Source organism: Monodelphis domestica, chromosome 8 (genome assembly GCF_027887165.1).
Source record: "Monodelphis domestica isolate mMonDom1 chromosome 8, mMonDom1.pri, whole genome shotgun sequence".
NCBI lineage: Eukaryota > Metazoa > Chordata > Mammalia > Didelphimorphia > Didelphidae > Monodelphis > Monodelphis domestica.
Window position 1 is genome coordinate 241009784 of NC_077234.1, and position 142500 is coordinate 241152283.

At 40.2% G+C, this 142500-nt stretch overlaps 2 protein-coding genes across 7 annotated transcripts in view; both read right to left on the bottom strand.

Annotated features, from left to right (window-relative positions):
- Window positions 1-8604: 8604 nt before the first annotated feature.
- Window positions 8605-108076, bottom strand: PHKA2 (phosphorylase kinase regulatory subunit alpha 2). Of its 5 annotated transcripts, none has more exons than XM_001364096.4 (33): window positions 107827-108076; window positions 98530-98688; window positions 93663-93710; window positions 91652-91820; window positions 82928-83010; window positions 80475-80555; window positions 78715-78813; window positions 75035-75181; window positions 72401-72454; window positions 70014-70136; window positions 68178-68273; window positions 65266-65373; window positions 60072-60150; window positions 55061-55195; window positions 54171-54280; window positions 52882-53026; window positions 52558-52636; window positions 50657-50826; window positions 49723-49896; window positions 43884-43972; window positions 35865-35998; window positions 33384-33540; window positions 32123-32202; window positions 31735-31813; window positions 31489-31618; window positions 30329-30430; window positions 21015-21133; window positions 20058-20087; window positions 18530-18583; window positions 15210-15383; window positions 11148-11201; window positions 9837-10037; window positions 8605-9172 (listed from the first exon to the last, which is right to left on the bottom strand). In XM_001364096.4, the coding sequence occupies exons 1-33, from the start codon at window positions 107902-107904 to the stop codon at window positions 9002-9004; spliced, it is 3711 nt and encodes a 1236-aa protein (XP_001364133.1). In that variant the 5' UTR covers window positions 107905-108076; the 3' UTR covers window positions 8605-9001. The 5 variants fall into 5 exon arrangements, with proteins under 5 accessions (XP_001364133.1, XP_007500880.1, XP_007500881.1 ...); XM_007500818.3 differs by having other exon boundaries at window positions 49738-49896; window positions 107827-108042; XM_007500819.3 differs by lacking the exon at window positions 20058-20087 and having other exon boundaries at window positions 107827-108042.
- A 9913-nt stretch (window positions 108077-117989) lies between these two features.
- The window catches only part of ADGRG2 (adhesion G protein-coupled receptor G2), a 178984-nt gene continuing 154473 nt past the window's right edge, over window positions 117990-142500 (bottom strand). For both annotated transcript variants that reach the window (XM_007500817.3, XM_056808693.1), the window contains 12 exons: window positions 142315-142471; window positions 139814-139957; window positions 139105-139227; window positions 138097-138142; window positions 137903-138006; window positions 136881-137002; window positions 133478-133746; window positions 129605-129704; window positions 128787-129070; window positions 124611-124712; window positions 121495-121647; window positions 117990-119655 (listed from right to left, as the gene is read on the bottom strand). In XM_007500817.3, coding sequence (XP_007500879.1) covers window positions 119471-119655; window positions 121495-121647; window positions 124611-124712; window positions 128787-129070; window positions 129605-129704; window positions 133478-133746; window positions 136881-137002; window positions 137903-138006; window positions 138097-138142; window positions 139105-139227; window positions 139814-139957; window positions 142315-142471 — 1789 coding nt within the window. In that variant the 3' untranslated portion in view covers window positions 117990-119470. The remainder of the gene's footprint in view (window positions 119656-121494; window positions 121648-124610; window positions 124713-128786; window positions 129071-129604; window positions 129705-133477; window positions 133747-136880; window positions 137003-137902; window positions 138007-138096; window positions 138143-139104; window positions 139228-139813; window positions 139958-142314; window positions 142472-142500) is intronic.

A 142500-nucleotide genomic window follows, 5' to 3' on the forward strand; every position in this document is an offset into this window, starting at 1 on the left:
GTCCCCACTCCAGCAAGGTGCGCCCTTTTCTGGCGAGCAGAGACGGATGGATCGTTCGTCCCCCCAAACGATGTAAAATCATCCACTTTTCCTGTGCTGAAACGTTTAAAAATAACTCGAGCAAGCAAGTCTGGAGCGGGGCTTGCTGGGAATCCGTTACAGCCACATACGGCAAATGCTCAGAGAACAGATGGTGGGGACTTCAGAGGAAAGAGTCACCTTCAGGGAGAATGCGGCGGGGGGTGGAGGATGCGGGGGGGGGGGGGGCGAGATTTTTATCCGCTTATGACAATAAGGAAGCTGGAGAGACAAAAGAAATGATCCAGGTTGGCGGGCGGGCGGGCGGGATAACGGAGCTGACAGGAGACAGCTTCTTACGCCCCAAGAGGCCACGCTCGCCTCCCTCCCTCCCCCCGGCTAGCATGAAATGGCGTCCATCGATAGTCCGAGAGGACCGGCAGACCCCTTCCGAGGCTCCCGTCTTCTTCAGTGGAAGGAATTCCATTTATTCGCTGGAGAAAATGGCTCTTTGATCTGGGGAGGCTGCACAGAACGCATCCCCGAGTCTCAGTTTCTCCTTCTGGCAGCCTCTCTTTGGGGATTTAAGGAACAGATTAGATTTGCGGAGGGAATTCAAGGGTTAAGGACGGGAGCCGGCCGCTGCCTATCGAGTGAGTGGGCTGCTGGGAGCGGGGCCACTGCAGGCCCACCAAGGTTTAAGGTCTCGCCACACCAAAGTTCAGAATCTTAAATTATCTCGATGGGAGTCACTCTTACTTAGGTCTGATTTAGGCTCTGGATTCTCCCTTGTGCTCCAGACACTTTCCGCCGCCGGTCCAGGCAGGGTAAATGGGTGGGGTACAAGCACCATCTGGGCTTCTTCACAGTTGTTTTCTATATATTCAGTTTAATTCCACACATACTTAGTCCATGGCCCTTACAGGTGCTAAGAAGCAGAGACAAAAATGGAAAGTCCATCTCCTCAGGGAACAAAGCCAACTCAGCTAAGTAAATGCGAAATTATATGGCACTAGGGCTGAATAGCAGTGGCTAGAGCACCTCACCTAGAGCTGGGAGGTCCTGGGTTCAAAGGTGGGCTCAGATACTTCCTAGCTGTGTGACCTTGGGCAAGTCACTTAACCCTGATTGCCTAGCCCTTGCTGCTCTTCTTTTTGGAATTGATACGCAGGCAGAAAGTATGAGGGTTTAAAAAAATGGGGCACCTACGCGGCTCAGTGGGTTGAGAGCTGGGTCTGGAGACAGGAGGTCCTGGGTTCAAATTTGGTTTCAGACACTTCTTAGCTGTGTGACACTGAACAAGTCACTTAACCCTAAATGCTTACCCTTACTGCCTTGGAACTGATATTTAGCATGAATTCTAAGACAGAAGGTAAGGGGTTTGTACATTATACATATTTATGCAATAAATATGTATTTATCGTATGTTTTATAGAGTATAGATATTTGTAAATACATATTCTATATTCTAGAATATATCACTTATATATATATCTACGTATATATAAACAGGAAGACAAATCATTAGGAATCATATTAATGCCATGATAAAAACCTCTCCCCTTTGCAAGACCAAATATTATGCTGTATGTAAAATCCTGAATAAATCTTTTCAGGACAGCATAATTATTTGATGGGTGGGGGGGTTCTTGCTCCTCTTTTCAGTGCTGCTGGTCATTTGGGCCTCCTAATTTTGGTGACTGAAACCTTAGGGAAAGGCCAATGGATGAATCAGGTCGTGTTTGCAGTAGGCTCTCTCTCCTTCAGATGTATAAGCTCCAAACCACTCTTTAAAAACTCCTCGCCTTCTGTTTTAGAATCAATACTAAGAATGGGTTCCAAGGCAGAGGAATGGTAAGGATAAGGCAATGGGGATTAAGTGACTTGTCCAGGCTCATATAGCCAGGAAGTATGAGGCCAGATTTGAATCCAGGACCTCTTGACTGGAGACCTGAAGTTCTGTTCACTGTGCCACCTAGCTGCCCCTCCAACGCTTTTGATAGGCCAATGCGGTGGGGAAAGACAATGCTGTAACAATATTAGTCTCTTCTTATTAGTTTGCCACAGCAGCAAATGGTATCCAGCTGGATAGGTTTTTCCTTGTTTTTACATCTAGAGAGCTGAATTCCTGCTTCGTGATGCTACAGAGCAGCCACTTCAAGTTGGGTCCCTTTTTCTGAATAATCTCGGAGGGAAAGATTAATTCACCTTAAAGAAAAAATGCGTCAGACCTTACGCACAGGGCGGGTATGTGCACACGTGTGCGTGTTTGTCTCTGGGCATACTCTGAAAATCAAATCCATCTCCCAAGGGCTCCAACTCCCCAAGGATTCAGGAGTCCTGCCCTCGGCTGTGCTCATCATAGAACACAAGATTCTGGAGGGCAAGGCTTTCCCCCACTATGGTGCTTAACACATCCGTATCTATTTATGGAGTAGACCTGCTGACCGTCAGAGCAAGGGTCTCTAGGTGGACAGCAGGGAAATGGGCCTGGGAAATTGGCAAATCATTCTCCTCAGTTTGGTCAAAAGGAATCGGGGCCCCTTGACTCCTGAAACAGAAAGGGCCAATTCTAGTTCTTTGGACATTTCCATCATTGCAAAATAGAAAACCGCCAGTTCAATTCTGTTTCAAAACCGCCCTTTTGCTTTTCTGAACTGGTCACTGACGTCCACCCGAGAACTCTGTCTGTCCCCCACAAGTTTTCAAAGGGGCCCTGGTGGCATCCTCAGCTTCACCCCCGTGGAGAAGGGGCCACTCTAGCTGTGTCTTTGCCTCTCTGCCCACCCACAGATTCCCATTTTCCTTTGCTCCGTGAAGATCTCTCAAAGGCTCTAAAAAAAGAAAGCAAGAGTGGAAGCTTGCTGCCACCCTTTGAGGCCAGCAGCTGGATGGCTCTGGCAATGCCATGCTATTTCAGGATTTCGTTTTAAAGACCTTTTGAAAAAGTGAATCAAACCCTTGGATTGAATTTCTCATTAGAGCTGATCTCCCCAGTTCGCACTCTAAAGGGCAGCAGAGATAAGAGAGCTTCTTTCCACATCATTTCCGAGCGGGATATTGTTTGAAATTAGAGCCAGGCTTGTTTCGGAGAACTGCATCTCTTCTTAGTCATTCCCAAGTTGAAATGAGGACCTGCTTCACAGGGACTGCGTTCATGGAATGTTCCAGCAAAGCAACTGACGAATGAATGAAATCATCCGTATCCATATAAGCTGTCTCTGAAATGGAAACGTTTTAGGAGCAGAGACGGTTGTCCCCTCTTTGCATCAGTAGCTTCAAGCCAACACTTGTAGCTTTAACTAGAAAGTCTAAGTTCCTACTTGACAGTGAGGTCAATGGCAGTCAGTCAGCACAGATGGTGCATTTGCCCTCTTCCCTACCCAGTTTTGATCCCATCCAGGCACCTGAAGCATGTGAGGTGCTCTGCAGAGCATAGATTGCCCTTGGCCTGTGGAAACTCCTTTCTCCTCTTCACAGTGCTCTGTACCTAGAACGCCCTCATTCACTCTCTCATCCTGAAGGATCGGGGCAGAGTTGGTGGTTGGTTAAGAGGAGAGAAGCAGCCTAGTTAGCTATTGATTAGTAAACACAAGGATACATCTGGTTCTTGGGAAGGCACAAGGGGGGAATTCAGGGACAGAAGGGGCCCCCCAAGGCAAGGAAGCCCTGGGACTATCTTGTTGGGTCTACTCCCATCTGCATCCCATCACTTTACTACTGTGAAATAAGACAGAAGAATGGTTGGTCACCCCAACTGAGTGTGAAAGGGAATTTTTTATCTTAATCAAAGTACTTGGAAATGCTCCACCCTTTTAACTTAAACAGTCAGGAACTTGAGATCCTTTTGATAAAAGTTCACACCCTCAGAGGACCAGATGTGGATCCCACAGGCACTGCCAGGCAAATTAAGAAACTTTGATTCCTGAAATGTGATGGGGAGAGCCGATGGGTGGAGAAAACTGTGTATAAGCAGGAGCCTTTGAGACCCTCAGAATCTTTTGGTGACTCGGTCTTTTGTCGGCTCGGTCTCTTGGCAGTTCAGCTTGACTAGGCATTGAATTCTGCCTTGGATTCCGAGTGGGCTCAAGGGGGTCAGCTTTGGTGACTCACTTGGGGTGAGGAGACCCTGCTCTTCAGCTCTTCTCCTGTCTTCAGTGGGATGCTCTCTTCGGTCTGGAGGCAATAGGATCTGGACTATAGGGTATTAGCTAGGCAATATTCTCTGTCTCCTTCCTACAAGAGGCATCAGTTGGACATCAAATAGGAAGCAGTTATGGGGGAAGATCTGACACGAGTGTGAACAAAAAAGCATAGCCCGGACCCTTCACCATCTTGTCTTTGATCTATGAGAGGCCATGACATGAAAGACATTTGGGATCTATAGTATTCTACGGTCCTTTGCCCATCCACAGGAGCCACCGTGACGGGAAAATGGCCTAATTGTATCTTTACTAGAACTTCTGGGTTCAGTATGCCTATAAATTGGTTGGGTCTGGGTTCGAGAAGAGCTATGGACATGCAGGCAGCCAAACTGTAGATATCCCAGCATTGTGAAAATTCATTTTACTGAGTCTACCCCCATCCCCAAACAATAGCATTCTGTGTTAAGTATGCCTGTCTCTTCATGGACGATGACGTGACTAGGATTCAGAGCAACCTCAAAGATGCTCATGGAGGATGCAGGGTTTCTAGGAGTAGAGACTGAAAAGATCACAGATGTAAGAAGTAAAAGGGGCCTCAGAAGTCTAGTCCAATTCCTTTATTTTACAGATGAAGGAAGGGATATCCTGGGTCTTTGTTTCCACTTATAAGGATAGAACCTGAATCCTGGTCGTTGGAGTTTATAGCCTGTGATCTTTCCATTGTCCCTTCCTAAATCCATAGCAAACATCCCCCTTAGATTAACATGATGAGCTTCAGGGACCGGGAACACGCTGAACACATTCCTTCCCCTGGGGTGGGATTCTTATCCTTTCTTGCATTTATGGACTCCTTTGACAGTCTGGTGAAGCCCAGAGATGGGGGCATGGTGGGCAATGTTTAACCATCCCTGGAAAAAAAAAAAACTATATACAACACACTTCTGAGTTTAATCTACATTATTCTTTTCTGCAACCCTTTCTTAGACCAGACAATCAATGAAATACTAAATCAAACCCTTATTTGTAGCACTTGTTCTTTTCCCCAAAGTAGGCGTGCTTATTCTGAAAACGGAACAGCCAGATCATAAAATGGGTCTAAGCTGGTTCCAGCACAGATACCTTTCCAGAATGTTTTCAATTTTACAAAAACATACGTTACCAATTCTGCTGAAATTTAATTATCAATCTATTGAAAGGATATTGAAAAGTTGCATGGAGGCCAGATTAAGAGCTATTCCAGAGCTTGTTTGAAGCATATGACTGCTGGAGTCAATGGAGAATCTCTTAGGCCAGTCCTTTTTTGTTTAAAACTAGAATCAGATCATTTACCCTGGCCACCAGACATCGTTAAATATCTCATGTAAGTTATATTGCTGGACAGCAGACAGAGGATATAGAGGCTAGATGGATAGGTAGATATTTAAAAAACTAGTCCCCGGCCTTAAGCCCACATTCAAATGGAAGAAAGCAATACAAATATAAAGGGAGAGGAATAATGGGAAAAGTATGACATGGACATGGTCAGGAAGTAGTGGGGAGGTCTAGCTCTGGGCAAGATCAAAAGGGAAAGCCCATGCATCAAAGTGGGGCGACCCAAAGGTCAAGATGAAGATGATGGTGGCAGTGCCGGCACCGAGGCCAGATATTCCTCTTCATCCTATAGTTCTTGACTCTTCAGAGGGTAGAGCTAAGGTGGTGGCTAGCAGCAGAAGCCTCTGAATCTCCCTCCTTCCAACTATCATCGCAGAGCATCTCCAAAGGACAGAAGTCAAAATCTGACAAGCAAAGGGGCTCTCCCCCTGGATGCCGCCTTGGAGGTAGGCCCTGTGTGGGGATTGTGGCAAAATTACAGTTACCAAAGCTCAAGCTGGTCATCCTCCCCCCACACCACCTGCAGGGCCAGACAGAGCTCCAGGCCATCTCTGATTTCTTGGGGGCTGCCTGACTTACCCCTGAGGGCAGGGCAAGGCCTTGGCAGCCAGACTGGGGACCTGAGGCTGAGGAGCTCAAGGCAGCAGAGTCAGGAGACTGGGCAGAAAAGGTTGGCCACAGCAAAGGCAGCAGGGATGGAAAAATAGCCTCGGGGCAAAACACTTTAAAGCAGCTACAGGAAGAATTGCCTGCCCTTCTCACTCAGGCTTCTGACTGGAAGGGAAGATAGAACTAAGGCAAAGCCCTGCAAGACAGAAGCTAAGAAAGCAATGACCACTAACATGCAGGAACTCCAATCCACTAGTAGCAAAATAAGCAGCAGCTAAAAAGGCTTTTGACCTTGGATAATTTCTATGGTGAAAAAGACCACAATACGGAAGCAACAGAAGAAAGAGACAAACAAGCAAACACATCCACAAAAAAATGGAAATTGGTCACAAGCTTTTGAGGAACTCAAAAAGGAATCCGAGAACCAGTAAGGAAGATAGAAGAAAAACGAGAAGAAAAGTGGGAAAAAATGAAAGCAATGCAAAAAGAAAATAATAGCTTAAAAGACAAAATTGCTCACTTGGTAAAAAGAGGCCCAGAACTTAAATGATGTAATAAGCAAATTGGAGACCAGAACTGACCTTCTGGAAGCCACGAAAAGCATATAGACCAAACTGAGAAGGAAAACCAAAAGATGATGACATATTATAGTTCTTTAGGTATGTGCACTGCCGCTGCTAGGAGGTTCTGGAGAATGGGCACTGCACCCTTTCCCATGAGGCCTAGTTCAGTGCATTGTACTCTGCAAGTGCTACATCCACACAGTTGAGTATGGGAGTTGGTCCCACACCTTAGAAGTCCTTCCATGGTGCTGCTCCTTTGTGTGGGGAGAAAATTTCTGCCTCAGAAATCTATGCTACATTTTTAGTTGAAATATGCATTTGCCAGCCTGGGAAGGCAAGGAAAGATGGGTAAAATTCCAGACTGTCCAAGAATTATCTGATCATAAATACTGGGTCTGGAGGCAGGAAGACCTTGATTAAGACTAGCTTTGGACACTTACTTCAGCAAGTCAAACTCACAGATTTGTCTCGAGTTTCCTCATCCATAAAATGGGAATAGTGGCACCCATCTCACAGGACTGTTGTGAGGATTAAATTAAATATTGGCACACAGTAGACACTATGTAAATAAATGTTATGAGTATTAGATATTATTAACAATATTGTTATATCATTCTATGACTTGGACTGTGCTTTAAACTCTCGGTGGTCTATGACAAAATGCAAGTCAAATGACTTTTTCAAGAGAAGGTAGAGCTGTAAAGATCTTCCTATTGGAAGGCCCCAAAGCTGTGGAGAACATTCTTCTCTGAAGTTGATCTGAACCTTTAGCAATGAAGCTTGAAGCTTCAGGCATGGAGAAAGATTTGCTCGTGGAAATGGCGCCCCTCCGTACACGGTATGACTTTTGCCTTCGGTGACCTAAAAGCCCACGGGTGCGCAAATGCTAAGGATCCTTACTAGGAAGCTTTAAGTCAAGGGAGACCCCCATCGACACGGGTAACAGATTCTTCCTTTGCTCACTCCATTATAAAATGACTTCTCTTCCTTGTGACCACCATTAGTACAACTACGGATCCTTCACAACAGAAAAGAGGCCTGCTGAAAGATCGTAGGACTGACTGTTTAATGGCAGAACGGGCACTCGGGTGCTCTGACACTCGTGCTCTTCTGAGCACTCTTTGGTTTTCCTGAGCATCCGCTAACAGGGCGTCCCCTCGAGGCAGAGGACGCTTCCCAAGGCCCAAGAGCGTGTTCTGTGGACGCAGGGGCTCAAAGGCAGAGTCCTAAGGACTCTTCCCCTCCAGGGGTGGGACGTTCTCCTCAGCTGTCGTTCCTTTTCCAGGGTTCCCCAAATTTCACCAAAGGGGGCTCCCCGTGTGGCCGCGTCCTCTGCCAGTGCAGCCTGACAGCGGCTCCTGGGGAACTTGAGCCCGAGTCGGCCCCCAACCCTGGCTTTCACTAGCTGACCAGGTTTATCCCGAAGCCAGGCTTGTTCTCCTGCCATCATTGCTTCGTCTGTTCCTCCACGTCTTTCTCTGCCAGCAGCTGTCTAATAGCATTACAGATCTCTGCGCTTCCAGGCCCCGCGCCCGTACTCTTTGAAAGGGGCAGAGCACACCGCTAATTTCATCTGCATTCGCTGATGCTCCCCATCCCCCGCGGGGCTCCCTTTGCCTCTGGGCAGACACGGTGGCAGAGGAAGACGGGGAGCCAGCGGCTGCCCACGGGGTCTCTAGGGTGAGCGGGCTCTTCACCTCGTGCTCAGGCCCCGCCCCGCCCCTCCCTAACCACCTGACCTTCGCCTTCCCCCCCCCCCCCCCCCCCCCCCGGAAGCCCGGCACTCCACGAGGCCCAAGTCTGACTTCCCTGAATTCTGACAAGGAGACACCTGGATCCCAGGAGGGTCCCCAATCCAACAGCCAGAGGCCAAGGAAGAAAAGTCGCCACACAAAAGCTAAGTTTCATGAAAAGAGGTCCTTGTTGTATTTGAGGAGGGAAGTCACGGGGAAGCGCGCGGGCCCTGCGCCTGCGCGCTCTCTGCTCCGCTCGGCCAAGGGCTCCTGGGGGCTCGGCGCCTCTACGGCTTTTCCGTGCCCTGCGGAGCGCCGCGCAGGCCAGACTCTCTACCTCGTACCGGAGAAGGACATCTCCGAGTCCTGCCACCTACGCTAGAAAAGGGACCTTTGCAAAGGACAGGAGAGAGTGACACAGGGCAAAGCATCCTTCTTAGCACTTTATGGACTTGTACACATGTGGGGTGTATGTGCGAGGAGGTCACATTCCAGGGCGCGGCGGTGAAGGCTGGGGGCCCAGGGCGCCTCCGGAAGCATGCTAACTCTGGTGGAGGACGCCTCACTGCATCATGCATCCTGTGTTGGGAAGCAGTTCCTGCAGGTACGTGGCCACTGCTTTGGTCAGGTAAGTCATAGTCCCATAGGCTCCGCTGGGGGCGCTATCATAGAAAAAGTGGCAAATCCCGGTCACTGGGTCTTGCTCCAGGGTGTCCATGACTCCCAGGGATGTCTGTGGGAGAGAGAAGAGAAGGCAAGACGGTGGGGAAAAACGATGAATGATGAAGGCCCAAGAACGAAACATCTCATTTTATTTAGATCTGTAGGTCAGGAAGGGCTAAACACAGGATGAGAGAGAAATCATTGGTAAGGACAACGCTTTCCTTTTAAGGAGGGGAAAGAATTCCTGGACTGACCCCAGAAATAGCAGCACTGCTCTAAGTGTGGAAATATTCCCAACGACAGTGTTCAATGTTCGCTCATCCCCATCTTTAGGATTAAAGACATTTAATGGTCTTATGCTTTGCATGACAATGTGTGTAATAACCCACATCAAATTGCTTACCATCTCTGGGAAGGGGGAAGGCAGGGAAGGAGACAATTTAGATCGTATAACTTCAGAAAAATATGTTGGAAATTGTTGTTATGGGTAATTGGTAAAATAAAATCTCTTTACAGAAGGGGAAAATCTCGTTCCCCATAAACAAGCATTTCTTTTCTCTCCTCTCCACTTCGCTCTCTTTTTCCCCGATGCTTATGTCAGAGATGAACATGACCGATTTCCCCCCTAGGAGAGCATCGCTTTTATTATATGAGCTCGCCCCCTCTTGGGCAAGGTCTCCAGCCTACTTCCAGATCTTATCTCTTATCTCTGCTTAGGCCAACTCTCTACACACCTGTTCCTTTAGGAAGAATTCATTGGCCATCTGCACTATCTGGTCTACGTGGATGATCCCTCCGATGCTGTTCAGCTCGATGTCGGAGAGAAGCGTAAGGACGAGGATGGCTTCGACCAGCAGCTGTCGGTATTCTGGCTGAGGCACGCGGTTCAACACAGACTCCACATGGACAGCAAACTTGATCTCTTGGGGGGTCATCTGCAAGCAATGGGGAGGGCAGGGTCAGAAAGGGGAACAAACCATCATGCCCATTCTCGGACAGAAACAACCCAACAGCTCTCTGATCTAGGAAACAATGTGCTGGTTGGCTGTTGTGGTTCACTTTGTTCAGAACAATCAGAAAAGACATGCTGGCAAATTCAGCGGAGTCTCGCCCAGAGACGAGCCGTCTGTCCAGCCTAGAGTAGTGGATAGTGTGGTTCTGGTTGCACATCCACAGAATCAAACTCCTTTCAGAATGTCCTAATTCTACGAATAGATAGCAAGCCAGGAAGAGCCTCAAGTCCGTTTCCCGTGCTGTATATCGGAGCCACAACATCTCCGTTTTAAGATATGCTTTGGGCAGCGGGATGACGGGTTTTCCTAATTGTGCTCGTCTTTTTCCCAGCTTCCTTCTTCCACAGCTTATCCTCGATCTTAGCTAGACTAGAAACAGTCAGAGGGCATTAAAGGAAAATGATAGGGACTGAAGTCTCTGTTGAATACCAGTGAGCTGGCCGGAAGGAGGAATAAGAAGGGAGACCTTTTCTCAACCCAATGGGTTTAGTTGATGTGAACTCATCCAGGGAACAACGGCATAGGCTTGGAAACTGGCAGCGCCGACCCAGAAAGAGCAGATTAGGCTGTAGTCACGCAGTGCCAGAGGAGGGGATGCCAATTAGCCGAGAGGGATGGGACAAGAGAAGCTCTACTGGTGGCTAGTGGATGACAAGAGAAATGGAGAGAGATGAAGGACACAGTTCTTCAGTACTGGTCTTCATGGGCATATGTGTTGATGGAATGGAATCCTCTAGGTATTGTTAGAGATGTTTATATGTCTTCTTGAACTGGGGATACAGTGGATGGTGGGTTGAAAAAATAAAAGAAGCCAGAAATGGTTGGAGGGATGTGATACTTGTACATGTGAAAGAAAGACTATCCAAAATGAGTGGGCCAAGCGACTTTTCAAAGGTTCTCCAAACATTCTACTGGCAAGGCTGCTTCAAAACCCACAAGTAGACTTATAAAGGGGAAGGGAGGTATCAAACATAGAAGAACAGATCATTTATCATAGAATGTGAAGGAATACCACCACGACCATGAATTTACCTCTCTTGTAGTTGAAGATGGGAGCACATAGCCATCAATAGAGAGACCGTGGCACTAGGAAAAAAACACCACTGCATTTTAGTACAAAGTATGGAATGTTAAACACCCCCCACACACACACACAGCTATCTACTTACCTTTGTGCTCCCTATAAAACCTGAAAGATGCCTGAAATTCAGCAGAGTATTTTAGGGGAGGCATGTTCTCCCTACCCACAGCTCTAATGTGGATGGAACCGTTCTCAGTGGACCAACAAGCTTCATTTCTCACAAGAACAAAGGTCCCATAGAGACTTGGATTGTCCCTTTATGGAAGCTCACAATCTAAGAAAGCAGTAGATGACTGATGGGGCTGGGTGGCTCCCCTGGGTGCCACACAAAGGCAGGTTTTCATCAGTCTGGCCTGTGAGGTGAGGGTTCTGTGCATTTGTAATCGTCTATTTTTGAGCCTTCTAAAATGAGCGCCAATCTCACAAAGAACTAGTGTGCGCACAGATGCTGGGTATATAAATATCAAGCCCCGAATTAACAAAAAGCTGCTTCAAGTCAGTGAAAATCGAGACGGGAATGCAGAGTATTTAAAGAAACACGGCCAGGTTTCTCCTAGGCGGCCATGGTCCTCCTCGTTCTGAGGCCTTTCTCCTACATTCCTCAGGCTTATTTCTGTGGGAGCCTGGCTCCAAAGCAACACTTTGCTGATGGCACATCCACTACCCGGAGCCTTCTGGAACACACAAAAAAGAAGCCGAGGAATCTTCTACATGGGCGTCAGGAGAGGGCAGAGACCTCCCTGTAAAGATTAGCTGTGGAAATCCTGGAATTCTATGGCTGGGAATATGTTGTCTTTTACTTCTATTGTGAAATGAAAAAAGAGAAAAAAAATGTGTTCTAGTTTGTTCTGAGTAGGTTTCAAAGATTTTACACAGGGAATATATCTGCTTCTTCGAACCCAAACACAAACAAGCTTCTTCACTGATCTGATTATGAGTGGGAAGGGCCATCGAGGCAATTTTCTAGATATACAGAAGTTGTCCTCCTACAAGCCCACGTGAGAGCTAAGGACCATGTTCACTTGGGCTCTCCGATTTAAAGGGGAAGCAAAAGGATGAAGAGCTTCCTAAGAGTCATCCCTCTCCTCTCCCGCACCATTTACACGGCAGAGACTGTCTCTGCCCTTCCCCCTCCCCTCGGTCCAGAATGATTCATGAAATGTTACTTATGAAAACCTGCATCTAAGGGGGGCTACAGGGAACTATCAAGCCTCACACTGCACTGTCTGTGGGGACTCTCAGGCAGTTTACAGTTGAACAAAGTACTTGAGGAATATTATGGCATTTGGCCCCAAGGCTCGTGAAGGAGATCTTCCATAGGTGACTGTCATCCCCATTTCAAAGGTAAGAAGAATGAGGCCTGGAGCAGTTGACATTCTGAGGACACAAACAAAAACAGCTCCAAAGCTGGCAGAACAGACCGCTGGGTTTGATTTTCAAAGAGGGATACAGAAGACAGTAGCAACGAGCAGACGGCACAAGACATCAGGAAGAGCCTGGAAGGTGAGGCTGGAGTCTGGAGTCGGGCACGGCTGCAGGTAACGGGAGGTTGTGTTTTGCCGTGTTGAAGCGAGGCTGAGGGGAAGAGGAGGAGGAGCAGGAAGAGGAGAGGATGGATTCTCAGGCCCGTAACGCTAGCGACTATTTAAGAAGGGCTTGAGGGTTCACAGTGCTGCCCCCGGTGGGTCTTATTAGAGAGAATGGAGAAGAGCCAAACCCTCCGTGTATTTGCCCACGTTTACTCTGCCAACGAGGGCGATCCCGAGCTTGGGAAGGACAAAACAAAAGAGAGCCTGAAAACCCACAAAGAGTGAAGGAGGTACGACAAGAATTCTTCCGCCTTCCCTCAATGAACGCAAGACATCGGACCCAGGAAGGCACCAAAGGGCACCCTTGCTGAGCTCTCAGTGAGAGCTATAAGGGATGCGAAGGCGACGTAGACCTGGAGGAGGACAAGTGTTAACTAGGTTTAAAAGAAGAAGGGAAAGGGCAGACATTCTACCAACGAACACAAAAGAAGCTTCTATTTCATTGGGGAGGCGACGTATCTGCACGTATGTGTATGTACAAGCATGTATAGGCATGTACATACATGTATATATGCAGAGAGCTATCACAAAACCAAAATGACCTCACATGTTTATACACGGTTTTGTGAATGCCCAGCAGCTAGCACAGGGCCCGGCCTATAGTGATCGCTTAATGGCTTAATGCTTATTGATTTGTTGACTAAATAAAGGGCTCGCTCATTAAATTGGTGGAGGATAACAGTTAACACATGGAGGACAGGCAGAATTCCCCAAAGATCTCAGCAATTAGAACGTGGGCAATCTTTCTGAGATACAATTTAATATAAAGTACAAACTATTCAAGCTGGGCTAAAAGAATGAACAGGTACCAGTCAGGGAAGGCGCGGGTAAAGCCCGCCCTGATTTGTGGTGAATACGGCTCCTCGGGGCCAGCCTGCTCCCCCAGCACTGTAATTACCACAGTAACATGCCTGTAGATTGGCCTGCTTCAGTCTCTCCCCACCCCGCTCCATCCTCCATTCAGCCGCTAAAGTGGTTCCTAGGGTGCAGATCCGACCCTGCTCCCCCGTCGCTCGCAATCAGTAATCTCTAGTGGAACGACTACCAAGCGCTCTGGCGTCCGAAGCTCTCCACAACCGTCATCCTCTCCCTTTCCAGGCTTCTCCCCCTCCTCTCCCCTGCATGTGCTCTGGGACCCGGCGACACGAGCTTCTGGCTGCTCCACGATCCAGGCATCGTGTGTTGGCTGTAGGCATTTCCTGCGGCTGTTCCCCACGTGCAATGACTTCCCTGGCTCCCTTGTCATACAGGCCTGGCCATTTCCCACGTACTCCTAGTGCTCTCTGCTAGCCATTTATCTCCTCTGAAGCTTGTTTGTCCATACTTGTGTGCTTCCTGCCTCCCCTACTGGACGGGGGCCCCTAGAAAGCCAGGATTGACTTGTTTCTTTTTGTCCCCCACACTAAGGAGAGGGCCCGTCCCGTCACAGGTGCTTGAGAGATGTGTCCCAACAGGACTAGGTTATCCTTGGCTGCAGGGGGTGAGCTTGGCCAGCCGGATGCCCTCTGGAGTGCATGCTGCCAGCTTTCAGGGAGGGCAGAGACAAACTGAAGAGCACCCAAGGGTAGAGCCTGAATGGCTAAAGGATGGGGAGATCGCTGGTGGAAGGAGCTGGCAATGGTTTAGTATAAAGAAGGGAAAATTTAGGGGGAACAGGGCAGAGGTCTTCCAATGTAAAATGGAGATCTGAACCCCAGACTTCAATTTCCAGAAGTCCTTGGTAGTTCCCAGAATTCCCTATATCACCGAGTCCTCACCTGAGTGCGAGAACACAATTTGTATTTAAACTGACTCTCTGCCTACTTCGCCCTCTCCCTGCTTCCGCTTCTTAGCACACGCATCTCTCAAGATGTAGTAAGTGAAATGAATGGGCCATTTGGCCCTCCTAAGCAAGTGCTTTCTTATTTTGTATTTTATTTCATAATCTTTAATAAACCTCATAAAAATACAATACTTTTGGCAGAGAAACTAGTTTTAATTGTTACACCAATAAGGACTGGCATACAGATGAAAACTTAGGCTTCTTTGGCTTGACCCCGGGGGGAAAACTAGAAAACAATACGTGGAAGATGAAAAAAGGATGACTTGAGTGTCATATGAGAAAATGTCCCGACAACTAGATCTGTCCAAAAGTGGAAAAGCAGCCTCCATAGTTAGTGGGGTCTTGGAGGCAGAAATGAGAGACTCTAAGGCCCCTTCTGACTCCATGACTTGTTCCAACTTCCTTCCAACTCTAACTTGTTCCTGGTCCCACAAGCTGCTCTTTGACAGTCAAGATCCCCCCCCCCTCCAGTCTCTTCACAGAGTCATGTGGCCTGAGAAGGGAGGGGCCCCAGGAAGGGGCTTGAATATCGACGACGACGTCACCCCCCCCATCCCAGTGCTCACTGCACAGACAGACTTATTCTGTCTAACCCTGCTCACCTTCTGAAGAATCTTCCACACTTTCTGGTAGAATCCCACCGGAACTCTGTTAATGGCACCATCCAGTCTTCTCCGGCGTAGCCACTGACCCTGGCGCTCTCCCCAGCCGAGATGATGACCACCAGAGTCAGAAGAGGACAGTGTGCCCGTGGGGGAGGAGGGAGTACTGCACCTCTGCAAGACAGAGGATGAGCTCTTAGACATTCCAGGCATCCTGGTACGTGGACAAAGCACGACAACTTTTGAACTAAAAAACGCAGCCTATTGAGCAATTATTGCACCATCTCACTTTAGTATGCTTTCTAGGATGACTACCTGACGAAGCTCATTCTGTTTGGATATTTTTTTCCGTCTCAAAAGCGGTTTCTGTTAATAAATCTAAGACAGTAGGATCCGGATTTCCCCCCAAACCTAAAGTATTTCTAATACCTCTTTGGCCATGCCATTTCTACTCAAAAACCTTCAGAAGCTCTCGAATGGCACTCAAATAAATGACTTTTTTCTTGCATTCAAAGTTTTTCACAAAGTGGCTCCAACTTATCTTTTTTAATCCTTATTACTCTCCTTCACTCTATATTTAAAAAAATGAAATACTCTTTTCCCCCTCATCCTTATCTAACCTTTTCTCATCTCTAGGTCTTTGTTCGAGCTATGCTCCCATTCCTAGAACAGGCTTCCCTTTGCTCTTCCTCCAGGCCCTTTCTATCTACATGTCCCCACTCGGATTTCTCTTCTTGCCAGTGTCTTACTTTCTCCTAGCACTCTTTTTGGAGGCATCCTGTGTATAAGCTATTTGTGGGCAAACCTTTCTCTGTATTACCTTCCCGGAGAGGGGATCTTCGTATCGCCAATAGCCAGAACACAGAATTAGAGAACTCTATTCTCCAGCTGTACTTTGGCTATATTTGGAAGCTGCATCAAGGCCTACTGAGCTCTTTATTATGGGTAATGGCAGTGCTTGATACCGAGAGAGCCACATTTGAGCCACATGGCCATCCTCCGAGGGAGGCAGTGCATAAGGAATGCCTTTACATGTTGGGCTCAGAGCAGAGAAGTGGCTCGCCCACATTCACCATAGAAATTAGGGTCAGAGGCAAGATCTTAGCCAAGGTCTTCCGGACTCCGTGTTTAATGGTTTAGCAGCCTTCCATGATAAGAATGAATGATAGTTTCCAAATGGCTCCAAACTTGGAAGGAATAAATTACTTCAGATCAAGGCTACTATTAAGAGAATTATACACCATTTTCAGACATCATGACAATTACAAGAATGAAATCTTTAGACCATAGGATTGCCTGGAAGGGCTACTTTTATGCTATTTTAAAACAAAAACCATTTTATTTTCAGGGTTCTAGAATAAATATATTAAACAGGGATCTGGATATTTATTTTTTAAAGGCTAAAATTTGCCAGATTTACAAAATAAATTACTAAAGAGTCATTCATTTACCCCTTTCAGGTTGGTCCCACAATGAGTTCAACAAGTAATAAAAGGGGACATGATGCATCTAAGAATAAAGGACAGAAGACCAGAGTCCAAATTAGTATCACTGACCGCCCAGAGTTAATGTTATAGAACATACACAACTTCAGCTCCTTTTAAATCTATTTTTCTAGTCTCATAGCCATCTGAATATACTTCTTCCCTTTTCTGTCTTCTGCACCAGAAGGTGTTTATCCTCATGCTTTAGCCTTACTTCATTTAATTCCTCCCTCTGCACCAGGACCACATGTTCCTATAATGCAGAGAGAAGAGCTGCTGCTTCCACCTCCTTCCTTCTAAAAGGATGCTTATTTCTTTCAGACTAAAGGATAATTTTCCTGTTATCTTTTTAATTCCCGGTTCCCATGTAAGTGTTCAAGGGAATCACTGCTCTTTAAACCCCATCCCATCATCCGGTGGAATATAACTCCTTGAGGGCAGGGGCTGTTTTCATTTCTGTTTTTATTTTTATTTCCAGCATCTAGCCCCATTCCTGGCACTGGAAAGGTACTTAATGAATGCTTGTTGAGTTGAGTTGGCCCCTGAGGGGCTACTCAACTGAGGAAACAAAGACACAGAACTGGCATTACCCATACCTCTGGACTTATATGGGTGGTTTGGGGAGGGAGAAAAGAGAGTAAGGAAATACCTTCTGGAGGAGAAGCTCAGAGAAGGGGCCCCTTCAGAGGATTATATGTAAATCTCTAGCTTCCAAGCTGCAGAAGGGGGTCTCATTATTCTTACAGATTTTCACAGCCATTCTGACTCTGACATCCCCTTTATCCTTTTAATTTTAACTATTCATCTCATTTTATATTTTCTAATATACATAATTAAAAAAAACCCCTTACCCTCTGTCTTAGAACTGCTACTTAGTATTGGTTCCAATGCAGTGGGTAGTAAAGGCTGGGCAATGGGGGTTAAGTGAGTTGCTCAGGGTCACACAGTTTGGAAGTATCTGAGGCCAAATTTGAACACAGGACCTCCCCTCTCTAGGCCTGGCTGTCAACTCACTGAGCCACCCAGCTGTCTCCTCCACTGCCACCCCTTTTTTCCTAATAGACTTCAATTCTTACATGTACTACCAGAAGTTAAGGTAGAATTCTCCCAACCTGTCTATTTTTTCCTTCATGGGATCTTATTTTTAAATGGCAGTTAGGCTGGGGTAGTTGGTCTGCCTCATTAAGACCCTTTAAATGAGGCAGCAATTAGGCATGGGTAAAAGCAATTCCTGCTATGCTCACCAGGTTCCAGTAAGAGCATGAGAATGAATTTCTAACCGCAGCCTGGCAGAAATCATCTAGGACTCCACCATAACACAACACTCCAAAATTCATCCCATTTCCATTCAGCCAAAATTGAATGGCGCAGGGGGTCTGCTTCAGGGAGGAGAAGAGCAGGCTGTGTGACCAGGGAAAGTCCATAACCCTCAGCAACTAGGACCTTCTCGGGGAGTCGCCAACATGCTTTGGGGGAAGAAATTGGGGATCGAGTGGAAAGAGAGGGAAGTGTCTGCAGGAATGAGGAAGAGCTGCACACATCGGGAAATTCCAGAAGTTAAAGGTTTTGGTTTCTTAATTGAGAGCAAGTTTCCATTCTAGAACTTTTAAAGATTTCCTGTCTGCCTCCACAAAGTCACAGGCTGCATGTGGGATTCTGTCAGCTGCCACACGAGTTACCTGTCACAGTACTTCTCCAAAGCCCTACAAGTCTTTCTGAAGCATCAGAAAGTTTAGGATGAGGTAGGAGTAAAGAAAAGGTTACCGAGGTTTCCAACACTACAAATGGGAAGGTGACGAAGAACGCAATGCAATATACTCATGATGAATGGTTTACCATGGACTTGGAAGAGTGAATGCTGCTGGACATGGAATGGCCCACAGAAAATAACTACAAAACAAAAAAACAAATACCTCAGTAACACGGAATAATTCAATAAGAAATTGCAGATAGCAGTGGAGCAAAAAAAAGCAGCAGAGGAAGATATGGAATGATAAAATGCAGCGCATTCAAACAGAAAGAATTCCTTGCCTCAGGCTCTTCCTTTCCAAAGCTACAGGCTGGGTAATGGTGTTATTAAGATTGCCTTTAAGCACTGTGAACTCCTGTCAATCACGGGGCTGACTAGCCGAACAAGAGATTTGTTTTCTGGGTGAAATCCAGAAACGTAAACATCCGTGTTGATGAGAACTGTGCAAGGTACACCCAGAGGAGCAGAATAACCATCACTGTACGAGTCAAATTGTCTCCAGTCAAGCAAATCTGTCTGTATCCCTTGAGAAGCCAGAAGCATGCGGTTAGTTACACTATCTTTCCTAACTGATGAACAGTGCGAGGCATCGCTGTAGCAAACTTGGTAGAAATTAGGGGTGGAGTTAGAATTTAAGCCAACTCTAGGAGCTAGTTAGTTACAAGAAGTGTTTAATGCCTGCTCTAAGTGTCTTCCTGTGCCTGAAGGATGAAAATGCAGGAAACGTGACGCGGCCCCACGAGCAGCCATGCAAACAGAGCATCCTGCGGCAGAAAGGGCTGCTGTCTAGCCTGATCCATCATCTGAACATAGAGGACGCCAACGGGGTGCCATCAAGTGGCTGGCCGAGGAAGAGCTGAAGAAACATCGTTTTCAAACTCATTTCTGTTTGAATGGCCTCCCTGTGCACTGGACGCCGGGAGCCCACAACTGTGTTGAGCTCTGGGCTCAGCAAGTGTGACTATGGCTGTAAAGAAACAGACGCGTGAAAGCCCGGGAAGGCTGACCGGATGCCACCCTTCCTGGCCGGTGGTGACGGCCACACAAAGCCTCCCTTTGCTCACAACACAAACTTGATTTCACAGAGCGAAGGGCTTCTGAAAGCACGTCCTATGACTGGATCCTCACAGGCAGGGCTGAGCCCGGCTCTGCAGAGGAGCAAACAGGTCCGTTCGGTGACTCCCGACCCTGGCCCTGGGCTCTTTCTACTGCTCCCTGCTGCCGTGTTCTCAGCGTCCCAGGAGATGAGGGGGCGCCTGCACCGCCCCCTGACACGGATTTCCTTGCAAATACTTATTTTTAAACAATCTACATAAAAGCAGTCTTTAAGAACCGTCTTTTCCCTGAAGCACAGCACACGACTTTGTTTCAGCCGAAGAGGAGAGACTGAGAGATGGGGACAAAGTGGACCGTGCTGGCCGAAGGGTCAAGACGAATCTCCCTTTCTTTTGCATCTCCTTCCTCGTTAGAGGCTGAACTCTCGGGACAGCAGGACCGTCTATCTTTCTAGGCACACGAAGATCTGTTAGTATGGACAGCTTTTCTTTTTAAGATTTGAGCCAGAAAGCAGAAGCCCATGCAAGAAAGATCCAAAGCCAGTCATGTTTCTTTCACCTGCTCGTCAGCACTAAACCGCCTAGTCATCTGCAATTAAGAATAGATGAGGCTGTAAACATAAACTGTTTTTTTAAACCCTCACTTCCATCTTTGAATCAATACCGTGCATTGGCTCCAAGGCAGAAGAGTGGTCAGGACTAGGCAATGGGGATTAAGTGACTTGCCCAGGGTCACCCAGCTGGGAAGTGTCTGAGGCCAGATTTGAACCCAGGACCTCCCATCTCTAGGCCTGGCTCTCCATCCACTGAGTTACCCAGCTGCTCCCTAAAGTGGTTTTCAAATAAAGTGTTTGTAAGTACTCACTCCTAGAGTAGTGATCCTCTAAAAGGCAGAGGAGTCATCATCAACTGATGAATGAAAAAAGGACCATCTTGCATTGGCCAGGAGGCTTTAGAGAATAAAAATATGAAGTAGAAACCATCATTCTGCTCATTAATGAAAAGAAGGAAAGGAAGTCACACGCTGCGTTTCATTTTGAAAGTGTTCGCGGGAGAATTTCATGTTACACAGAAGTGGGATGAAGAATTAAAGATAAACGCAAGCAGGAAGTAAACACTCCTGCCGTGTGTGGGGGCGGGAGGGAATCCAGGTCATGTCTGACCGTTCCGCTCTTGTCTCCCCCTGACACTCCACGTGAAGGTCATAATAATTGGAGTTAATGACAAACCTGCTTGTTTAAGACAAGTAAAATATATTTTGTTGTCAGCTCTCTTTTCAGACCGCTATAACCTAAAGGAAATATTTCCTAAAAATCACTGTTTACTAACCATTTAAAGCAATAAAAAACAAAGCTTTTTGTCCGGGAAATCGTGGCCTCCTGAAATCTACCTGACACTTCAATAAGGAAAGGGAAATCATGAAAACATGAGATTTCAATCATTTTGAAGGAAGAGGAAAAAAAAAGGGGGGGAGACAATTTTCTCTTTACCTGAACCACTGCAGAAGACGCCTTACCTGCTTCATTTCACTCCTTAGTCTATTTATACCACTCCTTTCCGTTTTGGTGACTCCAGTATGGCCCACCTCATGAATAGAGATCGCTGGGCTAGATGTAGAGGAGTGAATAGGCCGCACTAGAAGAGGGGAAAAAACATATTAAAGTTCTAGGAAACCAAGCTCGTGCCTAGGTTAGGCCTACTTCATCTCTCTTCTGTACCAGAACCCTGCTTATGAGTCCTAGGAAACAAAGCATCTCCCTTATGTCTTCTGTTGCCAAAGACATTCTAATTGTAATTGGAGCTATTCTAAGATTGTTTTTTTTTAAAACAACAGAGCTAAATTATTTGTAGACCACTTTTAAAGGTATAGAACCCAACAAAGAAATACGTTGTGGGCTATTTTGAGTTTTGATTTGTTATAATGAACATGTTCAACTATATTAAAATAAACAATCCTAAAACATATTAAGCCGTCTTGGTCTTGAAACAAAAATGCCATAATCTCACGGTGTAACGGAAATCGAGAAGCATCTGGCTGGGAAAGTGCTAGGGAAAAAATTCATGACCAGAAGGCTATGCTGGAATTCACTTAGAAAGTTTGGGCCCCCTATCCGGGTCTTATTATCTCTGGACTTCTCGTCCTACACATGCCATTTATTCACTGCGTGAGGTAGACCTTCTGGTAAATAAAAGTTAGACGTTTCAAACAACTACGCTGTCTTTTTTATTCTGCATTTACTATTATCATAGAGTATTTATTATTAGTTTTGTTTACTTTTTGACATTTGGAACTCAGACAAGATTATCCTCAGCAGTCACTGGAATCCACGATATAATGGGATTAAAAAAGCAAAATAAAATCCCTCTGTGTGGCTAAATGTTGTCCCCTGCAATAGTTGAGACCGGGAGAAAAGGACAGGATCAACTCATACTTTTACTCATATCATATTTTCTCTGTCTTGTCCTTTAATGAAGAAAACTCATGGTATTGTTAGATGGCTTGCCCAGTTACGTAAGCACCTACATTTTATATCCCATGACAATTTTAAAATTAATTGCCTTTATCAAACGTGTATACTCTTCTGTTGGAAAACACACATGTGTAACTTACAGACTTATAGTCTAAGGACGGTCCGAATGAGATATCCAAAATTCACTTTGAGGAAAAACTCTACAATACCCAATTCAGAGGGAGGGGGAACAAACAAACAAACGTCTGATCGTGGGCTCTCCAGTTTTCGTTTGCGAGCTACAGATTTTGGAAGAAAAAAATACTAAGTACCCCCAATTCTTACAAATCAAGACCAAGAACAACTCAGGGTTTATTTCTTGGACTTGATGATGTCAATTCACAAATTGTCCGGAAATAATTTAGCTCTATTACTTTAAAAAACGCCAAGTTAGAAGAGCTGCAGTTCTAATTAGAATGTCTTTGGGATCAGAAGGTAGAAGCACTGGAGGTCGCCATGTCTCCAAGGACCCCAAGGCAGGATTCTAGTACCGTCCGAAGCGTTTCTCGGACTTACTCGACGATCCTCCTGCCCAAAGCAAGTTGAACGTGACCTTTCACAGAACACAGTTTTGGGGTTGAAAGGCCTGTCCCGTAACCAAGATGCACCCATCGAGGTCGCCGCGCGCTCCAACGCCTCCTCTCTCCTCCCTCGCTGGGGGGAATGTGAGCCGCGGATGAGCAGGGCAGGATGGAGGAGAGGAGCCTGGCGCCAACAAGGATGCTCTGACCGGGGAGGGCACTCGCGGAGGTGGAGAGGACTCGTTAGGGAGCCCCTTTCACGCTCCCTCTGACCTGTCGCTCCCTGTCATGGTCCTCGTCTCCTTGAGCCCTGCCCACGCAGAGCATGGCAAGAAGCGGACCCGAGGGCTCCTCCCGAGCCCCCCTACAGACACCCCCAGGCCTTTAAAGTCAGCAGGTCCCTTCTCGCGTGGGTGTGAGCCCCTCCGGCACTCTCCTCCTTCAGGCCTTCCCATTTACGGCTGGGATTCTCCCGGATGCACTTCTCGTGTCTGGCCTCTGCCCGGACTGCCGTGCCTGCCGCTCCACGGTCCAAGAGTGGCTCCTAAAGCAAGAGGCTGACCGGGCTAGCGGGAGCTCCACACACTCGAGGACGAGCCCCCCGGGCCGGGCCTCTACTCTTCACTTCCCAGTAACGTATTAAAGACATGCACAGGGAGACTTCCGGTTAAGATGGCGGCTTAGAGAAAGCTAAAGCTCAGATCTCCGGAAAACCCTTCCCGACCGATCTCAAAATATAAGCTCCTAAGGCGCCGAAATTCAAAACGATCAACAGCACAGACCCTGGGAAGCCTCCTCCTGGACCTGGACCCGGTTCAAAAGGTACGGCTCCCCTCAAAAGCCAGAACCCGAGATCACTCGGACCTCAGGGGTAGGAGCGCAGAGTCCAAGGCTCCGGGAAGCCGCAGCCCGGCCGGGCTCAGAGAGCAGAACCCTCAGGGCCTTCTACCCAAGTCCCAGTGAAAGTTACTGCCTGGGGCTTCCGCTGCAGAGAGCTGGTCGAAACAACAGCAACCCTCAGGGCGGGCAAGACAGCCTCACGGGCTGGATCCTGCTATCCAAGTCTCAGTGAAAGTCCTTGCCCTCGGAGCTTGGGCTAGCTGCAGCCCATCCCCCCGCAGGCCGACGAAACAGCCTCACGGCCAGCGATTCTGAAGGCAACTTCCTGAAAGCGAGCTGGGGGGAGAGCGTGGCCTCGTGGTCCCACCCTTCCATTCCAGCTCCAGTGAGGCATATTCAGTTTAACCCAGGGAAAGCTCTTAGAACCAACATCTGCCCAGGACTAAAGCCTCTGATCACCAGAGATAAGAAAAGCTAATCCTCCACATTCAGAGATGACAAACTCCACAGAAGCACAGAAGCCCCAAAATACGAAGAAAAATAAGAAGAAAGGGGCGACTTTGGACACATTCTATGGAGCCAAAATACAAAATACAGAGCAGATAGAAGAAGATATACAAGAAAATTCTCCAAAATCTTCCAAAGGAAATAGAAACTCTCCACAAACCCATGAAGAATTTGAATCAGAAATGACCAAAAAGATGGAAGCCCTCTGGGAGGAAAAGTGGGAAATAATGCAAAAGAAATTCATGCATCTACAAAACCAGTTTGACCAAACTGTAAAAGAAAACCAGGCTTTAAAGCAAGAACTAATAAAGCAAAGCCAAAACACCAAGAAATTAGAAGAGAACATAAAATATCTCACCGACAAGGTGATAGATCTGGAAAATAGAGGGAGAAGAGAAAATTTAAGAATAATTGGACTCCCAGAAAAGCCAGAAATAAACACCAAACTGGACATGGTGATACAAGATATAATCAAAGAAAATTGCCCAGAGATTCTAGAACAAGGGGGCAATACAGCCACTGACAGAGCTCACAGAACACCTTCTACACTAAACCCCCAAAAGACAACTCCCAGGAATGTAATTGCCAAATTCCAAAGCTATCAAACAAAAGAAAAAATCCTACAGGAAGCCAGAAAAAGACAATTTAGATATAAAGGAATGCCAATCAGGGTCACACAAGACCTTGCAAGTTCTACTCTGAATGATCGTAAGGCATGGAACATGATCTTCAGAAAGGCAAGAGAGCTGGGTCTCCAACCAAGAATCAGCTACCCAGCAAAACTGACTATATACTTCCAGGGGAAAGTATGGGCATTCAACAAAATAGAAGACTTCCAACTTTTTGCAAAGAAAAGACCAGAGCTCTGTGGAAAGTTTGATACCGAAAATCAAAGAGCAAGGAATACCTGAAAAGGTAAATATTAAGGAAAGGGGAAAAATGTTATCTTCTTCTTTTACTCAAACTCTCTTCTATAAGGACCACATTTATATCAATCTATGTATGCTAATATGTGGGGAAAATGTAATGTATAAATAGGGGGTAAAGAAAGGCCAAATAGAATAATGGTTCTCACACAAAGATTAACATGGGAAGGGGAGGGGAAGAAAACTCCTAAAAGAAGGAGAGGAAGAGAAGGGGGGGGGGGTTTACTTAAACCTCAATCTCAGGGAAATCAACTCTGAGAGGGAAAAACATCCAGATCCATTGGGATCTTGAATTCTATCTTACCCAACAAGGGTAAGGAGAAGGGAAAACCAAGGGGGGGAGGGGGAGAGGGAGAACAAAAAGGGAGGGAAAGAGAGGGGGGAGGGGGAGGGAAGAAAAAGGGAGGGACTAAAAAGGGAAACATCAAGGGAGGGGACAAGGGGCACTGATTCAAAGTAAATCACTGGACTAAAAGGTAGAGCCGAAGAAGAAAAGGTTAGAATTAGGGAAGGCAATCAAAATGCCAGGGAGTCCACAAATGACAATCATAACTTTGAACGTGAATGGGATGAACTCACCCATAAAACGTAGACGAATAGCAGAATGGATTAGAATCCAAAACCCTACCATATGTTGTCTTCAAGAAACACACATGAGGCGGGTTGACACCCACTCAATCTCAGGGAAATCAACTCTGAGAGGGAAAAACATCCAGATCCATTGGGATCTTGAATTCTATCTTACCCAACAAGGGTAAGGAGAAGGGAAAACCAAGGGGGGGAGGGGGAGAGGGAGAACAAAAAGGGAGGGAAAGAGAGGGGGGAGGGGGAGGGAAGAAAAAGGGAGGGACTAAAAAGGGAAACATCAAGGGAGGGGACAAGGGGCACTGATTCAAAGTAAATCACTGGACTAAAAGGTAGAGCCGAAGAAGAAAAGGTTAGAATTAGGGAAGGCAATCAAAATGCCAGGGAGTCCACAAATGACAATCATAACTTTGAACGTGAATGGGATGAACTCACCCATAAAACGTAGACGAATAGCAGAATGGATTAGAATCCAAAACCCTACCATATGTTGTCTTCAAGAAACACACATGAGGCGGGTTGACACCCACAAGGTCAGAATTAAAGGATGGAGTAAGACCTTCTGGGCCTCAACTGATAGAAAGAAGGCAGGAGTGGTAATCATGATATCTGATAAAGCCAATGCAAAAATAAACCTGATCAAAAGGGATAGGGAAGGTAATTATATTTTGTTAAAAGGGACTCTAGACAACGAGGAAATATCATTAATCAACATGTATGCACCAAATAATATAGCACCCAAATTTCTAATGGAGAAACTAGGCGAATTGAAGGAAGAAATAGACAATAAAACCATACTAGTGGGAGACTTAAACCAACCATTATCAAATTTAGATAAATCAAATCAAAAAATAAATAAGAAAGAGGTAAAAGAAGTGAATGAAATCTTAGAAAAATTAGAATTAATAGACATATGGAGAAAAATAAATAGGGATAAAAAGGAATACACCTTCTTCTCAGCACCACATGGCACATTCACAAAAATTGACCATACATTAGGTCACAGAAACATAGCACACAAATGCAAAAAAGCAGAAATAATGAATGCAGCCTTCTCAGATCACAAGGCAATAAAAATAATGATTAGTAATGGTACATGGAAAACCAAATCTAAAACCAATTGGAAATTAAACAATATGATACTCCAAAACCGTTTAGTTAAAGAAGAAATCATAGAAACAATTAATAATTTCATCAAGGAAAATGACAATGGCGAAACATCCTTTCAAACCTTTTGGGATGCAGCCAAAGCGGTAATCAGAGGCAAATTCATATCCCTGAAAGCTTTTATCAACAAACAAGGGAGAGCAGAGATCAATCAATTGGAAATGCAATTGAAAAAACTTGAAAGCGATCAAATTAAAAACCCCCAGCAGAAAACCAAATTAGAAATCCTAAAAATTAAGGGAGAAATTAATAAAATCGAAAGTGATAGAACTATTGATTTAATAAATAAGACAAGAAGCTGGTACTTTGAAAAAACAAACAAAATAGACAAAGTACTGGTCAATCTAATTAAAAAAAGGAAGGAAGAAAAGCAAATTCACAGCATTAAAGATGAAAAGGGGGACAGCACCTCCAATGAGGAGGAAATTAAGGCAATCATTAGAAATTACTTTGCCCAATTATATGGCAACAAATACACCAATTTAGGAGAAATGGATGAATATATACAAAAATACAAACTGCCTAGACTAACAGAAGAGGAAATAGAATTCTTAAATAATCCCATATCAGAAATTGAAATCCATCAAGCCATCAAAGAACTTCCTAAGAAAAAATCCCCAGGGCCTGATGGATTCACCTGTGAATTCTATCAAACATTCAGAGAACAGTTAACCCCAATACTATACAAACTATTTGACATACTAAGCAAAGAGGGAGTTCTACCAAACTCCTTTTACGACACAAACATGGTACTGATTCCAAAACCAGGCAGGTTAAAAACAGAGAAAGAAAACTATAGGCCAATCTCCCTAATGAATATAGATGCAAAAATCTTAAATAGGATACTAGCAAAAAGACTCCAGCAAGTGATCAGAAGGATCATTCACCATGATCGAGTAGGATTCATACCAGGGATGCAGGGCTGGTTCAATATTAGGAAAACCATCCACATAATTGACCACATCAACAAGCAAACTAGCAAGAACCACATGATTATCTCAATAGATGCAGAAAAAGCCTTTGATAAAATACAACACCCATTCCTATTAAAAACACTAGAAAGCATAGGAATAGAAGGGTCATTCCTAAAAATAATAAACAGTATATATCTAAAACCAACAGCTAATATCATCTGCAATGGGGATAAACTAGATGCATTCCCAATAAGATCAGGAGTGAAACAAGGATGCCCATTATCACCCCTACTATTTGACATTATACTAGAAACACTAGCAGTAGCAATTAGAGAAGATAAAGAAATTGAAGGCATCAAAATAGGCAAGGAGGAGACCAAGTTATCACTCTTTGCGGATGATATGATGGTCTACTTAAAGAATCCTAGAGATTCAACCAAAAAGCTAATTGAAATAATCAACAACTTTAGCAAAGTTGCAGGATACAAAATAAACCCACATAAATCATCAGCTTTTCTATATATCTCCAACACAGCTCAGCAGCAAGAACTAGAAAGAGAAATCCCATTCAAAATCACCTTAGACAAAATAAAATACCTAGGAATCTATCTCCCAAGACAAACACAGGAACTATATGAACACAACTACAAAACACTCGCCACACAACTAAAACTAGACCTGAACAAATGGAAAAACATTAACTGCTCATGGATAGGACGAGCCAATATAATAAAAATGACCATCCTACCCAAACTTACTTATCTATTTAGTGCCATACCCATTGAACTACCAAAATACTTCTTCACTGATTTAGAAAAAACCATAACAAAGTTCATTTGGAAGAACAAAAGATCAAGGATATCCAGGGAAATAATGAAAAAAAAACACATACGATGGGGGCCTTGCAGTCCCTGACCTAAAACTATATTACAAAGCAGCAGTCATCAAAACAATTTGGTACTGGCTAAGAAACAGAAAGGATGATCAGTGGAATAGACTGGGGGAAAGCGACCTCAGCAAGACAGTATACGATAAACCCAAAGATCCCAGCTTTTGGGACAAAAATCCACTATTCGATAAAAACTGCTGGGAAAATTGGAAGACAGTATGGGAGAGACTAGGAATAGATCAACACCTCACACCCTACACCAAGATAAATTCAAAATGGGTGAGTGAATTAAACATAAAGAAGGAAACCATAAGTAAATTGGGTAAACACAGAATAGTATACATGTCAGACCTTTGGGAGGGGAAAGGCTTTAAAACCAAGCAAGATATAGAAAGAATCACAAAATGTAAAATAAATAATTTTGACTACATCAAACTAAAAAGCTTTTGTACAAACAAAACCAATATAACTAAAATCAGAAGGGAAACAACAAATTGGGAAAAAATCTTCATAGAAACCTCTGACAAAGGTTTAATTACTCATATTTATAATGAGCTAAATCAATTGTACAAAAAATCAAGCCATTCTCCAATTGATAAATGGGCAAGGGACATGGATAGGCAGTTCTCAGATAAAGAAATCAAAACTATTAACAAGCACATGAAGAAGTGTTCTACATCTCTTATAATCAGAGAGATGCAAATCAAAACAACTCTGAGGTATCACCTCACACCTAGCAGATTGGCTAACATTACAGCAAAGGAAAGTAATGAATGCTGGAGGGGATGTGGCAAAGTAGGGACATTAATTCATTGCTGGTGGAGTTGTGAACTGATCCAGCCATTCTGGAGGGCAATTTGGAACTATGCCCAAAGGGCGACAAAAGAATATCTACCCTTTGACCCAGCCATAGCACTGCTGGGTCTGTACCCCAAAGAGATAATGGACACAAAGACTTGTACAAAAATATTCATAGCTGCGCTCTTTGTGGTGGCCCAAAACTGGAAAACGAGGGGATGCCCATCAATTGGGGAATGGCTGAACAAACTGTGGTATATGTTGGTGATGGAATACTATTGTGCTAAAAGGAATAATAAAGTGGAGAAGTTCCATGGAGACTGGAACAACCTCCAGGAAGTGATGCAGAGCGAGAGGAGCAGAACCAGGAGAACATTGTACACAGAGACTAATACACTGTGGTATAATCGAACGTAATGGACTTCTCCATTAGTGGTGGTGTAATGTCCCTGAACAACTTGCAGGGATCCAGGAGAAAAAAACACCATTCATAAGCAAAGGATAAACTATGGGAGTGGAAACACCGAGAAAAAGCAACTGCCTGAATACAGAGGTTGAGGGGACATGACAGAGGATAGACTCTAAATGAACACTCTAATGCAAATACTATCAACAAAGCAATGGGTTCAAATCAAGAAAACATCTAATGCCCAGTGGACTTACGCGTTGGCTATGGGGGGTGGGGGGGAGGAAAAGAAAATGATCTATGTCTTTAACGAATAATGCTTGGAAATGATCAAATAAAATATATTAAAAAAAAAAAAAAAAAAAAGACATGCACAGGAAAGCCGCTCCACTGAGGCGTGAGGCACGCGGGCGCCCAGAGAGCAGACACACAGCCAGCGCGTCCGGACGTCACAGCCCACCTCCCAAGGCCTGCCACACGGCCTCCTCTCCTGCCGTCCTCCGTCTAGGCCCGGCCCTGCGGGCTCTGCGCCCTCCGCGTGGCCCTCTCTCCGGCTCTGCCCCGCAGACCGCCTCCGACGCGACCTCTGCCAGCGAGCGCCGGCGCCCAGGCTTGGTGTGTCCTTGGGTTCACTTGGCTGTTTGCGGGGCCTCTCCTGTGTGTGTGTGCGTGTGTAGACGGGTGTCCGGTGTGTGCATCTGTGTATACTCACTATGGGAACACACACATAGGGTCCTATTCAGTACATTGCAGTCCTATTTACTTACTGCTTCTTTCAACACCGAACTCTTTCCCACTCAGAATATGGTGCAAGAGATTCTTCATGTCGAACGGGCTGAGGTTCATCAGACTCTCCGAGGCTTCTTCTCCTGGAAAGAAGCGCATCTTATGGAGAAGACGAGGACTAACGGATGCATCCTGGACCAGAGCCTCCCTTTCCCCGGGCCCTGCCGAGACCAAGAGCCCCCTCTTCCCTTCCCTGCTGGACCTTCGGAACAAAGCAAGCAGTTCCGCTTCTTAGGGCGCTGTTACCTCCCGTGCAGTGACTCTGCCAGTCCACCACGGATTGATGTTCTGGACCCTACTAAGGACTCTCCGAGCCTGGGAACCTCAAAGCCAATCATCCGGACACAAGGACCCCACTTTGCCCAACAGAGACCCTCCGGATGACCTCATCGTCCCCTTCTCCCCCAGGGGGAGACCCCTAGCCATCTCCTGGTTTGGGGCTCTTCCCTTGCTCTCCCTTCTCTCCCCCAACTCCCTTTCCCACAATTAAGCTCTGCTTGCATTACTCAACTCTCATTTGCCTCCCAACTGACCCCGTCAACCAGGCTGACACTAACCTCGTGTGCAGGGAGAAGAGCCCCCCAAGAGGGCCCCTGCGGCCCAGTTTTCCCATCGGCACCACCTTCATGCCTGAAATCACCCCCTGCGCCACCTCTGGCTACAAGTGGTGGAAGTCGGACTGACGCTGAAAAGGACTCCAGAACTCATTCCTATTACACGAGGCTGAATGGATGAGGGAGCCGTGACAGCACCAAAGGCCCAGCGGGCCCAGCAGACCCGGTACGGGGAATTCCCTCCACCATCTTTCCTTTCAGGAAAGGAGTCACAGCTTACGCCCCGTGTTGGCTCTCAAATGAACAACTACTGACATTGCTGCCATATTACCAGCACTTCACTGTCAAGTGAGATATGCTGGAATGACATGTCTGAGTGTGAGGCAAAGTGTGCCATTGACAAAGAGAGTGTCCCAGAGGCCCGGAGCTTCCTGACACGTCAGACCCTGCCACGTAACTCTCTGTGGCAGAGTCGAAGGAGGTTTGTCGGGACGTTCTCACCCTTCAGTGACCAACACTCTGAATGGGCTGGGGGAGGCCCGTCTCCCTGCCTGCTAGTCCCGGGATGCTCCGGAGAAGGACTTTACCTGAGCAGTTCAGACTGCGGGCCAGCTCAGTGGCCATCACCTGGATGATGAGGCCGATCCGGAGCCGGAGCATCTCTGCAAAGAGGCTGGGCTGGGACCGGACGTACATGGCCAAGTAAACCATGATTTCCTGGTAGGAACAAGGAAGTCGGGTCAGCCCGGGGAAGGCAGAAGGTTTCCGTCCCGGCCCAGCCCCCACTGAAGGGAAGGGGAAGCCGGGAGGACCGTCGCCCCCTGGACTCTAACCTGGGTGAGGACGGCGATGCTGATGTCCTGTCCACTGGCCTCGTAGATGAGGTGGGTCAGTTCTTCGGGGGGAAGAGGCCTGGGGAGAGAATCATGCGGTGAAAGACCCAATCAGCACAGGCAGTCACGTCTGCGTGTCTCTAGAATGTATACAGTGGCTGCCCTGCAAGCCCCAAATGTGGACGGTCAGCTGCGGTGGGCATTGAGGTCCAGAGAGACGCGCTGTTCTTTCAGCCTCGCGCAGCTCCCGGGATCCCCTTTTACCTTTGAGGAAGCCAAGGCTCTGGAAGTGGAGCTCAGACCCCCCCTGGCACTCCCTCCCCCAAGCAGGGCCAGGCAGCTCGGTGGGGGCCCTGGGTCCGGGCCTGGCCGGCAGCGGGGGACTTACGCAGAGATGGTCTTCTCCCGGGGCTCAGGAGGCAGGCCCACTGTGAGCTGCTTCTGGTGGGACAGCAAGTCTGTGCATGCCTGTGGACACAGCGAAAGGGAGCCGCGTGACCTCCCCCGTTCAGGCCGGCCCTTCCAGGCCTCTCAGTGCTTCACGGCCAGGAGAGGGAGCAGAAGGCTGGGCCTGAGACAGCCCACTGCGGGGACAATGATTAGAGACGCCACATGGAGGAAGGATAAAGCGCTGCTCAGTCCTAGGCAAGGCCCGAAAAATGCCGTCCCTCTTCCCTGGAGGCTAGAGCTTTACTATCCCCCGTGCAACCCAATCTCCTACCACTCTTCCCTCCAGGTTCCCCGGAAGTGGGGGCGGGGTCCCTGCTGGCTTTTGTCCCCAGCACGGGGTCTAGCAGACAGGAGGCACTTAATAAGTGCACGCTGACTAGCCGCAGGCCAAGGAGGGTGTGGGGGATGTCAGGTTTTTAAACAGCAGATGACAGAGCTTCTGTGTATTCCCAGCTCCCAGCCCTAACCTCGATGTTACTTAGAACACTTGTCAGTTTTCAAAGCAAGAATACATTGACGAACAGTGCTGGCTGTCATTAGAGGAGCCGTGTGGTCTAAATGAGGAGACAGCGGTGTGCAAGGGCCGCTCAGGAAGACCTCTCACTAGCAGAATGACATAACGGAGAGCTCACTGTCAGGCGCTTTATTCACTCCCGAGCAAGTGTGGAGGAGACAAGAAGGGCTCGGCGTCCCCTCCATTCATCCGTGGGGAGCCCCTTCTTCAGCTTCAGAAGATGACAACAGGACGGCGCCCTCCGGAGAAGCAGAGCACGGCCCCCACGACTGGCTAGGGAAGTCTCTGAGAGGCGCCACGCCCGGATAATCCATGACCCGGAAGCCTAGCTAGACCGATCCTGGGACAGTGCCCGGCTCACCCTGGAGACACCATGTGGCACAGCCTGTGGGGACCTGCGATGACCTATTCCATGAAGAACTCCAGTCTAGGTGCTTGACAGTTACACTCTATGCCACACCCAGGTAACACGAATCATGCACGATGAACATGCGAACAGAGCACACGTCCGATACATACATGGGAGGGGAGGGGCTGAGACGGAAACACACAGAGCCAGTAGGAGAAGGAATCTCTGCGTTACACGTTCTCTCTTCTATTTCCCTATTCAGGGCTTCCTTTCAAGAACAGCTTTTGTGCCACAAGGCCAGAGTAATCCTGACCAACAACTCGGCTTCTCTCATACCTCTGCCAGAACTTCGACCTTCTTCTTTAGCAGCCCGGAGATGTAGCGAATCAGCCCCCATTCCTTGTTCAAGCCCGCTTTTCGGTAGAGTTCACTAAGAAGGGTGTGAACGGTGACCCCGTGCTGTCCCGAAAGATTTGTATCCCATTCGGGGCCCCTGAAAGGGAAGAGACAGACAGAGTCCTGTGAGGGACGTGCCGCAAAATGAGGGAGTTTGGGGTACAGAATCCGCATCCCTCCGTAGCACAGGATGATTAGAGGAAACTGTTACTTCATGTCTTGTTTAGCAAAGAGGAATCTATAAAAAAGTAGAAAGAATTCTTGGTCCCTTCATCTTACAGGGCTAAACTCATTACAATGTGAAAAGCTAGATTTACCTGTTTGATTTTAAGTGGCAGTAGTGCACCAAGCTGGGGATTTGCATGAATGATGCTTCTGTATGAAAAATCTATTGAACTGGTAGGACTAAAAGGTAAAAAAGTTTGCACTCTAGAGGGTGTCAGTTGTTTGGACATCCCATCGCTTGCTTCTAAATATACCTTTTAAAGGTATTCAGCTCGTACAGTCTCTTTTTTGCAAGAATAATAACAATATTCATTTGGAAAACAAAAGATCAAGAATATCAAGGGAAATAATGGGAAAAATATCAAGGAAGGAGATTTAGCAGTATTTCAAAGAATATTATAAATCAGTAATTATCAAAACTATCTGGTACAGGTTAAGAAACTAAAAAATGGATTAATGAAACTAAATAGACATGCAGCAAACAGTTTTTTAATCAAAGGTCATGGTAACTTTGTGTTTGACAAAGGTAATGATCTGGAATAAGAATTCACTGTTTTGTAAAAATTTCTTGGGAAAACTGGACAGCAGTTTCATAGAAACTAGACATAGACCAATATCTTACACCATTTACCAAGATAAGAATCAAGAATTATATAAACTAATAAGAATAGAATAGACTAGAATCAGAATAAAACAGAACAGAATAGAAAATTAATATCTATCACATTGAAGGATAGGAGAAGAGAGCATTGTGAAATGTAACAGGGATAAATTGGAATGTATTAAGTTGGAAAGGCTTTGTACAAGGATATGGGATAATGGAAAGTAATCAATGACAGTATCTTGACAATATTTTTGGTCTTACTTAGAATCATCCTAAATGACATTTATATGTAGGATCATAGATCTAGAACTAAAAGGGAATTTAAGAGGTGCTAGTCCCATCCCTAGTTAGATAAGGCTAAGTTATAAGACTTACCCAAGGTTATACACACAATAGACCTCAGAGGTGAGCAGGGATTTTGCCTCCAGAGACATTATTCTTTCCACTGTATCCCACTACGTCAGTGTAACATTTAAAGATTTGCAAAGCACTTGAAATATACAAACTCAACCCCAAATAAATGTGCTTGATAATTCTGGAAATTCAAAATACCTCAATTTTTCACTCAGAGTTGTTCCATTAGACGCATCTTTGAGCATTCTCTCTGCCTCACCCCAAACATATAATCAACAACCATTCTTGAAAGGACTACTTCTATAATAACTTCCACATCTGTCCTACCCCATGGGATGCTGGAAAGAGAATCAGAGGACCTGAGATCAAATATCATCATCTCTGACACTACTTCTGTGACACTAGCAGTCACTCAACCTTTTAGGACCTCAGTTCCTTCATCTATAAAATAAGGCTATTGGACAAGATGGTGTCTGAAGTCCCTGCAACCTCTAGATCCCTCATCCCTATTCCATAATCACCCTAGTTTATGCCACCATCCAACTCCTCTAAAGATGACTGTCATAGCCTCCTACCTATTTTTTTCTTCCAATTTGTTCTTCCTCTCATACACCCACAATACTGTTAATTATCCTAATGCAAAATGCTGATGATCACTAACCACTATCCTCCCTGCTCTTCATAGCCTACCAAAGAGAGGATAAACTCCTCATCTCAGGCAGCAGAGGGCATGGAAGGCCCTCTCCAAGCTGGTTCCAAACTACCTGCCTAGCTGTATCTCCTACTCTGTCTCTCTTAGAAATGTAATATACTAGCCAAGCGACTCACTCTGTCCTGTGTGCCCATCTTCCTCTTTCCCATTTCCACATCTTTGTTTCCACTCTTCTCTGAACCTAGACTAGCCCTCCCCTTTTCCTATAGAAATGCCTTTCTTTCTTCAAGGCCCAATTCAAATCAGTCGACACCATGTTCTCTACAAAGTTTCTGTCACTGCATTATTCCCACTGGGGGAAAGTGAGGATTCCATCCTCAGATTTCTCATAGCACTTTTTCTGGACCTCTTCCTTATATGAGAATTGTGTATTTGTCTGTCTCTCCACTAAGTTGTAATGTCCTTGAGAGTAAGGCATTGGTCTTGTCTTTGGGTCTCAAATACCTAGTAAATGATTGGCCCTAAAGGATGTTAAACTGTGAAGGTAAAGCATTAATGCCCAACCTACTGAATGCTGATCACTTACTTTAAGACATAAAGAATATACAAGATATCTGCCTGGTCCTGAAGATTAGAGCATTCCTTCAGCTGCTCCACCAGTTTCTCACAGTCAAGATCTCCATGGGCATCCTTTGGCCAATGCACATCAGTTTCTGAAGTCTGTTAAAGCAAAGTAAATAAGTATATTAATTAAAGCTGAAAATACTGAAGTTAAACAAAAGAAAAACTTGAAAATTTGGTTACTGGACTGCCATTCTGTGCCTTGCTTTCTGTAGAACTAACATGCACAGAATGTAGAAAATGTAACCTGGGCTCACAGTTACAAGGTTCAAACTTATCTTCAAAGTCAAGCAAACAGACTGAAGGCTCTTTTTATGGAAGCATTTTGCCCACTAGAGTTCTACATTGACAAAAATCAGAGATCTTTTGTGTGCTGCTTATAATTTATACACTTAAACTTCCCTTTTCTGGCACTATATCATACACTATTTTGGCTCAGGTTAGAGAAATGTGATGGCTTTTATGCCCACAACATAAGATATTAGCCTGAAACATCACCTTATAAGACAAGGCCTTTATTTATTAGGCACTATTAGGTTTGAATCATTGTGTAAGTGTTATCTGTGTTACAACAAAGATTATATCCTAAATACTGCTGTCCAAATTGGAGTAAAAGGTTTTCTTATCAATAGTTTTCAGGCTTCTAATAATGCAGGATAGGAGACTTCTGGGTAAACATGGCAGCAATCTAGATGCAGGACTCTTCCTCTCCTTAGCACATACTAATATAGACTACCTCAAAAAACCAAAAAAGCCAAATTCATATGAACGAAGGGACTCTACAGGAGGGTGCAGCATTGAAGGTATGTGGGATTTGGGCATTTCCACACTATATAGGGGTAAAAAAGCTTCCACCAAAATGAGAGCTGATCTATCCTCCCCCACCACACCTATGGAGCCAGAGTCAGAGCCAGCACACACTAGAACCAGTGAGTGAGCAAGGGGCAGTTCTAGAGTGAGTAAGGGGCACCTCTAGGTCCTGGGCAACTGACTAATACCACCAAAGACCTATTGCTGAGAGCAGCCAGACTTGAAATCCCAGCAGGCTTAAGAGCGCAGACTGTGGGCACCTGCAGGGAGATAGCACAGAGGAGTAGAAACTGCAGAGTTTTGAGAGCTGGCCTCAGGCAAAATCCTTGCTCCTTAGCTCCATACCCAGAGAGCCTGCCTGCCTGCCTGAGATTTCTGACTGGAAAGTAAAGGAAAAACCACCATAGTGATGGCAAACAGTGCCCAGGAACAACTTCCCAACACTAAAAAAAACAAGAAGGGGTTGACCATGGATAATTTTTATGGAGGGAAAACAAAGGCTACAGAGGAAATAGAAGAGAAAATACAAATAAATGCACCAAAACCTTCCAAAATAAAATGGAAATTGGCTACAAGATCTTGAAGAATTTAAATTGGAGCTTATCAAAAAGATGGAAGACTTCTGGCAAGAAAAGTGGGAAATAGTTAAAAAAGAAAATAGTAGTTTAAAGGACAAGAACTCCCAACTGGAGAAACAGCTGGAAGCCACAAAAAGCAGGATAGACTGAACCAAAAAGGAAAATCAAAAGATTATAGCAGAAAACCAGGCCTTAAAGACACGAATTGGGCAATTGGAAGTCAATGATCTTGCAAAACAGCAAGAATTAATAAAGCAAAGTCAAAAGACTGACAAAATAGAAGAAAAAATAATCTCACTGACAAGATGATGGATTAGGAAAAGAGATCACGAAGAGACAATCTGAGAATCATTGGTTTACCTGAAAACCCAGAAATAAACAGAAATCTTGACATCAAACTACAAGAAATTATCCAAGAAAACTGCCCTGATGTTCTTGAACAGGGGGCAAAATAGATATTGAAAGAGTTCATAAAACACCCTTTACACTAAATCCTCAAAAGACAACTCCCAGGAATGTAATTGCCAAATTCAAGAGCTTTCAAGTTAAGGAGAATATTTTACAAGAAGCCAAAAAGAGACAATTCAGATATCAAGGAGCACCAATTAGGATTACATAAGATCTGGCAGCTTCTACACTAAAGGACCACAAGGCTTGGAATATGATATTCAAAAAGGCAAGAGAATTGAGTCTCCAACCTACCTATCAAAACTGACTATATACTTCCAGGGGAAAGTATGGGCATTCAACAAAATAGAAGATTTCTAAGAATTTATAAAGAAAAGACCAGAATTAAGTGGAAAGTTCGATATCCAAACACAAAGATCAAGAGAAACATGAAAAGGTAAATAAGAGAGAGAAAAGGGGGAAAATGGTTTTTTATTCAAACTTTCTTCTCTAAGGGATTCAATAAGATGAAATTGTGTATATAAATATATGGGGGAAATGTTATTTGTAACTCTTAAAAATTATATTCACTATTATAGTAATTGGAAGAATGATACACAGGAAGAGATTGGAGTAATAAGTGGTATAAGATGATATGCAAAAAAAAGGAGGGGGGAATCAAAGATGGCACCAAGAGATACTTGAATAAATAAGATAAATAGGATCATCTTTATCACACAGAGACATATGCAAAGGGGAAGGGAAGAATACTTTTATAAGAAGGAGAGGAAGAGAGTGCTAATAGGTAATACTTAAACCTTACTCTCAGTGAAATCAGTTCTGAGAGGGAAGAGCATCTAGATACATTGGGGTATTGACTTCTATCTTACCCTACAGGGAAAGTAAGAAGGGAAAACTAAGGGGGTAGGGGGACAGGGAGTACAAAAAGGGAGGGAAAGAGAGGAGGGAGGGAACTTAACAGACCCCCAAAAATGAGAAGAAGGTAACAAAAAAGGAGGGGCAGAAAGGGAAGTGTATTAAGGGTGGGGATTAGGTGGGGCTGATTAAAAGTAAACCACTAGTTTAAAAGGATATAGCAAAAGAAGAAAGGACAAAACTAGGAGAGGATATCAAAATGCTGGGGAATACACAAGTGGCAATCATAACTGTGAATGTGAATGGGATGAACTCACCCATAAAATGAAAAAAATTGCAGAGTGGATTAGAAACTAAAATCCTACCATATGTTGTCTACAAGAAACACACATGAGGTGGGTAGATACTCACAAAGTTAGAATTAAAGGTTGGAGCAAAACCTATTGGGCCTCACCTGAGAGAAAGAAGGTAGGAGTTGCAATCATGACATTTGACAAAGCCAAATTAAAAATAGATTGGATTAAAAGGGATAGGGAAGGTAACTACATTCTGAAAAAACGAGTATAGACAATGAGGAAATATCAATAATCAACATGTAGGTACCATATGGTATAGCATCCCCATTTCTAAAGGAGAAACTAGTAGAGTTAAAGTAGGAAATAGATAGTAAAACTATACTAGTGGGAGACCTGAACTTACCACCATCAAATTTAGATAAATCAAATAAAATATTAATAAGAAAGAGGTAAGAGATGTGAATGAAATCTTAGAAAAATTAGAGTTAATAAATATATGGAGAAAAATAAATAGGGACAAAAAGGAATACACCTTCTTTTCAGCAGCACATGGTACATTCACAAAGATTGACCATGTACTAGGGCATAAAAACATGGCAAACAAATGCAGAAAGGCAGAAATAATAAATGCAACCTTTTCAGAACATAATGCAATCAAAATAATAATCAGTAAGGGTACATAGAGGGCCAAATCAAAATTTAATTGGAAATTAAATAATATGATTCTACAGAATTGGTTAAAGAACAAATCATAGAAACAATTTCATTGAAGAAAATGACAATGATGAAACACCCTTTCAAAATCTATAGGATACAGTTAAAGCAATAAGTACTTAGGGGGAAATTTATATCCTTGACTTCATATATTAACAAATTAGGGAAGGCAGAGGTCAATGAATTGACATGCAAATTAAAAAAAAAACCTGAAAGCGAACAAATTAAAAATCTCCAGATGAAAACTAAATTAGAGATCCTAAAAATTAAGGGATAAATTAATAAAATCAAAAGCAAAAGAACTAATGAATTAATATATAAGACTAGAAGCTGGTATTTTGAAAAAAAAACAAACAAAATAGACAAAGTACTGGTCAATCTAATAAGAAAAAGGAAAGAAGACAACCAAATTAACAGTATCATAGACAAAAAGGGAGACCTCACCTCTAAAGAAGAGGAAATTAAGGCAATCACTAAAAAATATTTGCCCAATTATATGGCAACAAATATGGCAATCTAGGTGAATATTTACAAAAATATAAAGTGCCTAGATTAACAGAAGAAGAAATAGAATTCTTAAATAATCCCATATCAGAAAAAGAAATTGAACAAGCCATCAAAGAACTCCCTAAAAAAAATCCCCAGGGCCTCATGGATTCACAAGAGAATTCTATCAAACTCTCAAAGAACAACTAATTCCAACACTATACAAACTATTTGACATAATAAGCAAAGAGGGAGTTCTACCAAATTCCTTTCATGACACAAATATGGTACAGATTCCAAAGCCAGGCAGGTCAAAAACAGAAAAAGAAAACTATAGACCAATATCCTTAATGAATATAGATGCAAAAATCTTAAATAAAATACTAGCAAAAAGACTCCATCAAGTCATCACAAGGATTATTCATTATGATCAGGTGGGATTTATACCAGGAATGCAAGGATGGTTCAATATTAGGAAAACCATCCACATAATTGACCATATCAACAAGCAAACATGATTATCTCAACAGATGCAGAGAAAGCCTTTGACAAAATACAACTCATTCCTATTGAAAACACTAGAAAGTATAAGAATAGAAGTCTTTCCTAAAAATAATAAACAGTATTTATCTAAAACCATCAGCAAACATCATCTGCCATGGGGATAAACTAGAAGCCTTCCCAATGAGATCAGGAGTGAAATAAGGATGCCCATTATCACCTTTATTATTTAACATTATACTAGAAACACTAGCAGTAAGCAATTAGAGAAGAAAAAGAAATTGAAGGTATTAAAATAGGCAAGGAGGACACCAAGTTATCACTCTTTGCAGATGATATGATGGTCTACTTAAAGAATCCTAGAGAATCAACTAAAAAGCTAGTGGAAATAATCAACAACTTTAGCAAAGTTGCAGGATACATAATAAACCCACATAAGTCATCAGCTTTTCTATATATCTCTAACATACCTCAGCAGCAAGAATTAGAAAGAGAAATTCCATTTAAAATCACCTTAGACAATATAAAATACTTGGGAATCTATCTGCCAAGACAAACACAGGAACTATATGAATACAACTATAAGACACTTTCCACACAATTAAAACTAGATCTAAACACACCCATCAAACTACCAAAAAACTTTTTTTGAATTAGAAAAAAAACATAACAAAGTTCATTTGGAAGAACAAAGGATCAAGGATATCCAGGGAAATAATAAAAAAATGCAAAGGAAAGTGGCCTTGCAGTCCCAGATCTCAAACTATACTATAAAGCAATGGACATCAAAACAATATGGTACTGGCTAAGAGACAGAAGGGAGGATCAGTGGAATAGACTAGGGGTAAGTGATCTCAACAAGACAGTCTAAGATAAGCCCAAAGATCCCAACTTTTGGGACCAAAATCCAATATTTGATAAAAACTGCTGGAAAAATTGGAAGACAGTATGGGAGAGATTAGGCTTGGATCAACATCTCACACCCCACACTAAGATAAACTCAGAATTGTTGAATGATTTGAATATAAAGAAGGAAACTGTAAGTAAATTAGGTGAACACAGAATAGTATACGTGTCAGATCTTTCGGAAAGGAAAGATTTTAAAACCAAGCAAGACTTAGAAAAAATCACAAAATGCAAAATAAATAATTTTGATTACATCAAATTAAAAAGGTTTTGTAAAACAAAACCAATGCAACCAAAATTTAGAAGGGAAATAACAAATTGGGAAACAATCTTCATAACAAAAACCTCAGATAAAGGTCTAATTACTCAAATTTATAAAGAGCTAAATCAATTGTACAAAAAAATCAAGTCATTCTCCAATTGATAAATGGGCAAGGGACATGAATAGGTAATTTTCAGGTAAAGAAATCTAAACTATTAATAAGCACATGGAAAAGTGTTCTAAATATCTTATAAGCAGAGAAATACAAATCAAAACAACTCTGGGGTATCACCTCACACTTACCAGATTGGCTAACATGACAGCAAAGGAAAGTAATGAATGCTGGAGCGGATGTGGCAAAGTTGGGACATTAATGCATTGTTGGTGGAGTTGTGAACTGATCCAACCATTCTGGAGGGCAATTTGGAACTATGCCCAAAGGGTGATAAAAGACTGTCTGCCCTTTGATCCAACCATAGCCCTGCTGGGTTTGTACCCCAAAGAGATAATAAGGAAAAAGATTTGTATAAGAATATCCATAGCTGCGCTCTTTGTGGTGGCAAAAAATTGGAAAATGAGGGGATGTCCTTCAATTGGGGAATGGCTGAACACATTGTGGTATATGTTGGTGATGGAATACTATTATGCAAAAAGGAATAATAAAGTGGAGGAATTCCATGGAGACTGGAACAACCTCCAGGAAGTGATGCCAAGCGAAAGGAGCAGAACCAGGAAAACGTTGTACACAGAGACTGATACACTGTGGTACAATTGAATGTAATGGACTTCTCCATTAGTGGCAATGCAGTGATCCTGAACAATCCAGAGGGATCTACGAGAACAAACACTATCCACATTCAGAGGAAAAACTGTGGGAGTAGAAACACCAAAGAAAAACAACTGCTTGAATACATGGGTCGAGGGGATATGGCTGGGGTTGTAGACTCTAAATGAACATCTTAATATAAACACCAAGAACATGGAAATGGGTTCTGATCAAGGACACTTGTAATATACCCAGTGGAATAGTGCGCTGGCTACGGGAAGTGTGGGGCAAGGGGAGGGAGGAATAAAATATGATTCTTGTAACCAAGGAATAATGTTCTAAATTGACTAAATAAATTAAAAAAAAATATTGTAGGATAGGCTGACCAGATTAAAGGCTAAGAAATCATTATTCACATTTCTGTGCTCGTTCTGGAGGAAGATCTAGATTTAATGTAACCTCAGATACTTACTAGTTGTGTATCCCTGGGCAATTTAACCTGTCTCATTAACTTCATTTAACGTCTGTCTACCTCAGTTTTCTCAACTATAAAATTGGAAAAATAATAGCATCTACCCCATACGGCTGCTATAAGGATCAAATGGGACATATTTGCAAAGTGTTTAGTGCAATTCTTGGTACATAGTAATTATATTAAGCAATAAAATCCTTGCTTCCTTTCCCATCAAAGGTGCCAGAGTTCATCTATCAGCTCTTCATAGGATAAAGCAGTTGATATTTTGGGAATTACTGGCAAACATCTTCATATATTTTTCTCCCTAGAGTTCTCATATATTATTTTATTACTTAAAAAATTAGAGGTAGTAACATTTACTTATCTTATTTCACTAAAATGATTATCCCTAGCTAGCTGACACAGAAAAAAAAATGTAATTCCTCATTCTAGTTTGGCTTCCTCAGCAGTACTGGTGGATGGTTTCTAAAAAATAAATATGGTGTCAGGAACTTCCTAGTTAATGTGGAACAGTTTATTTTTTAATAAATATAAGGAAACAAATCATATACTTCCCATATGGAGAGAAGAGGAATAGTTCAGGGAGACAAAAATCTGAGGATTCAAGATAATATACATTTTTTAGTTAAAAAAAAAGAAGGGGGGGGGTCAACTAAGTGGCTCTGTGGTTTGAGAGCCAGGCCTGGAGAGGGAAGGTCCTGAGTTCAATTCTGGATTCGGTTATTTCCTAGTTATGTAACCCTCAGTAAGTTACTTGTCCCCCATTGCCTAGCCCTTACCACTCTTCAGGCTTGGAACTGTTACACAGTATTGATTCTGAGGTAGAAGGTAAGAGTTTGAAAAATAAGGAAAAAAAAGAAATAGTTCCCAGAAATGGAACAGGAATATGAGTGTTATTTGGGAGGTCTGAAATTCCAAACATATTACCTTTACTAGGAGAGGTTGTCGAGCATCAACAAGGTTCAGTGATTTCCGATGGGCACTTAGAACTTTAGTTGGCAAGGATATGGAAACACCTGGAAAGCAAAATCATTGAAATGAGGCTCCTTGAGGGAAAGTAATAACATATTTCCCCCCTAATCCTCAAGCAATCAGGTAATACAAGTACTGTGTCCAGGATGGGCTGATTCCAGAAAAGTCCATGACCTCATGCTCTGCGGGCTCTCTTGTAGTTGGATTTTAAAATGTGTTGTCACCCAAGGGGAACAAGGAAGTTTTACTGTCTAAAGCCAGTGAGAAATCCGAACAAGAGTTCCTCTATTTATGTTATTGTGCTCCAGCGTTGTGTGACTCCATCTAGGAGGCAGGGGACTATGCTCCCTCCATACCTCAGGAGACAAGCTTAACAAACTGCTCTCATTGGGGATGGCTGTCCTCTGATGACTAACGGGAGCTTCTTCACCTGGACTTGGCAGAGCTGTTCTACTGCTCTCTCACTGGGAAACTCAAAGCCAATTCCATACCATTATAAAGCTTCAGAGGAGAACATTTCTAGAAGACTAACCATTAGATCAAATGATGAATGAAAATCCTTTAGCTAATGACATCAGAAGGACCAGAACAATCAACATATCTTTTATCATCCTGTAAAGGATGCTGTCCTGTGGGTTGGCTTTGCAGGACTGCACTAGACTCTCAAGGTGTGCGTTCCCTCTCACACTGCTCCAAAGAAGGGACTCTCGACCGTAACTCTGCAGCCTCCTCCTTGACCAATATCTACATTTCAGGAGCAGCTAAGCCCAGATTTTTGAGATGGAGGTCCCAGCACCTCTTTAGTCCCTGGGTGCTACTCTGGATCCTTAATTGGTTTGTCGCCTGTTGTCTTTCTGCCATTGTACCACGGTGGTATCCAGAAGTGCACAGTATTGGCCTTCATGTTCTCTTTTACTTCCTTCCTTCTTTCCCTCATAAGGAAGCCCATTTTGTGGGGCTTGGCATTTTCTGGGGCTCATTCACAAGAATAATGTAAAGAAAATACATAAGAAGCAAAAACCCTGGGCCAAAGACAAAGGATACTTGAATGTATTCTGAGATAGAGCTCTGGGGAAGGTGACCCAGGCTGACAACTGACAGTAACATTATTTGCTAGGCAACTACAACTGAATAATACTAGTTGCCTGAATGATGCATTGTGAATAAAGTAATAGTGGCTTGTAATGGTTTTATTTTTCTTTTATATAATCATTATCCCCTTTTTTCACCCTCTCTGCCAAATACTGTCTACTACCTCTGCCAGGTTACTTGTTAATAGCAAGAAAGAAGGAATAGCACTTAGATTGGTAAATTATCTTCCATTTCAGGGAGCCATATTTTTGGTCTATCCTTTGGTCTTTTTTTTGACACAAACACAGAAAAAGAAAAGCTCTTGGTTCTAATCTTAGTGACTTTAATCTGAATGTAATTAAGTAATTACTTTTGCAAAACTTTTTCCCTTTCTAAAATTTTTTTATTTTCTTTTTCTTTTTAGTAAAATTTATTTCTAGGTATCTCTGCTCCTCTCTCCCCTGTCTGCATCACAAATGGCATTCATCTGGCAAATATAAACATATGTGTAGATTATGCCTTTTGCGTTTCCATTTTTCACTTCGTTCTGTGGAGGTGAGCATTCACAAGTTATTCTTCAAATTTTAAATCTGTAACTGCATATAATGTTTTCTTGGTTCTATTTGTTTCACATTTCATTATCTCATGTAGTTCTTTTCAAGACTTGGTAGTAGCCTATCACAATCATATACCACAATTTATTTAGCCATTCACCAACTGATGGAATCCACTTTGTAATATAGAGATTCTTTTCCTTTTTCCCTGATCTCCTAGGGAAACAGATTCAGCAACAGTATTGCTGAGTCCAAGGGTATACGCAGTTTTATAACTCTCTGGGCATAATTCCAAATTGCTCTCCAAAATTGCCAGATCAGTTCACATTTCCATCAACAGTGAGTTACTGTCCCCATTTTTTCATACCCCCTCCAACATTTGTCATTTTTCTCTTTTGCCATTTTAGTCAATCTGATGGATGTGAGGTGATACCTTAGTATGGTTTTGGTTTGTATTTCTCTAATCAGCAGTGATCTAGGGCATTTTTTCTATACTGAAGTCATATGTGGGCTTTGATTTCTTCCATCTGAAAACTGTTTGTACATATCCTTGGCCCACATCAGTTGGGGGATGGCTCTTATTCCTATAAATTTGACAGAGTTCTTACATATTTTAGACATGAGACTTCTATCTGAGAGACTGTCTATGAAAAAATTTCCTCCAATTTTCTGCTTTCTTTCTAATCTTGGCAATATTTGTTTTATTTGTACAAAAATTTTTCAATTTAGTGTACTCAAAATGATCTATTTTATATCTCACAATGCTCTCTATCTCTTGTTGACTCATAAATTCTTCTATCCACAAATCTGATAGGTAATATGTTCTATGTTCTTCTAATTTTCTTATGAAAAATTTCCTCCTGAATAATGTCATGGAGAAGGCACTATAAAATCTCTATCTGTGAATGGCACTACTCCAGCAAATGCTGAGCATTTTTAAATGGTGTAGACTGTTTCTGCTTTTTGAGGGTCTTCATAACTATGAATGGAAATTTTGTCCTCTAATTACTAGCTCCTGAACTACTACCCCTGCCATTCTTAAAATCCTGAATTACAAGAAAGTAATGTTCAGATTATGGCAGGGCAGGATGTGTAGAAGATGATTAGAACAGGTGAAAATCAAGCCTTAAATATTTTGTTTCAATGGTGATACAAAGCACTGTCGCAACTACTCAAATAACTAGTTGCTAAAGCAGAAATGTTCTGGAGAGGATAAGACCAGTCCATATTAAAGTTAGTGATGCATAAGGAAGGTGAGGATAATAGTTTGATTTCAGGAAAATGAAATTCAAGGAGTTCTAATACAAGGTGGAAAGGACCTTATTCTACAGTAGTATTTGGAACCTTTTAGTTTCACAGAAGTCAATGGCAATCTGGTAAAGACTATGGAATCTCTTTAGAACAATGTTTTTAAATGCATGAAATAAAATAAAATAAAGGAATCAAATTATATTGATAAAAACTATCAAAATACTTTACAAAATGAATGAAAAAATTCCAGGTAAAGAATCTTTGTCCTATAGTGAAAGTTGTCTTCAATTGTTACAATTTTTTTTTGAAAAGTGCAGTGGATTAGATGATCTCTCAGGTCCCTTCTACTAGGTCTAATCTATAATTTTATGAAGAAGAAAATGAGGAATGACTCATCCACTAAGAAGACTTTAAAAATAGATGTACAGAAGATGAAAATGAATTGAGAGAAACTGAGGATAGACACTGAAGAGAGAGGCAATCCTCTAAGAATGTTAGGCATGCTGAAAAACAAAAAGGGCCAAGACATATGATGAATGTGAATGCTAACAAAAGAGCCTTTTAAAATGGGAGTATGAAGAAGGTGAACATGAAAGAAGACTGGGGAGAAGGAAATGACAATAATGGATGATAGACACTAGGAAGAATTGGTCAATATTTGTTTTCATTTTTCTCTCCTAAGAAAAATGATCCTCAGGTTGGGCTTCACAGAGCAAAAGGCTAAATAAGAAACTGAAGTGCTGGATCAGTGAGGCTTTAAGAGAATATACAGGAACTCTCAAGAAGTTGAAATTGCCAAGCCAACAGGAACGGCAATTCAGGGAAATGAAAGGATGTGATTTACAAATGACGTGTCAGTGACGTGTGAGAAATGTTGGCGCTTGGGACAAGGGCTGCAGAACCAAAGAGTCACAAGAGCCCGAAGTGATTTTTTTGTGTGCAAATTCTTCCTACTCTAGGTTGCTCCATTTGCCTTTTCCTTCTGGCAGAATTCTAGCTGAATGATCAAAGGATACGTTTTTCTAAGCACTCAGGAAGAGATTAGATGATCACTATACCGAAGCCCGAGATCGTCAAGAGAAAGTCATCTCGGACCCTTCCTTTCTCTGTGATGCAAGCACTTAACCTCCGCTGCTCAGACCTCACTGCTCTTCAGACTGGGAACCAATACTAGTATTAAAGGGCTTAAAAAGAACAAGAGAGAGAGAGCCACACCCAGTGAATCGCATTTTCTTTTCTTGTCGGATTCCCAGACTGGCAGATCAACAGGACATACACGTCGGGTGTATGCGTTCCAACAAGTAGCTGGACCAACATTTCCTCACAGATCATCTTGGGAAGTGTGAGTCGGAGGACAACACCACGTAGGTGCCTGAGAAGCCAGACCCGAAGCCAGAGAATTGGGGAATCCGGTTAAACTGCGCGGGATCGGATCTCTTCGCCTGTCCCAGCCTCGCCACTCTGCAACGGCCTGGAAGAAGGCCTGGACCGCGGGCTTCGGAAAGTCTGGGGAAGAGACGACGCAAGAAGCACTATCTAGTGCCGGACTGTGACCCCTACGGAGGGCTAAAGAGGCGGGGCCCAGTGAGGCCGGCGAAACTTAGCGGCTCCGCATGAAACGCCGCCTGTGGATTGTTAACAGCAACTAGAGAACCAGGAGACCAGCCGGGGCACGGATCCGGAGCTTCTCCGGGTACTCAAGGCTTCAGGCTCGGTAGGACTTCCAGTGTGAGAGGACGGTCTTCGTGGGCACTGGCTGCCCTTGGTCGTGGCTAGCACCCGCGCACTAGGCCCACACTTTAGAGAGGACGCGGACCTCTGGGCCGTGGCCGGAAGGGGATGCCCAGGAAGGGAAGAAGCCTGGGAGCCATGACGCCCGAGGATGGGGGAAGGAACTGGGGAAGTGTACCCGGGAAACGGCCAGATTAGGAGGAAAGGGACAGACAGCTGCCTTCAAACCCAGGGGAACCCCGAGAACGTTGTTCGCTGCAGAGTGCAGGACTGGAAGCAAAGGGCCCGCGTGGCAGAGGGAAGGCCCGCCAAGGAGTCTTCTAGCAGAGGCAGGACGGATCCGGCTAAACAGCTTCTAAGGCTCTTTCCAGCTCAGGGATTCTGGGACGCTACATTCTGTGTTCTGTGTGTGGTTTATGCTATACGCGCTTCTCTTTAAAGGGGATGAAGGATTCCTGTTCTGCCCAAATTTATCTAATAAGCAGCTCTATTATAAGATGCTATGAAAAGGCCTCTACGCCCGGGCGTCGAGCTGCAGATCTCTTATTGTTTAATCCCCTCCCTCTCCTGTTATATGCTCGAATAATTTAAGGACACACCACTTCATTGGCATGTAGGCTGCCTCCATGCTACAGATCACAATACCTTCATGCCCTAGTACATGGCCTTTGTTAGTTAATATGGCAGAAAAAGAGATCATCACCCGGTGGCCAGTCACGTCCATGAGCCTCTGAGTGTCACTAGGAGAGGCATCAAATGATAGGGTAGTCTATTTAATAAAATGAACTATAAAGTGATTTAATTATAATTAATTATGCCTTTATAATGGATTCTCAGCATAATTAGTAGAATTTTAGATCTGGAAGAAATACTAAGAGATAGCCGAGTCCACTCCCATCATTTTATAGACAAGGAAACGGACATAAACAGGTAAAATGATCTGCTCATGGCCAGACAGGGGAAGAAATATAAACTTAAGTCTCTTGATTCCAAGCTAATGAGTCTTCTGCTAAAATCATTAGCTATAGTTCTATCATATGTAGTCAGAACAAATCAATATTATTTATAATATTTAATTAGAAATCTAAACATTAACGTATCTTGTGAGGATATGATATATTCAAGACTGAAAAGATACACACAACATAATATTTTAGTTAGATAAGAATGATGAGCCAATAGCATACAAGGAATTTCCAAACCCTTTTCCTTGGCCATTAGGGAAAGTATATCCCGAGTGGAATGAATGGCACTGAAAACATGGCGGTCTTCAGCAGTCTTAGAAAGCGTCGGGAGATAGCACTTAAGAGCTGTGCTTTGTAACAGGTGGCTGATGTACTGGTCAAGCTCATCTTGGCTTTCTGTAATCACATAATTATAAAGAAAATTCAATCAAAATGAGCTTCAAAATATTGTACATAACATATAGCAGATAAAGTCAAACTAGAAAAACTACCTGAACTAACATATAAGGGAATATTTGTATACTCCTATTCTTTGTTCCTTACTCTGGAAAAATAATTATGCTTTAAAGGAAAAAAAATTAAAACGTAGCCACAGTGCAATATCTAATGTCAGAACAGCTAAAAGTGATTTCAACAAAATAGCAGAAGTGGCTTTAGTAGATCTTTTACCTTAACTACCAATAACTAAATTTTATATCGATAGGAAAAAATAAGAGTCAATACACAATTTTGGGGTGGAAGTTTAGCGGGAGAGAGAACATACACTGCCTGTCCATTCTGCCTATTGCTACTAAAACTGCCCCGATTGAATTTCTGCTCCAAATGCTTACAATTGGGCTAGCTTCAGGCTATTTATCATCATAGATCTATACAATTGAGGAATACCTGCTCAGAATTCTAATACCCCAAGAACTGTCAGGGCCAAAATAAAGGGTGTAGTGTGTGAAGCGTTCTTGTTTTCATTACTGGGGAGCTGAGTCAAAGACTGGGCTGTTTCGTTGTTCTTAGACATTTCAAACCCTTCTGCTCACTGAAGTTTCGAGGATGAATATTTGAAAGGACAATTCTTCCTTGAGTTTGTGTTTTATGGATATCTTTATCAAAAAGCCACAATCCCACAAGCTTCACAAAACACACGAATTCTTTCAGGATGTACCTTCATTATAGATATCTTCTGAATATCCATCCAGATCGTATTCACTATCAGGACTGTAGCTTCCATCGCTGGTATCGTCAAATAGCTTCTCATCACCATCTGGGTCCAGGAAGGTCAAATCCGTATAGAATGACGTGGTAAGAAATTCTGAAAGATTCCCTAATTTTACTCTGTGAACAAGAAACAATGACAAGAAAATGTCTTCATATCCAGAAGGCACTTTTACCAGTATCATTAAGTTATACAATTGCGATCTATGTTGGCCCACATGACAATACTAGGAAACAGCCAAGAGAAAACAAAAACCTGCCCAAAGCAGCAAGCCAGAGTCCAAAGCAGAATGGACCTGAATGAATTAATCAATTCACTGAACCATGAGCAGAAGTAAAAGTTTAGTATTTATTATGTTCTTCCTAGAAGAGCAATATTTCATTAAGGCAAAAAAAAGATTTCTTTTGGAAAAAGCAGCAAGGTCCATTAGAACTAGAATCTCACTGTGGGCAGCAGTAAAATTTTTCCCAAGGAAGTTAACACCAGATCTCCAGTTGCTATAGACCTACTGCTTTATGGTGAAAAAAATATATTTCCGCTTAGACTCATTTTGTTCATCTGGGGGGAAAGGAGAAAAAATAGATGTAGGATTAAAAAATAAACTCCTCTTTCAAAAATTAGGTTATACTTCTAACAGCTATTGTTGACTGACTGAATTTAAGCATTGAATTCGAAGCAGGCTCACTAGTTTGACCTCAAAAGATAACCAGCAAGAGATTCTGGGGTAAGAAAAGATTTTTTATAAGCACCAAGACAGTTTTACTCCCAGACCTGGAGCAGCACATCACAAAATTCTTTCGCCTTTGCCACAAAGTAAAGACAATTGGAGGAGCTAGAGAAAAAGCTCAATTATTCGACAGTATGGAGAAGGCAAACACTGTCAAGACAGGAATTAGACGCTTTGTCTGCTACAGAACAAGTAACGGTTGAAGAAGTTGTTAGCTGGCTCTCGCACACCTGGCAAGAAATGTGTATATTCCCAGAATGGCTTTTAATTTTAAAATATTCAAGGCAGAAATAGAAGAATATTTTATACTCCAGATTAAAAAAATATAAACAGCTTTTAACTGTTAACCATTGTTGAGTGAGATATTTTCTCCAGAATAAGCATTTAATATACACCAATCACTAAATATTGTTTTATCGTGAAGAGTGTATCTATATCCCTTATAGTTTTACAATTCTGTCCTAAATTGTGCATTATACTTTTAAATAGGAAGCCATGCTCAATAATAAGTTATCTTTTCCGGTTTTAACAGAGTTCTGTTTTCATAGGAAAGTATTAACAGACTAAGAATATACACGATATTCCTATATGCACTGTTCGCCACAGCTAAGGAAATGTAACGGTTCGGGCATCAAAGTCTCAATCCAAGCATTAACTATGCCTCATTTTAAGTGATTCTACTGGCTAAATCCTCTAAACCTTCACAAAACACCCACATTCTAGGGAAAGGCCTGGGAGGAAATGGACGGCTGCTGGGGCACTAGCCTTGGAACCTCCAGCTTCGATGTAAGGAAGGCAAACATGGCGCACATCCCTGGCTCCATCTAAAGAGGAAGCAGCAGGCGAGCCCCGCAGCAGCAGCGAGACCCTCTGAAAACAGGTGAGGCTTTGGGCGATCTCTGCAGTTAGAAGCTGATGCGAAGATGGAAAGGACAGTCTAATGTCTTCACACTTGTCCATCTTCCACTGACGCCCGTGCTCCCCCTACGCTACATCACGAGTCACTCTTCCCTGTCAGGAATTAACGTGGCTCCTGCTGCCATTGTTATTGCTAGAGTCCGTGAATAGATAAAGGAAAAGGAAGCAAAGGGGAGGCAGCAGAGCAGGCTGGCCCTCGAGTTACCTGGCTCCTCCAAAATAGCCGTCCTCCAGTTTCCTGATTGTGGAGAGCACAGCCGGATCAATATCGGAGCCGTCATTGGCTAAGGGAGCAAAAGGTGGCAGGTTACTTTCCAAAGCACCGGAGTCCATCTGAACAGTTATCTTAAACTATCTTGAGTTAATTTTCTAGACTAGAGGAAATAAGTCTAATAAAAAGCCTTCCTGGACAGAACAGCCAGATGAGCCCAATAAGCAGGTAAGACACAAGGCTCTTATGGTGAACGTCCTTTTGAAAGGGTTTATCAACATCAGTTCATTTTTTAATGACAAAAGAAAAACGAGTTACTGAGCATTGTGTGAGTGATGGGGAAAGTGAGAGTGGGTCTTCCCGTCATTCTCCACCGGGAACACAGGTAAGCCAATTCAATCCGAAGCATCTCCACAATCATCTCATTGTCCAGGGCCAAGTAGAAGTGGTGCTGATCCGTAAACTGTGGACCAGAAAGCACATGATGGGCAAAGCTGAGTTTCATTTGTCTTTACAGTCACCACCTGAATCATTTTCTAAATGAAGACGCCTGCTCACAAATTGTTCCTCCCTCACGGCATTAAAATAAATGGCATTGTTGAGTCTATTTTTGATGTGAGCTCCAAAGGGAAAGGCACACTCCGAAGATTTATTTGGAGTATTTCAGAAAGGTGCTTAAGTTACTTTCCCAACAAGTCTATAAGAAGAAATTGATAACGAATGTCTGCTGCTTCCAGGGCTGCCGGGTCTAGGAATTATACTAAAGTGACAAAATTTTGCTTGATTTCTAGTGGATGTGGAATAATGTTTCACAAGTCAATAAAAGCAAAAAGACACGAGGTTAAGTGAACAGTCCTCTGAGGAAAATTACTGAGTGCTGAATTTAAAAAAATGTCTCAGGGATTCAAGACACTCAGATCTGCGCTTAGATAATAAGGACTACCTCGATTTATTTTTTCTTTTTTATCATCCTGGATGAAGAGATAAGTGGTCCTGTCCTTTCTCCAAAATATTTAATATTCCTTTTCAATGGACTATTTTTCTTCTTTAAAAAATAATTTAAATATCTATTTCTCTATTCAATAGTAATAAATAGTTAGAAATTATAGAATACTTTCCATAATTTGTCAGATTTCATGAAAATTATGTGAGCTGATCATACTACTTCTAAAATGAAGTTCTTTATGGGGAAAGGAGGACTATAATTTTAAGTTATAATTGTTTTGGAATGCAGGTCATCCTTGCAGTCTACTACATGAAGATTTTCATCTTTTATAGGATATTAAAGCCAAAGTTCTTGCAATTGGAGGCATATGCATTTAATGGGGTAAATTGAAATAATTTGCAAACAATACAGGAGATCACAGTAGAGACACGTGATGTCTCCCCACCCCACTATGAGAAAGAGAGAGAAAGAAAGACAGAGGCAGAGAACGTGCATTAGGCGTCTTTCCTTACCCAGCTTTCTCTATTTTAAATAAGTCTGCTACATAAAACAGACATATTACTGTACAGAGGAGAGCTTAACAATCAGTCAGGCTTTCATTGAGCTCCTATCTTCAAACAAAAGTAAATAAGCAGGTTTGTTGCTGGCTTGTTGTCCTCACCTGAGGGGTAAAAGCAAATATCTGATTCCTAATGACATAGAGTTTGGAGGTTCCAAGAACACCGATGTGTCTATATGGTCGTCCACTTAGTTTCAGGTTCTTATTCCTTCCTATTCACAAAAGACAGGGATCAAGGTTAGTGAAATGTGATTATGACTAATCGAAGTCATATTGGGGTAAAAACCCAGTTATAGGGTAAAGAAAACAAACTCTTGATTTCTGTAACTCTCAAAAATAAAAACTTCTTTGGAGACATATCGCACTTTCTATTAAAATTTATACACTTGAAAGGAAACGATAAAGGCTTATATATTATTATTTTTATTTCCAATAAAGTTTTAAATTGAACAGTTGGGATTGTAAACCAATGCTAATTTCTTTTAAAACTAGGGGAGCAGTGGCAGTCCACTCGCCTTTTCTCGTTTGATCAAAAGGTATTTTCTGATAATACTGATAAAAAATGAGAATTACCACCATTAGGAGATTCTGGTCAAGCCCTTCCTTAACTTCTCGAGACTTGCAGACAATTTTCTATAATTACGAACTGCAGAGCAGGTGGCCAGCGGAGCTGGTAGAAGGCATTTCTCCAGCAGGAGTTCCTTATATCAGTGAAACCACAGGGGCCCTGCTTGCCCCCATCTCTAGGCGATTAGTCCTAATTGTCAGTAGAGTTTACTGACTTGTTTGGCTCTCGGTCATGACGTGTATATCTAGGCAGTGATAAATACCCACCTGGAAACCAGATCAGCACTAGCCTGAGGGGAAGAACGCTGGGTATTTTCTCACACCCTTTTACTTCTATTTCTTTGTACTCACAGATACTGTGGAAACGGAAATCAAAATGATTGCATTTTTCACCCAGACATCGGAGGGCAACTTTATAAACCTACCAAGCTTGGCGTATATGTGACTAAGTATTCGAGCTGGCTGTACTCGTATTGGGTGGATGTCAGCAATGCTCTGCACACTGAATCCATGCTTTGTGAGCAGCTCCTTAATTTTATTTGATTCTGCCAAAACAGTGACTGGGAAAGAAGAGAGCACAAAATAAAGACGTGAGTGATTAGTTTTTCATTTCCATTAGTCACCTATCTTTCATTGCCTTTGTCAAAAATTGTCATCTCAACTCTTCTGTGTACAAGCAGCATACTTAGGACTCAAATTAAAGCATTTTCATTCAATCAATAATCATTTTAACAAACACCGTTCATGTGAATCACTGTATAAGAGATAAGAAAACAAATAAGGCATTAGGAAGACTATTCTGAAAGAGAAAGAGAAAAAAAACACCCAAGAAAAATAAGGAAAGTTAAAGCAAAAGTATGCTTCAATCTGCATTCAGACTGCACAAATAGATCTTTTCCCTTTTCTTTGACCTCTTTGGGGAAAAGACCTAGTAGTGGTATTGCTGGGTCGAAGGGAATGCACAATTTTATACCCTTTGGGTATAGTTTTAAATTGATCTCCAAAATGGTTGGATCAGTTCACAATTCTATCAACAGTGCATTGGTGTCTTTATTTTTCCTAGAGTTTTTTTTGTCTGTTTTCTTTCGTAACATGACTAATATAGAAATATGTCTTCTATGACTGCATATTTTTTTACCTATATCAAAATGCTTGCCTTATCAATGAGAGGGGATGGAAGGGAGGGAATTAGTAACTTAAATTTTTTTAGAATATAAAAAACCCAACAACTTGGTTTTACATGTAATTAGAAAAACTTTATTTTAAAAGAATGTAGTGCACATAAGGCCAGAAAGATAGCTAGGGGTCAATTTGGGAAGGGCCTGAACATCAGGATTAAATTTGTACTTAATCCTAAAAGCACAATGAAAAGCCATTGATGGTTGTTGAGCTAGAAGTCATGTGAACAGAGCTACACTTTAAAAAGACTAATTCATAGAGTCTTCCAGGTGCACAGCCAAGATGGTGGAGTAGAAGCAGGAAAGCTCGAAACCACTATGAGAATCCCCTCTAACTAATCTTAAAATTACGCCTCAAAAAGAATGCAAGAGTGAAAGAACCAATAAGGAGGTTGAGTGAGGCAGCTTTCAAGAAGAGAAAAACTTAAAAGGCAGGCAGAGAACATCTGGGGCAGTGGGGTGAGAGGGGAGCACAGACAGCATGAGGCTACTGCAAGGAGTAAGGAGCAAGCCAAGAGCAAGCGACCCCTCCACCCCATATCCACTGTGCCAAATTCTGAACCTGAGCCCAATGCAACATCGAGATCCTGAGACTCTACCTGGGCAGACAGAAGTTCAAGCCAACCCACGCCCCTTGAGGTTCCAAGCAAACCTGAAGTGGGGTCTGGAATTCCAGCCCAGGGCAGTTTGTTCTCAAGCAGCCTGATCTATGTGGGCCCAGAGCAAGGCCAGGGCCTGTGGCAAGGACATAGATTGCAGTTTGGAGTAGTTGGTGGATTCAAAACTGGGTCCCCTGAACCTCTCATTAAGGGCTCAAGGGCAGGGCAGACTGCTGTATGTATGACCTGATCAAGTCCAGAGTGAGACGAAAAGCTTTACTCCAACCTGAGGCTAGAATCTTAGTCTTAGCTGCGCCTAATCTGATCAAGTCCACAGTGAGACCAAAAGTCTACACTGAAGTTTGAGATGAGAATTTCAGCCATCAGGAGTCTCAAAGGTTAATTGAATCAGCTCTCATCATAACTGGCTCAGAGGGGGAACAACAACCATATTCATTAGGATGTAGAATAATATCTTACCCTATAGAAAAGTAGAAGGGGAATTAGATAAGGGAAGGGGGGTAATTGGAGGGAGGGGAAAGTGGGGAGGTGATGAAAAGCAAAACACTGGTGAGGAGGAACAGAGTAAAAAGAAAAAGAGCAGGATCAAAAGGGGAAAATAAGATGTAGGGCAATACACAGTTGTAATTATAACTGTGATTGTGAATGGGATGAATTCACTGATAAAATGGAAGTGGATAGCAGAGTGACTTAAAAATCAGACTCCTATTATATGTTGTTTACAAGAAATACATTTGAGGCAGGGTGACACATACAGAGTAAAAGTAAAAGGCTGGAACAGAATTTATTATGCATCATCTAAAATTAAAAAAAAGTAGGAGTAGCAATCATGATCTCAGACAAAACTAACGCAAAAATATATCTGATTAAAAGGAAATTACATCTTGCCAAAAGTTACTATAAACAATGAAGTAATATCAATTCTCAACATATATGCACCAAATGGTATAGCAACCGAATTTTTAAAGGAGAAATTAAAGGAGCTTTAGGAGGAAATATTTAGTAAAACTATACTAGTGGGGGGCCTCAGTCTTCCCCTATCAAATCTAGATAAATCAAACCCCCCCCAAAAAAGAAAGAAGTAAAGAAAGTGAATTAAATTTTAGAAAAATTAGAGTTAATAAGATATCTAGAGAAAACTGAATGGGGATAAAAAGGAATATACCCTCTTTTCAGCAGCACATGGTACATATAAAATGTGCTAGGGTAAAAAAAAAACTATCACCAAAACAGAAAAGTAGAATTAATAAATTCAACTTTTTTTGTATAATAATATAAAAATTATAATTGGAAAGGGTTCATGGAGAGTCTAATTAAAAATTAATTAAAAACTAAATAATTCTTCAAAACTGATGAATTAAAGAATAAATCATAGAAACAATTACTGATTTCATTTAAGAGAATGACAATGAGGAGACAACATATCAAAACTTATGGGATACAGCCAAAGCAGTACTTAGGGGAAAATATATATCCCTGAGTACCTATATCAGCAAAATAGAGAAAGAGGAGGTCAATGAATTGGGCATGCAACTTAAAAAAATTATGAAAGAACAAATTAAAAATTCCCAGATAAAAACTAAATTGGAACTCCTAAAATCAAAGGAGAAATTAATAAAACTGAAAGCACTATTGAACTAATAAATAAGACTAGGAATTAGTTGTTTGAAAAAACAAATAAAATGGATAAAGTATTGGTTAATCTAATTTTAAAAAGAAAGAGAATCAAATTATCAGGATCAAAAAAGAAAAGGGGGATTATTCCTCTAATGAAGAGGAAATTAAGACAATTATTAGAAGCTATTTTGCTCAATTATGTGACAATAAATATGACAATCTAGGTGAAATGAATGAATATTTACAAAAATATAAATTGCCTAGATAAACAAAAGAGGAAATAGAATACTTAATCCCATCTCAGAAAAAGGAACTGAAAAAGCAATCAATAAACCCCCCAGGAAAAAATCCCCAGGGCCAGATGGATTTACAAGTGAATTCTATCAAACATTTAAAGAACAACTAATCCCAATACTATACACACTATTTGACAAAATAAACAAAGGAGTCTTACTAAATTCTTTTTATGACACAAATATGGTACTGATACCTAAGCCAGGTAGATAAAAAACAGAAAGAGAACTACAGACCAATCTCCTTAATGAACATAGATATAAAAATTAAATTAAATTAAAATTAAAATAAATATTAGCAAAGAGTCTACAGCAAGTTATCATAATGATTATTCACTATAACCAGGTGGAATTTATACCAGGAATGCAAGGTTGGTTTCATATTAGGAAAACCATCTGCATAATTGATCATTATCAATAATCAAACTAGCAGAAGTCACATGACTATATCAATAGATGCAAAAAAAGCCTTTGACAACACCCATTCCTATTGAAAACACTAGAAAGTATAAGAATAAAAGGGCCTTTAGGATAAAGAAATCAAAACTATCAACAAGCAAATGAAAATTCTAAATTCCCTCTGATTAGAGAAATGAAAATCAAAACAATTCTGAGGTACCACCTAGCAGAGTGGCCAATATAATTATAAAGAAAAATAATTAATGTTGGAGGGGATGTGGCAAAATTGGGACACTAATGTATTTTTGGTGGAGTTGTGAATTGATCTAACAATTCTGGATGGCAATTTGGAATTATGCCCAAAGGGCTTTAAAAGAGTACATGCCCTTTGATCTAGCCATACTACTACTAGGTTTGTATCCCAAAGAGTAAAAAAAAAAATTGTTACTGTGAAAAGAAATTAAAAAATAAAAAAATATTAAAAAAAGAAGACTTAGTTCATAGATTGTGTACAGGTGTTAGACCAGCAGAAGAAATTAAGGGGCAGGAAACCAATATAAAAGCTAATGTTATAGGCCAGGTGGCACAGGGATCTTGAACTAAGGTGGTGGTGATATTGTGGACAGAAAGAGAAATGTGGATAGAATTAGCAAGACTGTTATTTGATTAGATCTGGAGAAAGAGTCAAAGATGGCTTGGAAAACTCAATGAGTAACAGAATGATGGTACAATTACTGGAAAAGGTAGTTTGGGGGGCAAGATAATAAGTCTGTTTTAGACATGCTATGAGTTGCTGGTAAATCACTTAGGTGAAAATATCCAGGAGGCAGTTCTAAAGTTCAGAAGTGATGTTTAGGCTGGAAAAGTAGATAAATGTAATGGAGGAAAAGAATCGCGCAATTTTATTCTGTTTTCTCACTTCAATTGTCTAGTTTTTTTCAATAGTTAACTGCTACAGGACATTGAATTCATCAAAACATTTGTGTACTAAACACTTAATGCTATCAGACAATTTTATAAGGCTATATGAATGATTCAGATCAAAGTCATAGAGGATGGGCAAGCATGAATGAGTTATAATTTGTGAAGATGTAAGGAATGTCCACCTCAATACGATCACAGACTCACTAAGAGTATTTAAATATACATTTGTTATAAAGTTGGGGTATTTTTGCTTTTGGAAGATGCTAATTATTACATTAAACGTTTCTTATTAATGTGTACTAAAATGTACAAACAATTGCACTAAGTGAGAAGCAAAGAAATAAAAAATGAAAATAACACTGGTTATCAAAAGTGAAATGTGACTAGACAAGCACAACCACAAACCTTGGACGACAACATCAGGTTTGACTGCTGTCGAAAATCTCCTGTTTAAGGGATCAACTTCCCCAGTGGCTAGGAATCCCTGTAGAAGAAAAGAAATGAAAAATATGGCTTATTTCATTACTACTATAAACACATTGTCTAACCAAAACCTCATCTAAAACGTCAGGTTTAGAACTAAAAATATTTGCAACCTCAAAATATGTCGTATGGAACATTTAAGGGACTTCTTCCATTGCAACAACCCATTGCAGAAACATGTCATTAGGATTCAGAGGTAAACAATTTGGTTTGTCCTTAGAATCCCTGACCTCCTTCAAAACTCAGATCAAAACCTCCCTCTCACATAAACCTCTAGATCGTCGTGGTTGTTAGGGTTTCTTCTTCCAAGACTTGCTTTCTTTTGTGCCTGCTTTAGTACGCACAGTATTTCCTCTACAGAATGAAAGCACTTTGAAGGCAGGGTCTCTGCCTCATATTTTTTGTCTTTCTCTCAAACATCTGGCAGAATGACTGACACACAGTAGGTGCTTAATGCTTGACTGCTTTAAGCAATTTAGTGCGACAGCCCTCCCACTTTTCACCACCTCACATCTCTCACTTTGCCCATTCAACAATGCTTAGCAGTATTATCATCATTTTCAGCAAACAAAGGGACTTCCCCTTTCTGGATGTTCTGCATGATTTCCCCCATCCCGCAACCACCACCATGAAGAAATCCACAGGGCAGTGCTTTTTCCATTCCAGGGCTCCCCATTTTCTTGATTCCTTACACTATGAGGCCTGGCTAATTCCCCATTTGAGTTTCAACTCCTTCCACAGTGGATCAACAGCATCTTGGTAGATGTTTGAACAAGTACTGGCTAACTGGAGGTGGCAAGGTTTACATCTGAAAAACGCTAGACTGTCTAAACAGCTAATTCCATTCTTTGTCACGCACCCCAAAATGCCAGACACAGGAGGCTTCTGGCTCGTGAACAGCTAGTCTCAAGTATAGGAAGAAGAAGTCACTTTCTAGAGGGATGCTTTTAGCGGCCCTCGTGAGCCATCCTTTGCCATTCCTTCAATATTTCTCACTGAGGCTAAAAATTCCATCATTATTGAGACATTTCTGGGGTTTAAACATTAATAACTCCAGTTTCCCTCACAACTTAAATGCCAAAAAGATCACAACTGACTGAGAGGGCACAGGAAGCTAGGAAAGTCCAGCCCTTCATTTTCAGAGAAGACTGTGCCATCATAGGGGGACGTCTTGGCTGATATATGCATTGGATTTAAGGGAGGCAGAGCTCCTCCTTCTCTCCTTCAGTCATCCAAGTCCAGTGGCGAGACAAAAGCCGGGACAAGGGGTGATGGATGGCCTGGGATACGGTGGGGGCCTTGGCGTTTGGAATGTCTGACCGCAGTGCCTGCTTCAGCCGCCTTCAGGGTCCCTGGAACAAACTGTTCTCATCTACCTGTTCCACCGGCGGACGTCTTCACATTCTTGAGGAAGACGCCTCCTTAACTCACCCGTCTGCTGAGATGATAAAGCTTCTCAGAGCCACAAATGAGAGAAGATGGAGGAGCAGCCCTGAAAAGGGCTGGGCAAGCCTTCTCACCAGGTCAGAGCCCTCCCTGAACATTCCCCACAGAGAGAAATACAAGGAGAGCTCAAAGCGGAAAGAAAAGACAGAAAAGGGGGCGATGGGGTATAGAGAAGGCAATCGCTACTCTTGTCTGAGGTCACTGTCATGCTGCCTTTTAAGGGCAGAGTACATACAAGTTTAATTCTATTTCTTATTCTGCATCATAAATACACAACTGCAGCAATATTAACAAAACTCAGAATATATTGAGTATGTGACAACCACTAACCAAGAAGTGGGTAGAGTTCATCAAACGTCTGATGGGAGAGAGAAGAGAATTAAAAGGTAGTACTACCTTTTTTGGTTTTGAATATCTGCATGTGTTTGTTTCTGTATTTGATTCTGAATAAGACTTTCTCATAGATACATCAATTTAAGATAAAATAGATTAGGATGAAAATAAGATAAAAAGATAAAAAGACACACAACCAAGTAAACAGAAAGAACCCCAAAGAGATAAAGAAAGTCCTAGAAAATGGCTGGAAAGTCTGCCACAAATTAAACAGCACTTGGGATCTCCCCACTGATAATGCCACTAGAATAGGTGAAGCAAACAGAAAGTAGTCCCTGGGGATAGAAAAAAATCAGAAGAGTAAAAGAAAAAAAGAAAGAAAAAGAAAACTGAGGTTTTAAGTTTCAGGAAGGATGCATGAGGAATTTCTTATTGATCTCCTGAGTATTTATTGCTTTTATTTCTGTCAATACCAAATAACAGCCATATTATTTGTTGACACAAAAGGGAGAAGCTAAAAGAGCCGGAGGAATCTCTCTCCAAAGGAGAATTCAAGATTTTGTGAGAGAAGGGATGAAGTGCTTTAAAGTGAAAACAATGAAGGAAAAAAACCATTAAAAGAATGTGAATAACTGCTAAAAAGTACAAATTCCTGGGAAGAAACTGGAATCTTAAGCTGCATGGATGATGGCAGGCTTGAAAAGATCTCTGGATCATGGCTTAAAAAGAATGGGATAAGGGACTCTACTAGAGATCATATGAATCTGAGAACTAGAAAACTATATCATTACTTGTTTACTTCATTTTGCATCAATTCATACATGGATCTTCTGAAATGGTGCCATTCAAAACTTCTTATAGCACAATTGTAATCCATTATATTCATATACTGCCATTCCCTAACTAATAGATATGTTAATTTTCAGTTCCATGCCACTACAAAAAGAGCTGCTTTGATTTTTTTTAACCTACAGGTTCATTTCTCCTTTCTTTTAAGTCCCTGGGGTATGGATTTGACCCCCATGGCCTAGCCTTTACCACTCTTCTGCCTTGGAGCCAATACACAGTATTGACTCCAAAACGGAAGGTGAGTGTTAAAAAAAAAAAGTTACTAAGTCTACCATGATATGGTTAATAAAAGGTATATTGTCTTCATGGTACATGAGATGTTATGTAAAATTCCCTGTGGGAAGAAGGGCCACAATATGGTACAGTGTAGAACTTTTCTCAAGATTATAGGAAGGAATACACAGTTTAATAACAACTACAGAAATGATCATTATAGAAATACATATAATTATGACAATGAAAACCACTACAGGAAGATCCAGAATGAACCTTGGGGTGCGGTTGATTGAACATTTATTTTGAATGTACACTCTTATGCCAAAGGGGACTGCCCCCTAATTGGCTTTTTTCAATGCATCCAGCAAAACATTGGTTTGCTGTCTCTCTCTCTCCTATTTCCCCTAATCTACAACTATTGTAGTTTTCCTCTTAGAGGGCAAAATTTTGTATACGCTTGCAGTTAGAATTTTTCGGGGTACAGTACGCTCATGTTTAGTGATCAATTGGGGAAACTAGTCCCCCAATCATCATCAGGGGGGATTGTGAATTTCAAAACTACTCCACCCTGTTCAGACCATTCTTTGGAGGATGGGATTTAGCTATTTCCTGATCAATGACAATGGAGATACTTGGAGTAATAGAGTCAGGTCTTGGAAACTGCAATCTCCACCCTACTCAGGTAGAGATTAGGAAGAGCTGCAGCAAAAAGCTCAAGATTTAATTATTTGAGAATATGGCCCTCAACAGACATGTGCAAAAAAGGACAGACCTTGGGGCAGTCCTAGGTCAAGCTAGAGCCACCATTGGCACTTGTGAGGCACAGGAAGTGAGGTAGGGAACAGCCTCTGGAATTCGCCCACTTCCTGTAGGCAGGGCAAGAGGCCAGTTCCTGTGAGGAGCTTGAGCAGGGAGGAGGCCCGCAGATAGCTTCTTTCAGATCGGTCATGTGAGTCAAGGACTGATTCCCTTCTCTACCTTGGCCTTCCAGGCCTAAAAACTCCCTCTGGCTCTACCAGAAGGTTGAGTGAACCTCTTTCCCTTTCCTCCTCTCTCCTTCTCTCCCGTTGTGATTAAACCACCATAAACTCCGTTCTGACTTGAGTGTTTCACTTAGGGAATTACATAGCTGATTTCCCTGGCGACCACACATTAGTATTTTAACAACCTTTAAAGGTGATTTTCACCGTAACACTCATCCAACCTAGCAATGTTACTAACTGTTGCAAAGGCTATATCAATAGTGACTTTCTGAGCTTTGATTCAAATTGCTTTTCAGCCTGCTTAGACCGAGTCACAGGTCCATCAAGAGTGCATTAATATGCTTCCAACACTAGCCATTTTCTTTCCTTTTTTTAAAAAGCAACTTCTCAGTCTGATGGATTTAATCTACATCTCTCCAATCACCGGTGATTTTCTCAAGGGGCTCCTGACAACCCGAGTTTCTTCTTGTCAAAACGTCAGGATGCCAAAATGCATCCAGTCACCAAGGAGTTCATTTTTGGTCTGGTTCGCCTTCCCTCTCTGGCCCATTGGTCTTTCTAGCGTGGCTGCTTACAGTCTCGGCCCCTCCACCCAGGACTCGTAGGGCAGCCCAGGCGGCCAGGCTTCCTTCTGATCCGGACCGTCCCCTAGCCGGAGTGACGCCTCATCTCTCTGGCATCTTCCGCTCAGGAAATGCTTCTGAGGTCCAGGACGCCCACTGTCCACGGCGGATCCCACACAGCCCAGTCACCTCCATGAGCACGGAAGGGGGCGTCCGTCAAGACGGAGCGGGGCCAGTAGGAGGCTTCTTGCCCTGGACGCCACATTCCAGGAAGGTTGGCCCATCCGGCCTCCAGGAGGGGGCCCTTGGAGTGAGCCGGTGGTGCCCTGCCTGCACGCCGGGCTCAGCCACGGCTGTTCCCCCTGCTGCTGCCCACAAGCTCCGGCAAGGGACGAGGTCTTCCCGCTGGCTGCGGCATGGAGCCTCACCTCCCCGCTCCCGAGGGTCCTCCATCCTTTCATGGCCTCGGCCCAGAGAGGAGGAGGGGAGCCACGCACCGATCCCCTGCCTGCACGCCGGGCTCAGCCACAGCTGTTCCCCCTGCTGCTGCCCACGAGCTCCGGCAAGGGACGAGGTCTGCCCGCTGGCTGCGGCATGGAGCCTCACCTCCCCGCTCCCGAGGGTCCTCCATCCTTTCATGGCCTCGGCCCAGAGAGGAGGGGAGCCACGCACCGATCTCACGCTGCTCTCGGGGGTTCTGCCTCCTTGGGCTTCCCCGTCACTTACCTCTGCCAGCAGGGAGCTGAGGATGTACAGGGACTGGCCCCACAGGTGAGGGACCTTCCCCAGGGGCACGCGGTCCACCGTGTGCGGGTTCTTGTATTCTTCGTCGACCTGAGGAGGGAATGCACAGACGTCACACGAGGGAGCCCGGGCGCCGCCGCTCTGGTGCCGGCCTCGACCCCGAGTCAGGCGCTACGGGCCGTGTGTGCCCAGAGCAGGCAGCCCCGCCATGGGAAGGTGCCCAGCAGCAAGGCCGGCTCCTGCTCCTGCAGGGTGTCTCTGTTGGGGGTAAGAGTCACCATGGCGGGGCGTCAAGGCCCCGAAGCCTCGCTGCCCCCCTTTAGAGCTAGGAGGGGCCACAGAGTGGGTGCCAGAGCCGAGCCCAGCCACAGGACCGTCTGCCACACAGTCCAAAACAGGACTCTGCAATCAGCCACAAGGTGGGGGTATTGACTAAGAAAAATGGCTGTCATCTGGAAAAGCTGAAACAGAGGAAAAGCGATGGCTATTTCAAAACTAGAAGGGCCCGCCGAGGCCAGGCAGGCACCAAAAAGGGCATCTCCTCTTTGATATCCCCCTTTCCGTCTTGGTTTGCAGCCTCCATTCATTTTGGACGCGTAGGAGCTGGTCCTTTCCTGGCACGGGCCAACGTTCACCCTCCTACAACTTCTATCCATCGCTCACCTTGCTTCCTTCTGGAGCTGCCCAAAACAAACCCAAGCCTCCCATAGGCTGGCCCTTCCGATCCTTGGAGGGCTGTGCGCTAACTCCCCCCCCCCCCCCCCCCCGGGGTCGCCCCTCCTCCAAATGACACGCGGCAGCTCTTCGGTCTCCCCACCACCTGGCTACGCCCCAGTTTATTCCATCCTTCCTTAAAGGTGAAACCCGTAACTGAAGACAATCATCGATTTTGACCGGCACAGAACACAGAGCAACGACTGTCTCCTGCGTTCTGGACCTTATTCCCCTCTCAGTGGAAACTATACTAGTCATCGTGGCTGCCAAAGGACGCTGCAGACTCGTCTCAAACGTCCAGATCACTAATGTTAAACCAGCCCCAGCCTTACCCCCTTCCTGCCTCCCTTTTCTGTTATTTAACCAATTCAGGACAATTCTTCAGTCATACCAGCCAACAGCTTTGGAACCCCCCAATAACCCCGTATTTTTTGCACCCCAAGCCCTCCGAGGAGCTAGTTGAGCAGCATCTGATGGACTACCCTTCGGGTACACGAGAGTACTAGAGCAGGGATTCCTTCTGGACACAGTTACTAAGATAGAATCTGACTCAAATTTTGTGATTCTGTAGACACAGATATCTCAGCAGTGACAACCAACATTCCATGTCTATTATTACATGAATGAGGAAAAAATCGGATCCATAGAATAACCCAATTCATGGCATAATGAGCCGCTTAATGATGGAGAGCTCTACGTGTTACAGTATGTGTTACCTCATCTCAGGACACTTCTGGTGACAGTGGGACAATACTTTCTGATATCCTTTTTTTACTTTCAGAAGGATCATTAATGAGAGATTGGAAAATGACATTCATCAAAAGGGCCTCCAGCAGAAGGCCAATCAAATAAAGTCTGTATAAATTGAATGGTACAAACTTTTTGTGGCCTGTTCAAAGCAAATCTTATATAAAATCACCTCTTTGGAAAATGTCTTTCTTGCTGAATATATACAGACATTAGTGAATAAATTAGTAAGTTAAATACTAGTGATGTTGAAGATCATGTTAGGATAGCAATACACAGAGGGGGCCACTCTGAGACTATAAGTTGCAGAGAAGCTATTGATCTGGACTGAGAATTCCATAACTAGTGCCATTTGCAATCTGTTCTTACACTAGGAATTTCCTATACCTGTGACAGTGAACCTATGGCACATGTGCCAGAGGTGGCACACATACACTTCTCTGTGGGTATACATGCCAGTGCTCCCAGTGCCCCCAAGGACCCAGGATCCATCTCTTAAAGGTTGACCATCACTGCCCTATACCAATGAAATCACAGATTTAATCCCTATTTCTTATTCCTATCTTAAAACTCAACTTGACCTCTCAAATTGGTCATAGCTTCTACAATGCTTCAGTTTTACAGATGAAGTGCCTCTTTATCATCTTTTATTTATATGGTTTGCATCATACATTTCCGCCAATACAAATATTAGTTTTGTCATATTTTTGTGAGGAAACTATTTTAAGATATTTTACATGTCTTCTAATTATCATGACATGGACACAAGTATCTCTAGCTTTTGAAATAAAAAAATTTAATTTATAAAGTCAATTTTATAGCAAGACTTTCCCCTATATTATATGCATTTTACTCAAAATCTGTGACATCAGAAAGAGCTAAGTTTTCTTAAGGAAATTTCTGGATTTGGATAATTTAGCTTCACTTAAACAGTGACTTCTATTTGCTCATTTAAGTTTAAAAATAACTTAAATTTTAAAAATAACTTGGAGAAAATGGAAAGGTCAAAGAAAAGTCCTAAGCCAGTCACAGACACATCTAGGAAGCTTAGGAACAGTTTTCCATGAACATCTTTTAAAATGTCAGACAACAGACTGTGGTATTTTCGATGAAATCTATTTGGCAGCAGCAGTAAAACTTAGGTGATTCTTGGAGGCTTTCCCAACTTTATCCTGAACATACCTGATTTTTCAAAAAAAGGTATTTGTACCAAATATCAAACAGGCCTTACTTAAGGTCACTTATCTTGAGCTAAAGTTAAAATATCTTAATTATGTGGTGAAGCCATCAAAAGTCTTAGAAATCATTTCTTCTGAGGAAAATAGTTTCCTTAGATTAAGAAAGGAAGAAGAAAATTACCAAATAGATAATTCAACAATTGATAAACATCAGAGATGGCAGGAAAAACCCAAATTCTGAAAGATCAAATGTACCTTAGCAGGAGGAATGGCATATAGCTCTGGCATCAGATGGATTCCATTCTTGCCTCTAATTAATATCCCTTCCAATGCCTCTCGGTACTCTTGGACCTAAAGGTTGATGCCCCAATGCAGAAATAAAAAAAAGAAAAGATCACCACTCAAATCGGCACTTTTCAAATTAAAATGTAAGGTGATAGAGTCAATATCATGGCAATTGCATACTGTTAATTTATGGAAGCAGCTTAATGGAAAAGGGGGATGGGAGACAGAAAGACCTGTTTTTAGAGTGAGACACCCAAGATTTCCATCCTAGTTTCCCTTCCTAAAAATCATGTGAATCTCTGTCTTTGGAATTTCCTCATCCACGGATTTTACCAAATGAGAATGAACAATGCTTTGTATTCCATATCCCACAGGGCTGCTGTGAGGATCAAGGAAGGAGGTCCATTACTCATATTCTCATGATTAGCCCTAACAAGACATTATAATTAAAATACAGGACCAAGAGGTCTGCATTGATATTCTCCTCTCAAAGGATGCTCGGAGGGATCGCTATACAAGGTCATCAGGCTGGAGGAGGGACTGAGGGCCCTTTAATGAGCAGGAAGGTCAGCCCATATCGGCCTCCTGAGGCTGTGGGGTTTAGGGCGAGTGACCCAGCACCCCATTCCCTTGTCGGAATGCCGGGAAGGGGCGTCTGCCCAGTGAGACCCGTCCATCTGGGTCCCTGCGGGCTTTTCGTGCCGACTACAGAGCATCAGTTCTAGGGAGAGGAGGACCTGTGTGCCCCTTGAAGCCTCAGGATGCCCCCTCCAGAGACAGATCTCTGGGAAGGGGCAAGGGAGAGCAACAATGAGAAATGTAAATAATATAAAGGCAAAAAGTATCATAAAATTCACCTCAAAAATACAGAATATTTTACAGCTCTCCAAATTTTTATTTTCTAAAAAGTATTTGGTGAATTCAAAATTGGATTTCAAAACCTTTAGGACCCTTCAGTTTTGGAATCAACAAGGGAGAAGTATACAGGCCAATAGAGTCACTAGGGCATAAGAATGAGAATCAAAATAGAAAAAAAAGAAATGACAAGGTGACGCTCTTTGAAAATTAAAAAAAAATGTACATTTCAGACCCACTGGCAACTCTGTAACCCACTGAATTCCTAAGCAATGATAGCATTCTTACCCCACCCAAGAACATACTGTCTGGTGGAAGCATGGAAGGAAAAAGAGGGGAACAGAAAGGGCAAAAGGCATTTGAATAAGAGACAGCAACATCACCTGGTATTCTTTTAAAAAGCACTAATACTTGTCATGCATGCAGGAAAATTATTCAAAAAGTTAACCAGTCAAGACAACTTCTTTTAGTGGAAAGAATCAAAATTTTCCATGGGAATATTTTAGAATGTTTTTTTTTTTACTTTTATTGTGATAGGTTGTGCTGAAGGGAACACTGACAACTCTGAAAGTCAAAAAAAATGTGAAGAATGAACTTTAAAATGTCATCTATAAAGAGAGTATTGCAAAGTTCTGGGTGACATTTAACATCTAGAATCAACACTGACGGATTCGGGAAAGGAGATATAACGGCGCCGGTGGTGATTTTAAAGCAATGATGGCTCTTAGGGTTGAATAGTAGATAATAAGCTCATCCAAGTATGGACTCCCAGTCATAATTCCTCTTTGATCTCTGACACTTTGCTCTCTACCTGGGAGGACTTCTGGGAGAACCAAACACGTTACCTCTTTCTGTACTAACAGTGTTTTGCTTTTAGCATGCACTTATGTTTGATGAATGAATGATTATACGTAACCACATAAGCACCAAATAAATGCTAGTTATTATTACCTGTACTGCATCCCCACTGAATACGCCATCTATTATGAAATACGTCCAGAACACTGGCCACTCACATTCTATATTTTCAAAGAGCTTGAGTTCAGCAGGATCATAGTGTAGTCTATTCGGGTCCTAGAAATGAAATACAGAGTCTTTATACATGTCCATATTTTATGACTACATTCATTCTACTAGGGACATTCAAACAAGACTGGAGACTTGCTGGGGATGTTGTTCAAGTACAGGGTGAAAAGGACAGACTCTGAAGTCCTTTCCAAATCTTAGACTGGGTATAATGGATATGTGTTTGAGGGGAAATAGAGGAAAGTCAGAGGTGAGAAAGAAAGTTGCCTTCAGAATTTAAGTCTGAATCCTAGCTCTGCTATTATTACTCAGGAGTTTGGACAAATTGTACACTATTTAGACAAAAGCTTTTTCATCAATAAAATAAGAAGGTTAGACCTGATGATGAAGAAGATTTCGATTTTCTAGCTCTCTAAGTAATATATGTGGTACTGGGGCCTTCCCCCCTTTTTGGGGGGGTAGTGAATGGAATAAGAGGCTCCAGAAGGTCTAGACCTGTGGTTTCATCAGTGTCTGGCACTCACAGTACAAAAATTCTCTCCATCAATGTAGAATGACGTAGCTTGTTCTTAACCTGAGACTCATGGACTTGGTTAAAAAAAGTTATAACTATTTCAGCATAATTGGTTTCCATTGCAATCTTAATAATTTTATTTTATGTATTTAATAATATTATTCTGAAAAGAGGTTCATTGACTTCATCAGATTATCTCCATGATAAAAAAAAAAGTTAAGGACCTTCAATCTTAGGGAACTGTCTAGGGCAGTGAGAAACTAAATGGCTTGCCCAAGTCATCTCATGTGTCAGGGGAGACCTTGAACTTTTCTGCTTCCAAAAATAGTCCTCTGTGCCACGCAGCCTCTCATATGTATTATCTATCATAACCTATCACATATATATCACAAATATGCATGTATGGATAATATATTATATCTATGTTACATATGCATAGTGTAAGGATGATATTAGAAAATAAGTGTTGTTTTATTAGTTTAGAGATAAGAAGTAAAGTGGCTGCTTGAGAAAAGAACTGGAGTTTGAAGCAGAGCTGAGAGCGTGTTAATTTCAACTGCTGACAGTTATAACCATTTTTCTATGTCAATTACACTCTGGAAATTGGCAGAGACACTCTCAGGGACTCTCTCAGGGTTGGAGGAGGGAACATCTTTGCCTCTATCTCTGTCTGAGGGAAAGATCTGAAGGAGCTCAGTGTTTTCCTTTCCCAACTTGGGAAACACTATTGAATGTCTATTGCAGTTTTATAGATTGTTTAACTCTGAGAAGACCAAAGTAAAACCCGGTCTCAGGTTCAGGACTCAGAGTCCTAACTTGATTCTTGTTGAGACTCAACCAGCTAGCCTTTGCTATTTTATAATTTGAAGGCAAAGTTAAGAAGTATATAAGGATAATAGCGGTAGTTTTTGTTTAGATAGTATAAATTTGGATTAGTCAGATCAGGGAGGATTAGTGTAGCCTGTGAAACACAGGAGAAGCACTTCCTTGTGGAACCTGAGAGTTTATTTGGGTGGATTTAGAATCCCTTAGAATTAGAAATCCTTTATTTATCCTTATATATTTCAATAACCATTTTATGTTTATAAGTCTCTTTAGTGTCCTTGTGCCTGGCCCTGAAGGGAAGTTCACATTTGAGCTTTACATTTCATGTAATGAAAATGCTATTATCATGAAAATATAGATACTCGATATTTTGTATAGTACTTAATAGGTAAGTAGGTAAGAAATGAATATGCCTTCTGACAAATATCTTATCATTTCCACCAGTGCTGGAATGAAAAAGTTCATTTTTTAAAAATACTAGTAAAATTGGCAAAATAGCGGAAAGAGACAGCTTGTTCAGCATTTAGGGCACTGGACTTGGAGTCAGGAAATCCTTCCACCTCAGACACTCACTAGCTGTGTGATGTTGGACAAGTTACATAATCTCTCTGTACCTGTACCTGTTTCCTCATGCATAAAATGACATCCTGGACTCAACAAGCTCTAAGATCCTTTCTAGCTCTAAATCTGTGATTATCTAGTTTACTTTCCTTAACCCCCCCCCCCACTCCAAAGAAAAGGGAAAAATTTTTTTTCCTGCTACATTGTCTATGTTTTTTTACAAGATAGTTCTCAACCCCCAGCTTGCTCTTTGTTTAGTCTTCATTTTCTAGTGAATAACCCCACACCTGTTAACTCCAAAAACAACAGAGTTCTCAACACATTTCAGCCAGATAAATAAACTAGCACAAAATAACAGTGAGGTGGATTCAAATCCTTAAATATGTCTTGTCAAATGCTTTTGAAATACAACCTCTCTTGGGGTTTTATAGCCATCTCGAAGGAATCGGCAACATCCATAACGTCCCTGGTGGAGTAAAGAAGAGGAGAAATAAATAACAATGCACCATTTTGTAAGGAAAAGCCAAACTTGGAATCATTATAAAGCCTAATCTTTGTCCTCAAGAAGATATGATGCATATGTCTCATTGGATCTTCTGAATTCATTATAGTTTGTGACTTTGATGAGAGTTATGAGGTTCTTCAAAGTTGTTTTTCTTGCATATTGTATTTATTGATGGTTGTTAAATCTGTACCGAAACATTTTAATTTAAAAGAAATAACAAAACTTTCTTTTGCAGTAGGGAAGTTGCTGACTATGAGTGTAGATTGTTATATAAACCATCAGATTTGGTGTGTTGGGTTTGTTTAATTGTCTTTATTAAAATGTTTATACATTAACATTTTTAGTATAACATTTCATCATGACCTAGTAACCATTACTGATTCCTAGTATTAGATTCTTACTATAAGATTCCCTCAGCCTTGATACTTGCATCTCTTCACTACCCTCTGTGCCTCTGATTAGAGGCCAAAGGCATGAACTTCGAAACTTCATTCAAAGAAGTACAGATCAGAAATCTCATTCCCTATTTGGCTCCACTGCTTTGAGCTTTCTTTAACTTCAGCATGCCCTGACTGTCACTTTACCCTGTTTTCTTTTTATGTGTCACCTCCTCCAATGAGATTATAAGTTCTTTAAAGATAGGGACTATCTTTTTTTTTTTATATTTCTATCCCCTGTGCTTAGCACAGTGCCTGGCACACAGCAGGTGTTTAATAAATGTTTAATAACTAATGTAAGGTTTATTGGGTAGTGAAGTTATAGCCAGAAATGATTTTGAGATAATAAAAGGTATTATTAAAACTTTTAAAACAAATAAAATGTATCCTTGTCAGCAAGATATTTTAAGTTTCCTGGACCCAAATTTATTTGTCTTATTAATTTTCTTCCATGTCAGCTTCCTTCTACCTACCTTTATGTGACTACACCATGATGACAGATGTTTCAAGTGCCTTCACTTACTTTTTATATGTCATAACAGCAAAGTAAATACAGGCTTGGTCAATACTTGTGAAGCACTTTCCAGTGGATAAATAACCTTCTCCTCCAATTTACCAAACCATATATTAATTTACACTAATGTTTAGCATCTGAATATACTCTTTTCTGGCTGAGATATGAAGATTCTAAGTACTTGTGGCCCTATAAGAATCAAAAAGTATTTTTCAGAGAGGCAAAGTAAGATGGCCAAAAGCCAGATTTCAGTTTAGGAGCCTCATTTTTGCAAACTTAACTCAGCTACTATTTATTCATGCCCACATGCAGTAGGCACTTGGAAACATGCTTGAGATAAGGCTTGGGCCACTGTCTAGTTGAGCTAGCAGTTTAGGATGGGAAAGTGACACAATATATAAATAACTATGGTAAGTAATAATTGATAGATTCACGAGGAGTACAAAGTGCTTTGTGAGGACCTGGGAGCAGATTGTTACTGAATGCTTTTGAGAAGGGCTCAGGAAAGGCCTTGCTAAGGATGTGACCCTTTATGAGATCACCATCTTTTTTATTAATTCCCTTATTAACTCTCCCCAAGGATTTGTCCTGGGCTCTTTATACTTTCAGCTTTGCTGAGATGATTTGTTCAGAAGATTTGGTTAAGTCTGTGTAGATGATTCACAAATCTATATCTATTCAGTCCTAATCTCTTCTGATATTTAGTCCTTTATCAGCAACTACATGTTCTTCCTATATATCCTCCAGGCACCTCACACTCAATATAACCAAAATGAAACTCATTTCCCCCCAACTTCTTTATTTTTGTTCATGTAGGACTCTAAATAGAGCTGTCTTTGGGACTTCCTTTTCCTCATCTCTTGTTTTCTATTCACTTAATAAGCTTTACCAGTTCCACCTCAATAACAGCACTCACATCATTCCCCTTCTCTAGTCATACAACTACCAGTGCAGTTGAGGTCCTCATCACCTATCAGCATCCTAATTTAATTGAAAGCTTCCCGTTTCTTAACTCTCTAATCCATCTGATGCAAAACTACCTAGATTTCCTTCCCAAGGGAGAGCTCTGACTATGTCCCTACTGACTGCTCAATGTCTCTAGGATAAAATACAAACTCCTTGGCCGGATAGTTCATGCCATTCCCAATCTAGTTCTTTCTTACTCTTCCAGACTTATTTCACTTTATTCAACTTTGGCCATCCCATGTTCTGGATGAATTGGCTATTGACTATTTCCTAAACCTGACATTCAACTTAACAAAAATGAAGCAAGTCCCAGTCAGGTTGTGTCCTATAAACCTATGATGGATAAAAACAACGGTATTTTGTGAGTATTTGGCTCCAATATTTGGCAGTATTCTCAGACTGGTGCCATGCTGGGTAATAACCGCCCACTACTATACTTCACCTCAAACGTAGTTGCCAGTGTTCCAATGGTGAGGAAACATTCTACTTTCCACACAGCCAAGACAAGAAAAAACAAAATAAAAACCAGCACTTGAGAGTGAAAGGCAAAAAAGGCTCAATATGACACGACATTTTTCAGTTCATGGTGGAACACAGAAAGGCATACACTTAACAAAATCTTACCTGGAGTTTGGCAATGATTTCATTTTTGGTCTCATTCACAATGTTCACATCTTCCACCGCAAATGCAGGGTAAGAAATAATGGAAAGAAGTCCAGCATCAATCTCTTTAGATGTGGATGCCCTCGGCAGCATTGACAACAGAATTGACTACATGAAAAGTAACCCAAAACATAGTTTTACCCAAAGGTATAAATGGTGATATCCATAAATGAATACAAACTAGACTCATAAATTAGGGTAGAGCAGAAAGCACACTAGACCGGAGGTCAGGAGACCTGGGTTTGACTCTTGCTTCTATCATTAACTAGCTTGTATTTTTATTGTTGTTCGGACATTTCAGTCCCGTCTGATTCTCTGTGACCCTATTTGGAGTTTTCTTGGCAGAGATACTCAAGCCGTCTGCAATTTTCTTCTCGAGCTCATTTTACAGGTAAGGAAACTGAGACAGATTTAAGTTACTTGCCCTAAGTCACACAGCTAGGAAGTGTCTGAGGCCAGATTTGAATTCAGGAAATGCATTTTCCTGACTTTCAGGCTTGGCCCTCTCTCCATTGTGCCAATGTGTAACTTGTATACAAGTATGCAATGCCCCTTTGTATACAATTTGTACGTTGTATACAATGGCCCTTGTCTAACTGGACAAATCATTTCACCTCTTTGGAACTGAGTTTTCTCATTAATCAAATGAAAAGGTTAGACTAAATGACCCCTCAGATCTTTTCAGTTTTAAATGTTCTGTCAGTATTTGCTTACTAGATTTCAGGGTGGTTAACTAGAATATTATTAATAACTCTAATAATAATAATAACTAGCCATTTAATAAGCACTTTAAATTTGCAAAGTGATTTACACTTGTTATCTTGCTTCATAAAAGCACCCATTTGAAAGACACTAGATTTGGAGTCAAAGAACTAAGTTAAATTATAGGAGGGAGGGCCAATTCCTAGCTCTGCTACTTACTACACGTTTCTCTTTGCCTCAGTTTCCCCAGAGGAAGTAAGACTAGATGACCTTTGAAGTGTGTTCTAGATCTCAGTCTGGGATCTTATATCCAGACACATTATCAGATAGTTCATAAACTTTCACCAGTACTTGGGGTAGGTATACTTAGAGAAGTTGGAAGAAGCTGAAAGAGACTAATGGTCATGCTAACCATCCTTCTAATTCCCTTCTTCCTGATAACCTCTCCACAGACCCTGATGGAAAATACAGGGAAGGGACCACAGGGCTCCCGTGGGTACTTGTTTTACTGTATGTAACTGTCTGGGCTGCTTCCTGGTGAGGAAAACAGGCAGTAGAGATCAGAGAAGAATATATCTCTGATGTTAATGTGCTGGAATCTGAAGAGTGTGTGGAGCATGTTCAGTTGGACAAATCCCCTGAGAAACTACTTGAAACAAGATCCAAATGCAGGAGGCTCTACTAGGGCTCGAGAGCTGACTAGAAATAACAGGTCACTCACATTACCGAAATCATTATGAAATAAGCCTGAGCCACAGAATTGGCTTGATTTATTCAGCTTGAAATCAAAAGAAAATGTTGGGGCTGCAAGAAGTTTGGGAGGCAGCATTATAACCAAAAGATCTGACCACTGCCCCAAAGGATCAATTGCCATTTGAGAATTACTTGAAGGAAATTAGGGCAACTAGTCCAGAGGAGACATAGGAGATGGTCACCTAGAATTCACTCCTTTCCCACTTTGGCCTCATAGACTCTCTTTCTTCCTTTGAGAACCATCTTTGACATGAGCCAGATTTTCCTTCTTCCTGCCTTCCTTCTAACCATTATTTCCAATTCTATGACAGAAAAATGGCAAGGGCTAGGCAACTGGAGTTAAGTGACTTGTCCAAGGTCACATAGCTAGGAAGTGCCTGAGGTCACTTTTGAACCCAGGTCCTCCTGACTCCAGGCCTTCCGCTTGCCCCCAAGAAGACTTTCTTGATACAATTCTCCCCCAACTGCACCCCACCCCCAGACTCCAAGTTCTAGTGTACTCCCTATCTTGTATTTAATAAGATTTATATTTCAATGTATTCTGTATATACTTCTATAGGTACTTGTCTATCCTGTTAGAATGTAGCCTCTTGGCAAAAGGGATTATCTGATGCTTCCTCTGGGTACTTCCAGCACTAACAATGTCTGGCCCAAAGTAGAAATTCAAATAATTGCTGCTTTCTTGACTGTCTTCAAGAAGGTGAAGTGTTATCATGAGGAAAAGGAATTACATTTGTTCTCCTGAGCACCAAGAAGATGGAGGTAGGAACAATGTGTAGAAACATCAAAAAGGCAACTTTAATTTTGATGTTGAGGAAAAAAAGAAAAACAAACAAACAAGCCCCAAACCTGCTGACGATGAGAGGAACTCTCAGTTCTAAAATATTTAGAGCAGCTCTTTTTGTGGTGGCCAAGAAATGGAAACTGAAGGGACGTCCATCATTTTGGGAATGGTGAACAAGCTGTGGCACGTGACTGTAAGGGAATAATACTACACTTCTAAAGAAGTGAGGAATGGGATGATTTTAGATGAAGGGAGGAGAGGCCCTGATCACTCATAAGGGAGGGTCTTTGGCAGCATCACAGGAGCGCTGCCCCAGGAATCACAGGCATGCCTCCTGCCAGCTTGCTGTTCAGACACAGGGAACCCTGGGCGAGAGGCTGTCAGGCTCAGGGGGAGGGCACTTTTCAGAGAAGCTGGATCTATTATCTGTAACATCCCAAGAATAGTCTGCTTATATAGGCTACCCCTCTCTCCTTCATTCTTCCAACACACCCCGATTTATCATTTTTATGTATGAAAAAAGGAGATAAACTCATTCAACATAACTTAAGAAGCGAAGAGGAACAGAATGAGAGAATATCTGTTCATTCTTTTAAAGTCATAAAATGTTATACAGATTTAAGGTATTCTCAAGTATTCTCTTTACGTAATCCTAGCCCTTGGGGTTTTCTTGGCAAAGATACATGAATGGTTTGTCATTTACTTCTCCAGCTTATTTTATATATGAGCAAACTGAAGCAAACAGGCTTAAGTGACTTGCCCAGGGTCACACAATTATGTCTCTGGTCAAATTTGAGTTTAGGAAGATGAATTCTACTGTCTATAGGTCACATACTCATCTGTGCCACCTAGCTGTCCTTGGGGCAATTTGGTTATTTCTTGCTGGGAATCAGTTATAACCCCTTAGTTTCATTCGGAGAAACTGTTACCAAGTAATCTCCCACCTAGCTGTCCTTTCTCCCATAATTCACCCCAGGCACTGTTATTCCCTACACCCTCCTCTACTTTAGAAAAGTTTATCCCAAGGCAAGTCTTACTTAATTGACTTTCCTTAGATAGACATATTCTTTCCTCTTCTAAGCAGCCCTTTCTTTGACCCCATATACTACTCTTCTCTCCTTTCTCTATTTGTCTTGCTGTGGGTCACACAGTCCTCTCCCCTCCCCTTCTCTGACGTCACATGATGGTAAGACGAGTTGATGGCAAGAAGCACAGGAGTTTTTAAAAAGCCACCACACCAACAAGAGCTGAGATGTTAGGGGAGAGAGACCAGGTAACACGTGGACCTCGTCCTTGTCACAAGAACATGACACCCTGCAGCAGGAGGAGTCCTCAGGCACCACATGAAGGATGGGCTACTTCACCACAACATATTCCAAATGCTCCTACAGTACTACCTTACCTGGCAATGCTCCACCTCATCAGGAAGGACATGGATCACCGACTTCCTTCCTCCATGGGCTCCAAATAGATCTAATTCGTCGATTGCTTCCAGGGCTGCCTATAAGCATAGGTCTGTGGGTTATTTCCCCCCCTACTTCAGGCAATAATACATTCTACAAATACATTTTTATTCCAGGGAAAATTGAGCAAATATTCAAAATCCTACTTGATATTTCTATAAATGTTTGTTATCTTTCTTTTCACAAAACAATGTTTTATTATACTTTGCTATCTATAATATAAGAAAAGAGAAATTGAATTTTTTAAAAGAAAACTGTCTATAATACCTGAATTATCTACAAGTTTGCATATATTCCAATTCATATATATTCTTTTTCATTTCTCATAATTTATCTTTGAAGGAATATTTCTGCCACAAGACTTTCTGGGGAGGGAGGAGAAGGCACATTTTTTTTTAATCAACTGAGGCTTTTGTTTGTTTTAAGTTATGACTTCTAAGTCCACATTTTATAAAAAAAAAATTAAAATGTCCTGCCATTTAATGTAGCAAAAAATTGAATTAAGAATGCCAGAGGAGAAAACCAGACTTGAGACCTACAGACTAAGAAGCATATTTAAATCGTTAGTTTTCTATAACGAGGACAAAAAGAACCTGCCATTAATGTCATCTCAGACTTCTTAGGAGGCCAAACACAAGAAAGTGGAAAGAACACTGTTCTACAATTCAAAAGATCAAAGTTCCAATCCTTGTTCTCATACTTATTTGATCCATGACCTTCGGCATGTAAACTAACTTCCTTAGTCTGTGTAAATGGCCCTGGACATGAAATAAGATTTGGATTTAAACGTGATTCCAATATTTATCAATAATATGGCAGAGTGGAAAGAACAATGAACTTGCTATTCTCAGGATCTCTGCTCCCTCTGGATCAATGATGCTATTAGACTAATTGGGACAATAAGGGAGTCAATTCCCATCTCTGAGTCTCAGGTACTTCAAGTGTAACAGTAATAGTACTTGTATGTTCATCCCAACAGGACTGCTATGAGGCCAGCCCTTCCTAAATCTGAAAGCTCAATCATGGTCATATCTAAAAGTTGGGGACAATTTTATTGTTTCACTTCCATTACAACTTTTTTTAAAGGATGAATGAGGGGAAGCTCGTGAGATTGTCTCTAAGCCATAGGATTTAGAGGTTGCAGGGATAAAGTCAACTCTAGGGTCCAAAGCACCACTTTACAGATTAATACACATCCAGATAGAGTAACAGAGTTAAAGCAAGAAGGAAATTTAGAAACCAAGTCCAATGTCCTCATTTTCCAGGTGATGAAACTGAGACACAGAGACGGTAAGTGACCTGCCCAGTCTTACACAGGCAATATGGAGAACTAATGCAATTTGAACTCAGATGTTCCAATTCCAAAGCCAATAACTTTTCCATGTATCCCACTGCTCTTTGAAAACTATAGAGAGACATAAAGATGTAAAGCATAATTTTTATAAAATGGTTGCCAGAACCAATTCACACAATAGTAAATTAATATTGCAAAGAATAAGGGCCAATGTTGTGTACCATAGATACTTCCTACTATTCCCAAAGCAGATCCCTCATTATTTAGTCTTGAGAAAGTTACATGGATATTTGCCATTTAAAATACTTTAAAAATATATTATCAGAACTCATAGTAAAGTGAACTGAAGCAAAACAAGAGGGTGGGAGCAAAACAAAGGAAAAGAATAAACAGAAACCATCTCACTTTGGCCATTCCTACAGAGCTTGCATTCAGTTCAGGAATGCCCTGGTTGGTCTTATCTCCCCGTTCCCACATTCCATAATCCTATAGAGAGAGGGAAAAAAAAGACAGCACTTTAAAGCATAGGAGGAATCGTCAAGTAAAAAGTAAAAGATTATTTGTTCATGTTATTATAATTATAGCAAAATATTAATAATTCCTTCTATGGTGACCACATACCAAAAGACTTTTACATGTTCATAGTATATTCCTCTTCAAAAAGTATATTTCATTCAAGTTCTGTACAAAACTAAAAGCAAATCTTGTATGAATGATAAATGAATAAAGAAAAACAACTCAAGTTCCTTCTCTGATTGTTATGTGAATGGTTAAACATCAACAAACATGATAAGATTCAGTACTAGAAAAATAAAACTACCAAAGGATTTTTTTTACATAATTAAAAATATAACAATATCTGCAGGAACAAAAGATCAAGTATGTCAGGGGAAACAATGATTAAAATGTAAAAGGGTCCTACCAGTACTCAATTTCAAAAATAATACTCAAAGCAGTAGTTTTTGATATTAGATAAAGAAACCAATTTAGGTTCATAGAAAATTGAAGCAAATAAACTATAGCACAGAATTCAATAAACCCAAGAAGGTCAACTACTGCGAAAAGGACTCACTGTATGACAAAGGCTACTAGGAAAGCTGGTGAGCGATGGGCTCAAAGTTAGATTTAGATGAACACATCATATGAAATACCACAATAATTCCCAAATAAGATATATGGCCTAGATATAACAGGTCATATCATAAACAAACTAAAGGCACATATAAAAAGAAAATTTTTACACCTATGGGGAAAAGAGAAAAAGAATGCTACCATCTAAGTGGAAATTGATGAGTTAAAACTGTATTCAATTTGACAAGTATTATTAAGTGCCCATTATGTGCCAGGCACACTTTGAGGAATTGGGAAGACAAAAAGTCAAAACAGTCCCTCTCCCCTTGATTCATTATCCTAATTTGTACTGGTGACCAGAACTATCATGAAAGATAAAATAAGATTCTAAAAGGGAATTAGATTGGCATTTGTCTGCCATTCCCTAATTATGTGGCCATCACAATTGGAGATACCCACAGAAATCAAAAGCAGGGGTAGGGACTGCAAAAGGACTTTTGCTCATACAGAGGCTCTGTTGTGTGACCCTGGGCAAGTCACTTCATTTTGCTTCCTTATCTATAAAATAAAGGAGGAATAAATTTCTTTGATAAAAGTCTGACATACAAGAGCTACTGTCCAGAAAACAAATAGTCAAATGAAAAAAATATAACTATCCTAAAAACATAAAAAAGATATTCAAAGTCAATAATAATAACTGTATAAATTAAACAACTCTAAGGTTCTACCTTATACTCATGAAATTGGCAAAAATGAAAAACAAGATGGCAGTTGTTGGAAAGGCTGCTGGAAGATAGGTGCTAATACACTGTGAAATGTCCAACCAAATTGCTAGAGAGCAATTTGTCATAAGACTCAAAAAAGACAGTAGACTGTACATACTTTTAACCCCAAAATACCACTCCTAGGCAAAAATCTCAACAGGTCAAAGACATAAGGAAAGAACCCATTACACCACTGAGAATGGAAACACGTGATGGATTCAGAGAAACTTGAGGAGAGGAGTATGAATTGATACAGAGTTAAAAAGCACAACCCAAAGGATAACTGACATGACAATCACAATATTGTAAAAGGGAACTTTTAAAGTCTTCAAAATTCTTTTCAAAGCAGTATCTGACTAATCATGAATTTAATAGACTGATGACAAAGCATGTCTCATATCACTTGGAAGACATGATTGACTCTAGTAAAGAGAATGAGGCACACTTTACAGACAGTGAATTTGTTGATTTTTTTTTACTTGACTGTAATTCTATGTTACAAAGAAGGACTTTATTAGGGAGGAAGAGTTAATGGATATTTATGAATATACAAAAGAGGAAAAATCAACAAAACTCTAAAAATATGAAGAAACAAAAAGGAATATAGATGACCCAAGTGAGACAATCTTGTTATTATTTTGATAAATTCAATATAACTTTTTAAAAACTGTATATTAGAAGCTCACAACTTCATGTAGGATCTTTTTTTTCCATAACCCATTTCTTTTTCCATTTTTCCATTGTGTTTATTGGTGATTGAGTGCATAATAAAAGAAAAAAGTAAAATGAGAGAGTTGGGCTTGAAGTCCTTCAATGTACTTACTTACTTGCCCCAATATCTGTAACTCTATGAACTTTATACAAAGCATAGGATATTTTTCTTCCTATTTCTTCTCTGAAAACTATATATAGAAAATTCTGCCATGAAGCAGAACCCAGTTATATAACTTATGCTTTATTAACAAAGTTAAATTTGTCCATACTATTGGAGTAACTGAAAAGCCCACCAAGGTTTATACTTACAGCGACTTTGTATGCAGCCTCAATATAGAAAACAAGATTCTGTATGAAGGCCACCTCGTCAAGGGTAAAAATAATTCGCAAGCCTAGTGAAAGAAAATAAACACTGAGGGTACTATGAAAAGAAAGGTATGTGACAACTAAAATTCAATTCAACCCATATTTACCAAGTATCTACCATGTGTAAGCTACTGTTCTAACTGCTGGGGACACAGGGAGAGCAATAACAAAATAGTCCCTTATTTCAAGGATCTTACATTTTCCAGTAGGGGACAGGAAACATGTATAAAGATAGATATAATGCAAGGAAATTTGAGTGGATATTCATTAATGACTGGGACCAAAAGAGAAGGATTCACAGAAAAAGAAGCAATTGAGTGAAACCTTAAATGATAACAAAAATGCTGAAAAGAAGAGAGAAGAGGTGGCAGGCATAGGTGACAACTTATGGCTATGCAGAGAGGTGGAAGAAAGAATGTTGAGTCCCTAATTCTAGTTTACCTGGAATACAGAGTATGGAGAAAGGAAAAAATGTGAGGAAAAAAAGAAAAGAAAAAAGGCTGGTAAAGATTTAAGTTTTAGTTTTCTCAGTAAACACAAGGAGAGATTTTCTGTGCGAGATGGGTAGAGATGGAGTGGGACAGGTGGCTTGTTGAAAAGAAAAGCATTTGAACTAATACATGAAGTCAATCTGCAAAAAAATTACATTTAGAAGGAGGACCCAAATGAAATCAGATAACATAAACTTGATACAATTTTGTGACTTCCTAGGGTATGTTTATAAACACTAGAGTAGAAGCAGAGAAAACAGATAGCAAAAGTGGTCCAGGGTTGAGAATTAAATAGATGTGAATGGCCAAAAAAAGATGAAGGAATAAGGGAGTCAAGGATAGAAACTAATAATATATCATTACCTGGCCAACTATAAAATGAAGATTTACAAATGGAAATATGGGCTCAGAACAGAGGTAACAGATTGCAAGAACAGAGAGAAATCTAATGAATGGACATCGCAGAAAGGATGAAGGATAAATTTAGGAAGAATGAGGCAGAAAAGAGATGGAAAAGAGATGAAGAAAACCCATCATTTATGCCACTTAGACCTGGAAGGTTCCTTTTCGTGCTTGGCAGAGAGTAGATACTTAATAAATGCCTATCAGTTAATTTTACCCTAATTTTCATTTCTCTTGGGCTATATAAAATATACGGAAGGTTCTTGAAAACCATTTAACTTGTTTAATATTTCATAAACATCTAATTCCTTTTGATTTAAAATATCTTTCAGGCAATGTGGTACAGTAAGTAGAGCAAACCCTGTCTTATATCTTATATCTTATATTATCTTATATCTAGTATAATTTACTAAACTGGTTAGAATATACAGAAAACATACTAAATCAACTAACACAAATTAGTGTTAAATTGACATTTGTTTTGAAGGTATTTGCTAAGGAATTCGCAAATATAATATTCAGTGATATAGTCAAAAACTAAGTAGAAACTGGTATATTAAAATTCCAACAATTAAAGTACATGTTCTTTTGTTGTCAAACACAGGTCTATTTTGCTACAGTTTTTAAAATTAAAGCCAATGCTAGAGACATTAAATGATAACATATATGACATTTTCTTGTTTATCATAGCAACGAATAGGGCTAACACATTTGTGCTGGCACCTATTTTCAAAGCATAAATTCTTAAATTAATGAATGTTCACTCTTGCTGGAGAGTGGGGTAGAATTTTGGGGGGAAGAATGTTTATAAAAAAGAAAAACAAAACAAAACAAAACAAATTTTCACTCTCTGGTGGAGTCAAGATGGTGGCATACAGGCAGCAAAAGTTCAGACCTCTGAAAACCCTTCCTCACTGATTAAAAATTAAATTCTCCTAGGGGACTGAAAACAAAATCTAACAACAGGACAGACAGGACAGCTAAGAAACCCTCCAGCTGGACTCAACTTAAAAGGTACACCCCCCCCAAAGCCTGAATTCGAGAACACGGGTTTAAGGTGAAGGAAGAAAGAAGGTCCCAGGACCCCTCCCCCACCCACAATACTGAGCCTCCAGCAGTGCCTGGAATCTTTGGGCAGGCAAGGACACTAGTCTGGAGTCAGTACCTTGTGTGCAAAGCTGTACCAGGCTCAGGGCTCCAAATATGGGCAGCTGGGAGGCAGCTTGAGGAGAAGCACAGAGGATGCAACCTAGTCGCAGGAACAGAGACACTCCATATTGCCCCCCCCCTTCTGAGGTTTTGGCCTCAGGGCACATCTGGCTCTGCAAATTCAACTCAGCTGGGCTTACTCTCATCAAGCCTTCTGAGGGCAGCAAAGCTCAAGCTCTAAAACCCTGACCCCACAGACTGCTCTGAGTGCCTTACTAAGCTCCAAGGGTGAAGACTGACAGAAAAGCCAAAATCCACAGATCCAGCACACAATGAGAAGAACAAGAGTGCAAGCAACTACATGGGGAAAAGAAGGGGCAAATATGAGCAAACAACAGGAAAAGAAAAAAAAATTATAATTAACAGTTTCTATACAGGTAATGAACAAAGAGCAAATGTAACAGAGTTGGATCAAGAAACATCAAGCAAAAACAGAAACTCCAGCAAATTGGACAGAGGCTTTGGAAGAACTCAAAATACAATTCTAAACACAATTAAGGGAGGCTGAAGACAACTGGGAAAAAAAGTTAAGTCATCTGGAAATAGAGGCACTTGAACTAAAATGAGAGAATAGTGTCTTGAAAGCCAAAATTAATCAGCTTGAAAATGAGGCAAAGGAGATTAAAGATGAGGCAAAGAAGATGAAAGATGAAGCAAAGAAGATAAAAAATGACCTCCAAGGAAAATCAGACCAGAAGGAGAAGGATGACCAAAAAGCCAGGGATGAAATTCAGTCTTTAAAAACCAGAATACAACAATTACAAACAAGCGACCTACAAGACAGCAATTGTTTTAGACACTATAATACAAAACCAAAAGAATGAAAAAATTGAGGAAAATATGGAACATCTCATTCACAAAACAGAAGATCTAGAAAATTGTTCCAGGAGAGACAACTTAAGAATCTACCAGAAGACCATGACAAAGGAAAAAGGAAATTATCCAAGAAAACTGCCTTGACATTCTAGAACAAGAGGGAACAGTAGAGATTGAAAGAATCCACAGATTACCTCCTGTACTTAATCCCCAAATGACAAAACCTAGGAATGTTATAGCCAAGTTCAAGAACTACCAGACCAAGGAAAAAATATTACAAGCTGCTAAGAAGAAGTCATTCAGATACCATGTAACTACAGTGAGGATAATATAGAATCTGGTTGCATCTATACTGAAGGACCAAAAGGCATGGAATATGATATTCCAGAAAACAAGGGAACTAGGTCTACAATCAAGAATCAACTACCCAGAAAAACTGACTATATTCTTACAGGGGAAAGTATGATCATTTAATTTAGAAGAATTCCAAGCATTTGTAAAGAAAAGACCAGACATGAACAGAAAATTTGATGCCCAAACACAGAACTCAAAGAGAATCATCAAAAGGTAATTAAGAAAGGGGGAAAAACAAAAACAAAACAAACAAACTTTTCTTAAGGGACCCAATGAGTTAAAATGATATGTATACCTACAAGAAAAGAGGATATTGATAACTCTTAAAAATTGTTATCACCTGGGTAACTAGAAGAATTATACTTAGAGGGAACAGTGACAAACTGTATAGGATGAAATGCCAAGAAATATGTATATAGATATATGTATGCATATATATATATATATACATATATATATACACACACACACACACACAAACACACACACAACTAGAGTTAAAAAAAGAGGTTAATACCAAGAGAAATGGGAAAAGAAAAAAATGGGATAAATTTATAAGTCACAAAGAAGCAAATGGTGGGAGGGGGGAGAATATCAATATACTGGAAGGATAAAGAGGTTGGCTATAGGAAATACTAAACTCTTATGAAATTGACTCAAAGAGGGAAGAACAATCAAATACATTGGGGCAGACATTGATTTGTGCCCCATAGAGAAGTAGAAGGGTAACAAAGGGACTAGTGGGGAGGGAAGCAATACAAGGGTGGGAGAGGATGGGGGGTAGTTTAAAAAGACAATAAAGAACATAAGAGGGAAATACGAAGGGGGAGGGTTCAAAGGGAAGTAAAATGAGGGTGGGAATTAGGGGGACTGATTAAAAACAAAACACTGGTGTAGAAGGAAAGAGTGAAAGAAGAAAGGGCAGGACTAGGAGTGGAAATCAAAATGCTGGGAAATACACAGCTGGTAATCATAACTCTGAATGTGAATGGAATGAACTCACCCATAAAACGCAAGCAAATATCAGAGTGGATGAGAAACCAAAACCCTACCAAATGCTGTCCACAAGAAATAAACACAAATGAGGAAGGTAGACACACATAGGACAAAAGTAAAAGGATGGAATCAAATCTATTGGGCATCAACAGATAAAAAGAAGGCAAGAGTTGCAATCATGATATCCGACAAAGCCAAAGTAAAAATAGATCTAGACAAAAGAGATAGAGAAGGTAATTACATCCTGGTAAAAGGCAGTATAGACAATGAGGAAATATCAGTATTCAACATGTATACACCAAATGGCATAGTATCCAAATTTCTAACAGAGAAGTTGGTGGAGCTCAAGGGTGAAATAGATAGAAAAACTATACTAGTGGGAGACCTGAACCTTCCTCTAACAGAACTAGATAAATCAAACCAAAAAATAAATAAGAAAGAGGTAAGAGAAGTAAAATAAATCTTAGAAAAATTAGAGTTAGTAGATATGTGGAGAAAAATAAATAGGGACAAAAAGGAATATACCTTCTTTTCAGCAGCACATGGTACATTCACAGAGATTGACCATGTACTAGGGCATAAAAACATTGCAAACAAGTGCAAAAGAGTAGAAATAATAAATGCAACATTCTCAGCTCACAATGCAATGAAAATAATAACTAGTAAGGGTACATGGAGAGGCAACTCAAAAATTAATTGGAAATGAAACAATACAATTCTCCAAAATCAGTTAAAGAAGAAATCATAGAAACAATTAATAATTTCATTGAAGAAAATGACAATGGTGAGACATCCTTTCAAAATCTATGGGAAGCAGCCAAAGTAGTACTCAAGGGGAAATTAATATCCTTGAGTTCATTTATTAACAAATTAGGTTGGGCATGCAAATTAGAAAACTAGAAAGTGAACAAATTAAAAATCCTCAGATGAAGACTAAGAGATCCTAAAAATCAAAGGAGAAATTAATAAAATGGAAAGTCAAAGAACTATTGACTTAATAAGACTAGGAGCTGGTACTTTGAAAAAACAATTAAAATAGACAAAGTACTGGTCAATCTAATTACAAAAGGAAAGAAGAAAACCAAATTGACAGTATCCAAGATGAAAAGGGAGACCTAACCTCTAATGAAGAGGAAATTAAGGCAATCATTAAAAATTATTAGGCCCAATTAAAAGGCAATAAATATGGCAATCCAGGTGACATGGATGAATATTTACAAAAATATAAGTTGCCTAGAACAACAGAGGAAGAAATAGACTACATAAACAACCCCATATCAGAAAAAGAAATTGGACAAGCCATCAAAGAACTCCCTAAGGAAAAATCCCCAGGACCAGATGGATTCACAAATGAATTCTATCAAACATTCAAAGAACAAGTAATCCAAATTCTGGAGGACAATTTGGAACTATGCCCAAAGGGTGCTAAAAGACTGTCTGCCCTTTGATCCAGCCATAGCATTGCTGGGTTTGTAACCCAAAGAGATAATAAGGAAAAATACATGTTTAAGAATATTCATAGCTGTGCTCTTTGTGGTGGCAAAAAATTGGAAAATGAGGGGATGCCCTTCAATTGGGGAATGGCTGAACAAATTGTGGTATATGTTGGTGATGGAACACTATTGTGCTCAAAGGAATAATAAAGTGGAGGAATTCCATGGGAACTGGAACAACCTCCAGGAAGTGATGCACAGTGAGAGGAGCAGAAGCAGAACATTGTACACAGAGGCTGATACTCTGTGGTACAATCGAATGTAATGGACTTCTCCATTAGTGGCAATGCAGTAATCTGAACAACTTGGAGGGATCTACTAGAGAGAACAGTAGAAACAACAAAGAAAAACAACTGTTTGATTACATGGGTCAAGGGGATTTGATTGGGGATGTAGACTCTGGGTAAACATTCTAATGCAAACATCAACAACATGGAAATAGGTTCAGATCAAGGACACATGTAATACCCAGTGAAATTGCGTCAGCTATGGGAAGGGTGGGGGGGAGGGGAAGGAGGGAAACGATATGATTCTTGTACCTAAAGAATAATGTTCTAAATTGACTAAATAAAAAAATAATAAAAAATGTTCACTCTCTGCAATAGAAGGGCAAGCTCAGTCTTAATCTGCAATATTTCTATCAACTACTTGGGAAAAATGTGGTTTATCAAATGTTTAGGTAACAAGATGCAAAGGGAGATAAAACTAAATGGTAGATGACAAATGCAAGATCCAAAATTATTCTGGACAGGCTGGACAGGATAGGTCAAAAGATAGGTGAGTTTTAATACAAAATAGCATAAAATTTCAATCTAAGTAATCAAAATCAATTACTCAACTATAAGTTGAGGTCCGCTGACTCGAAATTAACTCATGTAAAATTAATCTAGACACCTTATGGTTATAAGCTAGATACACCAATAGTTTGACACCAGGTTTAATTTTGGTCTGTAAAATAGTGTCTAAAATAACTGAGGTCAGAGTTTTATATTCCATTTTGATCAGAGAATATCTATTTGTATTGGTTCTTTTTACATTTATTCTGCATATATTAACATTTATACTTATTATCTCCTCTGTTAGAATATAAATACCTTTCAAGGAATGCTTGTAAAATATTTATTTTTTTAATAGAAGAAAACATTTTAAATTACAATTATTAAACTCCTTAAGAATATGAATTTTTTCTGTTTTTGTATCTTCAGGATCTGGTACAGTGTCTGGCACTTCAAAAATGCTTTATAAATGCATAATGATTACTGATTGTTACTTAAAATAGCATGGTCAGTTCTAGATATCATATTTTTAAAAGCACACTGACAAATCAGAATCCAGAGAAAGGCAATCAAACAGGTTTAAATACTGAGGCAAATTTAGTTAAATTATTTCTAATACAGATAATAAATGTAAAGTCCTATATGCTTCCAAAAATTATTCATCCAGCAAAAGAAGAGAAGAGATGAAGCTTGCCAACAATTTATGTGAAAAAGACCCCAGGATTTTAGTGGACTTCAAGCACTGTTGAGCTATATTAGATAAAGAATCCCATGCAACCTTAGATGTATTAATACAAGGACTGTTTCCAGAACAAAGGAGAAAAAGTCTCTTTATATTTGTTTTGGTCAAATCACACATGCAGTGTTGTGTTCAGCTACGGGAACTACATTTTTGTGAAGGACTTGACCAAATTAAAAAAAAAATCCAGAGACAGGCAAATGAAATGATGAGGAGACTCAGAATTATTTTACAGAAGGATTAAAGGAACTGGGGATATTTACCCTGCCTGAAGCAGGCAACTCAGGAGGGCAATGTTATAACTGCCTTCAAGTACTTGAAAGAGGTGATATCAGGAAGAAGGATTATATTTCATGTCTTGTGTCAAGCAGCAGAAATAGGCAGAAATAGGAAGAAGGAAGATTAAAGCTTTATATAAAGAAACATTTTCCAACAAAGTGGATTGTCCAAAAATGAAATGTGCTGCCCTGAGTCTCTCTTCATTGGAGATCTTTATAGAAGAGCTTAAAGGGTCAAGAAATGAGAAACGTCGAGCTGGAAGGTCTATAAGTAAAAGTCTCATGTACAGCCTCATTTTATATATGTGGAAGATGAGGCACAGAGAAGTTAAAAGACTTTCCTGAAGGCCACAAGGTGTTTCAATGGAGTGAGAGCCAGGCTTACAGAGGTCCTGGGTTCAAATCTGACCTCAGACACTTCCTAGCTGTGTGACCCTAGACAAGTCATTTAGCAACCCCAGTGCCTAGCTCTAACCACTCTTCTGCCTTGGAACAAATATCCAGAATAGAGTCTAAGATGGAAGGTAAGGTGTTTATTTATTTATTTTTTAAGTTTCCCAAGGAGCCAACTGAATTTAAATCCAGTCCCTCTGACTCCAAATCTGGAGTATCTCAAGTGGATTCTACTCAGCTTTAGATTGGTTTTAGCCTATCCAAGTCTAGTAAGTCTGAGCAGGGAGGATAGGATTCCAATTAGAAATGGTTGAAAGAATTGGGAAAGTTCAGTCTGAAAAAGAAGAGACAAAGTAGAGGCAGTGATCTTCAACCAACTTCAAATAAATTGTCTTCAAATGACTATAAAAGAGAGAATTTACCTAATCTGTGTTTTTAAATTAGTTAAAACTATGACCAAAGGATGGAAGTTACAAAGTGGACAATCAGTTTAATATGAGGGATGTCCGGAGTTAGAATATGTTGCAAATTAGTGGATTCCTAGGTCACCAGAAATTTTCACAAGCTAGATGATGTCTTAGATACTGTGGAAGGAATTTATGAATTAGATAGAAAGTTCCCTTCCAACTCTAAGATTTTATGATTCTATGATTTAAATCCCAATTTAATGTATTACTTGTTCTTTCCTGATGTATTTACAATTTTATAGACTTTGCTTACCTGAAGCAGTCATTTGTGCTAGAAACAATAAAAATAAGGAAGTAGCATCAACTTGTAAATGTCCCCATTGGTCATCACCAACTACAGTGCCACATGTGGCGGTGTTGTACTTGGCATGCAAACTGTCCTTAGTGCTCTGAGTTTTCTTAAACTTCTCAACTTTATCCACCTAAAAAAGATAAAATGTGGCTCCAAGTTAATCACTCTCAAAAACCTAATCAGAAGCTCTAAATTGACTCATATGATTTATGTGGTCTGGGAAGCTTGACATTGGAAAAGCAAACAGTTCTGAGAGAATTACTTCATAGAAGAAGGAACTATTGTCATTGTTATTCAGTCCTTCCTGAACCCATTTGAGATTTTCTTGACAAAGATACTAGAGTGGTTTACCATTTCCTTCTCTGGTTCATTTGACAGATAAGCAACTGAAGCAAACAAGGTTATGTGATTTGGACAAGGTCAAATAGCCAGTAAGTATCTGATGTTAGATTTGGACTTAGGAAAATGCAAGGAGGATGGAAAACACCACAGGTATTATTCTTGGCCACTGAAGATAAACTTTCGAGTATATTACCAAATCCACACACTGACAAAATAAATATTATTTGGATACTTGCAGGAATGTGGAAAAGATTTTATCAGCATAAGCAGAGAATACTGGCTATTTTTCATAAATAAAAATTCTAGTGAGTTGATCAAGGTATACATCATGGTTAAAAATTACTTGCCCAAATACTAACAACATGGCAATGGGTTCAAGTCAAGAACACATATGATACCAGTGGAATCACGCGTCGGCCACAGGGGGTGGGAGGGAGGAAAAGAAAATGATCTTTGTCTTTAATGAAAAATGCATGGAAATGATCAAATAAAATACTATAAAATTAAAAAAAATATAAAAAAAAAAGAAAAGAAAAAAATTACTTGCCCAGTTTGCCACAACTAAGCATCATAAGCAGGAAATGAAGCCAGTGGTTCTTGACTCTACACTTAGAATTCTATCAGAGTTTCCTCTGATTGAATATTATATTTTTTATGAAAAAAGTTCACTGTATTTTGGCTTCTTGTGCTAAATCCATAAGTAAAAAGAATCTAGTCAACAATTGCTTTTAGTCCTACATATCAAGCTCTTTGATTGCAAGAACAGTCTTAAACATCTTCTCTATTCCCATTAGTGTCTATCCTAGAGCCTTTTTTTTTTGGTGGAGGAAAGGTCTTAGACTTGTAATTTCATAGATCTCTATGGTGTAAAAACTCTCTTCACTGAAGCAGATTGAGAACTTGCCCAAGGCACTGAGAAATTAAATGTTACGCCCATGGTCATATAGCTAGAATGTATCACAAATCGGACCTAAATCTAGGTCTTCCTGATCATAAGATCAGTCCTCTACCCTATACCATACTGCCTCATGCTTAAAATAAATATAATATAGAATAATAAAATATAACAAATAATAAAATGCTGAATGAATGAAAATTACACTAGTTTTGCTGGTATACTGAAAATGTAGAACAGATGGGCAGGCAACACCCCCACTTATGTGAAACACTTATTCAGAACTGCTATCTCTCAAATATTAAAGTTTCTTGGGTGAGTCTAAATTACTTATTAATGAATTGTTTTACCCTAGGATATAAATGAAGTTTCTGAGGTGTTTTTAACCAAAAAATACGGCTTAGTTTTGTGAGAGGCTTTTAACAAAAAAAAAATGCGGCATAAAAGGGTATAAAAAATACTTTTTATTTTCTATAACAAGTTATTCACTTATAGTAATTTTTATTTTTATATTTATTTTATATTATTATTTTACATACAATATAATTATTTATAATATATAAAAGAATAATAACAAAATAATATAATAATAAAAATATAAATTATTTAGAAAGGCAATGTGAAGAGTAGAAAAAAGTTCAAAGTGCCTCAAGAAGTTCCAGCTCCCACTGACTGCAACATGAAATTCCAGCTAAAATGACTTATAAAACAAATGTATACAAGTTTTCCAATTACCTGTCTCATCATACACTGGAGAAGACCTCGCATCAGTTTCACTACATTCTGAAAAAAAATGAGAAATAGGATGATTTCAATCAATCAACACGAAGTACCAGGTTGATTTACAAAATGTCATCTTTTCAAATATTCCTTTAGTCTTCATTAGGATTATTTGACTAGTCATGCCCATTCACTTTTCTTCATACATTCAAAGGTCAATTCTTCAAACTATAAAATTTTAATAATAATAATAATAATGTTAATTATTTCATAAACAATAATTTAATAACAACTCTGGGACAGGTGTTACAGATACAAACATAAAAATGAAGCAGCTCTTCCCTCAAGGATTTTACATTTTATCAAAGGAGAAAATATGCACACATAAATTTATACAAAGTAAAACAAAATAAATACAAAATAATTGTGGAGGGGGAGTAACTGAGGAGAGAGTAAAAATCATGAATATTAGTTTTCTAGCCCTAATTTTTTAGCTCAGCATTACTTCATAAAAATATTTCCTCATTTATTCATATTTCTTTATGGAATCATAGTATTCCATTGTGTTAGTATGCTACAATTTAATAAAGAATTTGTATTTTTAACAGTTGGGTTACTTCCAGTGTTTTGCAATTACAAATGATATTATGTAAAATTAAGAACCCACATTAATCTTTCTCCTTCCAACACCCTGCCAGAAGGTCAATATTTTGAGATATAAAAAGTTCTCACATTATATAAGTTCAAATTACAGAAGGTTGCTGGGTGGCTCAGTGAATTGAGAGCCAGGTCTAGAGATAGGAGGTCCTGGGTTCAAATCTAGCCTCAGATATTTCTTAGCGTGTTACCCTGGGCAAATCACTTAACATCCACTGTCCAGCCCTGATTGCTCTGCTGGCTTGGAACCAATACATGGTATTGATTCTAGGGCAGAAGGTAAGGTTTTTTTTAAAAGTTCACATGACATAAATTCTACTTTTTGAAGAATTCTGAAAGAAATCCAACCCCCCCCAAATATGTTAACTTTACTGTACAGTACTATGCTTTCTGTTCCTGCCCTGTGGGTCAGTGCTCTGTGGTCCCCCCCCCCCAAAGAAAACCTTAAAAAAACCTCCAAGTGAAAGTATGTGGCACAACCGTGGGCTGTCGGAATAGGGACTTGGCTTGAGAGCTCTGCCCCACTCTACCCACCCCCCTGCATGTCTCTAGTCTGTCCACACCCAGCTCTGTGTCCAAGTCCAGCCCCAGCGCACGGGCCCTCTGTGTGGTAAAAACCCCTTCTGTCGAGGTCTGCAGAATGGTCCACTCATGCACAGGGAGAACTATGGACTCATCAGATGATCTGCTTCTGGCAAACAGGTTTATGCAGACCGTGATGATCTCCAGCAATTACAGACAAGTGCTCATAAAAAGAAACTGCTCTACTTCCAAGGTCTACAGTGTTCCCGAGAGCTTCGGGCTCGGAACGGGCTCCAAGCCAACACTACGTCTGTTGACCAGACACCAGCGTGGCTAAGTTTGGAGAGGTCGTCCACAAAAGGCTAGCTACCAGGGAGCTCCTTTTCTAGGCCACAGAAACTCAAAATTGCAGCCTGAGGCACAGAACGCAGGATTTCTGGACCTTCACGGATAAAAAGACGAATCACACGAGACAGAATTATTGAACTTCCAAATATCTATTTTGGCCATCTACTCCTTTTTCCAAATGAGTTAAGGTTCCTTTTGGAGTTAGTTAAAAGTGACAAAAAAAGGGGAATTAATGAAATTCTCCTATTAAAATGAATAGGAAAAATAATCCGATTATCCTCTTAATACTACTTTCTATATTTGACTGTCATCGTCCTCTAAATGTTTCATGATAAACTTCCACTCCGAGGGAAGTAAACCAGGCCACAACACATAGAACTTAAAAATCCTCTTAGTTTACTGATTGACAAATCTCAGAAAGGCTGAGACACTTGTCAGAGCTGTTTCAAGATTTGTCTCTACCAACCCTCTGCGGAGGACAGAGGTGGGGAAAGAGGAAGAGATGGATGAAGGAAGTAGCCGTCCCCAAAATGGCTAGTGGCAACTCTCGGGAGAGCTGTGACACCAGAGGCGCTTTTCGACCAGCTAGCACAAAGCACAAAGGCTGCGGCCTCAAGATCAATTGGAAAGAGCAGGAAGAAGGGATAATTAGGAAAGTGCCAGCCTCAGGTGTCAGCACCGTGGGTAGATGGCGAAGGGGGAGAGGGAGTAGTCAAAGATGATTCACAAGTTTTGCTTAATTTTTTTAGTGAAAAAGTCAAGTACCTGCAAAAACATTAGAGACAATTTCATTTTGTAGTTTACAGTGACTGGCTGCATGGAATAGTCAGTATAGGATTGTTGGATTCACTCTTAGTTTAGGTCTCAGAATGCCATGGTTTACAGGAACTAGAGTGCTACAAAATAACTACTCCCCTTGGACTCCCAGGAGCATTATCACAATTGTAGAAATTAGAAATTGGGAGAAACTTCCCAAGAGCTATGGGGAGGGAAGGCAAAATTGTGAGATTTTGTTAAATCACATAAGTAAGCAGGAAAATGGAATTAAGGAATTTTCTCTTCAATCAGCTTTTCCATCGCCAAGGGGATTTGCCTTGAGGCTTGCTCCTTGGGTAAGAACCCAAGAGCCTCTGCTATAAGGAATTACAACTTCTCTTGATTCAGCAATTCCTAGCAAGAACTAAATGCCAATTCTCTCTAGAATAACACTTGTAGCTTTAAAAGTCCTAAATAACAGCTATGTCCTTGTGCACATTATGACCCCGGACACAAAACAACCCAAACTAGATATTATGGAAGGTTGCGAACCCATCAACATTTTCATGGGACCTACCCTGAGGAGTAAGAATGCTCATGAAGTAGTAAGATGCAACCTTAAGTTCAGAGCTGGCCTCATTTTTAACAGCTAGCTTCACTTAAATGATCACATCTCTTCACAGAAAGAGGCATATTTAACAGCTATTACAGAGATACGCCTGACAGGATATGGGAGAGTGAATGAGAAAGATTGAAAAGTCAAGGATACTACAACATTTATAAACCAGAGGAAACTTTGAAAGGAGATGGGATTAAGGGAGAAAATAGTCTGTTTTGTTTTGGATAGAATGAGTTTGAGATGTCCACGCAACCCCCAAATGGAAATATCTAGCAGGCACTTAATTTGAAAGTCTAACTGAGAAAAGAAAATGAGACCCAGGAGGGAGTGTTGAAATTTACCTTCATAAAGATAATAACTGAACCTATTAAATGAGGTGAAGGGAGAATGTTTCAAGAGAAAAGATGGATCAGGGCAGAAAAACTAAAGGTTTAGGAGATTGATGATAATCCAGTAAAGGAAATAAGAGGAACAGCCAGGCTAGTTAGGAGGAGAATAAGAAAAGTAGCCCAGAAGCCAAGAAAGAAGAGAGTATTCAAGAAGAAAGGGTGCTCAAGAGGGTTTTCATGAATGAAGGGGAAAGCTACAGGAAAAGACAAGTAGAGGTAGAATCAAGGATACAAGAAGAGGAGCCTTGACAGTAAGAATGACCTCTTCTTCATTGGTTAGCAAAGGAAAGGTGGGCAAGTGAAGATGAAGAAATTTTCTGAGTTGCGGAGTAGGGAAAACAAGATTTTAAAATTGATTTATTTTCTCTGTGACATAGGAGGTCAAGGGGAATGGGTAGGTGGCATAACAAACAGAGAAAAGAGAAGGTTTGGAGCTATGAATATGGGGAATGTGAAAGGGATTTGATTGGGCAAGAATAAAAGCTCTGATATGCAGCAGAAAGGGTCCATTTGAAATTAGATAACATAAATTTGTTATGGACTTGTTATGAATGTGTGATTTCCTCTAATAGTGTTCAAAAGGTTAGGAGCAAGCTCAGAGATGGAAAATAGGGACCCTGATCCAAAGTAACCAATAATAAGGAGTAACCTTCTAGAAAACAAGAGGACAAGGATTTAAAGATGAGTGATGGTACATGGTTGAACTGATAAACTATAAGGCCAAGATTAAAAAAGGCAAGAAAGTGAGCCAGAATAGGGATATGATGAACTAGAGGGTAAAAAGAAGGTATTGAGAGGAAGGAGAGTAAGTTTAGGAGGGGAAAGGTAAAAGTAGATATGGAAAAAGATCATATTATGAGTACAGAATTTCCTAAAAGTATAAAGAATTCTCCCAGGAGGCTGTATGTTTCCTCTCTATCAAGGTAAGCCTTCATATGGAAGATGGATGACCACTGGATGTTAGAAAGGGGATCTTGTTCAAGAACAAGTTGCAGTAGATGATTTCTGGGATCCTTTCAAACTCAGATTCTATAAAATATGCACTATATAAACAGTTTACATGAAATTATTCTCATGCTTCCTATTATTCTCAGGAGTTTTTTTTTTTTAGCAAACTTTACATAATTGTTATATTTTGTCTCGAAGTAAATTTCAGAATTTTTTTTGAAAATCAGACTTTATTATTTAGAGCCACACAATGTTAAAGCTGAAAGAGACCTTGGAGATCATCTACAGTCACAATTCATAGATAAACATACACTGAGAATATGTATACAGCATTCAGTTGGTTTATATACTTATTGGGGGTTTATATACATGTATATATGTGCATGTGTGTGTATTTCCATTTGAGATTTTAGATGCATGGAAAAAAGTCTCCAAAAGAGAAAAACAAGGAGGTTGGAACTCCCTAAGCACTAACTAAAGTAGGAATGTAGTAAAATAGGGGCAGGGGGAGTTCAGGAGGAGAAATTTGGGGAAATCATATAAATCATATACTATTTTAATGACTTTCAATGTAAAAATCAATTACTGAGTTAATATAATGTCTTAGCCCAAATCTAATTCAGAGTCACTACCACCAAACTACCTGTTCTAATTCATATGCCTTGGCTTTATCTTCATCCCGATCTGCATTCTTCCGATATGCCATTCCTAGACCCCATACTGCCAGGATGCTGTAGATGTTGTCTCTAACCCAGGCATCTTTTTGTTCATGGCTGGCTGAAAGTAGTCCCGTTACTGGACTCTGAAAAAAAAAAAAGAAAGAGGAGCAGAGTAACCTTTGGTTAAACTACAATTCAGTTTTTCCCCCTAGAGGAAGGCCTCAGTGTTTCTTATAGACAAATAAGATAAAATAGTTGCCTATGAAATAAAACAAAGCCCATAAACAAGATACCTCTAGAAAGCTGGTAGATATACAACCTGAAAGCTATACTATACCAATTAGAATCTTGAGACTAGAGAAAGTTTCCTTATATGAAACCTAAATTGACATCTTTAGACTTTACCATGCTGCTGTTAGGGTCAAGAAAAATGTCTTCTTCTTCTACATGACAAATTTTCAAATATTTGAAGAACAAATTCATGTTCTCTTCTCCAAGTTAAATATTCTCAGACCCTTCAGTTGATCCTTTTTTGTTATCAAGATGCTCCCTGGGGCCAGGTAGGTGACTCAGTAGATTTAAGAGCTAGTCCCAGAGACAGAAGTCCCAGATCTAAATCTGGTCTCAGACACTTCCTAGCTGTGTGACCCTGGGCAAATCACTTAACCCCCATGGCATAGCCCTTACTGCTATTCTGCCCTGGAACCAATACACAGTATTGATTCGAAGATGATGGAAGTTAAGGGGTTAAAAAAAGAAAAAAGAGGTTATCTCATCATTTTAGTCATCATTCTCTAGATGGTCATCTCTTCTCAATGCTCTTTTTAAAATGTATTACCTGGAAGAGAACACATTCCATCTGTTCTATGACTAGTACAAAGTACAGTGGGGAATATCACATCCCTGACACTAGAGATTATGATTGAATGCAGGCTAAAACTGTACTGGAATTTGGGGCTTCTGCCTCACACTGATGACTTATCATAATGAGTAATGCAGTTCATTAAAAGCCCCAGATCCTTTTCAGATATACTGCAATATAGCAATTGCTGCTCTATCTTGTACTATTTGTAAAGATGATTTTTTTAAAACTCATGTATATAATTGATATTTTTTCTGGATGGGATCTGTCATTTCATTTGTATAGAAAACTCTCAGTCAAGATATATTCTTTACCATTGCAAATCAACACCTACTCTGTAATTTATACTCAAAAGTTGATTTGGTTACTGAGGAATTAAGTGAGTGGCTCAGGCAGCAAGAGATAAATATAATTTTATTATTTTAGTCTTATTCTAGAAGTTTGTCAACTAATCTCAAATAATTTAAAATATTATATTTTAAGAGATTTATTAATGATCATTAGAAGTAAAAGAATACACAGGTAACAAAATAAAAACCATGTCCCAAGGCTCATCAACCTGTTTAAAATTCTTATTTACCACCACAGTTGCCAAGAGGAAGGAAAGAGAACAGACCAGGACCGCCCACTGAATTTATCCCTCTGTCTACAGGAAGCAAGTAATGACAGGAATTCAGTGGGCTCCCAGGAAATGTAGTTTTTACAGTAACATTTCTATTTACACCGTAGTCTCCTCATGTTTACCTCCCTAATCTTCTGCTTTCCTAATCTCTATCATCTGAAACAATGGCCCCAGACCCGAACTATTTTCTCTTGCTACACCTGACAATGGTTTCATCCCTATCTATCTTAGTCCTACTCTTTTTCTACATCTTGCCTTCTACCACAAATTCCTATCGTTCTTGTGTTCTTCCTTCTTAGACTTGCTCATGGGTTTTACTAAAGGTACTTAAGATCTAAAAAAACACAATTCCATCAACCACAACAGCAGCATATTATTTCCCTGATAATGCTGGGAAGCCTGCTGGTACTGCATAGTGGGAATAGGAATCCTTAAAGTTTTTGCATAATCAAAGAAAAGAGGAGAAAAAAGGGATAGGAAGGGGAACAGAAACATGTGAGATAAGATGGTGGAAGGGAAAGAGGTAGGGAGAGGGCAAGGGAAGGAGTTTAAGAAGAGGGAATGGGGGAAAGGAGAGAGGCAAAGAAGGAGAGGACAGAAAACAGGGATTGTATGTGGTAGGGAGTAGACTGCCTCCAGCAACTGTTTCATGTGCCACCTTTAGGACACAGCATACATTATGCTACAGATTTTCTGTCTTGGAAGGCATCTTAGAGATCATCCAATTCCTCTACAAAATCCTCTCTAGAGATTTCAGTTCAACACAACATTTACCATATGCTTACTAGGTGTTAGATACTAGATATACAAAGATAGGGGCAACACAAACCTTGTTCTCAAGGAGTTTATATTGAGGAACTAAAGATACTTATACAAGTAATTCTGATTCAGAGGAAAATGATAGAAATGTAAAGAATTCAAAGAAATGTACTATGAGTAACATAAAGGAGAGAACATTATAATCTGAGTTGTGACAAAAAGCTTCATGGAGGACCTTATAGGTGGAAGCTTGGGTGGAGGGAGAGAATTCTAAGCACTGAGGATATCTAGTGAAAAAGCAGAGGGATGAAAGATAGAGTATCAGGTTAGAGAAAGAGGCTGTAGATCAGTGTAGCTAGACCAGAGTCTGTTTTACAAACTATAAGAAAATTGGAAAAAGATGGGGAAAAAACCAGGTTATAAAAATCATTAAATGCCAAACAGAGGACTTTATATTTGATCCGGAAGGTAAAAGAGAGGCAATGGAACTCAATGAACAAGATTAGAGTATGATGCAGCTAATTGGAGAATGGATTGGCGCAAAGAAAGACTTGAGGCAAAGGACTTACTACAACAGGGACAAGTGAAAGGTGATAAGGGTCTGAACCAGGATTATGGTTATGTGAGTGAAGAAAAGGTGATATTTATGAAAAATGTAGTGAAGACATTAACAAGATTTGGTAATAGAAGTTATATATGTGAATGAGAGGGAAGAGTCAATGGAAACTGCAGAACTAGGTGAGTGGGAAAATCATGCTATTCTCAATAGTTGTTGGAAAGTTTGAAAGTGGAGAGTGTTTGGGGGAAATAGTTCTGCTTTGATCCTGCTTGTACATGAGATGCTTAAAGAATCACCTTCAAGGTGTCCAAAAGTCAATCAGTATCCCAAAAGTTATGGGATATGGTTCAGGAAAGAGATGGATATAAATATATTTGAATCATAAGTAAAGAGATGGAAACTGAATCAGACCAGGGTGAAGGGAATTGCATATCTTTCCTTATGAAATGCTGTTCGTAATCCTTCCCTTCAAAATAAAATCTTTTATTTTATATATATATATATATATATATATATATATATATATATCTTTATTAACAAGGGACATGGTTACTGCCTGATATCTGTGTGTAGACAGAATTCTCTCTCCAAGGGTCATCTGACCCAGCTTATCTTACCCAGTCTCCCATTTGCATGTGTACACACTGAGTGAAAACTGTGTGAATGGACAGACATGAATGCACGTACGTGGGAGGGACAGAAGATAAAATTTTGGTGTACCATCACCCTCTCTCTCTGTTTCCTGGAATGTGATTGAGGAGGCAGGCTGGGAGGCAGGTGAGAGAATCCATACACATGGTCAGTTAGGGTAGAATTATTAGGCTTTGTACTTCTATTTTTTCAATTCTTCTACTTCAAGTGATTATTAATAAACTTTATGAAAAATAAGAACTTGGAGTTATTGATTTAAATTTAAATCTTACATCTGGGAGCTATAATACAGACTGAAACTCCATGGAACAGGAGCTGCAGTACAGATCAGTCCTTTTGACTTCTTACTACATGACTTCCATTTTGATGACAAAGTCTACACCTTGAAATTCCAATGAACCTTCAAGACTCCACTTGCCTGGGAAAGTCCATTCTAGGTGCTGCAGATCACTCAAATTGCCAACAAGAATGGAGAAAGGGCCTGTGCATTCACTGTTCTCATGTAAAACCAGCATTATATTATGATATATAATGAGCCTGTCCACTGACTCTAAGTATATAACATTTATTTTAACTGATGAAGACTCAAGGGAACTACAACCTGTCTCCTGACTTGAACTAGTGCAAATATAGGACTCTGACAGTAGTACAGTTTATTATCATATTTTAATGAGTGTTTTGTGTTATTTTAATGTTAACATCATTGCCTATAGTCTTTTCCCATCTAGCTCCATCCTCTCATAATGACAGGACAATGAATAATGATGTCATTTGACTTCATGGTCAGGTAGAACATTCTCTACATTGAGACAAAGCCATTTTGGGCCCCATGGGTGCTGGATCTATCCTCAGCTCCTTTGGAGCACTACTGTCACCTGGATGTCTATACTTGCCCAGGTAAATGAAACCATGCCACAACTGTCAAATGAAGAGAAGGGTTACTGGTTAACCTAATGAACCATTTGTACCTTTTGTTTTTGTTAACCATGAAATCACCAGTAGTGATTAGAATCCACCTAATTAGTCATAATCAGTGTGACAATCTGATATCTTAAGAATTCACAAGAATCAGTGAAACACCATCAAGTATTGGATTTCCCCACTCCCATTTGCTCAATCTTTACGCACCTCTGAACTCTATGTTAAAAAGGCTTAATCTAGCAACTACTAAATATATAGAGGAATGACAAAATGGAATCTCTCCTTCCATTTTCTGTAGCAACATTTACCTGTGCTAGGCTTCATCTCTAGACTCAGTGAGTTAACTGGAAAACATAATTTTTGCAAATGCTACTGCTTCTTTGCCACTATTCCCAGAATTCTCAAGGAGATTGGTAATCTCAGGTCAATTTTATTTCTGCAATGTGTTGTCTTATTCATCTTCGCTCAGGGTGGTATGAAATATGTGGGATAGCCTATATGGCTCCATCAATATCAATTCATAATAACTCTATAGATCTAAGAGGGAAAAAACTACAATAAAATTGGGAGCATAATACCATACAGATAAAAAGAGATCTAAGCCTAATTCTGTCACTACCTCTACTTCAGAACAAAGATTATTTTGGGCTATCATGCCTACTTTTAGGATGACAGCAGTAATAGTCTCAAGGAAGAACATTTCTACTGAGATTGAAAAACTAACTCAAGACACAACAAAAGCAGTCTCTGAGACACCCAGTGCCAGGTTCTCCCCCCAGGTAGAGGTTAATTCTTTAGTAAAGGCAATCTGTAAAACTACTGCTCCCTCTGGGGAAGCTTGTGCTCTTACCAATCAATTGCTCTTACATTAATAGGTATGGGGAAATTGTTACAAATATCCATGAACTCCATCCAACCTATTATGAATGGCCCTCAGCAAACTTAATGATACCTCATAGTCCCTCTTCCTGGTGTTCTTCCATATTTTCCTGGCTAGGAGGAGGAGGTATACTAGTTACCCTAGTTAATAAAACCCTCCTAATCACAGGTCTCTTCATTATCTTTTGATTTTGTATTAGCTGTTATATACTTGCAGTACTAGGATTTTTTTCTAAAAATTGATTCATAAAGATCCATGGTACTGACCAAAAAGTAGCTTTGAAAGGATGAAATAAATCTTTTCATTTTTTTATTTGCTGAAACGATTGCTTCAGCTTTATGAAATCATTACAGAGTGATGAACATTCATGATTTTTACTATTCTTTGATTTGTAACTTTAGTCAAGCTAAATGTATACCTTTGAGGGAGGTATAGCCCTCTAAGAATCAGACTGGGGCAAGATGGTGATGGCAGGGACTCACCTGAGTTCTCCCAAATTCCCATCCAAACAATACAGAAGTATAATTTGGTAAATTATTTCACATAAAAGAGGCATTAAAGAGTTTCTACAGGGGAGGGAAGATGGGTGTGCAGTATGGAGTAGGAATGGAGGGCAACACTTGAAACATTCTCATTGGATTTGGACCAAAAAGAGAATAACAGACAGGCGAAACGTTGGATAAAGAAATCGATCTTACCTACAGGGAGATAGGAGTGAAAGAAGATCAGAGAATTTGGGGAGAGGGTTTGTCAGAAGGGAGGGTAGCCTGGGGGAGATGGTAGTCAGAAGTATATTGTAATGGGCAGGGACTTAGATGACACTTGTTCTCCCTTGTCAACTTGTTCTCCCTTGTCATTGAAACTAAGATTGTTTTACCTTTGACTTGTGACTCAAATGAGAAATCTTGTTTGTGGTAAAGGGGGTTTCAGAAGTTGAGGTTCAAATAATCAGTAATATCAAAATGATGTTAGGGTTTTTTTTTTGTTTGTTTGTTTGACTTTCTAGTTAATCAGAAGACATTTATGTTGCTCAGGATTTTGCTCTGCCATTTTATTAATCAAGTTAACTATAAAAGAAACTGCCCTCCCTCACTTGGTATCTTTGAGTACGGAGGAGTCATTAATTCCATTTATTGGCTACTGTTAGCCTTGTTAATAAATTGTTCATGCTCAGAGCTTTGTTGCCTCAGTCTGCCTTTATTTCCATTGGGGCAGAAGAATAATTTAGGGATCAGAAGCCTTTGGTTCCAATATCACTTTTAATTCTTAATATGTAATCTTGGGCAAATCACTTAATTGTTTCTGTGCCTCAGTTATCTCTTATTTAAAAGGAGGAAGCTGGACAATATCAGGAGTTCTTAACCTTTTTTGTATTGTGGACTCCTTTGGCTGTCTGGTCCCTCAGTGAAGTCTATGGACCATTTCTTCAAATATTTTAAAAATAAAATACATACCATTATAGAGGAAATAATTTATATTGAAATATAATCTGTAAATAGGAAGGCTATGATCATATAAGATCTAGTAGTGGGTCTACAGTCTACTAGGACTGTAATAATTTTCAAGTAGTGATGACCGTAATGATATTCTATAATATTTTGAGATCTACAATAAATGCAATGTAATATGGTAAATTTCAATGTGATACTTATGAAAATAATTATATATATATTTCCCCCCCCAAATCTATCCATGGATCTAAGATTATGAACCTCTATGCTAGATGGTTCTATAATTTTGGGGGAAGTTATACCACTTGACAACCATATTCCCATTCTACCATGTACAACTGATACATTGAGTTCAACATCTGAATCCATAAAGAAAAATGATTTTTAATCTTTTCAAAGTTGATACAGAAAAATCACACAAAAATATGTTTGAGAGTATCAAATCACCTCTAAAGCTGGGCAAACACATGTGTCACTGTGTTCAAAGCAAAACAAGACTTTAAATTTCATTAAGGTCAATGGCCCCAGCTGGAGGCTTCACTATATAATCAAGGGCAATGGCTGACTATACAATTGTACAACTACAGACTACTAGATTTCCTAGCATAAAAATACTTTTATTTTTTCAAGCAAGCTGAGGAAATTCACATTTAATGGTGGTATCAAGGAAAGGAGAGAGGTAAAAAAAAAGAAAGAAAACCTACTGATTCCCTGAAAACAAACATCTAAAAGCTCAGATTTTCTCAAGTTAGCTGTTAAAATATTCTGAACAGAAAAAAAAATCCAACAACAAAGTAACCCTTATTTGTTCAATACAGATCTTACATGGATCTTAGGTCCTTAAGCTGTTTCAATTCTGGAAACCTGAATTACCAGGAACAGCTAAGAATCAATCAATAAGTACTTAATAACAGTCTTGCATATATTCAACACTGGGGCTGGTTTCTGCCCTCAAGGACCTAACTGGAGTCAGAAAATGAACATCTGTGAAACAATTAGAGAATAAGTGAGTAATGAACTGTGCAGTAATGACTAACTTGGAGCAGAGGTGGTCAGAAGAATGAAGAGAGCACAAAAGAAGGGACTGAAGTAGTTTTTTTTGTTCTAGCATACTATTGGTCTGTCAAGGATACTATTTATGTTTGGACAAAAACTTCTGGTTCCTTTTTAGAACATCAAGTAAACAATTTTAACATAGTACTCTCCTCCACCCCCGGGCATCCCAAATCCCCTAAGAATGGGAAAGCAGAAGCTTAGATAATAAAAAAACAAAACACTTTGCTGTGGCAAGATCCTGGCTAGCTAGCACTAGTTAGTAGCAGAATGGTCATCTCAGTTTCTTCCTTTCAAAGTCGGTGCTCTACCAAATTACATTTCCTTTGCTTATTTAAAGCTCCCTCCATAAGTGGTGCTGGTAAGAGGCACAGTCCTAAACCTGTACTTCCCCACTGAGAAGCCACTAGAAGAAGAATAACATTTCAATGGAAGGAACAAGTTCCTCAGTTATTCTCACACTGTCTCTCCTATTAGAAAAGTAAGGTCTTTGTAGCTGGTAACTTTTTTGCTCTTTCATTGTATCCTTAGCGCTTAGCTAGTGGCTGGCACAGAGTAATGGATTTGTTGACTGACTTGAGGGGTGACTCCTACGATCACAGACTTATCAATTAATCAACAAGTGCAGATCAGGTTCTGGTCACTGACCCACCAGTCAGTCAACAAACACTGATTAAACACTATGTGCCAGGCACGGTGCTGGGGGCCGGGGGGTTCAAGTACAAAGAATGAAACAGTAACTGCTCCCATGGAGGTCAGAGTCTGATGGGGGAGACAGGAGTGAGTGTCTATACATAAACAATGTAAATATAAAAGTAACAAAAACACATACGGTCTATTTTCTACACTATAGACACCCAACGGAAGGGAAAGGAAGAGCGGGAGGGAGAAGAGAGGTTGGGGGAGAAGGGAAAGAGAAAAGAGAGGGACAGAAAGAATCATAGTGGAGGGCAAAGAAGCAAAGTGGGGCAGAGTGCAGAGGAAAGGGGGGGAGAGATTAGAAAGAGAATGAGAGATAGAAGAGGGGGAAGAGAGGAGAGACAGAGCCAGAGACAAAACCCGCGGCTGAGGGGGCCGAAAGAGACCGTTATCTCCTGGGCTGAGTCTTTTTTTATCCCCAGAACTGAACCCCAGGAGTTGCCCTGGCCAGGCTGCAGTGTCGCGTAACAACCCACTGAGCCCCCGGGCCCTGAGGGCGCACAGGTCACTTCCGGGGATGGGGTTGGGGTTCGGCCTGGGTCGTACCCTAATGTTCTTGGCGGGGAGAGATGTCAGACGCTCTTGTTTCGGGTCTCAGAGCTGCTGCGCCAACCCCCCCTCCCCCCCCCCCAGGTCCCGGCTCTGGCCGGGGGCGGGTACCCTGAGGGCTCTTCCCGGCCCCATCCTCCGCCAGCGCGGGGCTCGGCTCCCCCCCTCCAGCTTCGTCTCGATCTCGGAGGTGGGGCCCCCAGACCAAAGCCCCCAGGGAAGCGGCCCAGCAGCACAGTGGGGTGGGGGTGGGGCACGGCTGGCTCTGCACCCACCTGATAACACAGAATGGTCTGTTGGACCAGCCGGGCGTACCCGTCCAAACGGACTCCGGAGTTGCTCCTGCTCCTCATCTCTTACTTGCCCCCTGCCCCTGCTCCCCCACCCCCCAGCCCTTGGCACTAGCTAGCACGCACGCGCTCACAAGGGCCCGCGGGAGGGAGGAAGGAAGCAAGGGCTCGCGCCACTGCGCGTTCTCTGGGAACCAGCGTTGCTCACGGGCCCGCGCGCGCGCGCCCCCGAGTTCATTCATATCTCTGCCTGGCTGGCAGCGGCGGTCTTTGGGCTGGCTGTGAGTTGTAATCCTTGGTTGGTTCCGAAATAAAGAGCCTCTGTTAGTCATGAAGTCACTGATTGAAATAAACAAATAAATAAATAATTGAACAAACGAACACATAAATGAATGAATGAATGAATAAATAAATAACCCCCTTTATATCTGGTCAGGTGGTGGTGTTGGGTAATAATAATCAAGGTGTATATGTTGTGCCAGCTCATTCCCACCCCAGTACAACCCGGTAAGGCAGGTGTTGTCATCACCCCCACTTTACAGATGGGGAAACTGATTCCGAGAGAGGATCAGCTATTTAGTATAAACCTGATCGGAGACAGGAACTTGGTTCTATTCCCGACTCCAAAGTTTAGCACTCTATTTACTGAGCCACCTCCTATCCAAAAAAAGGTTGCTTTTTGTTTTAGTTATTTCCCCCCCTCTTAGGACAGCAAACATTTTTGGATGAGGCCTGTGTGAAATTGATATTGCCCCGTTATTAGTTACCAAGGTTTTCTTCCTTTTTCTTTCTCAGCAGGAGGGGGAGAGAACATAAATGCTGGCCAATTAAAAACAATTATTTTTTTAAGTGAAAGAAAAATTGTGAATGAAAGAACTTGACCTTGGAGCCAAGAAGGCTAGGAAAGTGCTTGTAGGGTCAGCCAATTCCCTCAGAATAACTGCCGCTTATTAGCTCACTTTCCTTGGGAGCACTCTCTGGGGCCAGCAGGGCCCACTCACCCAACCAACCCTGCAAGGAAAGAAACCCCTTGGAGCTAGTTCAGAACCGAGAGATTGTCAACCAGTGTATCTCCCAAATAACCTCAAATCTTTCTAGCCTCTCCCAGGAAAGCCTCTTCCCCTGCCTGGTTGGGAGAGCAATCAAAAGCACAAAAAAGGTCAAAACAAAATGCCTTGGCACCTAATCTGGCCTCCCAAAGGGTGTGGCTAATGGCTAGCTGCAGCCCCGGGCTCAAACTCTGATCCCATTTTAGGGGAGGAGAAAAAGGCAGAAGCACTGGCGGACTGGGTAGTCAAGTAGCACCTGCAGTGTCCATCTACAGCAGTTTCCCTTCCTACTCTAGTGTTGCAAGCTTTGGAGCATAGGAGATCTCCCTTTAAAGGAGGGAGAAGAGATGGGGGTAAAGCCCTGCCCTCTTCAATCTCCCGCCTGGTCTTGGCTTGGTGAGGACAGCAGAGCTCTGCATACCAGGAACTGGTATTTCTTAGAAGAAAGGGCGCTAGTATCTTTTGCAACAGGCTGGTTATACTGCAAACCCCAGACAACCTGGCAAATTAGGGAAGTCCATGCTGAAGTCTAAGTTACTGAACGTTACACTTGCATGGTCAGCCCTATCTCCAAATCAGGGCTTCTCCACCCCTATTCCTACGCTACTTCCACACAAAAAGGGAACTGACAGGGACCTCGCCTCTTGGTTTTCTAATTTCTCTTAATGATAACATTATTCTCCTCCCTACTCAAGGTCTGAACATGGAAGAGAGACAGACAGACAGAGACAGAGACAGAGAAACAGACAGAGAACAGTGGTAAGGAGAGGGTCATGGATGGACTTGAGTTTCAGGTTTAGCAAGTAAAGAAGAATCACAATTTTACTACGGAAGTATTTAAGTGATTTTAATCTCATGCTTAATATTAACTAGATAAGGGGCAGCTAGGTGGCTCAGTGGAGACAGGAGGCCCTGGGTCCAAATATGGTCACAGACACTTCTTAGCTATATGACACTGGGCAAGTCACTTAACCACAATTGCCTAGCCCTTACCATTCTTCTGCTTTGGAATGGATATTCAATTCTAAGACAGAAAGTAAGGGTTAAAACAATACCTGTATATAATAAAGATTCTTTATTTCACATGCAACCCTATCTTTCTTGGTATGTCAAAATGTTATCCCTTTTGTTGTCTGAAAAATTGAATAGAAATAATTACAGGCAAGTCACTTTCTCTATGATTATTTGACATTAGAAATACCACCTCTGGAGTAGCTAAGTGGCTCAATGGATTGAGAGCCAGACCCAGAGATGGGAGGTCCTGGGTTCAAATTTAACCTCAGACACTTCCCAGTTGTGTGAATCCTGGGCAAGTCACTTAGCCCCCATTGCCTAGCCCTTACAGCTCTTCTGCCTTAGAACCAATACACTGTACCGATTCTAAGACAGAAGGTAAGGGTTTAAAAAAAATGCCATGTATAGCAATAAGACAAGGAAAGAATTTAAAGGCACAAATGTAAACAAAAAGAAGATAAAATCATCTGCCAAGGATGTAATGGTTTACTAAGAAAAACTTCCAGAACCAGCAAAAAAACACAGGCAATTTCAGCAAAGTAGAACATAGAAACACATGCATAAAAATTAACAGCATTTCTTTATGGCCATAGCAAAATCCAGAAAGAAATAATAAAAAGGGAAGTAGAAAGGAAAGTCCTAATGAAAATTACTCCAGCACTTAGCATGGTGTCTGGCATGAAATAAGTCCTTAATAAATGCTTGTGGATTATGTGACTAAAAAGAATGACTGCACAACAAGGACAAATAGCTGCAAAGAAAAAAATGATTGACTTGGTCTCAAGAACTACAAGAATAGCAAGAGGAAAAAACAAAGGGTTGAAAAAGGAAATTAGAATTGAAATAAAAGCACTTGGAGACAATATTGTGAAGATGCTAAATAACAGTAAAAAATAGACTTTCACAAGTAATGAACTTCTTGAAAAAAAGGAGAAATTAGAACTCAATGACTTCATGAAACAATAAGAAATATTAGTTCAGAATCAGAAGACCGAAACACATAAAAGAAGAGATATGTTATAAAAACAAGATAGGCCAAGGTAAGATGGCTTAACAATCATGGAACTCTATGAAAAGTATGACTAAAGAAAAAGAAATTTGAAGCTATACTTTAAGAAATCATAAGAGAAAGCCATTTCTATTGGCCCCAGAAGGCAAGATGGAAACAGAAAGAATCAACTGATTTTCTCTTTAAAAATCTCACTCTAAGGACAGGTAAGTGGTTCAGGGGATCAAGAGCCAGGCCTGGCGATGGGAGATCCTAGGGTTATAATCTGGTATTAGATATTTCCTAGCTGTTTGACCCTGACCAAGTCACTTAACCCTAATTGTCCAGCTTTTACCACTCTTCTTGCCTTAGAATCAATACTTAGCATTGATTCTAAGACAGAAGGTAAGATGTATTTTTTTTAAATCAATCTAAAAGTACCAAGGAAACTATTATTCAAGTTCTAGAGCTCCAAGTAAAACATTTTTTAAAATAATGGAAATAGTCTCTCTTCTAGGCATCAAAGTCCAGTAGCAAGACAAAAGTCATGATGACTGGTGATGACCTGGGATGCAGGGGATGACCTTGAAGGCTTCAAAGTCTAACCAAGCTCAAGCATTCTTGTTGCCATGGGGAAATTAGATACACTAATGCACTATTGGTGGAACCATGAATTGATGTAACACTTCTTAAAATTGGAATTGTTGAATAAAAATCATAAGATTCTATGTATCTTTACTTAAATTTGCCCAGATGTGCAAATACATTAAAAATATTTATAATAGTACTTTTGTCTTAGTAAAGAACTTGTAAAAAAGAATGTGTCCATCAGTTAGGAGATGGTTAAAGAAATTATGTTATCTGAATATAATGTGATATTATCACACTCTTAAAAAATACTGAATGATGTATGAACTGATGTGGTCAGTGAAGTAAAATCAAGAATAATTTACCAAATGACTATAATAATATAGTTAAGTAGCATTGAATAAGATCAGAACACTGATAAAGCATGTCTCTCTCCTCTTGGCATGAAGACAATGGACTATGTTTGTGGATGAGGCTGTGTTGTTATATTGGGCACAAGGAATGAGGACATATTGTCCTCATGATTGGATACCAGACATTGTCATATTATATGAGGACATACTGTCGTAGACATTGTCAGGTTTTGTTGGTTTGTTTTGCTTCCATACATTTCTTTGTTATAAGGGAGGATTTGGGGGGCATTGGGCCATTGGGAAGCGATAACAAAGTATGCCAATACAACAAAACATTTCTTAAAAACATATAAAATGCATTTTACTTAGATTATATCATGTAAAATGGAAAGATTATTGAATTAATTTATCAACATCATAGAAAGGCACTGAAAACTGGGACAAGTGTTGATTCAGAAGAAGATTACATTTGAAAAATGGTATAATGTTTTCCATGTTTCTAAGATGATTATTTTTTTAAAATCCTTTTCTTTAACACCATTATTCTCCCAGACATAATACTAAATGCATGGCTGCAAGTGGCATGATATAATAATTTCAGAAGAATTAAAATTGTGGTTGAAACAAAGGTAATAAACTGAAGTGCCATGTCCTACAGGAAACTTTTTGTGGTCCTTCTAGCTGCTCTGAAGTTTCTTCTGCCTAGTTTCTATGTGCCAATTTATGGATATGTTGCTTCCCATATTGGAAATATAAGGTTTTGTAAGACAGAAAATTGTTTAGCGTTTTCTTTGTTTCCCTTGTGCTTAGTACAGTGCTTGGCATGTAGGAAAGGCTTACAGATGCCTGTTGATTGGTTGATTGATAGAAGCAGACTGTAACATGTTACCAGGGATTACTTGGATCGAAAAAAAATGCAACGACAGATGTCTTCAAGGGCGTATACAACTGGAGTAGGAGACAGAATAGCCATATAGAAAAAAAGAAAAATAGTAGTAGTCACACTAATGAGATTACAACTATATTTATTTAAGACCAAGGCAAAGTGAACATATCATATCTGCTTAGCCAAACTCTAAGGTCCACAAAGGACTCCTATTAATCTTTGTGCTCCATGCCCATCCCCATCCCCATTGCCTAGCACAGTGTTTTGCATGTAACCAGTTTGCAATAAGTATTTTTAACGGACTGAATCCCATTTGTCTGGGTCTCTGTGGATTTGGTATTTGCTGCATGTTTTTAACAATGGTTAGACTATTTCTGAATAGCTTCATTGTGTTGCACTCAGTGAGAATTTCCAGTGCAGTAGATCCATCCTCTCTGGCATATTTGGCTTTTGTTGACTTGTCACTTCTCAAGTCTTTGTAATTAAGACTGGCTATGTATATAATGATGCTTCCAAACTTAGCATTGCATCTAAAATTACCGACTGAATTATTGGTATTAAAAAAAAGACAATCCTTAGTCTCCATCTTAGAATCAATACTGTGTATCGGTTCCAAGGCAGAAGATTAGTCAGGGCTAGGCTACGGGGTTAAGTGAACTTGCCCAGGGTCACAGGTAGGAGGTGTCTGAATTCAAATTTGAACCCAGGATCTCCCATCTCTAGGCTGGGCTCTCAACCCATTAACCCAAATAGCTTCCCCAATTAATAGTAATTTTAACTACAAATCAGGATTAAATTACTTAAGGATAACTCTTTGAATAACTTTATATTAGGATTCCAATGAAAGGATAATGCTACTTCTTTATAAATTCCTTTTATGCAAATTTGTTTCTTATTTGGGAAGAGGTTTGTGAGTGGAGTGAAGAAATTAGATGAGAGGTGTTCAGTACTTAGTATTACCAATGTTCTTTGGAATTTTTGCCAGCATATTGATCTGCTTTTTGGTTGATTCTGTTTTCTCGTCCCTTTCACAGAATATGTAAACATTCTACCATCTGGGGCTTTCCAGTTTCTACTTTTTATGTTTAAGATCCATGTTTCAATAAGCTTGAAATTCGAAGAGAGCAGGAAAAGTGAGAAAGGAAATGGAATCCTCTAGCCTTAAATAGGATCCCTTATTGCTGCAAAAACCTGTTTCCATTCTTGGCATGTTTGGCAGAATGCAGGCCCACCAATTTTTACAAGTTTAAAATCTGGGGCCAGTCAACCCCTAGACACAGTGTCTTGTATATAGTCAGTGGCCAAAAAAATTTATTGAATACATGAATAAGGAGGGAGATCAGCTGAATTAGTCAAGCAAATCATTGCACTCAACTTAAAATAAGTGGCAACATGCTAAACTTTAATACCATGCATGAATTGAATCAATCTCTTACAGACTTAAGTCTAAGTGAGGAAAAAGATTTTTATTTTAGATGTCCTTGAAAGCTATTGGATGAATTAGAATGACTTTGCAAAGAAAAGATGTTTGGATATATTAAGCTAATTTGGTCATACAACAAGCTATTCCTAAAATTTCTGACTAGTCAAAACCCAAAGGATTTGAGCATCTAGTAGCTGAGGGTGGAAGCCTTCCCAAAGAGACCCTGGGATGAAATGGCAGAGGACAGAGCAGAAGATCCCTGAGCCCAGTCTCAGCCTCAGCCTCAGCCTCATTCTCCTTCCCATTAATTTTGGAGAACTAGAGGCTTTGGACTTCTTCATTCACATCCTAGCAATGTCTCTGGGACAACAACAACTGATAGTAACAGCAGTGTTGGAAGGCAGTTCAGATTAGATAAGATGAATGAAGAAGTCAAGACTCTGGCTCCCAAGGAGCCCAGCAGAAAAGCTACAAAATACAGAAAAGGAACATTTTGAGAATTGAAGCAAACAGACTTCTGGGAGATTTGGGTGCCCTTTTCTATGTGCATTTTCTAAGCTCAAGCTCACTTTCCCCTGGAAAGATTTTTACTAGTGGAGAGTACATCACAGATATTAGGAGAGATGTTTTATACCAAATATTCTTGTTTTTTATTGTAGTGGTTTCATTTATTGGGTGTGTCTGACTCTTTGTGGTCCCATTTGGGGTTTTCTTGGCAACGATACTGGAGTGGTTTGCCATTTCCTTCTATAGCTCATTTTATAGATAATGAACGAAGGCAAACAGGGTTAAGTGACTTGCCCGTGGTCATATGGCTAGTGTCTGAGATCACATTTGAACTCGGGTCCTCCTGACCCCAGGGTTGGCTCTCTGTACATAGCCTCATGCTTATTGTATAACCCTAAAAAATAGCCTTTTTTTCAAAGCTAGTTAAATCTAATTGGTTCCTATCAACTGATCATAATAGGAAAATACATTGATGGGGGCTCATAAAATATAGCATTAGAAGATTATCTGCACCCCCTTAGAGCTGCTCCTAGAACCCTGGGGGCAAATGTGCTTATTCTCCTTGATTCATTTGATTCTCACAACAACTGATCAATCAACAAACATTACCATGTGTTTAATACTAATGTTCTAAGTGCTGTCGATACAAAGACAAAAGTGTAAATATGTGATGTCTTATTGCCATTTTATTGTCCTTGACTTAAAGAATGAATGAATGAATGAACTTAGTGTATTGTAGAGAAATGACAATGAAGTAGATCATAAGGCCATGCCATAGCATTCTAGCCTTGAAGGAGTTAACAGCCTTTCTGTTCTGTTTCTGGCCTTACTCCTCTGTAAAATGTGGATAATGAAAATGGTGCCTTCCCTGCTTACTTCATAAGGTGGTTTAAGGACGAAATTACAAGCAAAAGCATCTTACAAACTTTGTGTCATCTGAAAGCAACGTGCCAACGGATTTTTTAAAATCCTGACTTTTTTTTCTTAGTAAAATCCCTAAGACAGAAGGGCAAGGGCTAGATAAATGTGGTTAAGTGATCTGCCCAGGGTCCATAGCTAGGAAGTGTATGGGGCTAAATTTGAACCCCAAACTCAGGTCCTCCTGACTCCAGGCCTGGCATTATATCCACTGTGCCACTTCGCTGCCTCTTTTCTTTTTCTAAACCTTTACTTTCTGACTTAGTAGCAACTCTAAAATAGAAAGACAAGGGTAATATCAATGAATTTTGGGCAAGAAAGGAATATGTCAAGTGAAATCTTTATTATATATATGCCAAGGGACTCAGGTTCTTTTTCTTAGGCCTTTATAAAGGAATAAAAAGAAGTAAACCAAGAATTGGATCTTATATTGTGAATCCTTTCACCAAAGAATAAATATTCTGATAAGTTGCAGTCATTGAATTCATCAAAGTAGTCCTAAACCTCCACATTAGCATCCAAATGAGTGAAATAATACTAGATTCATCTTTTTGTTCCAGTTTTTTAATTTTCAAAAAATCAAAAATTTTGTTTTATTTTTTAAAAAAGAAAACAAAAATACATTTATATAGTGATTTTGTGTTCATCCTTTGTTTTTTCTAAAGAGGAACAAAAACATCGTGGGCGATGTCTAGACTTGAGAGTGAATTGGATTTAAGGGAGGTGGACTTCCAATCATTGAGGTCTGTGGCAAGACAAAAGTCAAGATGACTGGTCTAGGATGGGTGGATGACCTCGGCACCTTCCATGTACGACCAAGCTCCCAGGGCTCCATAGCACCTGCTTTAGCCATCTTCGTGGCTGTTGGAACAAATTGTTCGCATCTCCTCATTCCACTGGCAGAAATCTGCAGATATTTGGGGTCGACATCCCCCTAAGTCAATAAGGGGTCTCAGGTCTGTTGGCTACCCTCAGCCTAATGAGGTGTGGCTGCTTTACACACTACAGCTTATTGGAGCCACCAGTACTGGAACCTCTGGTGGGAGGATCAATCAATGTTCTATGCACTATGGCGCCACCTAACTGGTCAGGGAAGACTAGCACCTCTGGTGGGAGGATCAGTGTTCTGTGCACTATGGCACCATCTAGTGCCAGGGAGGACTAGCACTTCTGGTGTTGAGCCTTTTTCAGGGTACCTGTGATGTCTATCTTTCACAGGAGTGTGTGTGTATTTAAAGATAGGGTTTCCCTTTCTCACTCAGGCCACTCAAGAGCCCGATGTCACTCTGATCTACATGGGAGCTTTGACCTACTCTGTTTCCAACAAAGGCAAGTTTTCTTCCTTCCTTCCTTCCTTCCTTCCTTCCTTCCTTCCTTCCTTCCTTCCTTCCTTCCTTCCTTCCTTCCTTCCTTCCTTCCTTCCTTCCTTCCTTCCTTCCTTCCTTCCTTCCTTCCTTCCTTCCTTCCTTCCTTCCTTCCTTCCTTCCTTCCCTCCTTCCCTCCTTCCTTCCTTCCCTCCTTCCCTCCTTCCTTCCTTCCTTCCTTCCTTCCTTCCTTCCTTCCTTCCTTCCTTCCTTCCTTCCTTCCTTCCTTCCTTCCTTCCTTCCTTCCTTCCTTCCTTCCTTCCTTCCTTCCTTCCTTCCCTCCTTCCTTTCTCTCTTCCTCCCTCCCTCCCTCCCTCCCTCCCTTCCTTCCTTCCTTCCTTCCTTCCTTCCTTCCTTCCTTCCTTCCTTCCTTCCTTCCTTCCTTCCTTCCTTCCTTCCTTCCTTCCTTCCTTCCTTCCTTCCTCCCTTCCTTCCTTCCTTTCTCTCTTCCTCCCTTTCTTCCTTCCTTTCTCTCTTCCTCCCTTCCTTCCTTCCTTCCTTCCTTCCTTCCTTCCTTCCTTCCTTCCTTCCTTCCTTCCTTCCTTCCTTCCTTCCTTCCTTCCTTCCTTCATCCCTTCCCTCCTGCCTTCCTTCCTTTCTTCGTTCCTTCCTTCTTCCCTTCCTCTCTCCCTCCCTCCCTCCTTCTCTTCCTTCCTTCCTTTCTTCCTAATTCTATCTTCTGTCAGAGTAATAACTCTGTGACAGAAGCAAGGGCTAGGCAATCTGGGTTAAGTGAGTTGCTTAGGGTCACACAGCTAGGAAGTGTCTGAGGTCATATTTGAACCCAGGTCCTTCCAGTTCCAAGCCTGACTCTCTATTCCCAATGCTACCTACTTTCTCTTACAGATATTTTCATATCAACTATTATTCTGTCTTCCAGGAGAGAGTTTTTGATTGACCGCTGACAAAAAAGTTAAGAACTCTTGTGAACTAGTATGGTTCAGGTTTCTCTGGAAAATGTTATTAATATTTTTATACTCAGGCCTTTACTGCTAATTTGTTGTACTTATGTAACACTTTTATTTTAAACAAGTTTATCTGTATGAAAGTTATTCAACTTAATGAAATGAATTTGAAATTTATTTGACCAGTTTCAACATTTTAAAATATAAATACAAAAGAATTAAATAAACCATATTAAGAAACAGTGCAAAGGCAATTAGCCAAGTAGAGCTTTCACAGAAATCCATTATTCTATCATGATTGTTTGTCCTATGGCCCCACAAGCATTATGAATCTATACGATAGATCCCACGAGGGTAGGAGAGTATGGCTTAGTAGAGACTTTATATAGTTCCTATTAAGAACATACTTGGGGAAATGATGAAGATACTGTCAATGTGAAGCAAAGGTAAAGCCATCGACTATCTACAAATTAGGGTTTGGTCTTCAGAGGAATGATAATATTGTGGGATATTCTACCCGTCTCAATCTCATGCTTACCTTCGTCACTGTACACCTGTCTTTGAGACATGATATGTCCCGATACTTCTATAATAGTTTTTGTATTAATTCTATCTCAGGATAAGCAAGAGCTTAACAGTCTTAAAAGTCAACCATATACCATGCAACTATCTTGCTCCTAAGGAATAGCAATTGGCAATCTTTCCTTAAATACATGTCCATTGAAAAGTAATGCTATTCCGTCCCTTCTTTTTGGAAGGTTCCTAGAGAATTGAAAAGTGGCAGTGAATTAGGTTGCTCAAAGATTCGAACTGCTCTGCTAAGTGGTCTGCAGAATGCCTCCTTCCCTTCCTTCCTGTGACAACTTTGAAACTGGACTAAAAGAACCAGAATCAGGTCTTGGAATCAGGTAACCAAGAACTGGTTCAAGGTCCACTTATACATTTCAGTTTAGCCGCTATCTTTAGAAGTTGGCCTGTGTACATTGATGCATTTCATACTGTTTAATCTTTAGGCTAATACAGAGCAGAATTTGGGAGTTCATTGCATCAGCTAGCATTTCCTAAGTTATAGCTTGAAACAAAATGCAACCACTGTTCTGTACAAAAGAAAACATATTACATTATAGGAAATAAATAGATATGCTTTTTCAAGTTGAACAAAATGTTGACGGTCCATGATATTTAACTTATGTTCAACAATTAGGACAAAGCTCCCGAAGATTGTAATTAACAGCTGTTGCATGTTATGATAACAAAGGAAATAAGCATTGTCTAGGTTGTAATCACGTATGCATTTTACATTGTACTACATAGATTATTTACTTAGTATTTCTATAGTTTAAATGCTTAAAAACAGCTCTCTCTGAAAAGAAGAATGATGACTCAAATGGCAAATAAAGGTGAGCTCCAAAGTAGCTTCTGATAGATCTTCTCTAACAGAATTTTGAAATTCTTTTTTTTTCCCCAACAATGCTTGGTCCTTGCCAGTTCTGAATCTTTTCTTCCCAAGGACCTGGAGCCCTAAATAAGTCAGCTTTGAGTCCTTCTCACATTGTGTAAAAGTAAAGACTCTGATACTCTTCCACTCTTCCACTCTTCCACTACCCAGCACTGTGCTGGAATTTTTTTTTTTATCACATTTGCTCAACAAAATGGAGGCTCCCCCTCTTTGAAGTCCTTCTGAGAGAGATTCGATTCTTGCTGTTACAGGGATCTTCCTTCTCATTAAATCCATGTTGTTTTCCTGAGAAGTCATGCAGGCACACATCACCATTCTGGACACTGAAGGAGACTCCATTCCTTTCTGTAGAGGCATTTCCTAGAGGAAGATTAGCAGGTTCACTTCATATATTAGCAGTAGTAACCATTTGCTAAAAGATGAGACTATCTCACTATGCCCTGCCATATGCATTATACAGAGAAGCTTCCTCCTTAATAGTTATAGGGTATAATTACGTTTTATTTAATATTTAATAATATAATAAATAATATTAATATTGAATAAGATTAATAATTAATAAATATATACATTTTATTTATCATAGGCATAGACCTGGAAGGGACTCTAGATGAATTGGATTGGAAAATGCAATCCATTTAGTACAATTTTTATATGAATCCAACTTCCTCCTGAGGAGATATGGACTGCCAGTCGAGAATCTAGGCTTCCTTTGTTTTGGGTTTTTTTTTTTTTTTTGAGGGACTGGCTCTGGGTTTCCCCTTGGGTGGAAGGACATAGCTACCACTCATGGGTCCTGTCTGAAAACTGATGAACATGGAAACTCTGCTCAGCTTTACTGGACTCAGTTAGCCCTCTTTAGACAAACTTGGAAGCCTTTCACTTTCAAGATCTCACCACACTGGTACTGTACTTGTGTGTACATTTGATTGGCTTTGGCTTTGTTATAGGTCAGAACTCCTATGCTCAATCAGTCCATCAGCCTTAGCCTCTTAGCAGCAGGAACTACAGGTGAGAGCACAATTGTGTCTTAACATGCCATCTTCAGTGACTCACTACATATCTGTGACTCTCCTCTTCAGAACTGAATTTCTTTCTTCTCTGTGTGTGTGTGTGTGTGTGTGTGTGTGTGCGTGCATGCATGCATGTGTGTGTATGACCTTGGAACAAGCTGATCTTGATTTCTTTTGACTCTCCTCAATGCTTAGAAAATTATTAATCCCATCACAGCCATCATAGAAAATGGTGAGAGTTCTCACCCTAAAACGGTATCAAGCTGTAGAAGATCTGCCATTAATTCCATCCTTCAAAGGGATGGAACCTTTTACATTGTTTTCAGAATCTATGTATATTGTGGTACACATAGAATTATGGGATACACACAAATATGGTACAATAAGGTACAAAGAAACTACTGACTTTGGGAACTCTGAATTCTTTTGGACAGACATACTAACCACTTAAACTATTCAATAAGTCATGAAGGGTGATAAATAGCATGAGAAGAAAAGATATTCTAATAACTATTAGCCAAGGAAATTGCAATTATCATAAAATAATAACAAATATTAAGAAGCAAAAATGTCAAGATATAAAAGATAAGGCTTATATATGAGGAGCCCACTTTTGTAAAAGAGAAACAGGTGGCTACTTCTGATACCAGTACCAGAATTCCTGGCCTTATGAAGCATAGCAACTGAAATCTATCCACCTGATAATACAGAAGGCCATGTTTTATCTGCTAGCATTGTGCAACTGAATATTGACTAAAAGAAGCAATAGGAGAAGAAAGGATTAGTAAATAGGATAAGTAACAAAATAGCAAGGTTTAAACATAGAGGAAGTGTCTAGTTAAGATGTCCCAGGAATTGGCGGTTACTTGATCTTTTCAATAAAGCTCTCAAGGAGCACAGTAATGGAGTTTAAAGATGATACTCAGTTCAGACTTAGCAACGTTAAAACTTTGCATTCAGTCACAGTTCACATGAGAAGTGGATATTCTTTTGGAAATTAGTTCCACTGTATACCAACATGAATCAAATTGGATGGCTATTTCTCTTTAATAACTGACAACCATTTGAACGAACAAGTTGTATGTAATTATGTTCTGGGCTTAGAAAGGATGTCACAAGAGGATAGATTGACTTTTAAAAATACATAAAAAATAGCTCGAGAAATACTAGATGGAGATATACATACCATTCCCATTTGCGTGTACTGAGCAATCATTATTCACTAGCAGGGTGGTAGAATTAGTGGAGTTACTGTTTGATTGTAAGGAATTTGAAGAACTGGACACTCCTTGGTTTACAATCTGCTTCTTTAAACCATTAGTAGCAGTTCTACTCCAGTCTATAGCAGAATAAGCATTACAGAAAATAGTGCAGTTTGTTCAAGCAAAAATGCAAGGGATAGTTATATGGGCGATAATGAATTCTAGAAACTATGATCACACTTCAAGAGCTTACAAAAGAATTACATATATATCAAGACCTTATTGTTCAAAAAAAGTAAACTCATGGCTTTCATTAGAAATCATAAACCTGTATTGGTGAACCTATGGCACAAGGGCCAGAGGGGCTGCTCTCTTCCCTCTTTCCATGTGCACCTGAGAACATTTCTCATCACCTGCCCCTCTGCCCAGCAACTCAATGGAAGAGCTTCCTCCCTTCCCTGTCTAGGGTGAGGTGGGGTGGGGGGGGAGGAGGAAGTATTACATGTGGCATGAAGGTTACAGTTTGGGCACTTGATCTCTAAATGGTTCACCATCACTGTCATAAACCATAATATTTATGGAAAAATGCCTCAAAATAGATTTCCTCATTATTTCTTAATTTTATCATTAAAAATAAATCTTAGGGGAATGGTAAGGTGGTTCAGTAGATAGAGATCCAGGACTGGAAACAGGAAGTCCTGGGTTCAAATCTGGATTCAGATACTTCCTAGCTGTATCACTTAATTCCTATTGTCTAGCCTTTACTTACTCTTCTACCTTAGAACCAATATATAGTATTGATTTTAAGACAGAAGGTAAGGGTTTAAAAGAAAAGAAAAGAAAACAAAAGAAAACAAATCTGACCCAGGTGCTTGATTAACTAATTCATAGGATTATCAAATTGTTCAGTTGGAAGGGACCTTAGAGATAATTTAGTCCAACCCCACATTTTGTAGATTATTATTATTAGTTTATGCTTTCACAGCATAATAAGTTAAGGCTTATGAGCACTTCCTTCACAAAAATTCTATGGTTTAATGTGAGTATTATTTTCTCCATTTTGCTAATTAGGATAGTAGTAGTCTCTCAGTAACCGAGGATGACGATTGTCTTTGTGCGTTTTCATCTATGATAGATGAGTGTGAACAGACACTTGTGCGTGAAGGAGATTTAAGTGGAAAAGTCGATGTACAGAGACAGTCCCCAAGTATGTTCTTAATAGAACTATATAAAGTCCCTACTTAGCCATACTCCCCTACCCTCGTGGGATCTATCGTATAGATTCATAATGCTTGTGGGGCCAAAGGACGAACAATCATGATAGAATAATGGATTTCTGTGAAAGCTCTACTTGGCTAATTGCCTTTGCACTGTTTCTTAACATGGTTTATTTAATTCTTTTGTATTTATATTTTAAAATGTTGAAACCGGTCAAATAAATTTCAAATTCATTTCATTAAGTTGAATATCTTTCATACATAAAAGATGAAATTCCTTGCTCTAAATCTCAAAGGTAGTAAGAGGAAGATCTCAGTTTAGGACCCAGGTCTTCTAAATCTAAGTTTGTATGTGTCCAAGAAGGGAAAAAAAGACAAATTAAAACAATTCAAAATATGCTAAGAATTATATGCGGAAATTGGTTTCCTCATCTACAAACTGATTAATAATACTCGTCTGCTCTAGAATCTAAAAGTTGAATGTAAAACATGAACAATGAAGTTAATTTTTAAATTAATTTTTTACTTTAAAAATGTTAGAAAATAAGTTAAAACAATCCTTCATGAAGGATTTCATTAATTTTTAAAACAACTTTTTTTTTTTTAAAGTAACAACTGGTTTTGAACTCCATTTTGAAGACTCAAAAAACTTCAAAGCTCATAGGTATCTCAATGGCCATCAGTTCCAATCCATACCTGAATAAGAAGACACTCTACAATAATCTCAACAAAGGGTCATCTGGAATTTGTTTAAAGACCTCCAGTGAGGGAAAACCCACTCCTGATTCAAAACAATGAACATTTGAATAGCTCTAAATGTTAGGAAGTTATTTTTAAATTTGCCTTTTTGCAAGTTTCACCCTATGCTGCCAGTCCTGCATTCTCACTAGGTAGGACGATGAGCCTAGTTCATTCGTCTTCCATACCACAGACCTTTAAATAATTGAAGGTAGTTATCTTATTTCTCTTAAGTCTTCTCCAGGCAAAACAATACCAGCTTCCTCCACTGATTTTCATATAATGTCACCCTGAGACTCTTTGCCCCTCTGGAGCCTCTCTAGCTTCCTAATGGCTGTCTTAAAATGTTGCACTCAGAGATGAACATGATACTCTAGATGCAGTCTGTAGTATAGAAAAATGATTACCTCCTTATTCCTGGACATTTACCTTTCTTAATACAAAATGTGGCTCCTATATCATTTTTGATTCATATAGGGTTTGAGGTCCACTAAAACCTCCAGATCTTTTTTCAAACAAATTGTTCTCTCACCATCCCTCCAGAGTACTTCTGAAGTTGAGTTTTTGAATCCAAGTGTATGACTTTACATTTATCTCAGTTTTGTCATCTATGAAATGAGAAGCCTGAGCCACATGGCTTCAAGGTCTCTTCTACCTCTAAATCTAATGTCATATTTTAAAGTTGAGTCTGGTGTTTTGGCTTGCCAAGATCTTTCAATTTTGACTATGAGCATCTCTAAGCATTATGCCACCTGCAGATCTAATAGGCATGTTATCTATATCTTACCTAACTCACTGATAAAAGTGTTGAGCAACAGAGATCTCTGGAGCATTCCACTGAATGCTTCCAATTTGAGCTTGGACTTTATATAATAGGATGAACTCTTAGACTATTGGACTGTTAACAAGTATATTTGAAATTTTATTTTTTAAAAAATTGAACATTGATCAACTGACTTTCTTTGGAACTGAGCAGGTTTCACTTGCCATTTTGCAGATATTCTGATCTATTTGGAGACATTGTTTTCTACATTTGGGTCTAAATATATATAATCTCTACCAAATGCATCTGAAGATACCTTACAAGCTTAAATGAAGAAGCTGGAATGTAATGATAATAATAATTATATACTGTGTATTTTTACCAGAATTTTCAGCCAGCCTGTATCTGCCACAACAAAGGTATCGTCTCCACTGTTTCCGGACATTTTCTTTTGCCACACAGTAGAAGATGAAGATGAAGAATCCTTTAAAAAAGAGGAAAAGGCACTTAACAGTTTTATAATTTTTATAGGGTCATATGCTGATGAAAGGTAACACAATAACTTTCTAACTAAGTCTTATATGATGATAACATATTTAGTATTAATAATATCAAAATATTATTAATATTCATAGTAGAATTCTGTTTAATAGACACTAACATGATTAAAAGATGAATTCTATAAAAATAATTTTCAAGAATTGGATATTTTCAAGTTACTATGGATGTTTGCTAGCCAAAGGAATCTCATAATGAATCTCTGTAAAGTGAATAATACTTTTAAAAAGTGAATACTCTCCTTGTGCCAACACTACTCTCTTCTCCTGCCAACTTACTGGCTTCCTAGTCTTGATTTTAAGATGGGTTTGCCCCTACTGGGGTTCATATTTGTTTTGTCAAGAAGATGGGTGTCTTGAATATTGCACAAATCATAAGATCATCGATTTGGAGTTGGAAGGGACCTTACAGGATATTTAATAGAAAGCCTTTATTTTCTGGATGAAACTTTGGCCCAGAGGGATTCAGTGACTTGCCCAAGTTCATAATGTAGTAAGGGCACATCTAGGATTTGAATTTCGGTCCTCTGACTCCATATCCAGGATTCTTTCCACTACATTGCAATGCCTGTTCTGCTTTCTCTCAACATAAACATTTGATTTCAGTATCTTTTCCCGTTTGCTTTGCCTCTCCTTGGGCCTCAGTCCTACATTAATGACTATCTTGGATATTTCAAAGGGTATGTCTCCAGGCATCTCAAACTGAACATGTCCAAAACGGAACTTCTGTAATTGTTCTTCCAGTCACCCAGGCTCACAACTTCGGAGTCATTCGGAGCACCTCGTCACCGTACGCCTCCAATCACTTGTCAAGTCTTGTCTGCTCCACCTCCACAGCAGTTCTCATTTCTGCCCCCATTTTCTCAATTCACACAGCACCCCACTAATTCAGGTCCTCCTCTCCTTTTGGCAGGCTCTTTGTTGTATTAGCTTTTTAATTAGTCTCTTCACTTCAACTCTCTCCTCTCTCTAACCTAGTCTTCACACAGCTATCAAAGCATCATTCCCTAAAACACAGGTCTAAACATGCCATCTTCTGCTCAATGAACTTTACTGGCTCTTACTCTTGTGTGGTCCAGTTGTCTGACTCTGTGACCCCATCTTGGGTTTTCTTGGCAAAGAGACTGCAATGGTTTGCCTTTTCCTTCTCCAGCTCATTTTACGGTTGAGGAAATGGAGGCAAGCAGAGTTCAGTGACTTGGGCAGTCACATAACTAGTAAGTTAACTAGTCACATAACTGAGGCTAGCTATGAACTCATGAATGCATTCCTCTTTCATGCAGTCCTCACTCAAGCTAACCTGGCCTTCTTGCTGTAACTCACACATGATGCCTCCATCTTTCATCTCTGTGCCTTCCTCCATGCTGACAATTATGCATTAAATACACTCATCTCCCCTTCTTAGAATCCCAAATTTCCTTCAAGCATCCTTTCAGGGATATGTTTTGCATAATCATACATGCCTAACCCAGATCAAATTGGTTCAGAACTCTGGGAAGGGAAGGAGGGAGATGATTTGGATCACAGAACTTCAGAAAACTTATGTGGAAAATTGCTATTACATACAAATGGTAAAGTAAAACATCTTTACAAAGATAAAAAAATTGAAAGCTTTAAAATAAAAAAATTGAAATGTTAAAGATTTTTTAAAAAACGATACTTTCAGGGACCTCCTTCTCTCCAAGGCTTTTCCTGATTCTTCCCCAGATTTCAGTGTCTCTCCCCACAAATTACCTTGTTTTAACCAAGCCAAGCATTAACAGAAAACGATGTTTCATTTTTGTCTTTGTATGCCCAGGACCTAGCACAGTGCTTGGCACACATCAGGCACTTAAATGTTTGTTGAAAGAATAATTACTCCTATCAGGTTACAATGCAACAACTTGATTTGCCATTAAAATTAGGAGCTGATCTATCATAATAAGGGCAGTAAATGCTGGAATGTAATTTGTGGATGATTTATGATTTATGGAAATAATTTGCCAGATATTCCACTGACCTCATTCTAAATATTGTAAGTTAAAACAGAGACTTCATGTAACCCACAGGAGTATCTGATGCTTTCCAAGCTGAACAAAATAAGGAGAAAGAGCCACAATGGACAATGAGATGAATCTCAGCTCGGAATTTCTTGGGAAAGAGCAGAATGATTTGTTGCTTTGCAATAAGTGGAACCATAAAATGACGTTTTGGGAGCCCAAAGCAATGGAAGAATGAGATGAGGAAAGCAGATGGGAACCCAGTCAAAGGTAAAAAGTGATAGTTAAGAAAAAGGAAAGGCAGGTCCATAGACCAAGTTTTATTGCTGATAAACTCCTAAAGGGTGAGCCTCCGTGCTTCCTACTGACAAGGCGTGATACAATCACAAAAAACTAACCAAGTTACTGAATGATGGATTGATTATTACTATTGCTTTGGTAAAGTGATCTTCACAGCTCTAGAAGTTTCTTCTGGAATGCATAGATAGAGCTGGGTCTAACTTTCAAAATGGGGAGCTCTCATTTAAAGGACGCTCCATAAGAACCTCTTTGGAGCTCATCATTCCAAGAGCAGTAAGGGCTGGGCCATGGAGGTTAACTGACTTGCCCAGGGTTGCAGAACTCAGGCTAGACTTGAACCTCGGTCCTCCCAATGCCAGGGCTGGTTCTTTATCTACTGCGCTATCTGGCTGCCCCAAAGGTTTTGGTTTGCTAGAATTAGCCACAAGAGAAACATGCTCCTACGATACATTCACCTACCTTTTAAATCTTTCCAATCAGTTGACTCAACCTCAAATTTTACTCTAACTCCTTCTCTCTCTCTTTCTTTTCCCTTTGTCTGCCTCTGTCTGTCTGTCTGTCTGTCTGTCTGTCTGTCTGTCTGTCTCTCTCTCACACACACACACACACACACACACACACACACACACACACTTTGGATTTCATGGAAGTATGAAAATTATTTCCAGTACATCAAGTATGACTAGATAGTACACACTGTACACAACTAGAGAAATAGGGGGCTCTGGAAGGCCCTTTAGGGTTCTGTTTTATCCCCTTGTCGTCCAGCTGACCATCTCCAGATTCTCATACCTTTAGAGGGATGGGCAGAGTGCTAGCCTTGGCAGGAATGCCATATCTCATCATTCCTCGGTAGTCACTACTAGAACTTCTAGGTTGGTTTCCTGGGGAATCCTTTAAACTGTTGTGTCTCCAGTGTCAGAAGAGTCACTTATCATGGTCCCTTATACAAGCTAGGGACTTACCAGGTGTTTGTGTTTGGATAGAACCTTGTGCCTATGTATATAATGTATACTATGGGGGTAACTGGGTAGCTCAATGGATTGAGAGCCAGGTCTAGAGATAAGAGGTCCTGGGTTCAAATCTGACCTCAGACACTTCCCAGTTGTGTGACCCTGAGCAAGTCACTTGATCCCCATTGCCTAGCCCTTACCGCTCTTCTGCCTTGGAACTAATACACAGTGTTGATTCTAAGATGGAAGGTAAGGGTTTAAAAAAATGTATACTATGTATATGTAATGCTGATATAAACTGATTCTGTATAGCTACAAAATAGTATTACATAGTTATATTCTGAAATTCCCATGAGCCACTATGGAATTTCTTTCATTTGATCTTAAATAGCTTTGTAAGTTCAAGAGGGAATGGGTACTGGTTGCTCCATTTTACAAATGAGAAAATCAAAGCAAGGGTGGAAGAGTATTCTGTCTGGGTTAAAAATGTGAATCTGCAGCATTCTCAGGAATATAGCCCTCCTTTGCCCTCCAGAATGAAATCCTACACAATTAGATCGGCCAAAATTAAGTTCAGGAATCAGGAAATCATGTTTCTTCTGGTTAGCAGGATTGAAAAGCAGTCTTCTCCAAGGCAAATCTCTCTTTTAATAAAATGCTTTTGTCTAATAAATGCCTTATTTCAAGAGGCAATCACAAGTTACTTCTAGACATCTGGTTAGACACTCAACTAGATGCCCTTAAGTCTAGGTCAAGCCAGAAACCTTACCTTGCAAAGTATTAAAGATGGCAAAGAGATACATGAACAGGAGATTAACTGGTCCCCACGCAAAGAAGGCAAATCCCCAAGTGATCCCCAATAAAAAGGTCAACCCAGCAACACTCCGAAGGTCCTGGATGCTTGTTTTCCTTTGGGCACCAAGTTGCTTCTTTTTTTTGATCCGACAAAGTTGAACTAGTACTACAATGAACATGCTGACATTCAACAGGAATATCACACAGAAATATCCTACCACAGTAATGTAAAATACAACATTATTGTTGATCCAGCAACTGAAATGGAAAAAAAAGACAAAGAATCAACCATTGCATCACATTTGCAAACCAGCGTAATTATTCTATACAAAGATCTATATACACGAATGGACAATGAAATGTGAAAAGTAACAATCACTGTGCTAATATTAATCCATCCTTTTAAATCAATCTCAAGTAAAATTTGCATCTTCATGGAAAATTAAAGGGATTTACGAACGTGTTTAATAAGTTATTTGGACTGACAGAAATTCATTCCATACAAAGACTGCAATGAAGACTCTATTTCATCAAGTTAATGTAATTTTTCTTTTTTTAAGGTTTATATGAAGATTTAAAAAATTCTTCCCTTGATTTTCCTATGCTTCAGGAGCCAAGTGGAATGTCCAATTAGCTTGCTTTATTACAGTCCTGACCACAAGACTTGTTATAAATTTAACCAATTTCTATTAGGAAAGGACTCTGTGCCAACAGTGATTCCATCATGCCATTTTCCTGAGAAGTCCGTTTCCCAGCAAGCAATAGCAATCCTTCTGGCAGATCTGTGCTTACAATTCATCAGGTGAACCATTGGGGAATTTTCCATAGGAACCAATTCCATAGTTATCAGGTGATATAGCCAGCACAATGGCTATAATTATAGCTGGGACACCTGGAAGAATGATGAAAAGAAATGAAAATGTAAGAAAAAAATTAGAACAAGGTTCTAATACACAAAATATGGAGAAAATAAAATAACATTACAATTTCCTTTCCCCCCCCCTTAAACCCTTACCTTCTGTCTTAGAATTGATACTAAGTATTGGTTCTAAGGCAGAGGAGCATTAAGGGCTAGGCAATTGGAATTAAGTGACTTGTCCAAAGTCACACAGCTGGGAAGTGTCTGAGGCCATATTTGAACCCAGGATCTTCTACTTCTAGGCTCTACCTACTTACTGAGCCATGTAGTACACATTTTCTTCTGAGGGTATCAAGAAGGGTCAAGGGTCATACAAACTGACCAGTACCAGAAGGTAAACTATAAGTGATGCATATTCAACAGAGATGTATTTGACAACAACCCAAAAGGAAATCTATAATGATACCACCAGGGGTTTCCAATGAACTGATCATGTTAGCCTGTTTGATTTCTGAACCTAACCCTTGGTAGTAGGAAGTTGTTTGTATCTATCCTCACAGAATGATATACTCCTCATTATCTGAATGAGACCACTTTTAGGAAAAAAAGAACATGGAACTATCTTTTGCCCTTGACTATCAGAAATATGGCTTTTGAAAAGAAGATTAGGGTGAGGACTAATGTGGATCACAATGATTTGTTTTCTCTTTGACTCCTGCCCCTCACCCCAAATTTTAAAAAAAGGACTATTTTTCCTTCTCAAAAAAACTCATACTACTTACTGAAATGACCAAGATAGTGTAGGGTCTTAAAGTTGGGCCATGGAAAGAACAGGAGTGTAACGAAGATAAAGAAGGCTGGATATTGAACTTGGAGAAGAGAAGGCTTGACAGGTAGGGGGCATGTTGATTAACAGGATATTATAAAAAGGAGTGGACTAGTTGTCAGACTTGAATTCTAATTCTGGCTTTGATTCTTTTCATTACAGTTGGTGAACTATGGGACAATGAGCAAATCATTTAAGCCACTAAGAACCATTTTTCTTATTCATAAAAATAAGGATGATAAGTTTTGCCCTTTTTACTTCACATGAATTTTGTGAGAGTCAACTGAAGTCATGCCAATCATAACTCACATATATGGTACCTTAGGGTTTCCAAAAGCAACTCTGGAAAATAAGTTGCATACGTATTGCACAATATCTCTGTTTTACAGATAGGGAAATTGAGGCTGATTGACTTGCTCAGTGTATACATTGTAATTACTTGAAACTGGATTGCCACCCAAACCCATTTTGCACTATAGCACTTCTTTTTTTTTTTTTTTTAATCCTTACCTTCTGTCTTAGAATGGACACTAAGTGTTGGTTCCAAGGTAGAAGAGTGATAAGGGCTAGGCAATCGGGGGTAAGCGATTTGCCTCTGTCATACTACTAGGAACACTCCTCTTAATGTATATTAAAGTGCTTTGAAAACAACAAAGCACCATACAAAAGTATTTTTTTTTTTTGGTTCAGTCATTTCAGTTCTGTTCAACTCTTAGGGACCCCATTTGGGGTTTTCTTGGCAAAGATCCTAGAGCGATTTGCCATTTCCTTCTCCAGTTCATTTTACAGATGAAGAACTGAGGTAAACAGGGTTAAGGGACTTGCCCAGAGTCACACAGCTAAGAAGTGTTTGAGGCCAGATTTGAGCTCATGAAGATGAAGGATTAATAGACAAATATTTGAAGAGCGATCATAAAAAGAAGGCTTAGGTGCGTCCTACTTGGATCTAGAAAGCAGATAGAGAATCAACGAATAAAAGCTTTATGGAGGAAGATTGTAGTTCAATATAACAAGGAACTTGTCCTGCAAATGCGGGCTACCTGAAAATGGAATGACTGTTTCATTACACATTGCGTTCTAATTCCTGCAGCTGTCCAAGCTGAAGATGACCATCTCTCACGGATGCTGTGCAGAAGATGGCTGCACTGGGTAAGGCCTTGTACAAAAAGACCTCAGAATTTCCTTTCAATCAAACAAAATCCTATTGTCTCTGGCCCATCATGGGTGCCAGACACACTTAGAGATGGTTTTCCAGTTGGTGATGCTTTCTTCACATCAGATCCTTTTGGCTCACTCACAAATAATAACAAGAGTAATAGTACCCGGCAAGTGCTTGCCACCTTAAATATACGTTCACATGGGCGTATATATTATATATGCACTTAGGTCAAGTTTTGGATAGAGACCACAGTTCAAAGACCTCACAGGATCTTCATTTGAGCTTGACTTCAACAAATAAATATACTCAGAGCTAATCCTGAAACTCCTTTTAAATTCTTTGAAAAAAACAAAACCCAAAGCTCAACTTCTGCCTTAGAATCAATACAAGTATCAGTTCCAAAGCAGTGTGACAGAGGAATGATCCAGAGACTTTGAGGGGCAGAGCCTGGAGGACATGCTGAAGTTTGCCTCCACATGGGGGAGGCTTGGAATCTGTGAGGGAAGAGGAGATTCCAGGGGGAGACAGTTGATCTCTCTCTTGCCCTAGAAAGCCATGATCAGAGATTTCTCTCCTGAGCCATACGAATCACTCAATGATCCTAATCACCATCCCATCCACCACCATCCCCCCAAGACACCAAGAGTTGTGGCAGAACCTGAGAAGAAGAAGATCCCACACAGCTCCTGTGACACCCTGAGTCTGGACATTGGCTCTGCTGTGCTAAGACCAGGGTCACCAAACTCTGAGCCTCTTAGAGACCAGGCTGGCAAGTCTGGGGGGAGGCAGAAAGAGATCTTTGACAGACAGGGACTTCCTTGCCCTCTTTCCTATACACTCCAACCTGCAGACATCTTGCTTATCTTACCCCAACCACCATTTGCTAGAATAAGGTGTCGTTATCTTAAGTTGACTTCCTTGTCATATTGAAGGGGGAGAGAGATGGTTTCTCTCTCTTTCCCCAAGGGGAAAGGTTCACCCTTTAATCAGTTATTAGAGGGGAGTAAAGGCAGGGTTAGTGGAGAAATATATTTGAAGAAGACTGAAGGGGGAATCCATCTCACCCTCCTACTTTCTGGGGTCATCAACTTTTTCTCCTTTATACCCAAACCAGCCCTCTGATAGAGCAAGAGTAGTAAGGGCTAGGAAACTGATATTAACTGACTCACCCAGGATCCCACAACTAGGAAGTGTCTGAGGTCACATCTGAATCCAGGGCTTCCTGACTCTATGTACTGAGACACCTAGCTGCCTCCATGCTACTACTCTTGAAAGAGGTGGGATATGGTTACTAAGAATCAGGGGATTTGATGGAAATGAGCAAAACATGCAGTCATTTGCTGTTACTTTCACCTGACTTTTTGATTGAATATGATATATTAATTTGAATATATTGATTTGATTGAATGTTTTGCTTTGAATTAATTGAATATAATGAAATTGAATATAATAATATTAATGATATTATATTAATAATACAACACTATAATAATTTGAATACATTGAATATTTTGATTAACTATAATTGAATTGAATATAATATGTTGAATATATTAATTAGCAATATTATAGTGCTTTAAGGGTTGCAAAGCACAACATTATTTTCTCACTCTATTCTGATAGTTGGGAGGTAGGTGCTAGTATTATCCTCATTTTATAGATGAGGAAACTGAGGCAGAAAAAGGTTCAGTGACTTGTTCAGGTTTATACAACTAATACAGCTACAAAGAAGAATTTGAACTCAGATCTTCTTGATTCCATGTCCAGCACTTCATACACTGTTCTACTTCTGGGGGATTTTGCAAAGAAAATCATACATACCCCAACCCACAATGCAGAACTTGAGTATATATTTCCGAATATAGGTATTAAACACTTTGACAAGAGCGAGGTACATATGGAAAGCTTCTAGACCCATCCAAGTGAATGAAACCAACAAGAAATAATGAAGAAATACTGCCACGGAGATACAGAGGCCACGAATGTTATACAAAGCAATCCATGAGTCCAGGAGAAACACTAGATTCAAGAGGAGTAGGGCAGCACATAGCTGGATGAGAATTTTGGAAGGATAGTCCCTCCGGATTTTTCTGGAAAAATAAAAAGGGAGAAAAATGGGTTAACATCTTTCTGCAAACCCTTTGTAAACATACAAGTCATTTTAGGTTCCCTTTGAAAACTCAGTCTCTTTCTTTTCATATAAAGAAAATGAGACCTCTCTATGACTCAATTTCCTCCCTTGGAAAAAGCAAATCTAAATAAAAAGAATGGCCCTGGCTAAGAGACAATGAGGAATCATCTTACATTTGTGGAAATTCAGTCTTTGGTATGTGCTATTCTGTCATCTAAATTAGATCAGTAGAGCTTGGGGAAGATTATTTAGAGTAAGCTTATTATTCTATAGTCACCAGATTTAGTACTAGAAGGGGTCTTAGAGGTCATCTCCAGAATTCTTGATCTTTTTTGCATCTTGGAACTCTTTCATGGTCTGATGAAGCCTAAAAGCCCCCTCCTCAGAATAACGTTTGTGCTCAGTTGTATTTCAGTCTTATCTGACTCATTATGGCCCCATTTGGGGTTTTCTTGACAACGATACTGGATCATTTTGCCATTTCCTTTCCAGTTCATTTTACAGAGAAAGAAACTGAGGCTAAGACAGAAAGTAAGGGTTTCCAGATAGTTTCTGACGTCTCTTCCAATTCTGAGATTCTGCTATATTGTGTTTTTGTTTCATATAAACATGGAGAAAAGTAATTTTAGACTATAAATAAAAACTGAGAATATAACTAAAGGCTACAGAAATAGTAAAACCACATCCTTTCAATCATAGCAATGTAATCTAATTCATTACATTAAAAATTTTGTGTTTGAAAAAGTAATGTGTGACCCTTGGCAACTCACTTAACTCTGCCTCCAAAATGTAAAAAGTAATGCTGATTAAAATCTTTCCAGGTAATGAAGAACTTTTTGACAAATTAGACTAAGAACTTTTCCAGGGATCATTGACAGGTCTATAATTCCATTCTGATGTCCAGATTTTTCCAATCTAAGAGCAGAACTGGAAATTAGTTTTTTTAAAATTAATTTTCCATTACATATTCAAAATCTGAATGCAAAGATTTATACTTAATATTACAATTAGGGAAAGTTTTGCATGGTAACTAGAGAACTGGCCTTAAGGCCAGGAGGACCTAATTTGGTGTCCTGCTTCTGAAACACATTGACTGCATGACTGATGGCGTAATCCTTGAATAATACTATCCTTATAGTTCCTTATAGTATCCTAAGTTATTGAGAAGATACCAGTCTACCCTAGTAGACAGACTTTCCTCATCTAGAAACTTTTGGTTTTATTCATTTGTTTCATTCATGTCTGATTCTTCATGACCCCCTTTTGGAATTTTCTTCTTAAAGATTCTGGAATGGATTGCCATTTCCTTCTCCAGCCCATTTTATAGATGAGGAAACTGAGGCAAACAGGGTTAAAAGACTTGTCCAGGGTCACACAGCTAGTAAGTGTCATTTGAACTAATGAAGGTAACACTTCCTGACTCCAAGCCTGGCACTCTATCCTCTGCACCACCCAGCTGCCAATCACCTAGAAATTACTTATATAAATGAAATGAGAGGTCTAGTTGCAATCTCTACTATTCCTGAACTCCCTACCTTTCTTTTCTCCCACTGATCTCTCCCACTGAAGGAAATGTTTTTGAAGTTCTTCAAGTAAAATTATGCATAAGATTAAGATGTAAAAACATTCAGTTTAATGTTTTCCTAAAAATCTATCCAAAATAATTACCTATTTAATGAAATTTGTTATTCCTGCTGTCCTGGCACACTAAACTCTCTCCTTTCTATTATTCAATAGGACACATATATATTATGTATATTATATATATATATATATATATATATATAAGCTCCTGAAATGCCATATCTATTTCAAGAAACATTCTTTAATAAACTAGAAAATACTGATGTATAGCTCCTAATGTGCAACTTCCCTCATATGTCACATAGTTTTCCACTAAATTCACTTAATTTTTTTGCATCAAATATTCTTAGAAGAAACATCAAAGATCTCTATTACTTCCTCACAGTAGTAGTTACATATGGTATTGTATGTTTTCTATTTTTTATATATTTTATATATAATATACATATTATATATATATTTCTATTTTTTCCATTATTTTATCCAACCTAAAAATCCTTAGTTCCATCACCCTATCCTTGTATGACTTTAAAGTTCCCCGATAAACAATTCTTGGATATGTTCCAGGTTTTCTAGGTTTTTCTTAAACTGCAACAGCTAGAGCAGAGCTCAATACTCTGGATATAGTCTGACAAAGGCTGAATATGTTGGGACTATCAACTCTCTTTTTCTGGACAAGATATTTCTATTAATTTGTATTCATTGTTGTTTTTTCTAGTTGCCATTCCAAATCTTGGCTTTTTTGGAAGTTGAGATCCACTGAAGTTCTCAGGTTTTTTTTAAACAAAAATTGCTCTCTAGCTAGATTTCCCCTATTTTTTACTTTTGTGATGATGATTTTAATTTAAGTGCAAGGATTTACTTAAATATCTAATGAATTTCATCTGAATCTTCCTATCATGACATTCTATCAAAATAATTTTGGATCCTGATTTCATCATTCAATATAAAAGTCGGGTTCCTTTTTAGTTTTGTATTACCTACTAATTGGGTAAGGAGAAAGATGGCTTTCATGCATTTATCCGAAGCACTCTTCTGAGAGATCTCCATTATTCTATTAGTGAGCACACTCTGGGTTAGGCCATTCAAACTCTTCTGAATTCTATCTATATTATCATATTAACACACATCTTTCCATTTTTTCCCCATTTGACACAAATTCTTCACTTAATCCAATTTGTGTTTTTAATAACTATATTGTTACTATTCCTCTTAGATTTTAAGTTTGCAGGAGGAGAAAATGAAGAAGGCCTCTTGTTTGTTGAATGAATTCTCTGTAACAAGCATAAAGACAAGGGGCACAGCGAATGGACAGGTTTGGGCTGCAGGGATTGTGATATGAATGAATGGAAGAAATATCTGAATTGATGAGCTTACAGATTCATTGGGGCATTTAAGTATACACTGAACTCTCTTTATGTGGTACTTAGCATAGCATCACACACATTTTGAGAATGTCAGTAATATCCTGATGAATCATAATTCCAGTTTAAGGGGAAGAATACTCACTCAAAGGCTATGTAGGTTACCAGAGTAACTGAAAGAAAAATCGCAGACAATCCACAGCCAATGTAGGTGATGAACGTAAGAATCAGCATCTGGATAGGTGGTAAGGGTGTTCTGGATAAGTCCTAAAAAAATTAAGATTAAAAACTTATGTATATTTATGTATATATATTTAAATATATGCATATATTTAAGTAAAGAAAATCATCTTTTTAAAAAAAGCATTTACACCTTGCTTTTACATTTAGAAAGTATTTTAGATATGTTATATAGTTTTGATCCTCAGAACAATCCTGTGAGGTAGGTACTATCATCTTCCCATTTTACAGATGATGAAAATGAGGTTGAGAGAAGTTAAGTAATTTATCCAAAGATACATAGCTATTAAGTGTCTGAGGTAGGATTTAAGCTCAGATCTTCTTGATTCTAAATCCAGCATTCTATTTATTTTATCACCTAGCTGCCTCTACCAAATGTTCATAACAAAATAAAAGATGGGTTCTCAATTGCCTCATGATTATTATAATTTAATTTAGTATTTTTACAGCATTCTTAGCTATTTTCCAGACACTAATTCATCAGTAGAGTGGATAGAAATGGTGCCAAGAAGACATGAGTTTGAATTGAACCTCAGACAATTACTAGCTGTGTGACTCTGAGCAAGCCACTTAACTTCTGTGTGCCTCAGTTTTCTCATTTGTAAAATGACAATAATACATGCACCTATTTCAAAGGGTTGTAGTGAGGATCAAATGAGATAATAGAAGTAAAAGTTCTTTGCAGACCTTAAAGTACAGTGTAAATACTAGCCATTAAAAATACATATATATATACAATTAACATAAACCTCTATTTATGTAGGTAAAAAGTTGTAATAATCAAAACAGATGTGTATTCTGTGTTCTATTTTCATTAGCTCAAAAGAATTACCCAGTTTAACATTCAGTTATGTTTGTTCATTAAGACATTTATTGGGATCCTCTATAGCTTGCGATCTATTTATTAGCATGTAGCCTTTACATTACCAGCAGAACGCCAAAGCTTGTAAGGTGGTTGCAGGAGCACACTGTTTCATTCATTCTCTTGTCTTTCACTGTGCAGCCTTCAGAGGACCACCCTCCTCTGCCACCTGTTAGCAATGGAAAGAATGCGTGTCCTATCAATGGGACCAATGGATGTATGTGAGCGAGGGCAGGGGATGGGTAACAGCAAAACCTACCATTTCTACTCAGGTCCCAAAAGGCACATTTTACAGTGAAGTTATCCTACAGGGGAGAAATAAGAGACTGCGTTACAAACATGACATAAGAGAAGTTGGTGAGCAAATAATTTGGGGAAAAGGCCTGCGGGATTTACCCTTTCTCATTCTTCTAATGCCTGATCTTTAGAGGAAGAGTTCTCATCTAAGGCTTCGGTCTAGAAGCAAATGGACCCACCATTCTCTTAAGCTAGTACTGACTGCGCCCTCATCTGATCTCCTAGTACTTTGGACAGTAGTGCTTTTAGTCACTTACGGTATTTTAGTTTGGGTATTTGTGGACATTGTATAGTGCCGCTGCTAGTTTGTAAAGTCCTTGTTTTTTCCCCCAAATTTTGAGCATAATGTATAATATATAACAGAGAAAGGAACAGTGGTGATGGGGAGTGAGAAAGAGGTCGAGAAGGAAGGGAAGAAGGGAGAGTAGGAGGAAGAGACAGAAAGAGAGGGAAGGAGGAAGAAGGGGAAAGAGAGAGAGAAAGAGAGAGGGGAGAAGAAATGAAAAAGAGAGAGAAGAAAAGAGGAAAGAGTTAGAGAGAAAGGAGAGAGAACACTAATCACATATTTTGTGCCAGAAACTGCTGAGTTCCTTCAAGAAGTTTATATTTAAGTAGCAGGAAGATAACATATAACAGGGAAAACCCAGAACAGTCATAATGAGAAGCATGGATTTGGAAATAGTGTTCACGAAGTTCCTGGAAAGCTCGATTCTGGAAGGATAAGGTAAAAAGTTCTCCTCCTATCAGGTAGCTTCATGGGCAATGCCGAGGCTTTTGATAAATATTTCTTGAATGAATTAATGGATGAAAAAATGGTGGTAGAAAGGAAGTGCTTCCCACACTATTCTGACTAGCCTGACTAACCCTTCAGATGAATTCCAGTTCTTGTCCCTCTTTGGTAGCTGACATCTTCCTAGGTTAAGTCCACTAAAAAGAAAGTTGTCAGTAGAAAACCATATGAGCGATTTACCTGATTAGGACTTGTATTCTGTAGAGTAACAGTCACATTTGCTGTCAAGTCTCTGATCGTTAGATTAGCCACACTTGAAGATATAACATAGCTTATCAGAGAGAGATTCTTGAGTGAAGGGTCCTAAAGTACCAAAAAAAGTCATCAAGTGATCGAGGGGAAAATCATTAGACCTGTAGCATGGTAGAGCTTCAAGAGTCCTTTGACCTCACTGGCCACACTCCAGAGTGAGACTTCAGCAGATAAATATGTAATTGGAAATGCTTAACAAAAGAAAGAAAAGTACAAGAGAGCACAGATAATGTTATGTGGTTTTCTAAGTCAACATATGATCCACAGGGATCCTTAGCGAGGATTTTGAAGCCCCTGTTTCTACTTGAAGGTGACTTCACTGGCCTACTCTGGAGAAAACCAAAGTCTGGAGACAACGGAATTGCTCCAAGTCACACCATTAGTGGCAGAACTGGAACCAAATCCCAGATTTTCTGATTTACAGTTTAGAGCTCTATTCATTACAAAAGGTCATCTCCCCACATTAGAAATTATATTAAGCAATTAAAAAATAAATGTTTTATTGCCTGAGTTTTAAAAGGAAACCAATTGAGAAATCAAGATAAATAATATGCATAGTATCTTTTTAATAGTCATTTTATTCACAGTGAGTTTGGGAATATTTAAACGAAACAGAAGAAACTAGCAGAAAACTTACTTGGAACAAGGTAGGTGTCTCAAAAAAGTTGAACTGGATTCGAGATGCCATCTCTGACTCTTCAGCAGATAAATTGTCTAACAGCTGGGTGGGGAGATTAATGATACCAATGCTATTTTCAGGAGCTTGAGTATCCAAAGTAACCTGAAAACCAACCAAGAGACATGTGATGGATTTCTGGAGACAATTTAAGGAGAAAGGTGAAGGTCTGAAGTCGGAAGCGTGGGGACGAACACATTGGTGAAAATAAGCTAATGACATTTGATTAGACAACGGGACTGGAAAGGGGGCAGGTTGTGAATATTTAGAATATTTATTTATTTATATTTAGAATATTTAGAATATAGAATATATAGAATAGAATATATTTAGAATATTTAGAAGTCAAGTAGAGGAGTTAATATATTTGATCCTAGAGGTTATAATGAGCTACTGGCATGTATTCAACAGGAGAGCAACATATTATAGGAAGTTATGGGGAAATAACCTTGGCTGTTGCATAATGGATGGAGAAGCACTTGAGGCAATCCAGTTAAGAGGCTATTGCAATAATATAGGCAAAAGATAATGAGGATCTGAAACAGCGCCTGTGTGAAGAGTGAGATAAGGATACCTACAAGAGATGTTAAAGAGACAGGAATGACATAATTTGGCAATTAATGAGATATGGGGGATGAATAAGAGAGAGAAGTCAAAGAGGACACCAAGATTTCAGTGGCCAGGGTTGGAGGTGCCTTTGACAGTAATGGGAAAGTTAGGAAGAGGGATGAGTTTAAGAAGAAAGGTAAATGTGAGTTTGAGATAATTCTCACATATATAATTTGAAAAGTCTAAGAGGGTTTTAGCAAGGTAGGACTTGAGTTCAGGAGAAAGACCAGTGATAGATCATTATCTGTGGAGATCATCATTAAATCCATGAGAGGTAATAAAATCACTAAATGAGAAGATCTAGAGTACAAAGAGAAGAGAAGCCAGGGCAGAGATTTAGGGTACACCAATAGTTAGTGGGTATGACTTAGATGATGATTCATCAAAGGAGATGGAGAAGTCAAACAGGTAGAAGGAGAAACAGTCAGTCAATGAACATTTATTAAGTACCTACTATATGCCAAGCACTGTGTTAAGTGCTGAAGATACGAAGATAAAAATAATAATAATTTAAAAAGAAACAAAGATAAAAGAGAGTCCTTGCTTTCAAGGAGCTCACAATTTAATGGGGGAGACATGCAAACAATTATGTACAAATAAGCTACACACAGGATATGTTGAAAATAATCAATAGGTTTCAATGTTTTGGTAGAAATATGAGGCAAGGTACTCAGCTGAAAGATTAAGTAGAAGAGATGCAATGGAAAATTTGAGAGAGAAGATTTGGAATAATGGCTGTGTTGAGTGGGACAAGACATCGAATGAATGAAAAAACATTAAGTAAGTAAGCATTTTGCCATCAAGTGCTGGGCATACAATTTTTACAAAGTCTTTGCCCTCAGGAAGATTGGGTGCTTTGTTCTAGAGAGGTAAAAAACAGGAAATGGGGGTCACCAGGCATGTAATAAGATGGCCAAGTTGGATGGCTGGATAGGATATAAAGCTAAAGTATTGGTCTAGTGCCTAGGCCCATGCACTAGATATCATTGGTTAAATACCCTAGTTTTCATACATTATTGAAGCAATGAATGAGATTAAGCTCTAGGGTTACAAAATAGATTCACTTTGCCAGGGACTTCAATATGTCTAAGTTAAAACCAATGATGTCTCAACTAAGTCACAGTTTGGTTGTCAACTATCTTACTAGAGGGAGTTCCAAACCAGACATTCCATACAGGCACAAAATCACAGACTTTTCAACTGTTTGCATATGGGAGACAAAAGAAAACCATCAAAAATAGAAAAGACCAAAGGAATACTTTAATGTTAACCGGGAACATAGTATAGCTAAGGGAAGCTGGTAAATGACTATTGGACAAATTCTCTTTGCAGGCATCAGTGGTGGTGACTTTTTAAACTTCTTTTTTTAAAAAATGATGATGAGGGGGCAGCTGGGTAGCTCAGTGGATTGAGAGCTAGTCCTAGAGATGGGAGGTCCTAGGTTCAAATCTGGCCTCAGAAACTTCCAAGCTGTGTGACCCTGGGCAAGTCACTTGACCCCCATTGCCTAGCCCTTACCACTCTTCTGCCTTGGAGTCAATATTGACTCCAAGACGGAAGGTAAGGGTTTAAAAAATGATGATGAATCTGAGAGGTAAAATGTCAAATAACAGTTTTTGCAAATAAGGGGTTCTGAGACCAAGATTCATCAGGTCATGAACAAACTTTGCATGTACTCTAATCTAAGTGGGAATGACTGTCTCTTCCCTCCCTAACCTTAATATGTCCCTTCCCCACACGCCATAATCAAAGAAGTATTATCATCAAATATTGTGTGATAAAATAGCTCAAATTGTATTGAAATAAAAATTGTGCTGAAATAAAACAACTTAAAATGTTTCCACATTCTTTACCTGGAGATCTGAAGGATCTTGGGCAGCAAAAGTCGTTTTGGTGAAGGTGCTGGCATTGGTCTTGACCACTGCCAGAGCCAAAGAAGGTGAGGTGAAACTGATGGTCTTATTTGAAAAGTTCAGTTTCAAGCCAATATCATCCACCACTTTTAACAACCTATCATGGAAGAGGAGACAGTTTAAAAT

What these genes read in the sequence shown, in the direction of transcription:
- PHKA2 (XM_001364096.4), bottom strand. Translation starts at nt 107,904, where the DNA reads ATGAGGAGCAGGAGCAACTCCGGAGTCCGTTTGGACGGGTACGCCCGG. An exon ending in TCAGCTCCCTGCTGGCAGAG is followed by an intron (nt 60,151 to 65,265) that starts GTAAGTGACGGG and finishes TTTCTTCTACAG; the next exon opens with GGATTCCTAGCCACTGGGGA. An exon ending in GGCTATTTTGGAGGAGCCAG is followed by an intron (nt 50,827 to 52,557) that starts GTAACTCGAGGG and finishes TCTTGTTCACAG; the next exon opens with AGTAAAATTAGGGAATCTTT.